Genomic DNA, 123107 nt, shown 5'->3' with positions numbered 1-123107 from the left:
TCTTGTAAAAACAAATGTCAGACAGATTTTTCATTCAAATCTTCCAAAACAATCTGTGCGACTGAAAATTGTACAAATAACAGAATCTCTGATGACAGGTTAAGGGGGGCTCTTGGGTCTCTGTGTTTGACCAGTATTTCACAGGGGTATTGTGGATATTGGCAGACTGGGATTTGGATGAAATTTCCCATAGATACTGGTCAGTTTTGTGTTTTCCCCCTTATGGGCTAAAGTTAGGATTTTAGAGGTGCTTAAATCCTAGATATTTTCCTATTGGTAACTTCTACCCTGCGTGTGGACCGCATGTGTGAGGGAGAGAATGGACCGTGTGTGTGCGCGTGTACTTGCGTGAGCGAGAGCATTCGTCTGCTGTGATGGAGCGCCTGCTTTTGTTCTCCTGTCGACAGTCCATTCATCAGCGATGCCTGCCTAACCTTGCATTAAATGAACAGCACAACCCCTGCGTCTGCGCCGCGCACACAGAAGACAAATCCCTCCCTCTGTCCCCCCCCTTTTTTTTTTTTTACTCTTATCGCTCCTCCTTTCCCTGTATATGTCGGCCCAGAAAACCTTTGTCAAAAAGCATGGTCGTGCTTTAAAGGTTTTGCATTGTTTTGTAGTCAGAAGGATATTATCTCAAGGGGTTGTCTTGTTTTTATTTTTGTATTTTTAAACTCATTTCATTCAGACTTGTGATTCAATATCTATGCAGTAGCTTATAGTCCAAATAACCAATTTTCCCCTTGGTGAGATAAAATTGTCTTTATTGAACTTTTTAAGACTAGTTACTTTAGACTAGTTTTAAGACTTGTATTACTCCCAAAGCCATTCTTTGCTGGTAATATCCACATGAGTATTGCCCTGGTTGCTGTGGAAAAAAAGAATGTGATGCATTATATTCCAAAGTTGAATTGGGGGAAAGAATTAACACAAGAAGCCCCAAAACTATCCCTAACTTCAAAAGCCTCAAAGATCTGGTTTAGAAAGAGAAGGGTTTCCTATATATTTTTTATTCATTCTAACACCAGTGTCTCTCACTGCTGAAGAGGTTGATGGAAACTCACTTTTGTTTGATTCGTCTTTCACCTGCTCTCCATCAAATTTAAATTGAATGGAAAAAGTGGCCTTCCAGTTAGACAGAAGGCTCTCTCTGAAATTTCAGGGACATTTTGAAGTACATTAAGAGCAAAATTATTAAACTCCCATCCCTGGTTATTTGTCAGCATCACTCGTTGTCCCCCAGGTGACTGTCACACCAAACACCTTACCCCCTAGGTGCAGCCCCCATAACATAACCCCCTGTGTGTTACAGAGTTTACAGTCGCCCCTGTTGTGTGCATTACCAGAGTTTTTTAACTGGGCAGGAATGCAGGGCCTCAGAGTTCTACTTAAAATCACGTGTGATGTTTTTCCCACCTTACTAATTATGAATTCCTGCTTGTATGATTTCACATGGAGTATCTACTATTTAGTTTTACACACCACTCTCACACAATTAGACTACACGATATATACAATATAATCAACCAAAAAACACATGTACTGAATTAAAAAATGTCTAAGTTTAGAGAGCTCTATATCTCTAAACTTGGACTCTACAAGGTGTTGAAAGCATTCCATAGGGATGCTGGCCCATGTTGACTCCACTGCTTCCCACAGTTGTCAAGTTGGCTGGATGTCCTTTGGGTGGGACCATTCTTGATACGCATGGGAAACTGTTGAGCATGAAAAATTCAGCAGCGTTGCAGTTCTTGACACACTCAAATCGGTACGCCTGGCACCTACTACCATACCCCATTCAAAGAGACTTAAATATTTTGTCTTGCCCATTCACCCTCTGAATGTCACATACACAATCCATGTCTAAGTTGTCTCGGCATACATACACAATCCATGTCTCAGCTTAAAAATCATTTTTTTAACTCTTTCCTCCCCTCATGGCTCTCGACCTTCGCCTCTCCCGAGTCTGTGCAGGAGTTGTAGCGATGAGACAAGAAAGTAACTACTAACAATTGGATACGACGAAATTGGGGATAAAAAAAGGGGGTAAAAAATAAAAATGGATTTAATTGTCATTTTTTTGTCAACGATCTATGCAAAATACTCTGTCAAAGTGGAAGAGAAATTGTGGATGACTCAACACTATACATGTCAGCTACTACAGCAGGTGAAATCACTGCAACACTTAACAAAGCGCTGCAGTTTGTTTCAGAATGGTTGGCAAGGAATAAGTTAGTCCTAAATATTTTTTAAAGTATTGTATTTGGGAGAAATTATTCACTAAACCCTAAACCTCAACTAAATTTTGTAATAAATAATGTGGAAATTGACCAGTTGAGGTGACTAAACTGCTTGGAATAAGCCTGGATTGTAAACTGACATGGTCCTTAATAAAGTGCTGTTCTGCCTTTTTTTAATAACACTATCAACAAGGCAGGTCCTAAAGGCCCTAGTTTTGTCGCACCTTGACTACTGTGCAGTCGTGTGGTCAGGTGGCAGAAAGAGGGACCTTGGAAAATTACAATTCGCTCAGAACATGGCAGCACAGCTGGCCATTAAATGTACATGGAGAGCTAACAACAATATGCATGAAAATCTCACATGGCTCAAAGTGGAGGAGAGATTGACTTCATCACTCCTTGTTTTTGTAAGAAGTGTTGACATGCTAAATGCACTGAAGTGTTTGTTTTTAAACTACTAGCATCCATGCATACCCCACAAGAAATGCCACCAAAGGTCTCTTCACAATCCCGAAGTCAAGAACAGACTATGGGAGGTGCACAGTACTACATGGAACTCTATTCCACATCAGGCAACTGATGCAAGCAGTAGAATCAGATTGAAGAAAAAAAACTGATATGAGTACACCTTATGGAACAGCGGGGACTATGAAGTATTTGTATTTATTATGGATCCCCATTAGCTGCTGCCAAAGCAGCAGCTACTCTTCCTGGGGTCCAGCAAAATTAAGGCTGTTTATACAATTACATTTTTTTACAATACATTCACAGATTTCACAACACACTGTGTGCCCTCAGGTCCATACTCCACCACTACCATATATCTACATTACTAAGTATATTACTTAGTATGTTATTGTATGTGTGTGTGTATGCATGGGTCTGTGCCAATGTTTGTGTTGCTTCACAGTCCCCACTGTTCCATACGGTGTTATTTTTTTCTTGTCTGTGTTTTAAATCTAATTTTACTGCTTGCTTGTGTAATAGAGTTCCATGTAGTCATGGCTCTCTGTAGTACTGTGTGCCTCACATAGTCTGTTCTGGGGGACTGTGGCATGTCTTGTGGGGTATGCATGGGTGTCCAAGCTGTGTGCCAGTAGGTTAGACAGACAGCTCGGTGCATTCAATATGTCAATACCTCTCATAAATAAAAGTACTGATGAAGTCAATCTCTCCTCCACTTTCAGCCAGGAGAGATTGACATGCATGTTATTAATATTAGCTCTCTGTGTACATCCAAGGGCCAGCCGTGCTGCCCTGTTCTGAGCCAATTGCAATTTTCCTAAGTCCTCTTTTTGTGGCACCTGACCACATGACTGAACAGTAGTCAAGGTGCGACAAAACTAGGGCCTGTAGGACCTGCCTTGTTGATGATATGTTAAGGCAGAGCATCGCTTTATTATAGACAGACTTCTCATCTTAGCTACTACTGCATCAATATGTTTTGACCATGACAGTTTACAATCTAGGGTTACTCCAAGCAGTTTAGTCATCTCAGCTTGCTCAGTTTCCACATGATTTATTACAATATTTAGTTGAGGTTTAGGGCTTAGTGAGTGTTTTGTTCCATATGCAATGCTTTTAGTTTTAGAAATATTTAGGGCTAACTTACTCCTTGCCACCCACTCTGAAACTAACTGCAGCTCTTTGTTGAGTGTTGCAGTCATTTCAGTTACTGTAGTAGCTGACATGTATCGTGCTGAGTCATCCACCTACATAGACACTCTGGCTTTACTCAAAGTCAGTGGCCTGTTGTTAGTAAACATTTTAAAAAGCACGGGACCTAAACAGATACCCTGGGGAATTCCTGATTCTAACTGGATTATATTTGAGAGGCTTCATTAAAGAACACCCTCTGTGTTCTGTTAGACAAGTAATTCTTTATCCACATTCTAGCAGGGGGTGTAAAGCCATAACACATACGTTTTTACCAGCAGCAGACTATGATCGATAATGTCAAAAGCTGCACGGAAGTCTAACAAGACAGCCCCCACAATCATTCTGTATTCAATATTTCTCAGCCAGTCATCAGTCACAAGTGCTGTGCTTGTTGAGTGTCCTTCCCTATAAGCATGCTGAAATTCTGTTGTCAATATGTTTACTGTGAAATAGCATTGTATCTGGTCAAACACCATTTTTTCAAGAAGTTTGCTAAGGGTTGGTAACAGGCTGATTGGTCAGCTATTTGAACCAGTAGGGGGCTTTACTATTCTTGGGTAGTGGAATGACTAGCTTCCCTCCCGGCCTGAGGGCACACGTAGGCTTAAATTGAAAATGTGACAAATAGGAGTGGCAATATCGTCTGCTATTTGCATTATCGCCTGCTGTTACACCTCCTCGCTGGGAGCCCAAATCTCTCTCAGTGAATTCAAAAGGGCATTGGATTCCATGAGTAAAGGCAAATATCCTGGATAGGTCTATTTAAAATGTAGGAATCAATTAGGTCAGGCACATGATAAGACATGCACTCTACACACATGTACACATGGATTTTGTATTGTAGATATGTGATAGTAGAGTAGTGGCCTGAGAGAACACACTTAATGTGTTGTGAAAAGTGTTATGAAATGTAATATTTTAAATTGTATGTAACTGCCTTAATGTTGCTGGACCCCAGAAAGAACAGCTGCTGCCTTGGCTGCAGCTAATGGGGATCCTTAATAAATACAAATATACATTGTCTATACAGTACATAGTAAAATATAGTCTGCGTATAATAAGTGATCAGTATATTTGAGTGAAATTAGTGTTTCATTCAATTTACTAATTGCCTGGGCCAGGGGTACCATGCATAATAAAAATAGCAAAGGAGGACCGTGTGGACCAATTCTGAAAAGTCTCGAGACTGGGCGACAACATTTTGGACAACTGTTTAATATCTGTTTAAATCAAAGATGGGGGTGATGGTGAGAACACTGGGTGGCATCCTTACCCTTGTATTTATTTTTTATAAAAGTTGAATTTTAGATGTATTCACTTCTCTCCCCAATGAACATTTGAAAGGCTGTGTAAATCATTTTGAGCATTATTGGACCTAATTGATTCCTACATTTTAAATAGACCTATCCAGGTTATTTCCCTTTATTCATGCTATCCAATGCCCTTTTGAATTCACTGAGAGAGATTTGGGCTCCCAGCGAGGATGTCATCTTTTGAGAGAAGAGGAGTTCTTATTTATTTTAGAATGGACTTCGTTTGGCTTGGTATGGACTTCAAATACCAAGTTATTTTTAAGAAGCGGGAGAATCTTTGATTAATATGGGTTCTGATAGTAATTCTCCTGTTTCAGACTCAATATTTGCTGTATCAGCTAATTGATCATTACTACGTAGCTTGTTGGCCAGTAAACGCCTGGGACCATGGAAGTAATGGTTGCGTCTAACACGATGGATGGTCTATTCTGCTCTCTGTCTTATCAATATATTATGTTCTGTCTTGACTTTGGGAAGAGTAATAGCTACCTGGTCTGAACATTGTGTTTGTTGAGAATGGTCTAGCACGATTAACAACATTAACAATTCTGATATCTTTTTAAAAATGATTTATTCAACCCAGATGCAAATACCAGTTGCATTTTTTTATAAAACCTTTGGTGGCATCCCATAGAATCCGGGGGTCGTCAATTGAATTTTTATTGGTTATTAATTTAGTTCAATTTCAATTTAATACAATGTAGGATTTTGTATTAATGAAACGTTGAAATGTTATCTTGTGGCTCTTTTAGGAGATTCTGAAATTTGAAGTTGGCAGTAGTAAGTGGCGTGGTCAGACAAGCTCATGTCGAATTTCTAATTTCTTGATTAATGTAAATAGAGGTGTAGATCATAGTATGAAATCGCCTGTTTGAGTAGAAATTGTACTCTTTTGGTTTATGATTATATGCTTGCCAGGCATCAATGAGGTTGTAATCAGAGAGTAAATGCTGGAGAGTCTTGGTTGTGTGTGGATTGTAGTTGGTCTTATTAGGTTTCTCCCACATGTCTGTCCCAATAACCAGATGGAAATCAGTTAATTCTAACAACATGTTGTTCAGAGAATCAAAAAATGTCAGGTCATATTAATTTGGAGCATCCACATTAATAAAGGCAATTTTCTTTCCATTTTGGACACATTTAACCTGTTGGGGCTAGGGGGCAGTATTTTCACGGCCGAATAAAAAACGTACCTGATTTAAACTGGTTACCCAGAAACGAGAATATGCATATAATTAGTCGATTTTGATAGAAAACACTCTAAAGTTTCTAAAACTGTTTGAATGGTGTCTGTGAGTGTAACAGAACTCATATGGCAGGCCAAAACCTGAGAAGATTCTATACAGGAAGTGCCCTGTCTGACAATTTGTTGTCCTTCTAGGGCATCTCTATCAAAAATACAGCATCTCTGCTGTAACGTGACATTTTCTAAGGCTTCCATTGGCTCTCAGAAGGCGCCAGAAAGTGGAATGAGAGCTTTGCAGTCTCTGGGCGAAAAACAGCAGGTGTTTGTGAGTGGTCAGGCAGGGAACACTGACACTGGCGTGCGCGTGCATGAGAGGACTCCATGTTTTTCTTTCTCTCTTTGAACGAATACAACGTCGCCCGGTTGGAATATTATCGCTATTTTACGAGAAAAATTGCATAAAAATAGATTTTAAACAGCGTTTGACATGCTTCGAAGTACGGTAATGGAATATTTTGATTTTTTTTGTCACGAAATGCGCCTGCGCGTCACCCTTCGGATACTGACCTCAACGCACGAACAAAATGGAGCTATTTCAATATAACTATAGCGATTATTTCAAACCAAAACAACATTTGTTGTTGAAGTAGAAGTCCTGGGAGTGCATTCTGACGAAGAACAGCAAAGGTAATCCAATTTTTCTTATAGTAAATCTGAGTTTGGTGAGGGCCAAACTTGGTTGGTGTCAAATTAGCTAGCCCTGTGATGGCCGGGCTATCTACTCAGAATATTGCAAAATGTGCTTTCGCCGAAAAGCTATTTTAAAATCTGACACCGCGATTGCATAAAGGAGTTCTGTATCTATAATTCTTAAAATAATTGTTATGTATTTTGTGAACGTTAATCGTAAGTAATTAAATAAATTCACCGGAAGTTTGCGGTGGGTATGCTAGTTCTGAACATCACATGCTAATGTAAAAAGCTGTTTTTTGATATAAATATGAACTTGATTGAACAAAACATGCATGAATTGTATAACATAATGTCCTAGGAGTGTCATCTGATGAAGATCATCAAAGGTTAGTGCTGCATTTAGCTGTGGTTTTGGTTTTTGTGATATTATATGCATGCTTTGAAAATGGCTGTGATTATTTTTGGCAGGGTACTCTCCTGACAATCTAATGTTTTTCTTTCGCTGTAATGCCTTTTTGAAATCGGACAGTGTGGTTAGATGAAGAAGAGTCTTGTCTTTAAAATGGTGTAAAATAGTCATATGTTTGAGAAATTGAAGTTATAGCATTTATGAGGTATTTGTATTTCGCGCCACACGATTCCACTGGCTGTTGACTAGCGTCCCACCTTGCCCAGGGAGGTTAAGGAAGGTGATTCTGCCTTCTTGCTTTGTCTTTCAATTAGGGTTGGGACGATACCAGTATTGCGATACTCATTAGTACGGTGGCAAGGAAACAAAACACAATGCTGATTTAACTTTAGAAAAACAGCCCTAATTTTGGAAACAAACATCATTATGTTGTCATCCAGAGTCACATGTATTTACTTTCAGGCTATAGCACACAATATTTTACATACAGCAGGTTTTAAAAGGACCAAAGTGTGTGGTCTGCTTTGTGTTTTCATCTTTGCCATGTAAAATATATTGTAATATTACTGTCTTCACAGCCCTACTTTAATGCTAGAGATGTGTTCTAAATTGCCTAGATGAGGTGTCAGTGTAGACATCATTAATAGTTACCTTTTCTAGTGTCTATGTCTGCGACGATTCAAAATTGAGTTCCAACATCCTAAAACTATTTCCGTCCCCTATGATGCATAACCGCTTGCCCTTGCATTCAAATGCTAAACAAACAAACCACGTCCTATTCTCTTTTCCATCTTTCCTGTAACAAAGCTGATTTCTAGAGTAATCTTCCAGTACATTGAAGTTTCACTCTTTCTGTTCTGACAATCAGCCAAATGTTAACATGGTCTTCTATCAGTTTGTGCCTTATAGACAACTCCTATGTATAGCCAACTCTTATGGTAACACGGCGTGACAACAAAAAAACATTAGGAGTTTGCAAGGCAGCATAAACAGCTCTGGGACCAGGCTAGTCAAATGTCAATTCTCTACCAGTCAATGTTCACCTGCCTGTCCTCTCTCTCTCGCTCTCCCGCTCTGTGTGTCTGGCCGGCCTATTGTATTCTGCTCACCTGGGCTGTGGGGGTGTGATTGTCCATATCTGCAGTGTCCTCACAAAGTTCTGAGAGCTGACAGTCCACCACACTGTCCTACGCAGCGAGAGAAAGATATATTTTTTTTAAACATAAAAAATAAAGGATACACCAATATGAAGTGTTTTAATAAGGTGTTGGGTCAGCAAGAGCCAGAACAGCTTAACTTCTATGGGCTAGGTGGGATGCTAGCGTCCCACCTGCGGAACACAGCCAGTGAAATATCAGGGCGGAAAATTAAAAAACAACAAAATGTCATAATTCAACTTTCTCAAACATACAACTATTTTACACCATTTTAAAGATACACTTCTCGTTAATCTAACCACATTGTCCGATTTCAAAAAGGCTTTACAGCGAAAGCAAAACATTAGATTATGTTAGGAGAGTACATAGACAAAAATAATCACAGCCATTTTCCATGCAAGGACATGTGTCAATAAAACCCAAAACATAGCTAAATGAAGCACTAACCTTTGACGATCTTCATCAGATGACACTCCTAGGACATTATGTTACACAATACATGTATGTTTTGTTCGATAAAGTTGATATTTATATCCAAAAACAGCATTTTACATTGGCGCATGATGTTCAGAAAATGTATTCCCACCAAAATGTCTGGTGAATGTGCACATCAATTTACAAAAATATTAATCATAAATGTTGACAAAATATATAACAATTATTTTAAGAATTATAGATAGACTACCCCTGGATGCAACCGCTGTCATATTTTAAAATAGCTTTACGGAGAAAGCACATTTTTCAATATTCTGAGTACATAGCTCAGCCATCACAGCGAGCTATTCAGACACCCGCCAAGTTCGGGGCAACCTAAACTCAGAATTAGTATTAGAAATATTCTCTTACCTTTGCTGATCTTCGTCAGAATGCACTCCCAGGACTGCTACTTCCACAAGAAATGTTGTTTTTGTTCGAAATAATCCATATTTATGTACAAATACCTCCGTTTTGTTCGTGCGTACAGATCACTTATCCAAAGGCATAACGCACGAGTGCGGAACGAGAGACGAAAAGTCAAAATGTTCCATTACCGTACTTAGAAGCATGTCAAACGCTGTTTAAAATCAATCTTTATGGTATTTTTAACGTAGAATTGCAATAATATTCCAACCGGACAATAGCATATTCATTCAAGAAGAAAAAGAAAGAACGGCGAGCTCGCGTGAAAGCGCATATCCAATCCCTTTGTTGCCAGGCAGACCACTCAGTGAATGAGCTCCTATTATCTGCCCAGTGACAGAAGGCTCAAACCACTTTCTGAAGGCTTTAGACAGCCAATGGAAGCCTTAGGAAGTGCAACGTCCCCCACAGACACTGTAGTTTCGATAGAGAATCAAAAGAACTACAATTCTCAGACTTTCCACTTCCTGCTTGAATTTTTCTCAGGTTTTTGCCTGCCATATGAGTTCTGTTATACTCACAGACACCATTCAAACAGTTCTAGAAACTTCAGAGTGTTTTCTATCCAAATCTACTAATAATATGCATATTCTAGTTTCTGGGCCAGAGTAGTAACCTGTTTAAATTGGGTACGTTTTTCATCCGGCCGTAAAAATACTGCCCCCTAGCCCAGACAGGTTAACAAGAAATTTGTGGAGTGGTTGAAAAATTATTTTTAATGACTCCAACCTAAGTGTATGTAAACTTACGACTTCAACTGTAAATCAAATCACAGTTTATTTGTCACGTGCGCCGAATACAACAGGTGTCGACCTTAGAGTGAAATGCTTACTTAAAGGCTTTAACCAATAGTGCAAAAAAGGTGTCAGGTGAACAATAGGTAAGTAAAGAAATACAACAACAGTAAAAAGACAGGCTATATACAGTAGCGAGGCTATACAAGTAGTGAGGCTACATACAGACACCGGTTAGTCAGGCTGAGGTAGTATGTACATGTAGACATGGTTAAAGTGACTATGCATATATGATGAACAGAGAGTAGCAGTAGCGTGAAAGATGGGTTGGCGGGTGGGGGGTGGCGGGACACAATGCAGATAGCCCGGTTAGCCAATGTGCGGGAGCCCTGGTTGGTCGGCCCAATTGAGGTAGTATGTACATGAATGTATATTTGTAAGTGACTTTGCATATTTGATAAACAGAGAGTAGCAGCAGCGTTAAAAGAGGGGTTGGGGGGGCACACAATGCCGGTTATCCATTTGATTACCTGTTCAGGAGTCTTATGGCTTGGCGGTAAAAACTGTTGAGAAGCCTTTTTGTCCTGGACTTGGCACTCCGGTACCGCTTGCCATGCGGTAGTAGAGAGAACAGTCTATGACTGGGGTGGCTGGGGTCTTTGACAATTTTTAGGGCCTTCCTCTGACACCGCCTGGTGTAGAGGTCCTGAATGGCAGGCAGCTTAGCCCCAGTGATGTACTGGACCGTACGCACTACCCTCTGTAGTGCCTTGCGGTCAGAGGCCGAGCAATTGCCGTACCAGGCAGTGATGCCGTATAGGCAGTGATGCAATACAGGCAGGGATGCAGTATATGCTAGAATCACCTTTGGCAGCAATTACTGCTGTGAGTCTTTCTGAGTAAGTCTCTAAAGCTCTGTCAAGTTGATTGTTGATCATTGCTAGACAGCCATAGATTTTCAAGCCCTTTAAGTCCAAACTGTAACTAGTCCACTCAGGAACATTCAATGCTGTCTTGGTAAGCAACTACAGTGTATATTTGACCTTGTTTTTTAGGTTATTGTCTTGCTGAAAGGTGAATTTGTCTCACAGTGTCTGTTGAAAAGCAGACTGAAGTTTTCCTCTAGGATTTTGCCTGTGCTTAGCTCTATTCCGTTTGTTTTTTTACTCTCAAGTCCTTGCCGATGACAAGCATACCCATAACATGATACAGCCACCATCATGCTTGAAAATATGAAGCGTGGTACTCAGTGACGCGTTGTTGGATTTGCCCCAAACATAAGACTTTGTATTTAGGACATGAAGTTAATTTCTTTGCCACATTTTTTTCAAACAGGACACATGGTTTGGAATATTATTTTTCTGTACAGGCTTTCCTCCTTCACTCTGTCATTTAGGTTAGTGTGGAGTAGCTACAATGTTGTTGATCCATCCTCAGTTTTCTCATATCACAGCCATTTAACTCTGTAACTGTTTTAAAATTACAATTGGCCTCACAGTTTCCTTCCTCTTCGGCAACTAAGTCAGGAAGGATGCTTGTATCTTTAGTGACTGGGTGTATTGATACACCATCCAAAGTGTAATAAATAACTTGCTCAAAGGGATATTCAATGTCTGCTTTTACTTTTACTTTTTTTATTTACCCATATACCAATAGGTGCCCTTTGCGAGGCATTGGAAAACCTCCCTGGTCTTTGTGGTTGTATCTGTACTTCGCTGCTCGACTGAGGGACCTTACAATTATCTGTATGTGTGAGAGATGAGATGGTCATTCAAAAATCATGTCAACCATTAGTATTGCACACAGAGTGTGTCCAGGCATTGTATTATGTGACTTGTTAAGTACATTTTTTTCTTCTGAACTTATTTAGGCTTGCCATAACAAAGGGGTTAAATGCTTATTGACGGTAGTGCGTTCGGCCCAGTGCATCACTGGGGCCAAGCTTCCTGCCATCCAGGACCTCTATACCAGGCGGTGTCAGAGGAAGCAAATGGCTACCCCCCCACCCCTCTTTTACGCTGCTGATACTCTGTTATTACCTATGCATAGTCACTTTAATAACTCTACCTACATGTACATATTTACTCACTTACCTCGACTAACCGGTGCCCCGCACATTGACTCTGTACCGGTACCCCCTGTATATAGCCTTGCTATTGTTATTTTACTGCTGCTCTTTAATTATTTGTTACTTTTTCTCTCTTTTTTTCAATGTACTTTTCTTAACTGCATTGTTGCTTGTAAGTAAGCATTTCACTGTAAGGTCTACACCTGTTGTATTCGACGCATGTGACAAATAAAATTTGATTTGATTTGTTCTCAACTGAGTCTCATGGAGAAACGCAAAATTTGCAAACCCTTAAAATATGAGCCTTTTGACGTTCCATTAAATTATTGTATAATTTGATGGACAGCAGGTAGGTTAGCGGTTAAAAGCGTTGAGCCAGTAACCGAAAGATTGATGGTTTGAATCCATGACCCGACTAAGTGAAAAATATGTTGATGTGCCCTTGAGCAAGGCACTTAACCCTAATTGCTACTGTAAGTCGCTCTGGATAAGAGCGTCTGCTAATTTACTAAAATGTAAACATGTAAATGTATTTGTTTGGCCACCCTGAACACACACGTTATACACCCCTGTCATTAGAGCACAGAATTCAAGTTTTTCTCAGAATAATAAAGTACGGCGTTAGATAGTTGAAAAAAGTGTGGGGAAAAACTGAAAGGACGACAAAATAATAACATAGCCTAATGTGTATCTTGTTAAAATGGACCAGTAGAATTGACATTTTCATTTTGTTTATGCACACATCCCTAAGTAATTTGTATATAGCCTCGCTTCTGTTATTTTATTTTTGCTCCTTAATTATTTGTTTTTTTTTCTATTTCATTTATTTGTTTTTTTACTGAAGTTTTTTTTGTAAATACTTAACACTTATTTTCCTTAACGGCATTATTGGTTAAAGGCTAGTAAGTAAGCATTTCAATTTTTTATTCAACCTTTATTTAACGAGGCAAGTCAGTTAAGAATAAATTCTTATTTACTGTGACGGCCTAGGTTAACTGCCTTGTTCAGGGGCAGAACAACAGATTTTTACCTTGTCAGCTCGGGATTCGATCTACCTTTCGGTTACTGGCCCAACGCTCTAACAACTAGGCTACCTGCCGCCCCTGTAAGGTCTACACCTGTTGTATTTGTATATAACATTTGGTTTGATTTTGACATTGTTGGTCCAAGAATAAATCTAGTAGAGCAAACCCATGGAAACGGCTCATTCTCCTCGATACTCACTTCAGAATGTGAGTGAGTGTGTGAGAGCAACTGGAATCACACATTTCTTGCTCTCTACCCCATATAATTTCTATTGTGGACCCCATACCCTAAGCCTCACAACCTCTCGCTCGCTATGTGGTTAAACTAGTGTGTGTGTGTGTGTGGGCAGGCACTGCGGCGGAACAGTGGGAGAAGGGAGCAGGCCTGAGAGTAGAGTTGGGAGGTAGGTGCGCTGTGGCCTGCACAACACAGCAAGCAGTGCACTGACTGGGGCCTGGATAGAGGGGTGGAGGGGAGAGAGGAGGAGGAGGGGCACATTAACACTAACCCTCCCTTGACTTAGCTGTGGAGGAAGACTCCACGCCTGGATAAACCCCATCAAAAGCATATTAGCCCTCCCTCCCTTCCCCCCTTCCACTCCCCCTGTCCCCCTTGCTTTCACACTCCCCCCTCCACCCCTGCTGTATAATAGTATCTGGTCGAGCCACGTGGTGTGCTGACACGCAGTCGGGTGAAAGGGGAGTGATGATGAATTGCTCCCTGTTGGTGTTATCCGTGATGATAATTATACATTTTCTCCCTCTCTTCCCTGGGAACGGGGTCCGGAGTGCGGCGGCATTCCAGAGTGGGCCGCCGAAAAGCCTGCTGTCATCACTTATCCCCGACAGATCCCGGGCCGAAGGCTAAACGCTGATGAAAATAAAAGCGCTCATTTGATTTGTCCCGTTTTCGCAGTTTGTGTTTTTCCCCCCATAAGTCCTCCCTCTCACTCATTCAACGTCCCCCTTTCTCACTCCCTCCTGGCCTCTCTCCTACCTTATTTTCTCTCCCTCCCTCTCTCTGTAACCTATGCAGAGGTGGGTAGGCTGTAGTATTCTTGTGTAGCAGCCTTGTGGGTGTCTTATTTTTGGCTGCCCACCATGGTTAACTAAGCCTGTTCTCTGATTCAGTCTTTGGTGTTTCACATTACAGTAGTGAAGCTTGGAGCTGATTTAAGCTGGATTTAAGCCTATTTTCCCAGTTTGGAAGCGTTTCCTTTTCACTTTTTCATTCTTCCATTCTATTTTACTGTATGTACTGACATACTATAAAAAGTCAGAAATACAGTATCTGTGGGGGTTTTTAATATAATTTAAACAGTACCATTTGTTTTTTGTAATCATATTCTGAGTAATTGTTTGTCAGTCTCTTCCAGAGCTGAAGATAGTTGATTCCTTCTAGTGTTTTTTTTTTTTTTTAATGATCAGGTGTTTTTCTTTTTTACATGGATCATAAAGGCTATTTTAGTTGTCAAGATGAATGTTTCTCTTTTATGGAGCTACAGATTTTCACTGCAACTATCCTGCCTAGTCTAAATCACTGCTCAGTTTCAACAGTCCTCTTATCCAGTTGAATGAAGGGCAACCTATGGTCTGGAATAAGGCAGTCTTGTTAACAAAATTAGGTTTAGTAGTTTGTGTTGAGCAATTCATCCTTAGTAGTTTTAGACAGTATATTTATCGGGTTTAAGGTTTAGTTGTCTGTATTAAGAGGTTGCTGATCTGTTTTGTTCAGGCAGAGTGTATTTGTCAGGATTATTAAAGTTAAGTATTCTAGAGACTTTTTTGGGTACGTGTAGGAGCAGTGCTGCCAATGCAACCTGTGATCTCACACTTTACAACGTTGAATCCTCAACTCACCAGACATTTCCAAACCGAACAAAACCTGAGGTGTTTGTTTTAATGGATCGATTGTTTTAAATGGACTTTCTCTCATGTCGAAAAAGTTGAAAACAATGCAGAGGTGACAATCAATCAATTATGAGGCTTTATCGGCGACGAGAGGCGAGGGTTATCTCTGCCTGGAAAACCAGTGAGAGGTGAATCCACTCTGCCTGACGAGCAATTAGGCCTAATTTCCCAATTACCTTGCGACTGAGCGTTCCTGTGGCGTTCATTAAAAGCCATAATTGCATTGCATTGGGTTGACATGCTCCTTTTTCCCACTTTGGGCTGTTTTCTCCCAGTCTGGCTCAGTGCTAGAGCTAGTGCTAGGTTCCCGCCCCGCCTGTCTGAATCGATAAAGGCTGATTGTGGAACGCGGTGTTGAGGAGTGTGTGGAACATGGAGTCGATGATGGCCCGGTGATTATGAAGTATGGAACCCCATTTGTTTGTGTGTGTGTCTAACCTCCTTTTCTCTGGGCACACATTCACTCTTGCTATGAAATAGCTGAGCGGTTAGTGTTGAAACATACCTTTTAATACTGATGTGTGGTGTAAATAGTAAAGAAAGGTCTTGCTCATTTCAAGGATTGTTGTACCTGAGGGATATTTTAGCTTCATGGCAAACCAAGTTCAACCACCACCCTCTCAGAAGTAAGCTATCATGACTCCACCACTATTTCACATTCACCGTCTTTCTATTTCACTCTCTGCTTTCCTTCTCGGCCATGCTCTTTTCCTGTCTATTTCTCCCTCCCCTTTCTCGCTCTTTCTCTCCCCTCGCATTGATTCTGGTCCTCTTTGTCTGCGAGAGCTGGCATCCAAGTTGTCAGCTGCGTCAGGATTAAAAGCTATTAGTTCTGCATCATTGCCACTACAAGTGCGCTCTAGAGATTGATAGTGACTCTCTTCCTTCAGTTGGGGGAGAAACAAGAGGGAAACTGGCCCGGGGGGGGGGGGTCATTTTTACCTCACACATCTGCAGAAAACAGTCACCTCCAGGCTGACGTGTGTGTGTATGTGTGAGAGAGATTTCAATTTGTTTAGTTATGTGAATTGTTTTTCACTCAAGTGTTTGTTTATAGCTTAAGGCTCAAAGGCTCAGTCATGTATTTACTTAGAACTGAAATGAACGCCCACCATTAATTCATAGAAATAGTATAATTACGAAATGATCTATTCACAAATGGCTGTGCAATATGTATCTATACTGTACACACATACCCTTTTAAGAATACCCACGGCATTACATGTACAGTGCATTCGGAAAGTATTCAGACCCCTTGACCTTTTCCACATTTTGTTACGTTATAGCCTTATTCTAAAAAGGATTAAACTGTTTTCTCCTCATCAATCTAAAAACAATACCCCATAATGATTAAGCAAAAACAGGTTTTTAGAAATGTATAATTTTTTTAATAATGAAATATCACATTTACATAAGTATTCAGACCCTTGACTTAGCACTTTGTTGAAGCACCTTTGGCAGCAATTACAGCTTCGAGTCTTCTTGGGTATGACGCTACATGCTTGGCACACCTGTATTTGGAGAGTTTCTTCCATTCTTCTCTGCAGATCATTCAGAGACTTGTCCCGAAGCCACTCCTGCATTGTCTTGACTGTGTGCTTAGGGTGGTTGTCCTGTTGGAAGGTGACCCTTCACCCCAGTCTAAGGTCCTGAGCGCCCTGGAGCAGGCTTTAATCAAGGATCTTTCTCTAATTTGCTCCATTCATCTTTCCCTCGATCCCGACTAGTCTCCCAGTCCTTGCCGCTGAAAAACACCCCCACAGAATGATACTGCCACCACCATGCTTCACCGTAGGGATGGTGCCAGGTTTCCTCCAGACGTGACGCCTGGCATTCAGGCCAAAGAGTTCAATATTGGTGTCATCAGACCAGAGAATATTGTTTCTTATGTAGACAGTGTGCTTTTCCAAATCATGTCCAATCAATTGAATTGACAACAGGTGAACTCCATTGAAGTTGTAGAAACATCTCAACGATGATCAATGGAAACAGGATGCACCTGAGCTCAATTTCGAGTCTCATAGCAAAGGGTCTGAATACTTTTGTAAATAAGGTATTTCTGTTTTATATTTTTTTTATCATTTGCAAAAATTGATAACCTGTTTTTGCTTTGTCAGTCTGGGGTATTGTGTGTAGATTGAGGAAATTGTTTTATTTAATCCATTTTAGAATAAGGCTGTAACTTAACAAATCGTGGAAAAAGTCCAGGGGTCTGAATACTTTCCGAATGCACTGTATAAAAACACACACAGACCTACCCTTTTAAGAGTAATGCGAACAATAAGACATGCACACACACATGAAATGACTCTCACTTTACAATACATGGGCTAAGTCCTAGTCTATTCTGTTTGAAATTAGATCTAGTAGCCACCACATCAAAAAGCCGACATTGCTTATTTTGTGTAACACACCGGATTTAGCCGGTCAGCAAAATATGCCCAGTATTGTCAGGGACGGCCAAAAAGTAATTTATTTGTCTTGTGAGGCGAGGTGTACCACATGGGACCGTGTGTTGACTCAGCCAAATTTAAGGCTCCATGTTTTTAGGTGGGAGGTTGCGGAAAGGGGAAACCTGGTTCTATTGAGTACTGCCACTCACCAGTGAGCCACGACTGCCCACACAGTAGGAGTGGGATGATGCCAAAGTTTTAGCACCCAATCTAGAAATAATGTATTTTGGTTTAACCTTGGCTAGGACATGTAGATATACGGTGTTTTTACAACTCACTACCCATGCTTGTCTAGTGTGTGTGACGTTACTGAGGAAGGAATGTTAACACTGGTCATGAAAACTAAATGCATGCTCTTCAACCGATCGCTGCCCGCACCCGCCAGCCCATCCAGCATCACTACTCTGGACGGTTCTGACTTAGAATATGTGGACAACTACAAATACCTAGGTGTCTGGCTAGACTGTAAACTCTCCTTCCAGACTCACATAAAACATCTCCAATCCAAAATTAAATCTAGAATTGGCTTCCTATTTCGCAACAAAGCATCCTTCACTCATGCTGCCAAACATACCCTCGTAAAACTGACCGTCTTACCGATTCTCGACTTTGGCGATGTCATTTACAAAATAGCCTCCAACACCCTACTCAACAAATTGGATGCAGTCTATCACAGTGCCATCCGTTTTGTCACCAAAGCCCCCATATACTACCCACCACTGCGACCTGTACGCTCTCGTTGGCTGGCCCTCGCTTCATACTCGTCGTCAAACCCACTGGCTCCAGGTCATCGACAAGACCCTGCTAAGTAAAGTCCCGCCTTATCTCTGCTCGCTGGTCACCATAGCTGCACCCACCCGTAGCACGCGTTCCAGCAGGTATATCTCACTTGTCACCCCCAAAGCCAATTCCTCCTTTGGCTGCCTCCTTCCAGTTCTCTGCTGCCAATGACTGGAACGAACTACAAAAATCTCTGAAACTGGAAACACTTACAATGGGGCAAAAAAGTATTTAGTCAGCCACCAATTGTGCAAGTTCTCCCACTTAAAAAGATGAGAGAGGCCTGTAATTTTCATCATAGGTACACGTCAACTATGACAGACAAAATGAGGGAAAAAAATCCAGAAAATCACATTGTAGGATTTTTAATGAATTTATTTGCAAATTATGGTGGAAAATAAGTATTTGGTCACCTACAAACAAGCAAGATTTCTGGCTCTCACAGACCTGTAACTTCTTCTTTAAGAGGCTCCTCTGTCCTCACTTGTTACATGTATTAATGGCACCTGTTTGAACTTGTTATCAGTATAAAAGACACCTGTCCACAACCTCAAACAGTCACACTCCAAACTCCACTATGGCCAAGACCAAAGAGCTGTCAAAGGACACCAGAAACAAAAGTGTAGACCTGCACCAGGCTGGGAAGACTGAATCTGCAATAGGTAAGCAGCTTGGTTTGAAGAAATCAACTGTGGGAGCAATTATTAGGAAATGGAAGACATACAAGACCACTGATAATCTCCCTCGATCTGGGGCTCCACGCAAGATCTCACCCCGTGGGGTCAAAATGATCACAAGAACGGTGAGCAAAAATCCCAGAACCACACGGGGGGACCTAGTGAATGACCTGCAGAGAGCTGGGACCAAAGTAACAAAGCCTACCATCAGTAACACACTACGCCGCCAGGGACTCAAATCCTGCAGTGCCAGACGTGTCCCCCTGCTTAAGCCAGTACATGTCCAGGCCCGTCTGAAGTTTGCTAGAGAGCATTTGGATGATCCAGAAGAGGATTGGGAGAATGCCATATGGTCAGATGAAACCAAAATATAACTTTTTGGTAAAAACTCAACTCGTCGTGTTTGGAGGACAAAGAATGCTGAGTTTCTTCCAAAGACCACCATACCTACTGTGAAGCATGGGGGTGGAAACATCATGCTTTGGGGCTGTTTTTCTGCAAAGGGACCAGGACGACTGATCCGTGTAAAGGAAAGAATGAATGGGGCCATGTATCGTGAGATTTTGAGTGAAAAACCTCCTTCCATCAGCAAGGGCATTGAAGATGAAACGTGGCTGGGTCTTTCAGCATGACAATGATCCCAAACACACCGCCCGGGCAACGAAGGACTGGCTTCGTAAGAAGCATTTCAAGGTCCTGGAGTGGCCTAGCCAGTCTCCAGATCTCAACCCCATAGAAAATCTTTGGAAGGAGTTGAAAGTCCGTGTTGCCCAGCGACAGCCCCAAAACATCACTGCTCTAGAGGAGATCTGCATGGAGGAATGGGCCAAAATACCAGCAACAGTGTGTGAAAACCTTGTGAAGACTTACAGAAAACGTTTGACCTGTGTCATTGCCAACAAAGCGTGTATAACAAAGTATTGAGAAACTTTTGTTATTGACCAAATACTTATTTTCCACCATAATTTGCAAATAAATTCATTAAAAATCCTACAATGTGATTTCCTGGATTTTGTTTCTCATTTTGTCTGTCATAGTTGAAGTGTACCTATGATGAAAATTACAGGCCTCATCTTTTTAAGTGGGAGAACTTGCACAATTGGTGGCTGACTAAATACTTTTTTGCCCCACTGTATCTCCCTCACTAGCTTTAAGCACCAATTGTCAGAGCAGCTCACAGATCACTGCACCTGTACATAGCCCATCTATAAATAGCCCAAACAACTACCTCTTCCCCTACTGTATTTATTTATTTATTTTGCTCCTTTGCACCCCAGTATTTCTACTTTGCACACTCATCTACTGTCAAATCTACCATTCCAGTGTTTTAATTACTATATTGTATTTACTTCGCCACCATGGCCTATTTATTGCCTTTTACCTCCCTTATCTCACCTCATTTGCTCACATTGTATATAGACTCATTTTCTACTGTATTAATTGACTGTATGTTTTTTTACTCCATGTGTAACTGTGTTATATGTGTCGAACTGCTTTGCTTTATCTTGGCCAGGTCACAGTTGTAAATGAGAACTTGTTCTCAACTTGCCTACCTGGTTAAATAAAGGTGAAATAAATAAAATCTGTGATGTAACCCTCATTAGTGGCTGCCTCACTGTGTTGCCTCAATGCTTTTTACCTGATTTTCATTTTTTGTTTAATTTAGAAAAAGTAATCTCTATTGTTCAATGTTGATTGTATGAATCTGAAACGTATTGATTGATGGAATTACCTAAGCATCTAATTAATTATGTTGTAAGATGTTTTAAATTCTCACTTTTTCTATCTTTATTTTTGCAAAATAACATGCGTTTCGGGAGTGACATTGTTTTGTTTGTGACCTGGCATATACATTCTATACTCAATTGCTTACTTAGTTGATACCATATCTAATGAGGCACATGTGATTGACATATACTATTATCACTATCAATAAAATACGTGAATTGTTCCCATTTATTAGGAAGGACAAACCAATGTCCAATTGTTAGCATTGAATAAACAGAAGACTCCATTTCTTGTAAGTTTCAACATTGAATCAGTGCAATTTACTGCAAGTCATAACACAAAGGACAACTTATTAAGATCAGAACTGTGACAAAACAATTTTATAACGTCCTTAAAATAATTTCTAGTTGAGCCAGTTACATGTGACTGTAAGAACAAATGAAAACCAACTGATGAGAACAATTAGAACTTGTCTGTTATATCTTGTTTTATGAGTCTGTATGAGAGTCTTTTCAGCATTTCACCGTCAGGCTCTGACCCAAGGCCACATTTCCCTGTATTCACAGACCAAGCTTTTCGCGCCGTCGTACACCGTGTCACTGTGTAACCTTTGTGGGGGGAGGGATTAAGCTCAGGACCTTGTCCACTGTATACTATCTCTTGTCCTCCATTTGAGGCCAAAAGAGAGGTTTTGTTCTATGCTGTGCATTACTCTGACTTCCAGAGAAAAGTAAAGTGTTTTTTTTCAATAAATGTAAAGAAATGCAGTGGATTAACAATCAAGAGTCAATAACCGAAACTCCATTTCGACTTTGACAATTTAGACTTATTTTGGACATTAATGTATCCCCATAGCTAGCATATGGCTAGCTAGCTCTTACTTTTGATAGTTGTACATCCACAAAAATGTATATTGTAGTCCCAAAACCATACATTGGGATGAACTAACTAGTTAACTCATTTTCTTAAAAATGTTGGCAGACAGACCGATCTCTATATGGCCATGATGTAGGTGTGTCTTAAGGCACATTCATTTTAATGTCTTTTAATGTTTCAGTAATAACATCCAAAGTGGGTTACAAAACTTTTCAGAGAAACATAACACTAAACAAAAACGACTAACTAGGTCAACATGATCAACTGAAATAGTGTTAAAAAATTACGAAAACATAATTGTTTTATTTAAATAAAAAAGAATACATCAATAGGATGGGTATAGTGTATTATGAAAGTATTCAGAGCCCTTGACTTTTTCCACTTTTTGTTACGTTACATTCTTATTCTAAAATGTATTAAATCATTTCAATCTACACACAATACCCCATAATGACAAAGCGAAAACAGGTTTTTAGAAATGTTTACAAATGTATTAAAACAAATACCTTATTTTACATGAGGATTCAGACCCTTTGCTATAAGACATGTCCAATCAATTGAGCTCAGCTGCTCAATTGATTGGACATGATTTGGAAAGGCACACACCTGTCTATATAAGGTCCCACAGTTGACAGTGCATGTCAGAGAAAAAACTAAGCCATAACGTTGAAGATATTGTCCGTAGAGCTCTGGGACAGGATTGTGTCGAGGCATAGATCTGGGGGATGGTATCAAAACATTTCTGCAGCATTGAAGGTCCCCAAGAACACAGTGGCCTCTATCATTCTAAAATGGAAGAAGTTTGGAACCACCAAGACTCTTCCTAAAGCTGGCCGCCCTGCCAAACTGAGCAATCGGGGGAGTAGGGCCTTGGTCAGGGAGGTGACCAAGAACCCGATTGTCACTCTGACAGAGCTCCAGAGTTCCTCTGTGGAGATGGGAGAACCTTCCAGAAGGACAACCATCTCTGCAGCACTCCACCAATCAGGTCTTTATGGTAGAGTGGCCAGATGGAAGCCATTCCTCACTAAAAGGCACATGAGAGCCCACTTGTAGTTTGCCAAAAGGCACCTAAAGGACTCTCGGACCACAAGAAACAATATTCTCTGGTCTAATGAAACCAAGATTGAACTATTTGGCCTGAATGCCAAGTGTCCCATCTTGAGGAAACCTGGCACCATATCTACGGTGAAGCATGGGGGTGGCAGCATCATGCTGTGGGGATGTTTTTCACCAGTAGGGACCGGGAGACTAGTCAGAGTTGAGGGAAAGATGAGCCGAGCAAAGTTCCGAGCGTTCAGGACCTTAGACTGGGGTGAAGGTTCACATTCCAATAGGACAACGACCGTAAGCACACAGCTAAGACAATGCAGAAGTGGCTTCGGGACAAGTCTCTGAATGTCCTTGAGTGGCCCAGCCAGAGGCAGGACTTGAACCCGATCGAACATCTGAGAGACCTGAAAATACCTGTGCAGCGATGCTCTCCATCCAACCTGACAGAGAAGAATGGGAGAAACGACCCAAATAAAGGTGTGCCAAGCTTGTAGCATCATACCCAAGAAGACTCAAGGCTGTAATCGCTGCCAAAGGTGCTTCAACAATGTACTGAGTAAAAGGTCTGAATACTTATGTAAATGTGATATTTCAGATGTATTTATTTTTTGTTAGCAAAAATGTATGAAAACCTGTTTTTGCTTTGTCATTATGGGCTATTGTATGTAGATTGATGAGGAGAAAAAAACTGTTTAAATCCATTTTAGAATAAGGCTGTAACGTAACAAATTGTGGAAAAAGTCAAGGGGTCTAAATACTTCCGAATGCACTGTATAAACAATGATTTTTTACTATGTTTGTTATTGCCTTGGAATGAATGTCATGATTTAAATAAATGTCCTAAGCTGGTGACTTATGTTTCCAAACAATTTCAGCCATTTCTGTAGAATGACCCATATAGTGCACTACTTTTGACCAGGGCCCATAGGTCAAAAGTAGTGCACTATGTAGGGAATAGGGTGCATTTGGAACAGGCCCCCAGGGGTTGTTGTAATGTCACATTCTAACAACCCTCTCATATTTCATTTCCAGGCCATTGTGGGCTACTTTGACATTTTCTTCGACAGATTCTGCGGCAACAAGGTAAGCAGCATGTGGCGGCCCTTCCGTTTAACGGCAACCCAATTTTATATTCACGCTTTGGCATTCCCCACGTCCTTGGGAGGCAATCGACGCCGGTGCGTTTCCTGATTGCTGATGTAAGCACCCACCGGAGCCAGCCACTCGGAACAGCCAATGCCAAGCTCCGCGAGCGACATGCCGACGTCTTTTAATTACACGTCCTATTTGACTTGCCATTTGAGCATAACTGCTGAGATGTAATGCTACACCACTTGCAATGGGAACTAATGTTATGTGTGTGAATGAAATACCTCGTCTTTAGAAGACTATGAGTAGGATAGAAGTACAGAATTACAGTGGCAAGAAAAAGTATGTGAACCCTTTGGAAATACCTGGATTTCTGCATAAATTGGGCATAAAATTTGATCTGAACTTCATCTAAGTCACAACAATAGACAAACACAGTCTGCTTAAACTAATATCACACAAACAATTATACTTTTTCATGTCTTTATTGAACACACCGTGTAAACATTCACAGTGCAGGGTTGAAAAAGTATGTGAACCCTTGGATTTAAAAGCTGGTTGACCCTCTTTGGCAGCAATAACCTCAACCAAATGTTTTCTGTAGTTGCGCATCAGACCTGCACAACGGTCAGGAGAAATTTTGGACCATTCTTCTTTACAAAACTGTTTCAATTCAGCAATATTCTTAGGATGTTTGGTGTGAACTGCTCTCTTGGGGTCATGCCACAGCATCTTAATCGGGTTGAGGTCAGGACTATGAATGGGCCACTCCAGAAGGCATTTTTTCTTATGTTGAAGTCATTCTGTTGTTGATTTACTTCTGCGTTTTGGGTCGCTGTCCTGTTGCATCACCCAACTTCTGTTGAGCTTCAATTGGTGGACAGATAGCCTAACATTCTCCTGCAAAATGTCTTGATAAACTTGGGAATACATTTTTCCGTCGATGATAGCAAGCTGTCCAGGCCCTGAAGCAGCAAAGCAGCCCCAAACCATGATGCTCATGGTGTTCTTCGGCTTGCAAGCCTCCCCCTTTTTCTCCAAACATAATGATAGCCATTATGGCCAAACAGTTCTATTTTTGTTTCATCAGACCAGAGGACATTTCTCCAAAAAGTACAATCTTTGTCCCCATGTGCAGTTGCAAACCATAGTCTGGCTTGTTTATGGTGGTTTTGGATCAGTGGCTTCTTTCTCGCTGAGCGGCCTTTCAGGTTATGTCGATCTAGGACTCGTTTTACTGTGGATATAGATACTTTTGTAACTGTTTCCTCCAGCATCTTCACAAGGTCCTTTGCTGTTCTGGGATTGATTTGCACTTTTCGCACCAAAGTATGTTCATTTCTAGGAGACAGAATGCATCTCCTTCCTGAGCGGTATGACGGCTGCATGGTCCCATGGTATTTATACTTGCGTACTATTGTTTGTACAGATGAACGTGGTACCTTCAGGCGTTTGGAAATTACTCCCACGGATGAACCAGACTTTTGGAGGTCTACAATTTTTTTTCTGAGGTCTTGGCTGATTTCTTTAGATTTTCCCATGATGTCAAGTAAAGAGGCACTGAGTTTGAAGGTAGGCCTTGAAATATGTCCACAGGTACACCTCCAATTGACTCAAATGATGTCAATTAGCCTATCAGAAGCTTCTAAAGCAATGACATAATTTTCTGGAATTTTCCAAGCTGTTTAAAGGCACAGTCAACTTAGTGTATGTAAACTTCTGACCCACTGGAATTGTGATACAGTGAAATAATGTCTGTAAACAGTTGTTGGGAAAATGACTTGTGTCATGCACAAAGTAGATGTCCTAACTGACTTGCCAAAACTATAGTTTGTTAACAAGAAATTTGTGGAGTGGTTGAAAAACTAGTTTTAATGACTCCAACCTAAGTGTATGTAAACTTCCGACTTCAGCTGTAGGTGATCAGATCAAATTTGATGACAGAAATCCAGGTAATTCCAACGGGTTCGCATACTTTTTCTTGCCACTGTATGAGATGGGTTTAGTAGGTTTAAGAGTGTGGGACCGGTTAATGTTCTACTGCAGTTGTGGAATTATTAGATGAGCCACAGAAATAGAAGTGTCACAATGGAATGAGTTGTTATTCCTCACTGTTGTAACGTCATGTACATCATGTTGATTGCTGTTGCCCAAGACCAAATAACGTTTTCTGCTTTTGAATCACAGGTGATGTTCTCCACGGGGCCACAGGTCACCAAGACGCATTGTATTCCTGCTAGAAAATCCCATTCATGTACAAGCATGTCAGTTTCCCAGACAGCACTGGTTTCCTGAATGTGTGTGATTGTGCGTGCTGGTGGGGACGTGTGTGTGTGTGTGCGTGCGTGCACATGGACCTGCATGTTTGTGCGTGTATGGACATGTCTGTCTGTGTCTATTGTGGTTGCACTGCATGCACACCCAGCTGTCACCTGTGATTTTTTTTTTAACACCAGATCTTCCTCGAACATCCTACTGAGAGCCAGGTAATCTGCCTGTGGTGTTGATGTAGGCTGTGAAACACTAGTTATCTGTCACCTATAAAGAGACCGAGTGAGATCAAAACAGTCAGTCATCAAAACACCATGTTGAACTTTATCTGATAGCTTACCTCAAGCACTCGCGTACTGATACAAATAACTTTTATAACTGAACAGAACATATGAAGTAAAAACATAAAAAACTAAGCCAATTAAAATAGTATTTAATGAAGTGGTGGTGTTACTGATGTGATATGTATGAAGCTGTGTGTAAGTAGTGAATGTAAGTGTATGATGTGAATTATGGTGTGTGTGTGCACGTACAGTACATTACGTTGTGAACAATGGTGTGAGTGTACAGTGTGGTGAACGATGGTTGTGTGTGTGTGTGTGTGTGTGTGTGTACAGTACATCGAGAACATGTGCTTTTGTGTATATACAGTACTATACTTCGTGAAAGATGGTCTGTGTGTTGTATGTGATGGCCTGTGTGCGTTATCATAATGGGAATCAGGGATGTGTCCAGTGATGTTGGGATGGATGAGACCGTAGCTCTGTGCTGTCCAGTCTTCCCCCACTACCATCAAATAGGAGGCCAGTGTAATGAATGGCCTGTATGGGGACTGGACATCCACTGTCCCTGAGTAAAGCACCACTCAGCCCTGGCCAGAGCCATAGACACGATGACTGTGTCACGTCCTGACCAGTAGAGGGTGTAGTTGGGTCAGGACGTGGCAGCAGAGTCTGTGTGTTTTTTGTTTCATTAATTTTGGCCGTGTGACTTCCAATCAGGCACAGCTGTAGAGGGTTGTGGCTGATTGGGAGTCACACTTAAGTTGCCTACTTTGCCTTGTGGGGTTGTGGGTAATTGTTCATGTCAGTGTGCTTGTACCTGACAGGACTGTGTTGGCTGTCAGTTTTTGTTGTTTTTTGTAAATGCATAGTGTTCGTGAAATTAAATATGACGAACCCTAATTCCGCCGCATTTTGGTCCACTTCTTCCTTAGACATCCGTGACAGAATTACCCACCACCAAACCAGGACCAAACGGCGGGAGAAAAAAAAGGAGGAATGGACATGGGAGGACGTCCTGGGTGGCAAGGGAGCCTACACCTGGGAAGAGATCCTGGCCGGAAGGGATCGCCTCCCATGGGAACAGGTGGAGGCACTCAGGAGAGCGGAGGCAGCTGGACAGAGGAACCACCGGGAACGTTTCCGAGGTACAAGACTAGCGTTCAAACCCGAGAGGCAGCCCCAAGATTTTTTTTGGGGGGGGCACACGGGTAGTTTGGCCAGGCCAGGGAAGAGCCGTAAGCCAGCTACCCGTGACTACAGGGAGGTGCGTATGAGGTGGAGGGCGCCATGTTACGCCGTGGTACGCACCATCTCGCCTATACGGACGCACAGCCCAGTTCGCCCAGTACCAGCGCCCCGCAGGTGCCAGGGCAAGGGGAGCATCGAGCCGGAAGGGGTGATGCCAACCCTGCACTCAAGACCGCCAGTGCGCCCTTTCGGTCCGGTGTTTCCCGCTAGACGCACTAGCATGGAGGTGCGTGTCTCCAGGCTGGCAAGTCCAATACCAGCCCCACGCATCAGGAGTCTAGTGCGTCAGCCCAGCCTCGCCAGTCAACAGTCGTCAGAGCTGCCCGCCAGTCAACCATCACCAGAGCTGCCCGCCAGTCAACAGTCGTCAGAGCTGCCCGCCAGTCAACAGTCGTCAGAGCTGCCCGCCAGTCAACAGTCGCCAGAGAGGTCAGACTGCGCTGAACTGCCGGAGTGGCCAGACTGCGCTGAACTGCCGGAGTGGCCAGACTGCGCTGAACTGCCGGAGTGGCCAGACTGCGCTGAACTGCCGGAGTGGCCAGACTGCCCTGAACTGCCGGAGTGGCCAGACTGCCCTGAACTGCCGGAGTGGCCAGACTGCCCTGAACTGCCGGAGTGGCCAGACTGCCCTGAACTGCCGGAGTGGCCAGACTGCCCCGAACTGCCGGAGTGGCCAGACTGCCCCGAACTGCCGGAGTGGCCAGACTGCCCCGAGTTGCCGGAGTGCCCAGACTGCCCCGAGTTGCCGGACTGCCCAGACTGCCCCGAGTTGCCGGACTGCCCAGACTGCCCCGAGTTGCCGGACTGCCCAGACTGTCCCGAGCTGCCAGACTGCCCAGACTGCCCCGAACTGCCAGAGTGGCCCGACTGCCCGGAACGGCCAGAACCGGAGCCACCTCCTGATATAGGTGGGTTGGGGAGGGGGGGTGTAGCACAGTGCCGTCGGTGACGGCAGCCACCCTCCCTTCCCTCCCTTATTGTTTAGGTGTTTATTTTTGTTGGGGATTTTCTGTGTTTTGTGTAGGTGCATTTCGGGGTATGCACCTTTGAGGGGGGGTACTGTCACGTCCTGACCAGTAGAGGGTGTAGTTGGGTCAGGACGTGGCAGCAGAGTCTGTGTGTTTTTTGTTTCATTAATTTTGGCCGTGTGACTTCCAATCAGGCACAGCTGTAGAGGGTTGTGGCTGATTGGGAGTCACACTTAAGTTGCCTACTTTGCCTTGTGGGGTTGTGGGTAATTGTTCATGTCAGTGTGCTTGTACCTGACAGGACTGTGTTGGCTGTCAGTTTTTGTTGTTTTTTGTAAATGCATAGTGTTCGTGAAATTAAATATGACGAACCCTAATTCCGCCGCATTTTGGTCCACTTCTTCCTTAGACAGCCGTGACAGACTGTCATCCCACTGACACCCCCGTAACATTAACGCAACGTTCACAATGTGTCCGTCAGTTAAGTGCCAGTCCTGCTTTAGAATGTGTTTTCCCTTAACTATTCTGGGTGATTAAAATGCCTTTTGAATAAGTTGAGACACTGCAGTGTTGAAATGTGTAATGATGGTGCGGAGCGGCAGTGTGTCCGTTAGCCAGAGTAGACTGCTTTTGGCCGACAACCCTCTCCCCCATAAAAGCAGGCACTTTAAAACATTGCCACAAATGGTAAAACATCCGTACGTGGTAAGATATTGCAGGGTGTTGAAACGTGTTGAGACTGTAGTGTTAAAATGTGTTATGGCACTGTAGTGTGTTTAAATGTGTTGAGACAGCATTAAAATGTGTTGTGTCTCAACACATTTTAACATAGGCTAATTCCCACGATTGTAAATGGTTAAGACACCTCCGTTTTAGAATGGGTTAAGACACTGCAGTGTTGAAATGGGTTAAGACCCTGCAGAGTGTGTAGAAAGGTCGACTAGCATCTGCTGACAGTCTGTCCCAACTCATAACAGCAGCCGTTGCCATATGCACACTGTTGGTGGGTGAGTGAGTGAGGAAGAGATTTGTAGTGACTGTTGTATTTTTTTCTTAATTTATTCTTATTGAAGAGTAAATCAGTTTGGTACAATCTACAGTGCTCTGGTAGTGCTTATGTATCCATCAATGCTCTGGATACACACACATGTCCTGCTGGCCTCATGCATGCACATTTCATTCAATAAAACAAGCAGACACACACAACTGCCTTCCAGCCCTAAGGTAAATGAGGTTTTAGCTCAATGCTCTCTGTATTTGGCGTTAGCGGACTTAGCAGAGTGATATAGACCCCCGAGTTAGGCTGTGATCAGTCACTACTAATGGAATGGGCCCTACACACACACACACAGCTCACTATTATCGCGACACTCACTACTGCTAAAATGAGCTACACACACTCACACACCTACCTCTGTTATTACTCACCACTGGTGGATTGGGACCTGCCCTGCATGCTAAACACTCAACATAGAGCAACTCAGCTAGAAATATGTTATATGTGGGCAATTACAGTGTTATGGATGTGACATTACAAACAACAAAATCACAAGCTAAATGTCTCACAGAATGGACAGACAAAACATACATGAAATGTTTGAGGTGTGTCTATAGTATCCCATGAGGGAGCGTATATACCCCAAAAAGCGGAATTAGGGGGACATTTGGCACACAGACAGAGAGTGGAAGTGGCAGGAAATACGGGGGACCAGTAGGGGGGAAAAAAGAAAACATTTATGAAATGTATGCATTCACTACTGTAAGTCGCTCTGGATAAGAGCGTCTGCTAAATGACTAAAATGTAAATGTAAAATGTTAGTCCTGCCTTCTCTCAGCTCAGTGCATAGATAAAGGAATAAAAATGGTATGGTTAGACAAAGTGCCATTTGACTGCAAGCCAGCTCCACATCAATGGTGGTGGGATTATCTCTCCCACTCGCTCTCTTGCGCTCTCCATTCATCTCTCGCGCTCTCTATTCATCTCTCACTCGCTCGCACTCTCCATACAGTATTCCATTGCGAGATATAGTTTTTCATAGTGCACGGTTCTGACTGTCTCTGGTGGCCGACCTGCCTATACTGTGCCCCTCCCAGCTCTCCCTCCTTTGCTAGCGCGCTATGAAAGATTCAAGTGTTTGTGTTCTTGGAAGTACGGCAACTAATCAGTCTCCTCCGTTAAAAGCATACTTAACCTTCCTAGTGGAATCTGATCTTGATGTGCAAGAAGTCAAGGGATCAATTATTTTGGAGGCAAGCGACAATATGAACGAAGTCCTGTATGGCAATACTTTCAGAAGTTAAATGTGGTGGAATTAAGGTACGGTAATGGTAGTACAGGTGCAGTGCTTAACCATTTGAAAGGGACTCACCATGACACCCAAACCATCGCTGGCAGTGGCGCAGCTACATTTTGAGTTCACATGGAATTTTATGATTTTTGCTTATTGTTTTAACAGAAAACTGATCAAAAAAATTGCAGTTTAAACGTTAGTATTTTTTCCCCCATTTGTCACATCCCTAACACACACCCGGAATCAATTTCTATCCCACAAAAATCAGGAATCAACACCCAATAGTTAATACAGAAGACAATTAGAGAGTCTCTAACGACAAGGGTAACGGTACTGACCTCGTAGAGAGAGAGATGGCCTTCATCCCAAGTGGCACCCTATTCCCCTATACAAAGCATTCGGAAAGTATTCAGACCCCTTGACTTTTTCCAAATTTTGTTACTTTACAGCCTTATTCTAAAATTGATTAAATTGTTTTTCCCCTCAATCTACACACAATACCCCATAATGACAAAGAAAAAACAGGTTTTTAGAATTTTTGGGCAAAAACTGAAATATCACATTTACATAAGTATTCAGACCCTTTACTCAGTACTTTGTTGAAGCACCTTTGGCAGCGATTACAGCAGCGAGTCTTCTTGGGTATGATGCTACAAGCTTGGCACACCTTTATTTAGGGAGTTTCTCCCATTCTTCTGTCAGGTTGGATGGGGAGCGTCGCTGCACAGCTATTTTCAGGTTTCTCAAGAGATGTTCGATGGGTTCAAGTCCTGCCTCTGGCTGGGCCACTCAAGGACATTCAGAGACTTGTCCCGAAGCCACTTCTGCATTGTCTTAGCTGTGTGCTTATGGTCGTTGTCCTGTTAGAAGGTCAACCTTAACCCCAGTCTGAGGTCCTGAGCACTCTGGAGCAGGTTTTCATCAAGGATCTCTCTGTACTTTGCTCCGTTCATCTTTCCTTCGATCCTGACTAAGTTCCCAGTTCCTGCCAGTGAAAAACATCCCCACAGCATGATGCTGCCACCACAATGCTTCACCGTAGGGATGGTGTCAGGTTTCCTCCAGACGTGACGCTTGGCATTCAAGCAAAAATAGTTCAATCTTGGTTTCATCAGACCAAAGAGTCCTTTATGTGCCTTTTGGCAAACTCCAAGCGGGCTGTCATGTGCCTTTTACTGAGGAGTGGCTTCCGTCTGGCCACTCTACCATAAAGGCCTGATTGGTGTAGTGCTGCAGAGATGGTTGTCTTTCTGGACGGTTCTCCCATCTCCACAGAGGACCTCTGGTGCTCTGTCAGAGTGAGGCCACTGTGTTCTTGGGGACCTTCAATGCTGCAGAAATGTTTTGTTACCCTTCCCGGATCTATACCTCGACACAATCCTGTCCCGGAGCTCTCGGACAATTCCTTTGACCTCATGGCTAGGTTTTTGCATCTCAAGGATGATCAATGGAAACAGGATGCACCGGAGCTCAATTTCGAGTCTCATAGCAGTCTCACTTACAGTACAGTGGGGGGGAAAAGTATTTGATCCCCTGCTGATTTTGTACGTTTGCCCACTTACAAAGAAATGATCAGTCTATAATTTTAATGGTAGGTTTATACTTATTTCCCTCATTAAAATTCAAATCAATTTGTAACATTATTGACATGCGTTTTTCTCGATATTTTTGTTGTTATTCTGTCTCTCACTGTTCAAATAAACCTAACATTAAAATTATAGACTGAGCATTTCTTTGTCAGAGGTGAGAATTAAAGTGACGAGAGTTAAGAGGATAGAGGGAAAGAGGCCTCGTAGAAAGAGAAGCAGGTTAAGACGAGTTAAGAAGTGAGGATGGAGTGCGTGTATGGGAGACTTTGGGAGGTGAGAAGGAATTAAGAAATAAAAAAGATAGAGGGGGTGGTTATTGATGTAGTGGTGAAACTCGTTCGCTCCACCCCAGCACCTTGGCAGTCCCAGTGCTCCTCTCGGGAATGTTAAAGCCGAAATTGAGTTTTTAACAACATTAACTAGCTGCCTGACACCTCGATAGCCTGCTTTATAACTAATACACACACACACACTTATGCATCTCAGCATGTGCACACACACCAGCCATTCCCCTGTGGTCCTGTGCAGTGAGGGCAAACGTCTCAAAGTCACCCTGAAGACACACTCCCACATTTCCTTCCTTCACACAGACATTTCTGTCCCTATTTCTTTTACAGAATGCTGTCAAAGAGACACACCTGATTTAAAACAAGGGATGAGAAACACAACCTGACCTGCAGCAACGCCAATGTCTCTCCACTCCGCGCGTCCGGTGATTTATCTGGCGAGACAGAAGCGTATGAGATGTGTTTGTATGAGTGCAGTAATTAACCAACGGGAGGCTGAGAGTCAACACACACACACAAAGAGATGTTGGTGTTTAGCGAGAGAAAAACAGCCCACAGTGGGCCGGAACAAAACGTCTCTGAGAACTACTCGGAGCTGGCAGGTTAATAAATTAAAAGCAGCATCGTTTATCATGCTCATTTGATTTGTATGACTAGGAAATGAATGAGGTGGGATTTTCATAGGTTTACAGATTTTTGTCCCCATTTTTTTTCTTCAGTTGCCTACTTTTTCTTTGTTCAAGAAACGAGGGCATACTTTGTGCGAGGATGTCCCATGATCCTTTAGATGAAACGGTGGCCTGGTTATCTGTGTCTCGGACCAATCAGAAGACCTGAAACTTGGGTTGGAGTTTGCTGCGGATTTCCATAGGCCAGCGATTCACTTTCTTCTGTCCCTTTATCTCTAGTGTCCTCTCTGTGCCCTGTGTTCTGCCATGACTCTTCTGTCTTCTTCTTGTGCCTCTTACTGATGAAATTCTCTCTCTCTATTTCACTTTCTCTCCAACTCTCACTTTCTTTCTCCCCCTGTGTTTTAGTGCTGCAGGTCCTTGAGGAGCTGAGCTGCGTCAGGCAGACAGCAGGGTGTAATTCCCCAGGCCTGCTTTATGTACTGCTCAGACAGGTGCTCAGGATATATGACCCCCTGACACTGCCTGACTACACCTCCTCTACCTATCCCCCTCTTCTTAGACAGAAAGAAAGGAGGGTTGAAAAATAGAGTTCTGTAGAAAGGGGAGAGTGGGAGACTAGATTGAAATGCTGCTACCGTGCACATCACTGCAGTGCTGGGTGGAATAGATGGAAGTTGTTCTGCTTTGGGAGAACTTGGAAAGGGAGGTGTGTGTGTGTGTGTGTGTGTGTGTGTGTGTGTGTGTGTGTGTGTGTGTGTGCATGCGTGCTTGATTTTATTTATGGGAGAAAAAAAAACAATAAAAAAATATACAGCTTAAAAGTGCACATGATGACGCATGAAAACATTAAAAAAAACTTTTTCAGTGTGGTCCTGTTTTGTGTGCGTGCAACATTTGCTACTTCTATGTCTGCAAAGCTTCCTGTAGATAACGTCAGTGCCACATCTGCATTTTGGTCCACATCTGCATTTTGGCCATAATTTTCACTCACACAAACATTTGGTGCTAAGGAATGCATTTTTATTCATATGATGCACACATGAATTCATTATAGAAAATGGTGAGAAAATAATAAGATTGAAAATTTAAGATTTTAAAATAAAAAGGGACATTTTATGATCATACTAGTTGGTATGATTCATGAGATTTATATGTCAATGTATTTATTAAACTTTTAACGGAGTCACTATTGAGACCAAGGTCTCTTTTTGCAAGGGAGCCCTAATACACAATTTATGAAATACAATATAATACAAATATTCAAGTAAAACCATCACATTCCTCAGCAATGAGGTCCCCAATCAATATTTTGAAATGCCTGAGAGGCACCAGAAAATCCAGTTGACTGTCAAAAATAGTGCATTTGTGTCAAAAATAGTGAAGACATTCTTTGTATGTCTGAGTAATCCACTTTTACCTCTGCATTCTCCTGTTGGCATTGTCTATTTACCCAATAAGGGTATCATCAAGCTAGCTGACATCCGCTACATGAGCCTGGTACTTTAGCCTGTGTACGAGTTTGTTTGTGCCATCATGATAGCACAAACAGATCTGGGACCAAGCTACCGGTTCTTATCCCCAGTGGGACCAAGGATAGACAGACCTGGAGAGGGGGATTGGGGGGTCATTACTATGGCAGTGTAATCTAGGTCTGTGGCAGAGGTGTCAAGTTAAGTGTACCTTGTCTTGTTCTTACCTTTGCCATGTGAGGTCAGTTTGACCTGATGGGCTGGAGAGGCCGTGGCCACCCTCTGTTTGGAGAAATATGAGAGGGAGAAGGGCGAGAGACGGACAGACAATAAGAAGATTTGAAGTTTTGAAGATAATACTTTGAGCACACACTTTACACACTAGGTCTGATTGTAGGTATCCAAACAACTCCAAACAGTTAATAATTAAAATAGAAACATTTTAACCAGTAGTATGGCAACCATCAAGGAGGGAAGGTGAATATCATAGCTTTAGAGCCTCCTTACCTTTACACTTTACTGGTTGGTCATCCTTCCATCTCTCTCTTGATGGAAGTCTTTTCCTCACCCACTATCTTTCTTCTGGCTTGTTTTGGCATTCATTATAATTAATCACTGTCAATCCACCATTCTTTAAAAGTTTGGAAGACCTCTTTTTTTCATCCCGTCTTTTGCGTTTCTTCAATTCATACGCTTAGAAAAAAAGGTGCTATCTAAAACCTAAAACGTTTATTCTTCTTTTGTCCCCATAGGAGAGCCCTTTAAAGAACCCTTTGGTTCCAGGTATAACCCCTCTGGTTCCAGGTAGAACCTTTTTGTGTTCCATGTAGAACCCTTTCCGTAGTGAGTTCTACATGGAACCCAAAAGGGTGCTCCTATGGGGACAGCTGAAGAACCCTTTTGGAACCCTTTTTTCTAAGAGTGTAGCTTCAATTCACCAAAATGTCATGAACCTTTATTTTTTCTCTTACCTTGGAAGATGGGCCCTGGTCAAAGTAGTGCACATTATTGGGAATAGGGTGCCATTTGGGATGCAGTCCCGGTATGGAGAGCGCCAGTGAGTGTAATGGACTAAGATAGAGCATTTCTGTGGCTGTGTGTGGTTAAAGTTAGTGGCATGTTGATGTTTGACGTCTCTGTGAAAGGACCAGCTCCATTCCTCCTCTGATTTCAACACATGATTAATTCTCCCTCAGTCACTGGCTACTTCACTAGATTGCTAGAGGCACTAGACTAGGGCCTTCTCCAGCACTGAGGGAAGTCTGCGGAGAAAATACTATGGTGTATAATGTCTCACTAATCGAATGAACAGTGCCACAACGTTGAGGTTTGTGACTTGTCAATACTTTCAAGAAAGTGTGTGTGTTTGTGAAGTGTTTTAGTGTTAATAATCTGTTTAGTCTCTTATATGTCATCATGTGTTTCTCAATCCAGTCCTCGGGGATGATAGGCCGTTTCACATAGCCTATTGATTTATTCTACTAGCTCACCTGGGTTGTGTTTATTAGGCACCATAAGGAAGAAAATGAACTGAAACACGGATGGACTACCTGAACTTGCCCAGTAAGAAGTGTTCATTCCCCTTTCTGTTACAAAATCGGAGTAGATAGCCAGAGCGAATTCATGTTAATTGAGAACACACAAAGACTATACCACTTAGCTAAGAAGGACGTAAATAATCAAGTCAATAAATGTTAGGTAGTGAGTTAGATAGCAAATAGTTAATATACTGGCAAGTTCGATGTATTAGTAGCCAATTTATGAGGTAGCTAGCTAACATACCGGTACCTACTGCTGTAATGATATTGTAACGACCCGGTATTGTGTTCTGTGTTTGTGGGTGTGTTATGGTTCTCATGGCTACTAGCAGGGGTTAAATGTGTCAGGACAGAGGGAAAGGGTGGGGGGGTATGATGGGTAATCCCGCGGGATTTGGAAATGCATAAATAGGGATTACTGTCTCATCTCTCTTTCTCTTTCTGTTCGGGGCCTTGATCTGTTCCTATGGGGGTGACCCTTAACTCGACATGGTGTAATTGTGTACGTTCGGTATTTAGCGGCGTGGGCTGTGGCCACAACAATAGCCAGTTTAGGAATAAACCTGTGTTCTGACCTGCACACCTGGAGTCCGTCTCTTTTCCTTTTATGACCCAGCCGGGTCATTACAATATTGTAGCGACCCGCACAGACAGCTGTGTGTTATGTGTTAAGCTATTAGTTGGTTGTGTTGTACTTACCAGTATCCAGTGTTTGCGGGGTCTGACATGCCAATCAACCTGCTATCTGCCAATCATGGGAATGCCTGGAATGTTCTGATACCGGGCATCCTGGTGGTTGGCGGAGTGGCGTGGAGGGGGGTTGGGCAGGGGGATGGAGCATTGGAAGTTAAGACCAGGTTTAGCCATTGTTCTCTATCTTACTTAAGACCAGGTTTAGCCATTGTTCTCTCTCTTACGTCTGGCCTTGACAAGAGAAGGTCACGGTTGGTTTGTGGGGTATCCTTCATTTATTTGGCGTGGGCTACGGCCAAACAGTAGCCTGTGTGAAGTTGGGTTAATAAACCGTCAATTCGTAAACTCAAACCTCTGGACAATTGTTCCTTTATGATCTAGACAGGTCATTACATTGGTGTCAGAAGTAAAAACGTTGATAAAAGTTAGCCAGCTAGCTAGCTGACTTCTGTGGCTAGCTACCATAGGTGAGAACGGGGGTTGAAAATGCTTCGAGGGAATCCGAAAGTGAAGGTGGAGGTAGGGGACGATTATGGCCAAGGAAGTGTGTGTAAATGGACGTCGGAGGATCTGGCTAAGGAGATCGCCAGTGCGTCGGAGCCCAGAGGCCGCTTGAGGGAGGACGTTAGAGTGATGACGGCTGAAGCGGGCATGAGTGCTTCGTCGACTGCTTCGCTCAGATTCTGGTGGGCGGACCGAAGGGGTGATGTCGACACTGCGGGACGAGGAATCTGGGGCTCAGGATGTAAACAAACATGGCTGCGTCCGTATCTGTGAAGACCCCGAAGTATTCTGGTAAGGCAGATTGGGAAGCTTTACATGCTCAGTTTGAACTGTTAGTTCATTTTAGGGGGTGGTCGAATGAAATAGGGCACTGCAGTTGGCTTTATGCCTCACGGATGATGTTCTGGCCTGTTTGATATTGATTAGCCCCGAGGACAGACGTGATTATGGTGCTTTAGTGGGAGCACTGAGGAGGCGCTATGGACAGTGTACAGCACGGGCTGCTGCGCTCCGAACTGAGTAATAGACGCAGGCAGCCTGGAGAGCCACTACGGGTACTAGCTAATGACATTGAGAGCCTCTCTCGGCGGGCATATGCTCACATGCCCCCCTCCGTGCAGAGCGAGCTAGCACGGGACAAGTTCATACAGGCGCTCTCTCCTACGGAGCTGCGCATTCAGACCCAGCTGGCTCATCCTGAGTCATTGCAGATAGCCTTGGAGATGGCTTTGGAGAGGGAGCTGGTGTGGGCTGGGGCTTCAGCTGGGGCTTTGGTGGGGGTGCAGGGAGACAGACCCACTGTGCGGGCTGGGGGGCAGAGCAGCCCAGAGCCGGAAAAGCCTGCATGGGTGGCTGAAATGACTGAACTCATTCGTGCTGTGTCGCTACAGGCGGCACGAAACACACGCCCTTGTCCCAGGGTCTGCTGGGGTTGGGGCCAGCCAGGCCATCTGCGCCGGGATTGCCCCATGTCCCCCAGAGCTCAGGGAACGGCTCGGGGTCCGCATAGACCGGGTAGTGCGGACCCCTGGCTTTCTATCCCAACCACCATCTTCAGGAGGAGCCCACCAGCACAGACGGGGAAGCAAGGCTCCACTTCCCCCAGAAACAGACGAGGGCAAGCGGATGGAGCCTGTTGTTGTGGTGGGCCGGACCTGTGTTGGGGACTTTTGTCATGTCCCTGTCACTGTGGAGGGGGTGCCCTGCTCTGCCCTGGTGGACACTGGGTCCACAGTAACCCTGGTGAGGCCGGATATTGTGCCAGGTTGGACTCAGTGTGAGCCCACAACTGTGCAGCTCCGCACAGTCACAGGTGAGCTGGCGCCCATGAAAGGGAAGGGAATGATGACTATGACAGTAGGGGGCAGGTCTGTGCGTCATCCGGTGTGGGTGGTGGCTGTACAGGCTGCCAGTTAGACCTAAATGGGGGCACACTGAGCTTCCAGGGAGGGCCAGCAGTCACCATGCCCCCCCCCCCCCCAATGTCACATTCACTCAACCCAACAAACACTTTACTCCAACAGTTAAAGCAGCAGAGACTCATGGCTGCCCCCCCTCCCCCACATCTGTGTGTGACTTTTCCACTGCCCCCCTGTCACCTACGGCTGTGTGTTGCATTCCCCCAGCTACCTCCACGACACATCTCTCCGTGAGTCAGGGCCGCCCCCCCCCCCCCCAGCCCAGCTACATCAGATGGGAGAGGAGAGGACACTGTCTGCAGTGAAGGAGATATGGGGGAGGAACTGTGTTGGTCTTGACCCTGAGCAGCAGGAACGGTTGTGGCAGTTGCTGTTTGAATTCAGAGACAGCTTTACGCTGAGTGAGGAAGAGGTGGGTCAGACTCATCTGATGCAGCATGAGATCGACACAGGTGATGCTCGACCCATCAAGATGCGTCCCCGCCGTATCCCGCTGGCACGCCAGGAGGCGGCAGACAAGGCTGTGTTTGGAGATGCAGCGGGCAGACTTCATCGAGCCCTCAGACAGCCCTTGGGCGGCGCCAGTTGTCATGGTTCCTAAGAAGGGGGGCAAGCTGAGGTTCTGTGCGGACTACAAGCGGCTGAAGGAGGTAACCAGGAAGGACTCATACCCCATACCACGTATCGATGAGTCGCTGGACCTGGTTAGGGGGTCCTCCTGGTTCTCCTCACTAGACCTCCGCAGTGGCTACTGGCAGGTGCCCCTCTCCCCAGAGGCCAGAGCCAAAACTGCGTTCTCCACTAACAGAGGACACTGGCAGTTCAAGGTCCTGTGCTTCGGCCTGTGCAACGCTCCAGCTACTTTTGAGTGTTTGAAGGACAGGTTGCTGGATGGAATCCCCCGACAGCAGTGTCTGGTATACCTCGATGACATCCTGGCCCATGGCAGCTCCTTCCAGTCAGCCCTGGTGGCGCTACGGCGTGTGCTGGAGCGGGTGGCTGCCGCAGGTCTGAAGCTCCACCCCGAGAAGTGCCACTTCATGAGGAGAGAGGTGTCCTTCTTGGGCCACCGAGTGGGGAAGGAGGGGATCAGCACCATGGAGGACAAGGTGGGGGCTGTCCGAGACTGGCCCACCCCCACCGACCAGCGTCAGCTGAAGAGCTTCCTGGGCCTGGCCTCGTACTACAGGAGGTTTGTACGGGGCTTCTCAAGCGTCGCTGAACCGCCTGCTGCCAAAGGACAGTGGAGTGGGAGGAGGCCTTCAACACCCTCAAACGTGCACTGATCGAGGCCCCTGTGCTCGCCCCCCCTGACCTCACCTTGCCTTTTATCCTAGACACAAACGCGAGCAATGTGGGCATGGGTGTGGTGCTTGCCCAGGTGGGGCCAGAGGGGGAGAGAGTGGTGGCGTACTTCAGCAAAACATTTGACAAACATGAGCGCCGCTACTGTGTCACCCGGCGGGAGCTCTTGGCTGTTGTGGCTTCCGTCAAACACTTCAAGTACTACCTGGGTGGCCTGCCCTTTACTGTAAGGACTGACCACTCTGCTCTCCAGTGGCTCATGTCTTTCAAAGAGCCAGAGGGGCAGGTGGCACGCTGGTTGGAGGAGCTTCAGCCGTATGACTTTACAGTGGTGCACAGGGCAGGGGCACGCAACTCCAACTCCGACGCCATGTCCCGTCGGCCCTGTACTGCAGACGGCTGCCGCCACTGTGAGCGGAGAGAGGGACGTGAGAGAGAGCTGTGTGCAGAGGAGGGGGTCTGTGCCACAGTGTGTCGGGCGAGCGAGCATGTCTGCTGTGAGCTGCAGACTGTCGACGTGGCTGAATGGGGGCAGCAGCAGGGACGGGACACAGACCTACAGCCAGTGCTACAGTGGGTAGAGGCGCAGGTGAGGCCACCGTGGGAAGAGGTGACAGCGCTCTCACTCGCGACCAAAGGGTTGTGGTCAAAGTTTGAGAGACTGCGGCTGGCTGATGGCGTGCTACAGCAGGCATGGAAGGAGTGATCTACGGGAGAGGAGAGGTGGCAGGTGGTGGTCCCAAAAGCACTGCGGGAGGCTGTGCTCCAGAGTACTCATGGGGGGGTGGGGACTGGACACTTTGGGGTCACAAAAACACTCTGCCGCCTCCGTCAGGGCTTTTACTGGGGGCAGCACAAGAGGGATGTGGAGGACTTTTGCCGCCGCTGTGACAACTGCACGGCAAGAAAGGCAGCTCTCATGCTCAGCTCCAACAGTTCCCAGTGGGGGCTCCCATGGAGAGGGTGGGAGTGGATGTAGTTGGGCCGTTCCCCACAACAGACAGTGGAAACCGCTGGGTGCTCACGGTCATGGACTATTTCACAAAATGGCCCGAGGCCTATGCTCTGCCTGACCAGGAGGCAGAGACCATCGTCAACGCCCTGACAGCGGGGATGTTCAGCAGGTTTGAAGCTGCGGAGTCCATCCACAGCGACCAAGGCAGCAACTTTGAGTCCTGTGTGTTCGCCACCATGTGTGAGAGGCTGGGTATGCACAAGACCCGCACTACTCCTCTCCATCCTCAAAGTGATCGCCTTGTGGAGCGCTTCAACAAAACGCTGGGACAGCAGCTGGCCATCGTCTCTGCCAAACACCAGCATGACTGGGACAAGCACCTGCCTATGGCCCTCATGGCATGCTGCTCCGCTGTCCAAGACTCCACCTCCTGCACGCCTGCCCTCCTCATGCTGGGGAGAGAGATCCGCACCCCTGCGGAGATGGTGTTTGGTCGGCCCCTGGATAGCCCTCATGTTCCCCCAGGGCCGGAGTATGCCCGGAGACTCCAGGACCGCCTGGAGACAGCCCACACCTTCGCCAGAGAGCAGCTGGTGAATGCAGGTGTGAGGCAGAAGAAGAACTATGACGTGCACACCCGGGGAAGGCACTTTGTGGCTGGGGAGCTGGTCTGGGTCTACAGCCCCCTAAGAAAAAAAGGCAGATGCCCCAAGTTGGACAGTCACTGGGTGGGACCCTGCAGCGTCCTGGAGAGGGTAGGAGAGGTTGTTTACCGGGTGCAGCTTCGTCCCAGGGGGAGAAAGGTGGCATTGCACCGGGACAGGTTAGCCCCATACAGAGGGGCCTCTTCTCCCCAAACCTCAGGGACCCCTACAATTCCCCTCTCTGGCAATGACATTCTCCAGGCACCCACCCCCAGGTGCCACAGACAAGGCGCCAGACAGCCCACTCCCCCTGTCTCCCTCCCTGTGTCACCGCGTGGTTCCCCGGAGCCACAGACTGTATTCCACGTTCCCGCATCCTTGTCCACCATATCCCTGCCTTCATCAACTGGGTCCCAGAGGAGCTGCCCCATGCCACGGATGGAGCCCCGTTTCACATCTGAACACTCGGCAACCATCACGGCCACGCAGACAAAGGAGACCTCCGGGTCGCTTCAGAGACTTTGTTTGTTTGACTTTGTGGTGGGGGATCTGTGTAGCGACCCGCACAGACAGCTGTGTGTTGTGTGTTAAGCTATTAGTTTGTTGTGTTGTACTTACCAGTACCCAGTGTTCGCGGAGTCCAACATGCCAATCAACCTGCTATCTGCCAATCATGGGAATGCCTGGAATGTTCTGATGCCGGGCATCCTGGTGGTTGGCGGAGTGGCGTGCAGGGGGGGTTGGGCAGGGGGATGGAGCATTGGAAGTTAAGACCAGGTTTAGCCATTGTTCTCTCTCTTACGTCTGGCCTTGACAAGAGAAGGTCACGGTTGGTTTGTGGGGTATCCTTCATTTATTTGGCGTGGGCTACGGCCAAACAGTAGCCTGTGTGAAGTTGGCTTAATAAACCGTCAATTCGTAAACTCAAACCTCTGTCTGGACAATTGTTCCTTTATGATCTAGTCAGGTCATTACAATATGCTATGCGGTTCGTAAGGATAGCGTAGCCAACATAACGTGTAGCGTAACTTATTTAAAAAGTTATTACATCGCTCAACATGTTCTTAATGTGTCATTAGTTAGAGCAATGAATTTGTATGCGTTCTTGTCGGACTTCGGCTGCAAATTTTCCACCATTTTCTTCAAATCTGAAAAGTTATGAAGCCACCCCCATTCCTGAAGAAATGTATTAAGGGCCCTAAAAGTACGGAAATAGTGTCCACTGCGTGTATACTTTGTTTTTTGGCGAATGTAGTACGACATCCGGGAATTTTTGGAATACTAACTCTATCCATACTAGGACCAAAAAGCATACTATATACTCAATTTACGTCACAAATAGTACAGTTAGTGTGGTTAGTATAAGTATTCGAACATAGCTTAGAATTTTTCTCCCAGTTTTCCTCCAAGTTTGTTTTCTTTTATTCAATTATTTGATCCCAAACTAGTTTTATTTACCCTGCAGGGGTTGCGTTTAATCAGAGGACTATCGCAGGTCAAGCAATTACTCTTTTGGCCTTTTTTAAACCCCAAATGGCAATTTGTTCTCTATAGCCCTCAAACTCAACTCTGGACCTCGAAGCAAGTTCCACTGCATTTTTTTTATTGATCCTCTCTAATCAGGGACTGATTTAGACAGTGGGCGCAATTAATTATTAGTTCGAACAGAAAACCAGCAGGCTCCGGACCTCGTAGGGTAAGTGTTGAATACTCCTTGCCCTATATGGTGCACTATTTTTGATGAAAACCCTATGGACCCTGGTCAAAAGTGGTGCACTAAAAAGGGAATAGGGTGCCATTTGGGACACAGACTTACTGTAGCCTACCCCTGCATAGCCCCCTTCCCATTCTGGCTCCCCTCAAGCTCTGAGCAATACCCGAGGGGTTGTGAGGCTGGGTTCCATTTCAGCCCCTTTTCCCAGCCCTTCGTCATTCATCTGGGGGAAAAAATGGGTCATGTCTGCACATTTTTGGCAGGTTGACGTTTGTCATGAGTCTTGCCTTGGCGCCAGAACTAAATGATTTTTAAAAAATGATATGAAAAATGATATGAAAAATGGAGCGGCGATGGCTAGAAAGCCATCGCCGAACGCCGCCCGAACAAGGAGAGGAGCCGACTTCGGCGGAAGTCGTGACAAATTGGAACACAAAAGCACTAATTCAACATGGTGAAGATAAGAACTCAGTAAACAGAAGGCACAGTATGTGTGGATGGTGTGGTGTGTGTTTGTGTTATGTTTGGGAAAGTTTGGCGTTGAGTGAGAAAGGAAATGGTTGCATATCCCAGAACCAATGTATTGCTGTGAGCAAGAGTTGTGAGAGCGCTTTCAATGTTGTTCAGATGAGGGATATACTTTTTATAATGAATTATCCATCCTATTTATTTATTGTCCTATCATGGAGGAACAGCGTTTTTAAAATAAATTACACATTTAATTTATTTATTGTCCTATCATGGGCAACTAAATGTTTTAAATTAATTATACGTCTAATCTATTTATTTATGATCCTATATTGATGTAACGGTCCACAACCCTATACCCTAGACACCCACCTGAATGAGCCAGATACTAAGGAGAAGTCCCTAACTGTTTTATGAGCCTGCTTGGCAGGATTGGTTCTGCAAAGCCAAAGCCCCCTAAAGGGAGAGCATACTATACAAGGAAATTCTCAAAGCTGCTAATGAGAACCTTGACGACCTTGTACCTAGCCGGTGGGAATTCCGGTGGGGTGCCCCCACCCAGGCAGTGGCAGTGTTGGCAACACTAGCTGCAGTAACCCATGGGGAGGGGGGTCACACTCTGACATTCAGAGAGGGGGTATATTATTGTCTGACTAAAAGTCTGACTGCATGGAGATGCTTGGGAATATGGTCAATACGGGGGACCATGTTGTGGGTGTTTCAGGGGAAGGGGGTATATCTGACCTCCATCATCTAGGACATGAGAATGGTTATTTTTTTTGCACAGTTTTGCAGGCCTTCTTATACAGCTGCAACAGTATATGCATTTGTAAATCAAGACCTTTCTTGAGTTGGGCTCTGGGATGGTGCAACTGTTGAGAATGTGAGCCTATGGTTGTGTGGAGAAAAGGGTTTGAGTGTGTATGTGTGTATCCCACAACTGTTGTGGGGAGTAAAAGATGTTAGGGACAATATAGGATGATTCACAATAATTGTTTGCAAATATAATAGTTGCGTGCAATACTGTAATTTTGGTAATAGTGGGGACCAATTGGAGGTTTACTGAGTAGCACTGCAAACATCATGGTACAGCTATATAGACACTCCATCATCATGTTACTTTTTAATGGTACGTTTACAAACCAATATTTTGATCAATAGAATTGAAAGTTGTGTCTCATTATGGTAAGTGCTGAAATAAGTATAGCCAGTTATAATTGTAATGGCCTAGCAGATAATAAGAAAAGACGATCAGTATTTACCTGGCTAAAAGAGAAGGAATATAATATCTATTGTTTACAGGAAACTCATTCAACAATTTTAGATGAAGATTTGTGGAAAAAGGACTGGGGGTGTGAAATATATTTCTCCCATGGGAAAAGAAACTCAAAAGGGGTGATGAGATTAATTAACAGTAATTTTGATCCAAATGTGCAAATTGTCCAAACACATCATCAAGGTAGATGGATTATTTTAAATATGTTATTGGACAGTGAACAGATATGGCTTATAAACTTATACGATCCAAATAATGATGATCCAAGCTGCTTTGAAAATATATATAAGAATGTACAAGCAACACTAGACTCTATTATTATGGTGGGAGATTATAAAATGGTTTTAAATACCTCCTATGGACCGGAAAGGAAATCACACTACAAACTATCACCCTCAGGCACTTAAGGAAATCATGAATGTCATGGATATATTGGAATTAGTGGATATATGGAGGCTTAAATACCCTGACCTAGTGAGATATACAGCGGAGACTTGATCAAGCTATTCGTCTAGATTACTTTCTTATGTCATTCTCTCTTGGCACCAAAAGTTTACAAAGTGTTGATAGGGGACAAAATGCGGTTGGATCATCACATAATTGGCATATATATTACTCTTACAGAATTTCCACGTGGGTGGGGATATTGGAAATTTAATCAAAGCCTACTAGGTGATAAATTGTTTATAACTAGGACAGAAGAATGTATAACTGACTTTTTCAGACAGCAGATAGGTACAGAAGATCCCCTTATTGTATGGGATACTTTAAAATGTGCCTTTAGAGGCCATGCAATTCAGTACTCATCTATAAAACAGTACAGTTAGACAGCAATAAAAACTGTATCATAGAGGCACAGAATAAGTTATAGGAAAAAGAAATGGAGGGACTTAATCAAGAAAGATCCAGTGTAATATATTATAAAAATAAATCGAACTGGATGGAATATGGGGAAAAAATGCACCAAATTCTTTTTAAGTCTTGAATATATAAATGCTACCAATTTTTTTTTATTGAAACTTGTTACAAATGATGGAGTCACGCATGATTCACCGAATGATATTTTGTAAGGGGAAGTAACGTACTTTAAGAATATGTTTTCATTTCAGTCTCCTCCATTTCCACTAACCGAAGCTAATTGTATGGATTTTTTCCCTAAAAGTAAAATTAACATCTGTACAGGAAGACTCACGTGAAGGCCAAATTACAGAGGAGGAACTTCTTGGTGCAATTAAAGCCTTTAAGGCTGGGAAAACTCCAGGGCTGGATGGCATACCAGTGGAAGTATACCAAACATTTTTGATATACTCAGAGGACCATTATTAGCATGTTTTAGCCACTCCTATATAAATGGTAGATTATCAGACATGCAACAAGAAGGTCTGATATCATTATTACTGAAACAGGACCCAAGTGGTGTATATAAAGATCCAGTCCATTTAAAAAATTGGAGGCCTTTTACACTTCAGTGTTGTGATGCAAAAATCCTAGCTATTGTCAGATATTATTCATTCTAATCAGACAGGTTTTCTACATGGACGATACATTGGAGATAATATAAGACAAGTACTGTAAACAATAGAATACTATGAAATATCGGGGACACCAGGCCTGGTTTTCATAGCTGATTTTGAAAAGGCTTTTGATAAAGTACGACTGGAATTTATATATAAATGCCTAGAATATTTCAATTTTGGGAATCTCTTATAAAATGGGTTAAAGTTATGTATAGTAACCCTAGGTGTAAAATAGTAAATAATAGCTACATCTGGCTTCCCTGTGGCTCAGTTGGTAGAGCATGGTGTTTGCAATGCCAGCATGGTGTGTGCAACGCCAGGGTTGTGGGTTCGATTCCCACGGGGGGCCAGTACAACAAAAAAAATGTATGTATTTACTACTGTAAGTCGCTCTGGATAAGAGCATCTGCTAAATGACTAAAATGTAAATGTAAATCTCAGAAAGTTTTAAACTGTCTATAGGAGTAAAACAAGGTTGTCCACTATCGGCATATCTATTTATTATTGCCATCGAAATGTTAGCTCTTAAAATCAGATCCAACAAGAATATTAAGGGATTTGAAATCTGTGGCTTAAAAACAAAGGTGTCATTGTACGCTGATGATTCATGTTTTCTTTTAAAACCACAATTAGAATCCCTTCACGGCCTCATAGAGGATCTAGATACTTTTGCTAAACTCTCTGGATTAAAAACAAATTATGATATTGGATCACTAAAGAATGCAAATTTTACATTACCGCGTAGTTTACCAATAAAATGGACTGACGGGATGTAGACATACTCGGTATAAAAATCCCAAAAGAAAGAAATTATCTCACTCCAATAAATTTTTTGAGAAAGTTAGCAAAAATAGATAAGATCTTGCTACCATGGAAAGGAAAATACCTGTCTATTTGTGGAAAAAATCACCCTTTTTAACTCTAGTCATATCACAGTTTACCTATTTGCTTATGGTTTTGCCTACACCTAGTGCCCTGCTTTTTAAATTATATGAACAAAAAATATTCAATTTTATTTGGAATGGCAAGACAGACAAAATTAAAAGGGCCTATTTCTATAATGAATATGAATTCAGAGGGCAGAAATTATGAAATATTAAAGCATTAGATCTCGCACTAAAGGCATCAGTCATACAAAAGGTATACTTAAATCCAAACTTGTTCTCTAGTAAATTGGTAGGAATGTCTCACCCCATGTTCAAGAATGGCCTTTTTCCCTTTATTCAGATTACAACTGCTCACTTTCGGTTGTTTGAAAAGGAAATAATCTCCAAAATATCGTTATTTTTTAAACAAGCCTTGTTTTTTTAAACAAGTTTAATCCACCTGAAAAGACAGAACAAATAATACAACAAATATTGTGGTTCAACTCAAATATACTAATTGATTAAAAAAAAAAACATATTTTTTGATGAAATGTTTATAAAAACGTAGAATTTTTGTGAATGATATCATAAATAGAACTGGTGGAGTTGTCACACATGCAGCTAACACAGACATATGGATATGTCTGCTCTACCCAAAATTACAACCCACTAATTGCAGCATTACCACAAAAATGGAAGAGGCAAGTAGAGGGGAAAGAAGTAAGGAACTTGTCTGCATTAAAGAACATAAATGGTTAAAGAAAATTGTGATAAATAAAAACATATACCAATTTCATTTAAGGACCAAAAAATTGACAGCTTGTGAAGAGATTTCTGATGTACCCATTCCATGGCACATGGTTTATGAATTGACACGCAAAACAATGCCGGATTCAAAACAAATTTTTCAAATTAAATTACTATACAAAATTCTTGCAACCAATAGAATGTTATATATATGAGGGATACAATCTTCCCAGCTCTGCAGATTTTGCTGTGAGGAGGCAGAGTCATTAGATCATTTATTTTGGTACTGTCCATATATATCTCGTTTTTGGTCACAGGCCAAGTAATGGCTGAAGAATTGCAACATTTGCCTAGAACTAACGCTGCAGATAGCAATACTGGGTGATTTGAAAAGCCATAGTCAATCAATCAATAATATAATTATTATTTTAGCATAAATGTTTATCTTTAATTTACACTCTGTAGAAGCTATAAGAATAGAAATGTTCAGTACTTTTGTGAAGCATCACAGCACAGTTGAAAAATATATGGCAAATAGAAATGCAAAATGGATGGTGTTAAGAGATAGATGGGAGGGGTTGAATGGAGCTGAAGGGTGGGACTAATAACATAACCAATGTAAAACATACGGGGTCTGTAACATGTATATAGGTTCAGACATTTTGTGAAATAGCACAGTTACAAATAGAAATCAAACTGGATGGACTTCAGAAATAGAGGAAAGACTAAAAACAAACAAAAAATAACTATTGTAAAATAGATTGTGTCTGTAAAATATGTATCATATGTATAAACTAAAGGTAGAAGGCTAAATGTTATTGTTTATTAGTTTACTCCAATTGGGGGAAGGGTGGTAGGGTTTGTGGGGAATAATAAAGGTCTATTCTGAAAAAAGTACATATATGTATATACAGTTGAAGTCGGAAGTTTACATACACTTAGGTTGGAGTCATCAAAACTCGTTTTTCAACCCCTCCACAAATTTCTTGTTAACAAACTATAGTTTTGGCAAGTCGGTTAGGACATTATTTTGTTCATGACACAAGTAATTTTTCCAACAATTGTTTACAGACAGATTATTTCACTTATAATTCCCTGTATCAGAATTCCAGTGGGTCAGAAGTTTACATACACTAAGTTGACTGTGCCTTTAAACAGCTTGGAAAATTCCAGAAAATTATGTCATGGCTTTAGAAGCTTCTGATAGGCTAATTTATATCATTTGAGTCAATTGGAGGTGTACCTGTGGATTTATTTTAAGGCCTACCTTCAAACTCAGTGCCTCTTTGCTTGACATCATGGGAAAATCCAAATATATCAGCCAAGTACTCAGAAAACAAATTGTATACCTCCACAAGTCTGGTTCATCCTTGGGAGCAATTTCCAAACGCCTGAAGGTACCACGTTCCTCTGTACAAACAATAGTACGAAAGTCTACACACCATGGGACCATGCAGCCGTCATACCGCTCAGGAAGGAGACGCGTTCTGTCTCCTAGAGATGAACGTACTTTGGTGCGAAAAGTGCAAATCAATCCCAGGACAACAGCAAAGGACCTTGTGAAGACGCTGGAGGAAACAGGTACAAAAGTATCTATATCCACAGTAAAACAAGTCCTATATGGACATAAGCTGAAAGTCCGCTCAGCAAGGAAGAAGCCACTGCTCCAAAACTGCCATAAACAAACCAGACTACGGTTTGCAACTGCACATGGGGACACAGATTTGTGCTTTTTGGAGAAATGTCCCCTGGTCTGATGAAACAAAAATAGAACTGTTTGGCCATAATGACCATCGTTATGTTTGGAGGAAGAAGGGCGGAGGCTTGCAAGCCGAAGAACACCATCCCAACCGTGAAGCACGGGGGTGGCAGCATCATGTAGTGGGGGTGCTTTGCTGCAGGAGGGACTGGTGCACTTCACAAAATAGATGGCATCATGAGGTAGGAAAATTATGTGGATATATTGAAGCAACATCTCAAGACATCAGTCAGGAAGTTAAAGCTTGGTCGCAAATGGGTTTTCCAAATGGACAATGACCCAAATCATTCTTCCAAAGTTGTGGCAAAATGGCTTAAGGACAACAACGTCAAGGTATTGGAGTGGCCATCACAAAGCCCTGACCTCAATCCTATAGAAAATCTGTGGGCAGAACTTAAAAAGCTTGTGCGAGCAAGGAGGCCTACAACCCTGACTCAGTTAAACCAGCTCTGTCAGGAGGAATGGGCCAAAATTCATCCAACTTATTGTGGGAAGCTTTTGGAAAGCTACCCAAAACGTTTGACCCAAGTTAAACAATTTAAGGCAGTGCTACCAAATACTTGAGTGTATGTAAACTTCTGACCCACTGGGAATGTGATGAAAGAAATAAAAGCTGAAATAAATCATTCTCTCTACTATTAGTCTGACATTTCACATTCTTAAATTAAAGTCGTGATCCTAACTGACCTAAGACAGGTCATTTTTACTCTGAATAATTGTCAAGAATGGTGAAAAACTGAGTTTAAATGTATTTGGCTAAGGTGTATGTAAACTTCTGACTTCAACTGTATATATGCATGCATGCACACACTACCGTTCAAAAGTTTGAGGTCACTTAGACATGTCTTTGTTTTTTAAAGAAATTAAATTTTTTGGTCCTTTAAGTTAACATCAAATTTATCAGAAATTCAGTGTACTGTAGAAATTAATGTTGTAAATGACTAATGTAGCTGGAAATGGCAGATTTTTTTATGGAATATCTACATAGGCGTACAGAGGCCCATTATCAGCGACCTTCACTCCTGTGATCCAATGGCACGTTGTGTTAGCTAATCCAACTCGACAGTGAAGAGGTGACTCCGGGGTGCTGGCCTTCTAGGCAGAGTTGCAAATAATAAGCCATATCACTGTCCAGTGTCTGTGTTCTTTTGCCCATCTTAATCTTTTCTTTTTATTGGCCAGTCTGAGATATGGATTTTTCTTTGCAACTCTTCCTGGAAGGCCAGCATCCCGGGGTTGCCTCTTCACTGTTGATGTTGAGACTGATGTTTTGTGGGTACTCTTTAATGAAGCTGCTAGTTGAGGACTTGTGAGGTGTCTGTTTCTCAAACTAGACACTCTAATGTACTTGTCCTCTTGTTCAGTTGTGCACCGGGGCCTCCTACTCCTCTTTCTATTCTGGTTAGAGCCAGTTTGCTCTGTTCTGTGAAGGGAGTAGTACACAGCGTTGTACGAGATCTTCAGTTTCTTGGCAGTTTCTTGCATGGAATAGCCTTCATTTCTCAGAACAAGAATAGACTGACGAGTTTCTGAAGAAAGTTCTTTATTTCTGGCCATTTTGAGCCTGTAATCTAAACCACAAATGCTGATGCTCCAGATACTCAACCAGTCTAATGAAGGCCAGTTTTATTGCTTCTTTAATCAGAACAGTTTTCAGCTGTGCTACCATAATTGCAAAGGGAGTTCTAATGATCAATTAACCTTTTAAAATGATAAACTTGTAGATGGTCCATAAAACAGTCAGCTGTTTCCAGCTACAATAGTAATTTACAACATTAACAATGTCTACACTGTATTTCTGATCAATTTGATGTTATTTTAATGGATAAGAAATTTGCTTTTCTTTCAAAATAAGGACATTTCTAAGTGACCCCAAACTTTTGAACGGTAGTGTACATGCGTACACACACACACACACACACACACAGAAAGTATTCAGACCCCTGCCCTTTTTACACATTTTGTTACGTTACAGCCTTATTCTAAAATGGATTAAAAAGAACAATTCTCAATCTACACACAATACCCCATAATGACAAAGCGAAAACAGGTTTTTAGAAATGTTTACAAATGTATTAAGAAAAATCCGTAATACCTTATTTACATAAGTATTCAAACCCTTTGCTATGTGACTTCGAAATTGAGCTCAGGGTAATCCTGTTTCCATTGATCATCCTTGATGTTTCTACAACTTGATTGGAGTCCGTCTGTGGTAAATTCAATTGATTGGACATGATTATGAAAGGCACACACCTGTCTATATAAGGTCCCACAGTTGAAAGTGCATGTCAGAGCAAAAACCAAGCCTTGAGGTTGAAGGAATTGTTCGTAGAGGATTGTGTTGCCACAGGTCTGTGGAAGGGTACCAAAACATTTCTGCAGCATTGAAGGTCCCCAAGAACACAGTGGCCTCCATCATTCTTAAGTGGAGGAGTTTGGAACCACCAAGACACTTCCTAGAGCTGTCCGCCCGGCCAAACTACCATCCCTACGGTGATGCATGGTGGTGGCAGTATTATGCTGTGAGGATGTTTTTCAGCGGCAGGGACTGGGAAACTAGTCAGGATCGGGGGAAAGATGAACGGAGCAAAGTACAGAGAGATCCTTGATGAAAACCTGCTCCACAGAGCTCAGGACCTCAGACTGGGGTGAAAGTTCACCTTCCAACAGGACAACAACCCTAAGCACACAGCCAAGACAATGCAGGAGTGGTTTCGGGACAAGTCACAATGTCCTTGACTGGCCCAGCCAGAGCCCGGACTTGAAACTGATCGAACATCTCTGGAGAGACCTGAAAATAGCTGTGCAGCGACGCTCCCCGTCCAACCTGACAGAGCTTGAAAGGATTTGCAGAGAAGAATGGGAGAAACTCCCCAAATACAGGTGTGCCAAGCTTGTAGCGTCATACCCAGGAAGACTTGAGGCTGTAATCGCTGCCAAAGGTGCTTCAACAAAGTACTGAGTAAAGGGTCTGAATAATTATGTAAATGTTATATTTCAGGGGGGGTTTGCACAATAATCTAAACCTGTTTTTGGTTTGTCATTTTGGGGTATTGTGTGTAGGTTGATGAGGAAATTAAACTATTTAATCCATTTTAGAATAAGCCTGTAACGTAACAAAATGTGGAAAAGGTCAAGGGGTCTGAATTGCACTGTACAGTAAGCTCCAAAAGTGTAGGGACAGTGACACATTTGTTGTTTTGGCTCTGTACTCCCGCTCTTTGGATTTGAAATGATACAATGATTATGTGATAACTTTAATTTGAGGGTATTTTCATCCATATTGGGTGAACTGTTTATTACAGCACTTTTTGTACATACATTTTACTCTGATCAATTCATGTATTTATTTATGTATTTATTGAATTATTGGCCTGATGTTGATGTGGCACTCTGGGACTGTAACTGAATAGCCCTACTCTCTATTGCCTAGGAGAGGTTATTTTCTAGATTAGAGATGTGCGGCTCCAAGACATTGATTGTGGGTCAGTGTGGCATTAATGGTCGAAGTTACGATTGGGGGAGTGGAAGCTGATCCTAGATCTGTTCCTATGGGAGACTTCACCCTGGAGTGCTCCAAAGCAGGTGAACAGAAGTCAAAGGTTGGTGCTCAGCCTCTCACTTGTATTGGTTTTCCTCTTTAGGGGAGGAGCTTCAGGGACGGATCAACGTACGCAAAAACAAAAAGAACCCCCGCTCGCTGTTCATTACATTTGACCTCCATGACAGGAAGCAGACCTACAGCCTGCTGTGAGTTCACTGATTACATGACGACGATGACATCATATCAATAGTGTGGCTGAACTGAAATATTCCCCAGACTTTGCCAAAACAAATAGTAGTATTATGGTTGTTATTATGAAATGTTTAACGCTTATGGAATCAGAAACAACTTATCTTCATATGGAGCATTAAATGTAGATAATATAAGTGTGTGGGATTAATCTAAAAAAAAAAAAAAAAGGGTAGACTGACTGAGTGCTGAGACAGGGAGAGTATGAAGTAGGCTTGAACAACAAGCTGTGTAGTTCACTGCATTTAATGCCATACCTATTAATAAACACATTCCCTCATACAAAAATCTGAGTTGATTTCTTGGAAAGTGCCATTTCTTAAAAATGTTTATACTTCGCTGTGGAAACTTAAATGTGGAAACTTTTTAAATCAGTTATGCACAGGGTCAGCATTTTCCTGTGACATTCCCACTTTGTCCTCGGTTTCCCCCCCTTGTATGTACATTATTCTTGCAACTTTGCCGTACTTTTCATAACGTTGCCATCTGTTTTCCCTATTGTAGACCAGCCAACCTGGAAATGTTTTATATATTTTTTGCTTGTTAAAGGCTGTCATCTACGCTAGATCAAACAATGATGGGGTGATACAAAGTTAGGCTGGATAACATGTTCATTTTCGATTTCTAAGGCAATTTTCAATGGGTTACACGTCAAATCTGGTGAAAATGGGCATAATTCTGTTCTTGTCTGTATGCCTAAAACTGTACATGTCGACATGTTTACACAGGGCACAGCCGTAAAAGAGATCCAGGTCTCAGTCTGTTTTCCCTGTTAAAATAAAGATTTAAAAAATAATAATAATAATGGAAATAGTAATAGATTTAGGTTAAATATCCTGAAATTCTCAACAAAAACTGAGTGGCTTATCAAACAAACACAGACTATGGAATGGATGCATTAATAGTTACTTTTCATAAATGTCTATGCTTTAAGACATGCGAATAACAGAAAGGTTGAAAATTCAGATGTTTTCAGCTACAGTTGTGGTCTGTAGCATCACCAAGTACCCTTTTCAGATGATGTAGCCCGGGGTGCTCCAACCCTGTTCTTGGGGGAACTACCCTCCTGTAGGGTTTCATTCCAACCGCAGTTGTAACGAACCTGATTAATCTTATAAACCAGCTAATTAGAATTTGGTGCGCTAGATTAGGGTTGGAATGAAAACCTACATGATGGTAGCTCTCCAGGAACAGGGTTGGAGAGCCCTGATGTAGACCCCTTCGGAAAACTGCATGAGACCCCAATCAACCAGAAGAACGTTACCTCGTAAGAATCTGACTTTCTGGGCCAGAGATATTGAAACTGTAATGTCAATTTTAAAGAATAAAATATTCAAGCAGTCAAATAGGATAGTTACAAATACTGACAATTCACTGAACATACTATATTAATATAAACAGACTATTTACATGCATACATACAGTGCATTTGGAAAATATTCAGACCCCTTGACTTTTTCCACATTTTGTTACGTTACAGCCTTATTCTAAAATGAATGAAATTGTTTTTTCTCTCATCAATCTACACACAATACCCCATCATGACAAAGCAAAAACAGGATTTAATTTTTTTTTGCAAATGTATTAAAAAATAAAAAACTATCACACAAGTATTCAGACCCTTTACTCAGCACTTTGTTGAAGCACCTTTGGCAGCGATTACAGCCTCGAGTCTTCTTGGGTATGACGCTAAACGCTTGGCACACCTGTATTTGGGGAATTTCTCCTATTCTTCTCTGCAGATCCTCTCAGGCTGTCAGGTTGGATGGGGAACGTCGCTGCACAGCTATTTTCAGGTCTCTCCAGAGATCAGGTTCAAGTCCCGGCTCTTGTTGGGCCAGTCAAGGACATTGAGACTTGTCCCAAAGATACTCCTGCGTTGTCTTAGCTGTGTGCTTAGAGTTGTTGTCCTGTTGGAAGGTGAACCTTCGCCCCACCCCCCATCTGAGGTCCTGAGCGTTCTGGAGCAGGTTTACATCAAGAATCTCTCTTTACTTTGCTCCGTTCATCTTTCCGTTGATCCTGACTAGTCTCACTGTCCCTGCCGCTGAAAAGCATCCTCACAGCATAATGCTGCCTCCACCATGCTTCGCCTTAGGGATGGTGCCAGGTTTTCTCCTGACGTGATGCTTGGCATTCAGGCCAAAGAGTTCAATCTTGGTTTCATCAGAACAGAGAATATTTTTTTTCATGGCCTGAGAGTTCTTTAGGTGCCTGTTGGCAAACTCCAAGTGGGCTGTCATGTGCCTTTTACTGAGGAGTGGTATTTTTACCCATCCCTATCACATACAGGTGATTAAACTAATTGCATTCTAAACTGAAGATCATGAGTTGCTTGACTATTGGAGTCAGGTGTTGGGGCAAAAGTGTGACACCAACTAGGTCCCCGAGGACTGGAGTTGCCCATGCCTGGTTAATATTGATATGTTCAGTAAATTTGGTCACAATCTGTGACTATCCTATTTGGCTGCATGCATGTACATTTCAACCCTTAAAAATGACATTACAGTTTTAGTATCTCTGGCCCAGAAAGTCGGATTCTTACGGGGTAAAGTTCTCCTGGTTCAGTGGGGTCTCCTGCAGTTTTCTCACAGGGTTTATGTCAGGGGTCTCCAACCCTGTTCCTACAGAGCTACTCTCTTGTAGGTTTTCACTCTAACCCCAACTGTAACTAAGCTGGTTCAGTTTATAAACCAGCTAATTATTAGAATCAGGTGTGCTAGATTAGGACCTACAGGACGGTGTCTCTCCAGGAACAGGGTTGGAGAGCCCTGGTCTAGGTCATGTGAAAAGGGTACTTGGTGGTGCTATAGACGACAACTGTAGCTGAAAAAATCTGAATGTTCTTCCATTCTGTGTACTTGCATGTCTTAAAGCATAATAACTGTATGAAAAGTAACTTAACGTATCCATTCCATAGTCTGCATTTGTTTGATAATCGACTCAGTTTGGTTGAGAATTTCAGGATATTTTACCTAAATCTATTATAATTTCCATTATGCCCATTTTCACCAGATTTGACCTTTAACCCATTGAAAACGGCATTGAACTAAATTTAACATATCCGGACGAACTTTGTCACCGATCACTATTTGATCTAGCATGGATGACAGCCTTTAACAAGCAAAAGAAAAAACAAGCACTTTTTCCCAGATTGACTGGTCTACTACTAGCAGCATAAAGTGTGCATCCCAAATGGCACCCTTTCCCCTATATAGCGTGCTACTTTAGACCAGGGCCCATAGAGCTCTGTAGGGAATAGGGTGCCATTTGGGACACATTCATAGTGAGTTTTATTTTGTCGTAAAAAAAATCTAACAAACCCTGTGCTTTGCATACTCCATTGAGCAGCTCTGCTGACAACAGAATGCTTTTCCACTTCTTCCCCTCAGAACATGAATCATAAGTTCTGAAAAAGAAAGGATTGCTGGTTTGTGATCAGGTGGCGACTGTCGCCTCGGATTTGGTTTTGCTTAATAAAGCTATTTTTCCACTTCTGTGTGACCCGCGTCTTTCAATACGTGTGATATGAATAAATTGTCTTATTGGGGTTCACAGAAAAGCTGTGAAGACCTATTGTTATTGTCAGAATTTATTTGTTCTTTTTTTTTGACATAGTCAAATAACTCAAGCATAGATTGGTAACTTTTTTGTAATTTGAAAGCTAAGGGATTGGTCAGATGTCAGAGTTATTGACAAATCAATACTCAGATTTTACATGTACATTTTAAACCACTGTAAATCCACTCCAGTGGCCTATCAACTATCATGGACATCCTTAAGATGAACCACAATGAATTTGGTATTGATATCTCAAAAAACAAAAACTTTTAACAACTCATTCTTTGCATATGTAACGCTAAGGCTAAAAAAACAGCTGCAATCATCTTCTCATGAACCATACGTCAGATTCACTCCAGATGTATTTAAACTCATTACTAAAGTCTTTAATGGTTCTAATAAAAAATAGTTGCTGCATTTAAATATGGCAGCACTGTACCTGTAGATGCACGTTAGCACATATGCTAATCTTCTCAAAACGTCCACAGATTGTGCAGTGCCTTCAGAAAGTATTCATACCCCTCGACTTAGTCCACATTTTGTTGTTACAACCTGAATTCAAAATTGACAAAATAGATTTTCTCTACACACAATACCCCATAATAACAAAGTGAAAACATGTTTTTAGAAATGTTTGAAAATGTATTGAAAATGAAATACAGAAATATCTCATTTACATAAGTATTCACACCCCTGACTCAATATTTTGTAGAAGCAGCTTTGGCGGCAGTGACTCTTTTTGGGTAATTCTAAGAGCTTTGCACACCTGTATTGTACAATATGTGCCTATTATTATTTTAAAAATTCTTCAAGTTGCCAGACTTCAAGTCTTGCCATAGATTGTTAAGATGATTAAAGTCAAAACTGTAACTAGGAACATTCAATGTCATCTTGGTAAGCAACATTCAAGGAACATTCAGTGTCATCTTGGTAAGCAACTCCAATTTAGATTTGGCCTTGTGTTTTGGGTTATTGTCCTGCTGAAAGGTGCATTTGTCTCCCAGTGTCACGCCCTGACCTTAGAGAGCCTTTTTATTCTCTATTTTAGTTAGGTCAGGGTGTGACTAGGGTGGGTACTCTAGTTTTTTGTATTTCTATGTTGGCCTGGTATGGTTCCCAATCAGAGGCAGCTGTCTATCGTTGTCTCTGATTGGGGATCATATTTAGGCAGCCTTTTCCCAACTGTTGTTTGTGGGATCTTGTTTTTTGTATTGTTGCCGGTGAGCCCTACAAGGCTGTACGTTCCGTTGGTTTCTCTTTCTTGTTTTGTTGCTGTTTATCATTAATAAATATGATTAACCTACCCCATGCTGCATCTTGGTCTGACCATCATTACAACGACGTTCGTTACACCCAGTGTCTGTTGGAAAGCAGACTGAACCAGGTTTTCCTTTAGTATTTTGCCTGTGCTTATAGATGTATTCTGTTTCTTTTTATCCTAAAAACTCCCTAGTCCTAGATGATGACAAGCATACTGATAACATGATGCAGCCACCACCATGCTTGAAAATATGATGTGATGTGTTGGATTTGCCCCAAACATGACGCTTTGTATTCAGGACAAAAAGTTAATTTCTTTCATACATTTTTTTGCAGTGTTACTTAAGTGCCTTGTTGCAAACAAGATGCTTGTTTATTTTGATTCTGTCATTTAAGTTAGTATTGTGGAGTAACTACAGTGTTGTTGAGCCGTCCTCAGTTTTCTCATATCACAACAATTAAACTCTATAACTGTTTTAAAATCACCATTGGCCTCATGGTGAAATCCCTGAGCAGTTTCCTTCCTTTCTGGCAACTGAGTAAGGAAGGACACCTGTATCTGTGTAGTGACTGGGTGTATTGATACACTATCCAAAGTCTAATAACTTCGTGTTCAAAGGGATATTATTCAGCGTTAGCTTTTTAATTATTTTTACACATCTAACAATTGGTGCCCCTCTTTGCGAGGCATTGAAAAACCTCCCTGGTCTTTGTGGTTGAATCTGTGCTTGAAATTCACTACTTGATTGAGGGACCTTACAGATAATTGTATGTGTGGGGTACAGAGATGGGATAGTCATTAAACAATTATGTAACCACTATTATTGAAAATGGAACGAGACCATGCAACTTATTAGGCAATTTATTAAGCACAAACGGGTTGAATACTTATTGACTCAAGACATTTCAGCTTTACATTTTTTATTCATTTCTAAAATGTTCTAGAAACAAAATTCCACTTTGACATTATGGGGTATTGTGTGGAGATCAGTGACACAACAGCTCAACTTCATCAATTTTAAATGCAAGCTGTAACACAACAAATTGTGGAAAAAGTAAAGGTGTGAATACTTTCTGAAGGCGCTGTATGTTGCATTATAGAATTATAGCTCTGCTCAGGGATTTCTGCATACCAGGTCACCAACAAAACTTTAACAATAGTGCAAAGACATGCCAACGGCATTTGATTTCTATGACATGTCTTGCTTACAGATTATCTGAAATATCACTACATCAAACAATGTTTTCTGCCTGAGCCAAAATATGAGGCAAGAAAGAGTGCCTGGCCTGGCCTTCAGAGGACAGAAATGAGCCTGTTCTCCTATAGCTCCTCCCACCAGCAACCTCATCATCTCCAAATCCAACCTCCACTGTTTTGGCAATAGGGCGTTCTCCAGGGCATCACCCAGACTATGCAACTCCATGCCTTCATCTGTCTGTGGTGGTTTGTAACCAATGGTTATGTGATTGGTTTAAATCAGAATTTGGATTATAGCATACTTTGCTGTCACACCTCCTGTGCAAATGTATGTGTCTTCTTGTGTGCTGTAGGGTGAATTTTGGATTAGCACAAATCAAATCTTTCCATGTGTGAGGTGTTGCATTAAAGTGATGCCATACCCACTTCAAGATCTTAAACTTTCCAAATATAATATCTATGGAATATATGGATAATATCAACTCATTAAAAAAAAGTGCTTGCTCCAAAGTATGGGCTTGTTGTTTTGTTTTGGATTTATTGTTTTCATTTGTATTGTTGTTGTTTCATGTTTAATAGACCTAATTAAAATGTCAACATTGGTATATACTTTTGACAAATCTTAAATTACACATGGATGTTTTGTGTCATTAGATTATATTTATTATTAGGCTATTATTTAGTATTATTGCTAAATGTCGTTAATAAAATGTTTAAAAACGTAAGGTTTTTAAACCATTTTTATTTTCAGTAAGGTTCCTCGAGGAACCCTACATTTCAAAAAGGTTCCTCCACAGTGGGAACTCAAAGTACGTCTCCTGCCGTCTCCCATTCTGTGTCTTGGGGAAGGTGTGAGAAGTACAAGGAAAGAGGGGCAAAAATCAATTACAATTATTCCCTGTTGACAAAGTAATTAAACCTTGGAGCAGCCATCTAATTTTGCAGTGCGAGGCCCTTATCTGTTATGGCCCAGATTTACGAGGTGCGCTCGCCACACGGGCGCAGCTTTGCGTGCAGGTGATTATCGCACATTTAATAAGGCACGCGGACTACAGTGGCGCGCTCGTTTAAAGACACTGCGAGGTCGGTGGACCGTTTCTGCCGGGTTGGGTGTTATTCGGATTATTTCTTTATCTTTCTCAAGGGTTTGGGTTGGTTGCATAACAGTTGTCTGAATAACAACACAATAGGATGCTCATCGGATATTTGGCGCACGAGAATGAACCAATTTTGAATGAGGGCTACATTTCGTTAACAAAGAAGAAAAAGCTGAACAATGCCGTGCGCAATGCAGTATTTTAGGGCAGGCTATTTGTGGTGCTGGGAAAGTTCCAAAGCCTCCAGTGTAGCGCGATACCTCAATGACCACGTGTTAAAAAAAAAGTGTCCTTCTTGCGTAAGAGATTAACAAATGAGTAGCTTCAGTCGTTTCATGAAGACCTCGCCCACTTTTTTTTCTACACTTGATCAGTGCTTGTCTCGGTGACGCACACAGAAACGTATAACCCTATACCGCATGTGTGCTTAAATTCCTTGAAGCATAGTAAAGCCTATATATAGCCTGGAGGCTTTAAAAAAAATACTTTGCAGCAGTCTGCAGTTTTTGTCATCACACACTTCAGAAATATTTGTACAAGGATAATGGTGTAAATAATTGTTATGGTGGATATTTAGAATCTTTGATAAATATACAGTATAGCCCAAACTGTATAGCCTGTAAAAAAAAACATTTACTAACACAGGCTTTATGGAAACAAAAAATCATATTTTAATATTGATAATCATATGTCGTAGCCTATATAATTATGTGTTCCTAATATTAAAATATAGGCTAAAGAAGTCAAATTTGATACTAGATGTTAAGCTACATGTTCAGTGTTTTCAACATATTACTTTCTTATGAAATGTCCAATAGCATAAACGCAAAGTAGGCATATTTACAACACAATAAACCCCATAATTTAGCAAAAATAGAAACCATTTAACGAAATAGTTTCCCCGTCAGTGTCGTCCTATCTCCCGGGAATGGTACATTTTCGCTCACGAATTGCAGTGCTGCATGCATTCTCCCTCCCCAAAATGTATGTAGTCCTACATGCAAATCCTCCCTAGCGCGTGTGTACGTACACATGCCCTCGAGAAAAGTGTATTATTAATCAGCTGGTGAATGAGTCAGTCCAAACACGCACACACTGAGCGGCATGTGCGTGGACAACATGGGCACGATCCTGCGCGTCTTCGCCCGGTGTCGCTTTAAAAATCTGAATCCAAGGCCAATGATTTATCAAACTCTTATTATCAAGAAAATGTCAAGCGAAGGGCACCTTGCTCCGCACTGACGCAAACCCAATCTTTCCCACTGAGGTATAGAAAGCTTTACACTAAGCACGGCCAAATCCACTCCTACATCTTCCAGTTCTCTTTACAGCTGTTTTTCAACGTCAGCACGTCTTAAGCGTCTTCACAAATGGTGAGTAGGCTAAATACTTTGTTTATTTTTTTTTTAATTCTAGATTACATTTGTCATTCGAGTTATCTTATTTATCTACATGGTTGAAGCAGCCTAAGTTCGTTTTGTGGAAATATTTTCATTTATTCAAACTGCATGCTGGATAATGGGTTATATTTTGTAGCCGCGTTGTGCGTTGTCCACGGTGCAAAAACTTTTCACAACTTGCATTCACTTTGCAATCTCTGAGCAAAAGATGCATTCAATTCAATCGAAAACACTTGTATTTCGTTCGATATTTTCCATTCAAGTACTTCAAGTAGGGCTATTTGTCTTGAATGTGTTTGTTTTTAATTTAAGAGAAACGAAATCAGAGCGTGTCCTTTTTATAGCATATATGCAAGGTGCTAGGTAAAACACGCAGAAACGCTATCTCTTTTTCCCTTTTTTTAACTTCAATTTAAATGTAGCATGTTTGTGTTTAGAAATCCCGCGCTCTCTTACATTGCTTTGTTTCCTCTTGGTTGGGCTATATATGCGGAGATAGTAATTTGTATTTCTGCACGCCCGGGTCCTCTCAGAGCTGTAGCCCGGTGCCAGTGATCACACATGCCTGCCAGGGAGAGGGGAGCTGTCAAGAGCCCGGCAGCTTGTCTATTGCCCATAAAAATCAGTAGCTGTGTGGAGCTGAATGACATGGGGGGAAATGGGGCGTAAAATTAAAGATTCTTGCGAACAGGAGAAGCAAACCCCCGCAGACCGTGATCTGAAGCCCAGAGCAGCGGAGCCAAAACATGCGACAAAGGGCTTTTAAAACACTGCAGAAACAACCACCACTGGTGCATTCGTTTTTATTGTAGGTGATTAGCCTATAGGTTTGATCTGAACATTATAGTGCTAAAATAATCTCATTCTCAAATTCATAGCCTACTAGTGCTAACACCGACCTGGTAAATGCATCTTAAAGTGTTTCTGTTTGTAAAGCCTTTTTAGATATTTGTTGTATCCCTTGTCTTGTGTGCTGAGCCTCATCTGTAAATTACATGTTGCAGGATTTCTCCGACCAGAGAGAGATGACCAAACAGCCGGCCAATGCTCCTACCGGTTTTAAACCGTTGCACCAGCCGGAGGGAGCGGTGGGAGTTTCAGCAAACAAACCGTATAATGCCCTTAACCAAACGTCCGCCGCTTACCCGGCCCCTCAGCCAGCACCATCCAACGAGAGCAAAACTTTCTGTCCCACGGAAAATAACCCGGGAGAAGTCAGTAAAGTCTATGGAACATTTAAAAATGCCGCTCTGCCGGTGCCTGGATCCGTGGCTGCGAACTCGGCCTTCCGTGAGGATTCCACCAGCTCAGTTGGTGGTTCTGCTGCCCGGGTTGCCCCTGTCCAGTGCGTGGACCCGCTTAGGGCTACCGGGGATCAAAACAATGCATCGGGCAACTGGACCACCATGAGTCAGACCACCATCATTCTGGGCGCAGATGGCAACACGTCTGTTCAGCCCGGCGCCGTGACAGGGGTAAGTGGGCTCAAACGAATTGTTTCGATACGGGAGGATAGCCCAACCAGGGTCAGGAGAGCTTAGAGGGGGGTTTCCACTACAAGACGAACCGCGGTTTGGAGTGAATGGTGATCTATCTGACATGCAACCTGTATTGCCTATTAAGATAGAGAATTGGCTGTGGTGTTATCGGGTCTTTCACGGATAAGGAAGCCGAGGTGGGGGTGACATGCTGCGGCTGAGAAGTTGTAATTACGGTCCCATGGGACTCCTTCTGAGATAGTCCAGCTCTGGAGACTGACGCTGAGGGGTGATTTGAGAGAATATGATCTATATAGCCTATTCAAGTGAGTTTCCATTTGCGATGGCCAGATGCAGTAACCATAGGTTGCAATTGTCTATAAATCGGGTAGAATTCACCAATATAATAGTTTAGAATAATTCCCAGTTATTGTAGGAAATTATCAAAATACAGAACGAAAAAGGTAGGCTATCGATTTCGATGTCCTGACCCCTCTGCCTTTGGCTAGAATAGACTATCTATTTGATAAAAATCTGTCAACAAAAGTTGGTCTAAAACGTCATCCTGAATGTGCTGAATGAAAGAATCTTCCCACTGCAGTAAGATAAAGGAATATGCCTACTGTAAAATGGTTGTTTGTGTATCAGCATACGGTAATGGTATATCCCCCGCACTGCGCTGCTCCGTGTGTCAGGTATAGAAAGAAAGAGGGATAGAAACCCCGCATCATGCTCTCTCGGGATTGGTCTCAGTAAACCCATGACAGCGCTTGGCAATGGGTTACATAAGGCTGCGCATTCTGCCCATTGTTCCAATCCCCGAGAGGGCATTCCTCGCCACTCTCCTCCTCTCTCCCCTCCTCTCACTCTAGTCTCCCGCCCGCGCGCCTTTCTGACAGTGCTCCATTGATAAGCTTGGTCCCGGTCTCCCTCTACCCCTCTTGGCACGGAATCAGAAATGAGGAAATTTGAATTATATGTGTTTATGAATATTCATATGAATTTGCCCTGTCATGTTTTAAAATGCTCGCATCAATCAAATAGTGGTATTCCCGCGATTGTTGTGTGCGTTGAAGCGGAGTGCGTTTGTATTTTCTGACTGTTGCAAATAGCCTATACTTGTGTCCAATTTAATAGATCGAATAACGAAGCGGATCGTTCGCCCAGAAAAGGAAGGGGTTTGGGATCTGAGACGTTTTAATGATAGGCTATACTAAATTGAAGTCCAATATGGTTACTTAATGTACATGAAACCACTAAAATCCACTGTTTTCCCCAGGAGGACGAGAGTGGAGATGAGAATAAGGCCAGGGGAAACTGGACTAATAAATTGGATTTCATCCTGTCCATGGTTGGTTATGCCGTGGGACTGGGAAACGTGTGGAGGTTTCCATACCTTGCCTTCCAAAATGGTGGAGGTAAGGAGAGTGCTGAGTTGAGAATGTACCTGCACTGCTAATGTCACTAAAGTTGTAAATGCACAAGCACCTAAATGCGGAAAATAAATAAAACGTATCCCAAAACTGATTAGTGTTATTTGACTTAGATATTCCATTGCTCCACAATGATAGATTTAGATGTTTGACATCACGCATAATTGATATGAACGAAATTGACGATTTAATTCAATTCGAGGAACACAATGGGAGTAAGTCGACTTAATTGTGTTCATATCCTGGATGATTTGTATTGTTGTTTTGCCATTGTTTAAACAACAGTATGCTTAATGTATTTTAACATTGTCAAACTAAAATACATTACTTTAATTAATTCACTTGCTAGGCTATATCATTGGAGTTGAAATTAGTGTCGAAAAACATATTATTGACTTTCCTTTTTGTTTGCTTTTTCTTCTCAAAATGAATAGGCGACTTTTTATTATGACAAGTTATCTAAACAGTTCTAGAAAGCGTCTAGCTAACATTATTTTTCAGCTTCTAGGAGACTCTTTTTCGTGGATTTTAGTTCATTTATTTAGGCTTTATGATTGATAATCAGATCTGTAAATAAAATATTATTTATATTATTATAAAAATAATAATTATTATTACTAGGCCTATCTTCATTTCAATTTAGTTTGGTCTACACTCGTGATGGGTGAATTAATTACCTTATAGAACTAATTAGGCTACATGCAAATAAGTATAACACATCATTTTTTTAATGAGCTTGGCCTTTTTTTCTATTACAGCATGTTGGATGACTGTCGTTCATATTCCATTCACCCAGTTAAATGTAACATCAATAGGTTAAGGCTACTACATGATACTCACATTTTCCCTATACCCATCATGAGGTTGCTACAACCTAGCCTATGAATGCAAGTTTACAATGTAGGTGTTATACTTATTTGCTTCCCTTACATGTAGCCTAATTAGATATGCCACATTTATTTCATTATTACCCTCTATACAGCATCTCTTTATTTCATGAGAAAGGCAGTCGAATTAAGTCTGTTATAGCCTTCTTTTTAAATCATGTGAGCCAAGTTTGAGTAATCTCTTTTCAGTTCTACCTGTGCGCTACTTTGAAATGCTTCCCCGTTTCCCTGTGTATATAGGTGCTTTTTTGATCCCCTACCTGATAATGTTGTGCCTCGCCGGGATCCCTATCTTTTTATTGGAGGTTTCCCTGGGTCAGTTTGCCAGCCAGGGCCCCGTGTCCGTGTGGAAAGCCATCCCGGCTCTGCAAGGTAAACTGCGCATATACAGGCTGCGATCCAAACTCATAAAGTCACGTATTTAAAACATGTAACATACTCTAATTTCAGAAAAAAATGATAACTACTTATTATGATATAATAACTTTTGATCAAGCTCCTCTGCCTGCTTAAGAGTAATTTATATATTTCGTCTCATTTATTTATTTTAGGTTGCGGGATTGCCATGTTGATAATATCTGTCTTGATAGCCATATACTATAACATTATTATGTGCTGGACACTGTACTACCTGTTCGCTTCGTTGAAGGGCTCACTGCCATGGGCTAACTGTAAGAACGAGTGGAACACGTTGGACTGTAAGGACAAAGACATGCTTCTCTTAGGTAAGACTACAATGCGTCAGAACGCACACACACTATCATGCATGCGCACACACACATACACATAGGCACCCCATCGCCATTGCGCAATGCGCAACGCACCCCTCAGCTAAGGTCTCTTTCTGTAACCTGACATATCGTGTAGAGTGGCCAGTTATTTTAAGCATTGTTTTCTAGTTTCATATACATCCAAAAGTGCTACTTTTGCTTACTAGGTTTATTATATAGATTTGTATATTTCTTCTGTGGGTCTCAAGTTCTTTTTTCAACTGTGTGTAGGTTACAAGTGTGTGATATTTTTTTCTCCTGATTATATCTTTATTCTACTCTAAACATGTCATGAGCACAAAGCAGTTATACAAAATGTGTATTTTCAATATTAAGGTGAAGGCTAAGTAGACAAAATTAGTTTTGCACTGGTGCAATTATGAGTAATTGTTTTTAGGTTACATTGGGCTACAATTAATAAAAAAAAAAAGAAGATAAATTGATAAAAGAAAGGCTCCCAGTATGACCGAATATTTTTTTCCCAGTTGCATTGGGGGAAAAAAATCGAAATTTGATTAAGAAAATGCCTGTTTTGTCTATTGCATTTTAGTGAATTCAGCACAAAAGTTGCTTGCTTGACACATTTACTGTAGTGGAGTTGCTGCAGTGCCGCAGTGTGCGCCAGACTGCCCTCTCTTGGTCAATTACAGTAACTGTACTCTCCCTGGTCTCTCTGTATCCTTGAATAGCATTGATCAGTGGCGGTCAGTGCCGTTTCAGATTTCTTTTTTTATGAGCTTGGCCTTATTTCTATTACAGCATATTGGATGACTGTCATTCATATTCCATTCACCCAGTTAAATGTAACAGCGATAGGTTAAGGTACTCAAATTGTCCCTATACTCATCATGAGGTTGCTACAACCTAGCCTATGAATGAAAGTTTACAATGTAGGTGCACACAGTTCGAGTGAATAATTTGATGTGACACATGGACAGACAGTGACATTCAATACCGCCTTGCACACTCTTGCCTGCATCTAGCTGAAAGTGGGTGTAATCATTAATCCAACAGTTGCAAACAAGAGTTTCTTTTGGACAATTCAGTTATGTTTATCCCCGTTTTGTTCCGCTTGGTTCTGTTTAAGAAATGTTTTTCAACAGAATCGGCTGAATGAATACACCCCTTGTAGTGGTGATTCCCTATAAATTGCCTCTGGCACAGGAGAGAGCTGTCCATAACGTGTCCATAAAAATCAGCTTTCCAAACGTTACTCTTTTGTGGTGACGTTCCCATTTATTGCGTATATAAATAGTTCCAAAACCCATATTCCTATACAAAAGGTGCAGAGAGATGCATTCTATAAGCCATATATGTTATACGGTAAGAACTGTATGTGCTCTCCTCTTACCTGTGCTAAACCTTCCTGGTCACCTGTGCTACCTATATGCACACACGACCAGTGACCCCTGAACCTAACATATAGTGCTCTCTAGTGTACAAAACAAGTAGAAATAACCCTTGTCAGACAACATATACAGTGAAGGAAAAAAAGTATTTGATCCCCTGCTGATGTTGTACGTTTGCCCACTGACAAAGAAATTATCAGTCTAATTTTAATGGTAGGTTTATTTGAACAGTGAGAGACAGAATAACAACAAAAAAATCCAGAAAAACGCATATCAAAAATGTAATAAATTGATTTGCATTTTAATGAGGGAAATAAGTATTTGACCCCCTCTCAATCAGAAAGATTTCTGGCTCCCAGGTGTCTTTTATACGAGCTGAGATTAGGAGCACACTCTTAAAGGGAGTGCTCCTAATCTCAGCTTGTACCTGTATAAAAGACACATGTCCACAGAAGCAATCAATCAATCAGATTCCAAACTCTCCACCATGGCCAAGACCAAAGAGCTTTCCAAGGATGTCAGGGACAAGATTGTAGACCTACACAAGGCTGGAATGGGACACAAGACCATCGCCAAGCAGCTTGGTGAGAAGGTGACAACAGTTGGTGTGATTATTCGCAAATGGAAGAAACACAAAAGAACTTGTCAATCTCCCTCGGCCTGGGGTTCCATGCAAGATCTCACCTCGTGGAGTTGCAATGATCATGAGAACGGTGAGGAATCAGCCCAGAACTACACGGGAGGATCTTGTCAATGATCTCAAGGCAGCTGGGACCATAGTCACCAAGAAAACAATTGGTAACACACTACGCCGTGAAGGACTGAAATCCTGCAGTGCCCGCAAGGTCCCCCTGCTCAAGAAAGCACATATACATGCCCGTCTGAAGTTTGCCAATGAACATCTGAATGATTCAGAGGACAACTGGGTGAAAGTGTTGTGGTCAGATGAGACCAAATTGGAGCTCTTTGGCATCAACTCAACTCGCCGTGTTTGGAGGAGGAGGAATGCTGCCTGTGACCCCAAGAACACCCTCCCCACCGTCAAACATGGAGGTGGAAACATTATGCTTTGGGGGTGTTTTTCTGCTAAGGGGCCAGGACAACTTCACCTCATCAAAGGGACGATGGACGAGGCCATGTACCATCAAATCTTGGGTGAAAACCTCCTTCCCCCAGCCAGGGCATTGAAAATGGGTCGTGGATGGGTATTCCAGCATGACAATGACCCAAAACACACGGGCAAGGCAACAAAGGAGTGGCTCAAGAAGAAGCACATGAAAGTCCTGGAGTGGCCTAGCCAGTCTCCAGACCTTAATCCCATAGAAAATCTGTGGAGGGAGCTGAAGGTTCGAGCTGCCAAACGTCAGCCTCAAAACCTTAATGACTTGGAGATCTGCAAAGAGGAGTGGGACAAAATCCCTCCTGAGATGTGTGCAAACCTGGTGGCCAACTTCAAGAAACGTCTGACCTCTGTGATTGCCAACAAGGGTTTTGCCACCAAGTACTAAGTCATGTTTTGCAGAGGGGTGAAATACTTATTTCCCTCATTAAAATGCAAATCATTTTATAACATTTTTGACATGCGTTTTTCTGGATTTTTTTGTTGTTATTCTGTCTCTCACTGTTCAAATAAACCTACCATTAAAATTATAGACTGATCATTTCTTTGTCAGTAGGCAAACTTACAAAATCAGCAGCGGATGAAATACTTTTTTCCCTCACTGTACACAACTCATAAACAGGCCAAAATGACTCCTACACCCCTGATCGTGGGTAAATACAGTTCTCAGTTTCATAGCAGCCACATTGTATTCCTTCTCGCATCTACGTTATGCACTCTCCTCCTTTCACCTCTCCCCTTCGCTTGTGGACTTCAATGCACAAGACATCAGCTGTATAACCAGGCAAAAAAACCTTTCCAAGCCAAACCGCTACACACAGCCTACATCGTTGTCACCATATTATCTAAATTAACATCATAGTCAGCATAGGTAATATAACTACATCTAAATCTAAATCTCTATTTCTCTCTTGCTTCTCCTTCATTTAGGAAGACATTTATTTGTTGAAAACTGTTCAACTATTTTCTTTCTCTCTCTGAGTCAACTACTCATCACATTTTATGCACTGCAGTGCTTGCTAGCTGTAGCTTATGCTTTCAGTACTAGATTCATTCTCCCATCCTTTGATTGGGTTGACAACATGTCAGTTCATGCTACAAGAGCTCTGATAGGTTGGAGGATGTCCTCCGGAAGTTGTCATAATTACTGTGTAAGTCTATGGAAGGGGGTGAGAACCATGAGTCTCTTAGGTTTTGTATTGTAGTCAATGTACTCATAGGAGGATGGAAGCTAGCTGTCCTCCAGCTACACCATGCTACCCCACAGAGTGCTGTTGAGGCTACTGTAGACCTTCTTTGCAAAATATTGTGTTTTAATCAATTATTTGGTGACATGTGATTTATATTTAGTATAGTTTTATCTAAAAAGGATACATTTTTAAATGTTTACTTTTTTAATGAAATTCACTGAGGAGGACGGTCCTCCCTTTCCTCCTCTGAGGAGCATGCACTGGCATTGATGCTGTGTCAACCCGTAGGTTTCATTGGTAATACAACAAACTTATGATGATTATACAAAGGGAAATTAGATCTACTCTGTCAAACATGATTAACGTTTCTACGTTTATTCTAAGTGTAGGCTACATTTGGGAAAAAGTTTATTTCCTAATAAGCACAACTTGTATTTACAGTTCTGTTACAAGAAAAATAACCATTACATATATAAAACATGCTGGGCAAGTATCTATTCTACATTCTACACTACCACCTGAGAAAGTTGTGAGAGTTGATACAGTTTTTAAACCAGATTATAAAGATGTTTGTCACTGTTGAGATATTTATTTTCTCTGATTCGATACACTGTATGTAAACCTGTCTGTCTGTTCTGGTTGTGACAGACACGTGTATCCTCCATGACAAAAACATCACCTCTGTAAAGAACAGCTCGTTCTGTCTGTCGGCTCAAGCCATTGGAAACCTGACCAAACTGGTTAACATGACCTATCCAGATAACAAAACTTACGTCAGCCCCAGCGAGGAGTACTTCAAGTAAGTCAAATCAAAGTTTATTTGTCATATGCACAGGATACAGTGTAGTGTACACAGTATAATGAAATGCATACTTGCAAGTTCTCCTTGCAGACAATACAACATCTAAAAAAGTATTCAAGAAAAATATAGTAATTTAAAAAAAAATTCTATAATAACCTTTATCATATTTACATAGAGGTTCTATGTTTGAAGTAGGCCTGCCTACTGATGATACTTGTGATTTCTCATACTATATCCTTTCTTACATAATTAGGCCACAGTTATTGGGCTGTATAGACACTATTATTTCCCGCTATTGATTGATATGTAGAAATAATACATGTCAGATCTGAAAAAGCTGTTTTATGTGATTGGGAAATAACCTCCTCTCTCTCTCTCTCTCTCTCTCTCTCTCTCTCTAGGTACAATGTCTTGCACATCTCCAAAGGGATAGAGTACCCTGGAGACATCCGCTGGCCCCTCGCAGGCTGCTTGCTGCTGGCCTGGTTGATAGTCTACCTCTCCCTGGCCAAAGGAATCAAGTCATCAGGGAAAGTAAGATAAATATCTCACGCTCTGCTCATGTGGTACCTCCTTTAACCTCCTTTGGATTTGAATAATTTCCCCCTGTGAAATCCCAGAATTATAAAAGAAAGTGTTTAGTTCTGTGAATTAATATGTAATGTTGCCCTCTAGTGGGTTTGTTTTTAAACTAAAAGTGTTGAATCAGCGCATATCACACAACCTGCTAACTCTCCCTTCGTTTTGTTCTTCCTCTCCCATCTCCTAGGTGGTGTATTTCACAGCTACGTTCCCCTATGTGGTTCTGGTCATTCTGTTGTTCAGAGGAGTGACCCTCCCAGGGGCTGGTGACGGCATCCTCTACTTCATCACACCCAAGTGGGAGAAACTCAATGATGCTAAGGTATACATACACACACGTAAGTGCGCACAGGCACACAAATAGACTCACACACACATGCGTTCACACACATTTCTCTGCCCATCCCTCTGTGTCTAACAGTGAGTGTGAATTTGTGTGTGTCACTCTAGGTGTGGAAGGATGCTGCCACCCAGATCTTCTTCTCTCTGTCAGCAGCCTGGGGAGGCCTCATCACACTGTCTTCTTACAACAAGTTCCACAACAACTGCTACAGGTAAGCACTTCTCACTGTGCTGCTCAACAGCTTCGCTTCCTTCCATATACAACCGCCACTGGGAGTGATCTCGAATCCTCTGTCTGGCAATCACACGTGACCGCCCTCTTGTGGAACATCTTAGCCAGCTGCGCCACCGTCAAGCTAGCAACTCAATGGTGCGGGTAGAGACATTTCAAACCGAGGAGTGAGGTTACCAATCAACACGACGCAGACACAAACTGCTGTCGTCACAGCAACCTGCTTTATGTAGCATACTGTGTTATGTAGCTTTGAAGGTAAACACGTGACTCTATGACAACATACGGTTGTTTTAGCAAGGGTCGTCAAAATGTATAAAAAGGTCAAAAATACAATTCTTATAAATGTAACAGCTGTATAATGGAGCAAGATATTCAACACTTTTTGGATTTTGAAAATCTATCAAATGTTGACTGCACATAAACCATTATATAATTACATCAGAATGATAATATATATATATATAATGTATAGATATATACAATTTAGCAGACGCTGTTATCCAAAGTGACTTACAGTCATGCGTGCATACATTTCACGTATGGGTGGTTCCAGGAATCAAACCCACTATCCTGGCATTGCAAGCGCCTTGCTCTACCAACTAAACTACAGGGCACTTTGAATGAGAGACATGAAATCAATAATATCTAGGAATTTTGGTGGGAATTCAGGAATTCAGGTAATTTCAAATATTTAAAAAAGGTATTTTTTGAAACAACACATGCCACATTTCTTTTACCATACAGGCCAATTGCAATCAACAGGCAGAATTTAACACGACGCTGTGTGTTGGAATTAGATTTCTTAAAACATTACTAACGGGAGATTACATGCACCGGTGTGTTAAAACACACACACACACACACACACACACACACACACACACTTTAAACCCCCTATGCTCCTTTGAGATCCCTCTTTCAAAGCCACTGAGATCTCTTCTAGCCATGGTAGCCAAAAATAATGGGCAACTGGACATTTTTATGCATAACCCTAAGCATCATGGGATGTTAAATGCTTAATTAACTCAGGAACCACACCTGTGTGGAACCACCTGGTTTCAATATACTTTGTATTCAGTGCTTTACATTTTTTTTATAATCACTGATAGCACTGGTGCTCCCAACTTAAAAAAGTTAGGAGAACAACATCAAATCCCAGAGCACCTGACGATATAAACTCAGGAAAAAAAGAAACTTCCCTTTTTCAGGACCATGTCTTTCAAAAAATAATTCGTAAAAATTCAAATAACTTCACAGATCTTTATTGTAAAGGGTTAAACACTGTTTTCCATGCTTGTTCAATGAACCATAAACAATTAATGAACATGCACCTGTGGAACGGTCGTTAAGACGCTAACAGCTTACAGACGGTAGGAAATTAAGGTCACAGTTATGAAAACTTAGGACACTAAAGAGGCCTTTCTACTGACTCTGAAAAACACCAAAAGAAAGATGCCCAGGGTCCCTGCTCATCTGCGTGAATGTGCCTTAGGCATGCTGCAAGGAGGCATGGGGACTGCAGATGTGACCAGGGCAATAAATTGCAATGTCCGTACTGTGAGATGCCTAAGACAGCGCTACAGGGAGACAGAATGGACAGCTGATCGTCCTCGCAGTGGCAGACCATGTGTAACAACACCTGCACAGGATCGGTACATCCGAACATCACACCTGCGGGACAGGTACAGGATGGCAACAACAACTGCCCGAGTTACACCAGGAACGCACAATCTCTCCATCAGTGCTCAGACTGTCCGCAATAGCCTGAGAGAGGCTGAACTGAGGGCTTGTAGGCCTGTTGTAAGGCAGGTCCTCACCAAACATCACCGGCAACAACGTTGCCTATGGGCACAAACCCACCGTCGCTGGACCAGACAGGACTGGCAAAAAAGTGCTCTTCACTGACGAGTCACGGTTTTGTCTCACCAGGGGTGATGGTCGGATTCGCGTTTATTGTAGAAGGAATGAGCGTTACACCGAGGCCTGTACTCTGGAGCGGGATCGATTTGGAGGTGGAGGGTCCGTCATGGTTTGGGGTGGTGTGTCACAGCATCATCAGACTGAGCTTGTTGTCATTGCAGGCAATCTCAACGTTGTGCGTTACAGGGAAGACATCCTCCTCCCTCATGTGGTACCCTTCCTGCAGGCTCATCCTGACATGACCCTCCAGCATGACAATGCCACCAGCCATACTGCTCGTTCTGTGCGTGATTTCCTGCAAAACAGGAATATCAGTGTTCTACCATGGCCAACGAAGCCCGGATCTCAATCCCATTGAACACGTCTGGGACCTGTTGGATCGGAGGGTGAGGGCCAGGGCCATTCCCCCCAGAAATGTCAGTTTCCAGCTACAATAGTCATTTACAACATTAACAATGTCTACACTGTATTTCTGGTCAATTTGATGTTATTTTAAGGGACAAAAAAATGCTTTTCTCTCAAAAACAAGGACATTTCTAAGTGACCCCAATTTTTTGAATGGTAGTGTGTGTATGTATATACACTGCTCAAAAAAATAAAGGGAACACTTAAACAACACATCCTAGATCTGAATGAAAGAAATAATCTTATTAAATACTTTTTTCTTTACATAGTTGAATGTGCTGACAACAAAATCACACAAAAATAATCAATGGAAATCCAATTTATCAACCCATGGAGGTCTGGATTTGGAGTCACACTCAAAATTAAAGTGGAAAACCACACTACAGGCTGATCCAACTTTGATGTAATGTCCTTAAAACAAGTCAAAATGAGGCTCAGTAGTGTGTGTGGCCTCCACGTGCTTGTATGACCTCCCTACAACGCCTGGGCATGCTCCTGATGAGGTGGCGGATGGTCTCCTGAGGGATCTCCTCCCAGACCTGGACTAAAGCATCCGCCAACTCCTGGATAGTCTGTGGTGCAACGTGGCGTTGGTGGATGGAGCGAGACATGATATCCCAGATGTGCTCAATTGGATTCAGGTCTGGGGAACGGGCGGGCCAGTCCATAGCATCAATGCCTTCCTCTTGCAGGAACTGCTGACACACTCCAGCCACATGAGGTCTAGCATTGTCTTGCATTAGGAGGAACCCAGGGCCAACCGCACCAGCATATGGTCTCACAAGGGGTCTGAGGATCTCATCTCGGTACCTAATGGCAGTCAGGCTACCTCTGGCGAGCACATGGAGGGCTGTGGGGCCCCCCAAAGAAATGCCACCCTACACCATGACTGACCCACCGCCAAACTGGTCATGCTGGAGGATGTTGCAGGCAGCAGAACGTTCTCCACGGCGTCTCCAGACTCTGTCACGTCTGTCACGTGCTCAGTGTGAACCAGCTTTCATCTGTGAAGAGCACAGGGCGCCAGTGGCGAATTTGCCAATCTTGGTGTTCTCTGGCAAATGCCAAACGTCCTGCACGGTGATGGGCTGTAAGCACAACCCCCACCTGTGGACGTCGGGCCCTCATACCACCCTCATGGAGTCTGTTTCTGACCGTTTGAGCAGACACATGCACATTTGTGGCCTGCTGGAGGTCATTTTGCAGGGCTCTGGCAGTGCTCCTCCTTGCACAAAGGCGGAGGTAGCGGTCCTGCTGCTGGGTTGTTGCCCTCCTACGGCCTCCTCCACATCTCCTGATGTACTGGCCTGTCTCCTGGTAGCTACTCCATGCTCTGGACACTACGCTGACAGACACAGCAAACCTTCTTGCAACAGCTCGCATTGATGTGCCATCCTGGATGAGCTGCACTACCTGAGCCACTTGTGTGGGTTGTAGACTCCGTCTCATGCTACCACTAGAGTGAAAGCACCGCCAGCATTCAAAAGTGACCAAAACATCAGCCAGGAAGCATAGGAACTGAGAAGTGGTCTTTGGTCTGCACCTGCAGAACCACTCCTTTATTGGGAGTGTCTTGCTTATTGCCTATAATTTCTACCTGTTGTCTATTCCATTTGCACAACAGCATGTGAAATTTATTGTCAATCACTGTTGCTTTCTAAGTGGACAGTTTGATTTCACAGAAGTGTGATTGACTTGGAGTTACATTGTGTTGTTTAAGTGTTCCCTTTATTTTTTTGAGCAGTATATATATATATATATATATATATATATATACATTTAACCAAAGTTAAACAATTTAAAGGCAATGCTACCAAATAATAATTGAGTGTATGTAAACTTCTGACCCACTGGGAATGTGATGAAAGAAATAAAAGCTGAAATAAATAATTCTCTCCACTATTATTCTGACATTTTACATTCTTAAAATAAAGACGTGATCCTAACTGACTTTAGACAGGGAGTTTTTACTAGGATTAAATGTCAGGAATTGTGAAAAACTGAGTTTAAATGTATTTGGCTAAGGTGAATGTAAACTTCCGACTTCAACTGTGTGTATATATATATATATATATATATATATATATATATATATATATAGTCGGAAGTTTACATTCACCTTAATGTAAACTTACATTAAGTGAACACGAACCCTCCAAGATCCCCCCCCACAGTTCCCCAATAGCTGTCCCTCAACCATCTGAGACCCCTCCCACAGTCCCCCCCAACAAGAAACATATATTTTTTAAATTAATTCCATTCCCCACCCCCAAGAACCCCCCCCAATGCACCAACAACCAAGAGAATGAACTAAAGAGATAAAAGAAAAAGACAGAAGAAAACAGCAAAAACAATGCAAAAAATGTAAACTTATACAGTTTAAGTTTACATTCACCTTAGCCAAATACATTTAAACTCAGTTTTTCACAATTCCTGACATTTAATCCTAGTAAAAACTCCCTGTCTAAAGTCAGTTAGGATCACGTCTTTATTTTAAGAATGTAAAATGTCAGAATAATAGTGGAGAGAATTATTTATTTCAGCTTTTATTTCTTTCATCACATTCCCAGTGGGTCAGAAGTTTTACATACACTCAATTAGTATTTGGTAGCATTGCCTTTAAATTGTTTAACTTGGGTCAAATGTTTTGGGTAGCCTTCCACAAGCTTCCCACAATAAGTTGGGGGAATTTTGACCCATTCCTCCTGACAGAGCTGGTGTAACTGAGTCAAGTTTGTAGGCCTCCTTGCTCGCAAGAGCTTTTTCAGTTCTGCCCACACATTTTCTATAGGATTGAGGTCAGGGCTTTGTGACGGTCACTCCAATGCCTTGACTTTGTTGTCCTTAAGCCATTTTGCCACAACTTTGGAAGTATGCTTGGGGTCATTGTCCATTTGGAAGACACATTTGCGACCAAGCTTTAACTTCCTGACTGATGTCTTGAGATGTTTTATTTTTATTTGTTAATTTTATTTGTTAATTTTATAGAATATATTCGAAACTTACAATATACCTACAGTGAAGCAGCTCAACAACTACATCATACCAGTCATCCAATAGACTCCCATTCAGAGCGACACACAGAAGCGTACACGGTCAATGCTCTGCTCAAGGGCACATTGACAGATCTCCCACCAGGCCAAAAACGTGAACCCGAACCCTCCAAGATCTCCCCCCACAGTTTCCCAATAGCTGTCCTTCAACCATCTGAGACCCCTCCCACAGTCCCCCCCAACAAGAAACATATTTTAAAAATTAATTCCATTCCCCACCCCCAAGAACCCCCCCAATGCACCAACAACCAAGAGAATGAACTAAAGAGATAAAAGAAAAAGACAGAAGAAAACAGCAAACAACAATGCAAAAAAACAAAAAACAAACAAAGGACATCAAGGACATCTAAAATCATAACAGCAATGCCAGCTGTATATGTTTGTGTGCATGTCTGGCACTATTACATGTATGTGTGCGTTCTTGTATGCATTTATTTGCATGAGAGTGTGTGTGTATATGCATGTGTACAAACACCTGCACGGCATCAGCCTCAGGCAAACCGGCGTTGGTTGTAAAAACACTGCCCCTCAAGTGTCATTCAAACATACTTTTTATTATGTTTAATTTGTACCTTTTTAAAAACTTTTATCTTTAACCATCATTCTATCTCCCGCACAGAAACTCCACTCACACTTGTCTCCAATTCCACATCCCAACCCTCAGCTTCCCTCAGCCCATCCCATCTGTCTCTGCTAGCCACCCTCTTCGGGTTTCTACGCAACACATATCTTTCAACTATGCTGTGATGTTTAACATACAATTTCTATCTAATCGAATAGAATCCGCAGATTGCGAGTTGAAGATAAATACTTTTACTAAGGGTATTAGTATATTAGTATATTAGTAATTGAGATCTCCTAACAATACTATTTCTAGGGTCAATTTTAGATCAATGCTATGCATTTTCAGCCATTCCTGAACCTGTGACCAGAAACAGGCTGCCTTAGGGCAATACCAAAATAAATGGTTTATTGATTCTGTATCCTGACAACAAAATCTGCAGAGCTTTGATGATTTTATGCCCCAAATATTCAACATTTTGTTGGTGGCAAGAATTCTATATAATAATTTTAGCTGAAAAGCACGAAGTCTTGAATCTTGCGTTGTTTTGTATATCAACTCATACATCTGTACATCAAATATCTCTTCCAACTATTTTGCAATCTGTATGGCACAGTTGTCAACATCCTGGTCCTCAAATGAAATTGGTATACTTTCCTATTTATGCTATTTTTATTCCTCTGCCAGTTGTGATACTTTATATTGGGCAGACAGACCGGTTCCCTACCTCCTCCCGCTGCCACCTGCCTCCTCCATTTTTGGGGTAATGCTATAATCAGTTGGTTGTACTCTTGGATTGAGCAGACCTTCCCGTACAATTCTGATAACTCCATGAAGGACATAACTCTACCATTCCAATTTACAATATCATTTAAGAACAAAATATTGTATTTCCCATAAATACAGGTATTTTATCAACCAGCACATTTGACTTCACCCATAATATTTGTTGTAATATTTGTTCTATCTTTTCAGGGGGTTGAAATTGAAATTGTAGCCAGCTTTGCAATGCTTGTATGAAAATGAGAGATACTTTGAAAAAAGTATCATTTTCAATTAATCGAAAATGAGACATGGCAATCTTCACAAAGGCAAAAAGGTAATTTTTAAACAATAGATGAGATTTTCTTAGTAATCTACTTGAGAACCATTTAGTGTAATTTGGCCTTTGGTAATTTAAAAAAAAATATATTATTTGGAAAGAATTCCTTACCGTAATCTTCATTCAGTAGGAGAGGAAGAGATGGAAAAACATTTGCCTAAAATAATTAGCTTCCTCTTTTAAAATATAATTTGGAGAATCATAGATGACTCCGTCTTCAGTAACGAGTTTCTGCAAATTATTTTTGTTAGCGTTCCTGTATTGGAGATTCAGGAAGAATTTTGTGCATTTTTCACTTTGCTTTATTTTTGTAATAAAGTACATTAGATCGTTCTTGAATAAGTTCCTCAAGTTCTTTTTGTTTTTCCTCTAACTTATTTTGTATCTCTGTAGTATCATTTTTATTGCTATCTACCTGTACTGTTAGTTCATGGATTTCCCTTGTTAGTCTTGTCTCTTTAGCCAGAAACTGTTTTTTTTAATTATTGATGAATATTGAATTGAATGACCTCTGAAAGTACATTTAAAGGTATCCCAAACAATAAGGGGATTTGCTGAACCTATATTTGTCACGGCTTTCTTCGTCGGAGGACGATATAGCGAAATCGTCGTCCGAAAAGGTGGACCAATATGCAGCAGAGTTGGTGTTCATTTTCTTAATTTATTAACAAACGTTGAACATGAAAAAACAAGAAAACAATAAGCACGACAAATGACAGTTTTGCAGGCTAACAAAACACGCAATGCAAAAACAATCTCCCACAAATCCCAAACACAAACACACCCTAATATATGGGACTCTCAATCAAAGGCAAAGAGAAAACACCTGCCTTCAATTGAGAGTCCCAACCCCAATAAATCAACCATAGAAACACAGACTACCTAGACTAGACATAGAATTACCTAAACATAGATCATAAACCAAAAAACCCGGAAATACTAAATCAAACGCCCTTTTCCCAAAACACCACCCTGAACCACATAAAACAAATACCCTCTGCCACGTCCTGACCAAACTACAATACCAATTAACCCTTATACTGGCCAGGACGTGACAATATTATACTGGAAAAATTCAGTTATAAATTATTTTGTCTTAGTTAAAAACAAGTTGGCCTCCAGTTAACTTTGATTAAATTTCCAATATCCCTGTCCACGTGAAAAATCTATAAGAGTTATGTGAATGCCAATTAGATGATGATCCGATTGCATTCTGTCTCCTATTAAAACTGTTTTAAGCTTTGATGCAAGAGAGAAGGAGAGAAGAAGATACAAGAAAGTAGTTAAGACAACTAGCTTGATTAAGTCTCCTCCATGTATATGTCACTAAGTCGGGGTTTTTTAGTCTCCAAATATCCACTATTTGTAATGTGTCCATAATATTTGTGATTTCCTTAAGGGCACGGTGATGATAGTTTGTAGAGTGATTACCTTTACTGTCCATTGAGGTACTTAAGGTGTCCATTGAGGTGTTATAGTCTCCTACCATAATGATTTGATCATTTGTTGCCTGTAAGTTCAATAAATTGGTATAAATGTTTTCAAAGAAGTATGGATCATCCTGATTTGGACCATATAGATTAATGAGCCAAATCTCTTTTTTGTCCACTTTCATATCCAACAAGATCCACCTTCCTTGCGAATCATTCCTGACTATTTGCACATTCAGATCTACATTTTTGTTAATTAATGTCATCACACCTTTTGAGTTCCTTTGTCCATGACAGAAAATGATTTCACCATCCCATTCCCTTTTCCCACGCAACTTCATCTAAGGATGTAGAGAGTTTCCTGTAAACACTATATGTTATATTCCTTTTCTTTAAGCCACGTAAAGACTGATCTTCTTTTTTTATAATCTGCTGAACCGTTACAATTATAACTGGCTATACTTATTTCACCCCTTACCATAACTAGTTACTATTCTCAGGCTAAATTGACCATAATTAGTGCTTGTAAAGTTACTGCCATCAAAGGTATGACGGTCAAAATTAGAGATTTCAAATGTCTGATGTTTTGAATTCAAGAAATAGGTTCTAGCAATATTTGTTTGATTCCTTTGCCTGTGAGCCAAAGCCACAGATGTTAGAAAATTGAGACAAGATATTATGTGTGTAGTAAATCTGAGTAGGTTGATATGTATGACATTGGATGTGATTTAGTGAGAGTGTGTACAATGTCTGTATAAGAGTAAGACTATAATGCGTGATGTCCAAATAAATAATAACTCCGCCAATTTGCATGGTTGAGTGTCTATGTGTGTAACATGTAGTGCGTGTAGCCTTAATATTCGTGATGATAATTGTAATCCATATCGTATCACCGTCATCGTTGCATCATAATTATCTTTAACATCATTGAAAAACACATCCCAGCATTTCCATAGCAATTGACGTTTCACATGATCATGAAAGAGACCTTGCATTACTCTAGAGACGGCTTCACTACAGTACAAATGGATTCCGTACAATATGTTATTATTCCCCAATGCCCCTATTCTGATATCTTCCCCTTGCTTGTTGTAAACATATATAAACTTGTAGACAAATACATAAAAAAGATAGACAAACAATAAACATATTAAATGATATGTACTTGGACTTTTACCAAGTATGGCTATCTTCTGTATACCAACCCTACCTTGTCATAACACAACTGATTGGCTCAAACGCATTAAGAAGGAAAGAAATTCCACAAATTAACTTTTAACAAGGCACACCTGTTCCGTCTCTCACAGTTGAAGTGTACCTATGATAAAAATTACAGACCTCTACATGCTTTGTAAGTAGGAAAACCTGCAAAATTGGCAGTGTATCAAATACTTCTTCTCCCCACTGTATATACAGTACCAGTCAAAAGTTTCGACACACCTATACATTCAAGGGTTTTTCTTTATTTTTTACTATTTACTAGACATAAATTGTCTTAAGAGTTGGATCACCATGAGCCAGAACAACTTCAGTGCACCTTGGCATAGATTCTACAAGTGTCTGGAACTCTATCAGAGGGATTTTTCATGAGACATTTCCATAATTTGGGATTTTGTTGATGGTGCTGGAAAAAGTGTTTCAGATAATGGTGAAAATTTGTTTCAGATAATGGTGACTGAGACCGCCATGGCATGTTTTCATGTTCATCAAGCCATTCAGTGACCACTCGTGCCCTATGGATGGAGCAATTTGTCATTCTATGGGGGCATGGCTATGGTAGCCAAAATAATGGCCTGCCAAGCATTTTTACACATGACCCTAAGCATGATGGGATGTTATTTGCGTAATTAACTCAGGAACCATGTGTGGAAGCTCCTGCTTTCTATACTTTGTATCCCTAATTTACTCAAGTCTTTTCATTATTTTGGCAGTTACCTGTGTCTTATCCTGCTGGAAAGGTTGGTAGACTTTAGAAAAGCAAGGAATAACTAAGTGTACTGAATAAGACTCATTCCTTTCAATCTTTTCCCCAGATTTTAGCAGAGAAGCATATGACATTTATTTAAAAAAATAACCACCTGTCAGGAGGATACAGACGGCTCAAGAGGTATGCTTAGATATGCAGAAAAATATACATATTTTTGACATAGAATTAAGCATACTGATTATGGCTCTAGATTGCAGGAAAAAGCTGTTTCATGTGTTTGAAAATACAAAATTCTCCATGCCCCCTTACGTTTTTGGGGTGCAAGATATCCCTGATTGTACACCTCAAGTGTCTGGAGGTGTTTCTGTACTGCTTGCGCTTTTTTCTCTAGGGCACTCGGAAACAACTGCACAGTGACGCCTATCATTACAATAATTATTATCAGATAAATTATTATCTAATAGATTGTCAGGTCGCACAGCAAAATATGTAGGAGCATATGCACTTTAGAGCCCTGTTTGCATCCCTTATTTACGTAAGTGTTTCCTTTATTTTGGCAGTTACCTGTAAATGATCACAATAGTAAACGTGAAAATACTTTCAAAAATGATTGTGAAGTAGATAACTTGTCCATAATCTGTTCAAAGAATAGATTTTATTATTACTGATGATAGTACTTCAAGGGAAAAAATATCTTGAGAAATGTTGGCAGCAACCAGGACTCAAATTGAACATCGCCAAAAAGACATTGAAAGTACGTATTTTAAGGATGTTGAAAATACATATTTTACGGACGTTGAACGACGTCTTTCAGGTCTAAGTGAAAGTTGAAAATACATTTTACAGACATTGAAAATACCTCTTTCTTTGGTCATTGTTCCTATGGACAAATTTTAACTGTACATAATTTCACTTACACTTCCTTCAAAAGTTTGGGGTCACTTAGAAATGTCCTTGTTTTTGAAAGAAAAGCACATTTTTTGTCCATTAAAATAACATCAAATTTATCAGAAATACAGTGTAGACATTGTTAATGTTGTAAATGACTATTGTAGCTGGAAATGGCAGATTTTTTTATGGAATATCTACATAGGCGTACAGAGGCCCATTATAAGCAACCATCACTCCTGTGTTCCAATGGCACATTGTGTTAGCTAATCCAAGTTTATTGTTTTAAAAGGCTAATTGATCATTAGAAAACCCTTTTGCAATTATATTAGCACAGCTGAAAACTGTTGTGCTGATTAAAGAAGCAATAAACCTGGCCTTCTTTAGACTAGTTGAGTATCTGGATCATCAGCATTTGTGGTTTTGAAATGGCCAGAAACAAATAACTTTCTTCTAGAGATGCACGATATATCAGTGAACATATCAGAATCAGACGATATTAGTTAAAAATGCCAACATTGGTATCGGCCCGATGTCTAGTTTAACGCCGATGTGAAAAACCGATGTCAAAGCTGACGTGCATACCTATATAACGCACAGTAGGTACATGACGTAATGACGCCACGTAAAATGTTGCGCTACACCTGCAACACAGCATTCCTAACCTAGCCCACAATGTCTGCTGTGTGGATCGAGCAGTCATTTGAAAGAGTAAGACAATTTCAGCGTGACAACTTAAAGGCGAAATCCATTAACGCCAAGATAATGGAATTCATTGCCCTTGACAATCAACCGTTCTCTGTCTTGGGTGGTGTTGGCATTCGCGACTGGTCGAGCACTAGTACACACTAACGTTAAAAATTGCGCTATTGATCAGATGTTGCCCTACTGGAATTACACAGTAATAGCGTCACTGTTATTAGCTTCACGGCATACTATGGAACGCCGTTTGGGTCTTTGTGTGTCCAAAAAGATACACGTCAAATAACACTATTTGACAATAGCACAATTTGAAGCGTTAATTAAGCTTTGATTTTGACACGTCAAATAACACAGTTCTATTATAGAATGTTGTGTGTTCTGAATTTGCCAAGCGCCACCGCTACTGTCAGTAGCACTGTCAAAGCTGTACAAAAAAGTCTGCAAACAAGCAAACACTGGCCACGAACGATGTGTTTACAATACCATGTTGATAATAAAGCATTATTTGTTCGACCGCAACTTCTGGGGTAGCTAGCTAGCTAGCTTTAGCTTGGTACCTAGCTAGCACCAATACAACCAGCCTGAAATCAATGACGAGGAGAAATTGCAGTCATTTTCACTATTCTTAGTAATGATTTAGGAACCCTTGTGAGTAAGTATTAGCTAGGTAGCCTATTGAAATTGAACTTCAGTTCATGAAAACAAATAGCTAGCCAGCTACTTAACCATGTTGCCTGAAGCTAACGTTATAAGCAGCCAGCTAGCTTCATCTGGCTAGTGAGGCTCGACCTGACCAGGTTATGTGTTGTGAAGCTAGCCACAATAATGATTAGGCACAATAGTGGAACTTGCAGTTTGCCTTCAAAATAAAAAAGTACCTCTGAAAGTGATGCAGAAGGTTACAATTGGTGGAATCATGCCACATTTAGACTAGATAATGTTAAACAAGGTTGGAATGTGAATAATGAAATGGGGTATCAGTCTACTCGGTGACACCCACAGAACACAACTGTGAAGAGTTTACGCAAATATTAGCGTTGTAGCTCTTATCGCGGGACTGTAACTGTGTGGAATCACCTCCCTAATCAGCCTGTTGTGTGTATTGACATTCACATTGCACTGTACAGCTTTACCTAAGGATTGGGGATCAATGAAATGGGGTAACAGTCTATTCAATACCCAATATATATTTTTTCCCAACGTCCTCCTCAGACTCAAGAACATTCACGCAGTATTGTTTATCCTCGGGAATAGTGTTCAATACACATAGGTTGACAATAAATGTTGCTCAATTCACAGTTGTTTTGGAGTCCCGCAATAAGAGCTACAATGCTAAAATTCTCTGAGTGTCACTGAGTAGACTGATACTCTATGTCATTGATCTACAATCCATAGGTAAGACTGTACAGTGAAGTAAGTATGCCCCCAATGCAATTCTAAAGTACAATACATCCAGTGTGATTTCAACAGATTTTTGTCAAATTAACAAATTATTGTCTTTTGTTGATTTTATATAGCAACCTTCCAACCTCGTTTATCATGATCTATTCAATTATGGCATAATTCTATTATTTGTGTGCATTTGCATCACTGTCAATTACATACTTTTATTTTGAAGGCTAACCGCAAAGTCCACTATTGTGGCTAATCCTTATTGTGGCTAGCTTCACATAGATGGGTCCGACCACCATTAATCAAAAAAGAAACGTCTTATAAATTAAGGTGATTTTAGATGATGACTATAGCTACTGAAACAGATTATGTAATTTTGCAATGGTTTTGGGGAAGAACATTGTTTGCATCCATGAGCTAGCTAACTTTTTTTATGACCAGCACTGTAGGTGTGCGAGACAACTTTACCAGCATCATAGCATACGTATCGATGAATCGTTGTGACATATGAAATACGAGTGTTAGTGTAATCAATGTGTAATAATTACGTAAAAATGTATGAATGTGTTAAATTATTATTCAGGTCCTGATTGGTCAACAAGCTTATTTGATACTTCAAATAGTGTTATTTGACACTATTTGACGTGCATTTCTAACACTATTTGACGTGTATCTTTTTTGAGATGCAAAGACCCAAACAGCGTTCCATAGAAATCCTAGTTGAGAATAAAATGACTGAAAAATGAACAACGAAACTGCACAGCAAGAAAGTGAAAGAAATAGGTTTTGATTATGTTTTACTGGTAATGGGGACATAGGTAAATGCCAACAAAATAATTTTTTGGTCAGTGTGGTGTCAAATCAAATCAAATTTTATTAGTCACATGCACCGAATACAACAGGTGTAGACTTACAGTGAAATGCTTACTTACGAGCCCCTAACCGACAGTGCAGTTTAAAAAAATACGGATAAGAATAAGAGATAAAAGTAACAAGTAATTAAAGAGCAGCAGTAAAAATCAACAATATATACATGGGGGTGCTGGTACAGAGTCAATGTGTGGAGGCACTGGTTAGTTGAGGTAGTATGTACATGAAGGTAGAGTTAATTAAAGTGACTATGCATAGATGACTACAGAGAGTGGCAGTGGTGTGGAGGGAGGGGGCGGGGCAATGCGAATAGTCTGGGTATCCATTTGACTAGATGATCAGGAGTCTTATGACTTGGTGGTAGAAGCTGTTAAGAAGCCTCCTGGACCTAGATTTGGCACTTCGGTACCACTTGCCGTGTGGTACCAGGGAGAACAGTCTATGACTAAGGTGGCTAGAGTCTTTGTCAATTTTTAGGGCCTTCCTCTGACACCGCCTGGTATAGAGGTCCTGGATGGCAGGAAGCTTGGCCCCAGTGATGTACTGGGCCGTTCGCACTACCCTCTGTAGTGCCTTACGTTTGGAGGCCGAGCAGTTGCCATACCAGTTGCTGCACCAGTGATGCTCTCAATGGTGCAGCTGTAGAACTTTTTGAGGAGCCATGCCAGACCTTTTCAGTCTCCTGAGGGGGAATAGGTTTTGTCATGCCCTCTTCACGACTATCTTGGTGTGCTTGGACCATGTTAGTTTGTTGGTGATGTGGACACCAAGGAACTTGAAGCTCTCAACCTGCTCCACTGCAGCCCCGTCGATGAGAATGGGGGTGTGCTCAGTCCTCTTTTTCCTGTAGTCCACAATCATCTCCTTTGTCTTGATCACGTTGAGGGAGAGGTTGTTATCTTTGTACCACACGGCCAGGTCTCTGACCTCCCTATAGGCTGTCACGTTGTTGTCAGTCATCAGGCCTACCACTGTTGTGTCATCTGCAAATTTAATGATGGTGTTGGAGTCATGCCTGGCCGTGCAGTCATGAGTGAACAGGGAGTACAGGAGGGGGCTAGGCACACACCCTTGAGGGGCCCCAGTGTTGAGAATCAGCGTGGTGGATGTGTTGTTACCTACCCTTACCACCTAGGGGCGGCCCATCAGGAAGTCCAGGATCCAGTTGCAGAGGGAGGTGTTTAGTCCTAGGGTCCTTAGCTTATTGATGAGCTTTGAGGGCACTATGGTGTTGAACGCTGAGCTGATGTCAATTAATAGAATGATACGGGTCGGTAGTCATTTAGGCAGGTTACGTGTTCTTGGGCACAGGCACTATGGTGGTCTGCTTAAAACATGTTGGTATTACATACACAGGGAGAGGTTGAAAATGTCAATGAAGACACTTGCTAGTTGGTCAGCGCATGCTCGCAGTACACGTCCTGGTAATCCGTCTGGCCCTGCGGCCTTGTGAATGTTGACCTGTCTAAAGGTCTTACTCACATCGGCTGCGGAAAGCAGGATCACACAGTCTTCCTGTACAGCTGTGCTCGCATGCCTGTTTAGTGTTATTTGCCTCGAAGCGAGCATAAAAGTAGTTTAGCTCTTCCGGTAGGCTCGTGTCACTGGGCAGCTCTCGGCTGTGCTTCCCTTTGTAGTGTGTGTGTGTGTGTAACCTTCATTTAACTAGGTAAGTCAGTTAAGAACAAATTCTTATTTACAATGACGGCCAAACCCAGACGACGCTGGGCCAATTGTGCGCCGCCCTATGGGACTCCCAATCACGGCCGGATGTGGTACAGCCTGGTTTCGAACCAGGGACTGTAGTGACGCCTCTTGCACTGAGATGCAGTGCCTTAGACCGCTGCGTCCATGTGTGTGTGCTAACTATTTAACTGTACTAGAATGCTTAAAAGGCCGCAAAAATGTTAAATATTGGTTATTGGTATCAAGTTTTTCTTTTTGGCAATGAAAATATCGGATATACTAGAATGTACTAGAATGCTTAAAAGGCCGCAAAAATGTTAAATATTGGTTATTGGTATCAAGTTTTTCTTTTTGGCAATGAAAATATCGGATATCGGTATCAGCCAAAAATGTCATATCGGTGCATCACATTTTCTTCTGAAACTCATCAGTCTATTCTTGTTCTGAGAAATAAAGGCTATTCCATGCGAGAAATTGCCAAGAAACTGAAGATCTCGTACAACGCTCTGTGTACTACTCCCTTCACATAACAGCTCTAACAGTCTCTAACCAGAATAGAAAGAGGATTGGGAGGTCCCGGTGCACAACTGAGCAAGAGGACAAATACAATAGAGTATCTAGTTTGAGTTAAATGTTCATGAAATAATTTCCTGATTAATTGATCTAATTTATTACATTAATTTGGTCATGCTATACAAATTAATCTTACAGGGGCACCATTAAGGGGTTTGATATAGAGATACCCCTTGAATTAACTCTATCAGTAGGTAACATTAAGCGTTATACAATTAATCCAAAATTAACAATAGTCTTAATTAACAGTAAGTTTACTGTGTTCTCATTCTGAACGGTTGTCGAGCTTGGAAACTTCAAGAACCCAAATCGTTTGCAAATGAACTCAATGCCACAAATAATTAATTAAATGTTTTATTTACTAGACTAAGAAAGTTGGAAATTGAAGTAGTTAACAGATACAATATAGAGGCAGGGTATAATGGGATACAGCACAGTTATTGAGGTGAGAATCTTCTCAGGTCAGTATAAATTAACTTCCGTTCTCTTCTCAGCAAATACAACAGTACATACATTCACAAGACTTTTGAGAACGAGATGGTCTTATCAATTGAGGACAACAACCTCTCCCTCAACATCAGCGAGACAAAGGAGTTGATTGTTAACTTCAGGAAACAGAGGGACATGCCCCAATCCACATCAACGGGACTGCAGTAGAGAGAGTCAGCAGTTTTATGTTCCTCAGCGTCCACATCACCAAGGACTTGACATGGGCCAACACCCCACTCTTGTCAAGAGGGCGCAACAATGACTCTAAGGCGGCTGAAGAAGGCGGCTGAAGAAATTTGACATGCCACCCCGAGTCCTCTCCAAATACTACTGCTGCACCATCAAGAGTGTCCTGACCGGTTGCATCGCGGCCTGGTACGGGAATTGCTCCGTCCACGACCATTTCCTAAGTCACTTAAGGTTGACTGATATCCATTGAGGCAACTGGAGGCTGTATGTGGGAAGAACAGTCAACTGACTGGCCAAGACCAGTATGACCATAATTTCTTTAAAATTGGAGACCAGCTGAGATAAAATGCTGATTAGAAGCATCACAAAACTTTCTCAGTAATGATGAGTCTAAAACTACTTGCTTAGGCAGGGAAGTAGAGGAATTACCCTGCATTAGTAAATTAACAGTTTTCCAGAATTTAGAGGGATCATAGTGTTAAGGAAGTAGTTTGATCTGGCCTGTTTAACAGAGGCAGTGCACCTATTTCTCAATTGCCTAAGTAGCTGCCAATCAGCTAATGAGCCAGTTTGTCTAGCCTTGGCCCAGGCTTGATTTCTTATCAAGAGGAGGTCTGAGAGTACAGGAGAGTACCATGGGTTAGTTTGCTTTTTGACTGAGTCGCTTGAAAGGGTCATGTTTATCAGCCAGAGAGCTAAAAATGGATGACAAAAATGTAAGTGCCACAACAGGATCTGGTATGCAACTGGTATGCAACTGGTACAGCCTTCCCTGTAGCTCAGTTGGTAGAGCATGGTGTTTGCAACACCAGGGTTGTGGGTTCGATTCCCACGGGGGGCCAGCACAGGAAGAAAAAAAATTAAAAAATTAAAAGAAATGTATGAAATGTATGCATTCACTACTGTAAGTCGCTCTGGATAAGAGCGTCTGCTAAATGACTAAAATGTAAAAAAAAAAAAGTAAAATGTAGTAGAAAAAATCTCTGAATAATATACTGTAGATCATGAACAAACAACTAGGGTGAGATTTGTTTGAAATTTCTCTCCACAATTATATGATGGTCAGACTTTTTCAATTTGGTATATCTAATGCAGTGGTTCCCAAACTTTTTATAGTCCCGTACCCCTTCAAACATTCAAACTCCAGCTGCATACCCCCTCTAGCACCAGGGTCAGTGCACACTCAAATATTGTTTTTTGCCATCATTGTAAGCCTGTCACACACACACTATATGATACATTTATTGAACATAAGAATGAGTGTGAGTTTTTGTCACAACTCTGCTCGTGGGGAGTGACAAAGAACTCTTATAGGACCAGGCCACAAATAATAATATAACAATAATCAATAGTTTTGCTCTTTATTTAACCATCTTACACATAAAACCTTATTTGTTCAATAGCTCACCACAGGTTAATGAGAAGGGTGTGCTTGAAAGGATGCACATAACTCTGCAATGTTGGGTTGTATTGGAGAGAGTCTCAGTCTTAAATAATTTTCAGAGAATCCACTCTTTTCCGAGAATCTACTCTTACGTAGGTAAGTGGTTGCAAAGGGCATCAGTGTCTTAACAGCTCGATTTGCCAAGGCAGGATACCCTGAGCGCAACCAAATCCAGAAATCTGGCAGTGGCTTCTGATTAAATACATTTTTCACAAAACCACTTGTTGCAATTTCGGCGAGGCTCTCTTGTTCAGATATCGGTCAGTGGACTGGAGGCAGGGCATGAAAGGGATAATGAATCCACTTCTTTGTTTCACCCGTTTCGGGAAAGTACCTGCGTAATTGCCCACCCAACTCACTCAGGTGCTTTGCTATATCACATTTGACATTGTCCGTAAGCTTGAGTTCATTTGCACACAAAAACATTGTACAACGATAGAAAGACCTGTGTGTTGTCCTTGTTAATGCAGACAGAGAAGAGCTCCAACTTCTTAATCATAGCCTCAATTTTGTCCCGCATATTGATATAGTTGCAGAGAGTCCCTGTAATCCTAGATTCAGATCATTCAGGCAAGAAAAAAACATCGCCCAGATAGGCCAGTCATGTGAGAAACTCGTCATCATGCAAGCGGTCAGACAAGTGAAAATTATGGTCAGTAAAGAACTTTAAGCTCGTCTCTCAATTAAAAAAAAACGTGTCAATACTTTGCCCCTTGATAATCAGCGCACTTCTGTATGTTGTAAAAGCGTTACATGGTCACTCCCCATATCATTACATAGTGCAGATAATACACGAGAGTTCAGGGGCCTTGCTTTAACAAAGTTAACCATTTTCACTGTAGTGTCCAAAATGTCTTTCAAGCTGTCAGGCATTCCCTTGGCAGCAAGAGCCTCTCGGTAGATGCTGCAGTGTACCCAAGTGGCATCGGAGCAACTGCTTGCACGTGCGTTACCACTCCACTATGTCTCCCTGTCTTGGCTTTTGCGCCATCTGTACAGATACCAACATGAGCAGCAGCTACTTTGGCTACATACGGACCGTTAGTGGAATTCCCGAAAGAGAGTAACGGTTTATGGGATTGGATGTTAATTATTGGACTAGTCTACCTGTATTTGACATTGTGTTGTTATTTAGCTGAACACTAGATGGTTTCATTTTATTTTGGCAGTGAAACAAGCATACTCAGGTGAGAAAAAACCCTCACCCAAATGTATAGCCCCGTTGGAAAATATAAATGGACTGTTTGAAAATGTGAAGAAGCAGAAAAAAAAGGTGAATCATATATTTTTATTTGGCGTACCCCCGACGGCATTGGGAATACCTGCTCTAATGCAAGCAATAGGGCAGTGGTCGCTGATACCATTTGCAAAAACGCCACTAGCCAAATACTTATGAGGACGGTTAGTCAGGATAAGGTTTGCTCGGTTTTTTATATTAATCCAAATGGGTTTCATTATCAGCTAAGTTGAACTCAAGACAGATATTCTTAAACTGATCTGAGGCATGTGTAAGCCAATCAAGATTTAGATCTCCTAACACAACCAGTTCAGATACCAGAAAGGATACTCAAAAATAGATAATCAAAAATAATACCAACAGCCTCTGCCGGGGCAATAGACCGCAGCAATAAAAATATGCATATTTTGGCTTATGGCCGCTTTATAACCAACAGCTCTCACATTTTGAGGACAGAGATGCTTAAAGCATGATGCCATAAAAGAAGATCTTACATAAATAGCCACCTCTGCCCCCTTTTTCAGACTATCACATCTGAACATGTTGTGGTCCGCAATGGCAACATCCTTATCCATTATCTAATTATTCAGCCAGGTCTCTGAGATAACCAGAACATCTGGGCTAGTGTCATGCACCCGGACATCCAGAAAGTCCAGTTTAGACATCAGGCTTCGAACAGTCCAAGCTCTTTACGAGATTTTGAAAACAGCTGGAGTATCCATGGTGACACAATAGTCAATAGAACTGGATGAGCTAGCCACAAAAGGCTTCCTGATTGGATTCAAAGTGCCCAAGAATGCCAAGGTAACCTGCCTAAATGACTGTAGCACTCACATCTACAGTCATGTAATGCTTTGAAAACCTGGTCTTGGCTCACATCAGCACCATCATCCCAGACACCTTGGACCCACTCCGATTTGCATACCACATCAACAGATCCACAGATGACGGAATCTGTATTGCACTCCAATATTTCTCTAAATTCTTCAAGCTCTGTCAAAAAAGACAACCATTTTCAGGTCTTGCCATAGATTTTCATGTAGATTTCAGTGAAAACTGTAACTCGGCCACTCAGGAACATTCACTGTCTTCTTGGTAAGCAACTCCAGTGTAGATTATTGCAAACAAGGATGCATGAAAGGTGAATTCATCTCCCTTTTATTGCATAAAGAGTGGAACATAATTCCACTTTGACGTTATGGATTATTTTGTGTAGGCCAGTGCCAACAAAATCTCTATTTAATCTATTTTAAATTCAGACTGCAACACAACAAAATGTGGAATGAGTCAAGGGGTGTGAATACTTACTGAAGGCGTTGTACATGTTATTTTTACTCGTTATTGTTATTCCTTATTCACTCTGTATTTATGTCTTTATCTTTAATTCTGCATGGTTGGAAAAGGACCCTGTTAGTCTACACCTGTTTTTTTACGAATCATGTGACAAATGCAATTTTATTTGAGCATCATCAAGGATCCCACACACCCCAGCCATGAACTGTTGACTCCCTTACTGTCAGGGAGATGGTATCGGAGCATGAGGTCTGATACCAACAAGCTCAGAGACCCTTTCTTTGTTGAACAAGACTCTTGAACTGGACCGACCACCTGCACTGACTCTCCGCACCTTAGCACACATCCACACAGATAAACACTCATCCACACACACACACTCATCCACACACACACACACACACACACACACACACACACACACACACACACACACACACACACACACACACACACACACACACACACACACACACACACACACACACACATTCTAACCTTAATCCTACCCCCCCCTCCCAGTTGTTGTTCTTTTACTATTCTTGTGGGGACTACACAAATATCACAACTGCTGCTACCAGACTCTTATTATGATCCCTAAATATTGCGCAATTGAATCCCTTGTCCCCAATCCCCCTTCCCCCAAATACGTTTAAATATTTGACTATTAATTGTGCCTTCCTATATTATACTAATGCTAAAATGTTTATTATATTCTACTGAGCCATTTACTTTATGTTTTTATCCTTATCTTTTATTTCTTATTGTTGTTGCATTGTCGAGAAGGAACCTGCAAATAAGCATTTCATTGGAAGGTCTATACCATGTCTATCCCTTACGTATGACACTTTACTTGAAACTAGTTTCAGCGGTCAGAACAGACGTTTGCACGATTGTAAAATCAGCGATTGTACAAGCAAGAGTTGAAATGTACATTGATTTTCTTTTGAAATAAATCTACACAGCAACAATTCTGTGACAAGTGAATTTACACCTCACAAAAACAGTCGAAATAATGGCAGGAGAAGGGGGAATCCTGAGGTGGGCGGGGCATGCACTTTGCTACGTGTTTGTTTATTTCCAACATACGATTGTCATCATGAAAATCTGTCTGCTTCATGTTTTGTTTTTGCCATGATAATTTGAGTGTTGTGATACTGAGTACCGTGACAATACCACCACATAGAAACAAGAAGTAAAACTGCTACAAGCAGAGACTGGCACAGTATACTCTCTCCCTTGGTATGAGGCCATAGTATTCTCACTAGAGGGAACTGTTGAACCACTCCACAATTGGTGTGCATTTGGATAAGACTGCACAGAAGATAGTTCATTTATTTGTTCATTCATTTATTCAATATCACACATGGCAGTGGTCGATAGATATTGTAAAAGAAGACATTATTTTAACAAAACCAGGTATCAACTCCTGTAAAACACTTGGAACATCCTTAGGTTCTGTTTTTCAAATGTTTTGACATTTTTACACATAATAACAATTACCAACACATAGTCACTCACTTGTGTGTGATAATACTCCAAAAACATTCCAAGTTCTCCAATACTGTATGTGTTACAGCCCTGTAACATTTACATCCCTTTCTCGTCCCTCTCCTCTTGTTTAGGGACACCATCATAGTGTGCATAGTTAACAGTGCCACCAGTATATTCGCTGGGTTCGTCATCTTCTCCGTCATTGGATTCATGGCCCATGAACTGAAGGTGCCCATTGAGAAGGTGGCAGATGAAGGTAAATTACACATTTAAATAGGTAAAATCCTTGAAAAATCCCAATACAGATAAAGTATTTGAAATGATTTGGCACCAGAGGAGATGGCTGCCGTTTTATGGTCTCATAACCAATTGTGTTATTGTGTGTGTTTTTTTCGTGTTATTTGTAACTTATTTTGTACATAATGTTTCTGCCACCGTCTCTTATGATCAAAAAGAGCTTCTAGATATCTGGACAGCGATTACTCACCTCGTACTGGATGAAGATTTTTTTCTTTAACGAGTTGGACGCAAAGGATTTACTTCAGATACCTGACAAGGCCCAAATTCCGTGATTTGCATGAGAAAGAGACAGAGATATCGGGGACGTAGGTCGGGGTGCCTTGTAAGGATACGACAGCGAGTGGGTAATCTGCCTCTACCATCAGTCCTATTAGCCAATGAACAATTATTGGATAAGAAAAATAGACGAGCTATGATCACGAATATCCAACCAACGGGACATTAAAACTGTAATATCGAATCACAGAGTCGTGGATGAACGGCGACATAGACAACATACAGCTGGTCGGAGTTAATGCTGCATCGGCAAGATAGAACAGCCGCCTCCGCTAAGACAAGGGGTAGCAGTCTGTGTATGTTTGTAAACAACAGCTGGTGCACGGAATCTAATATTAAGGAAGTCTCAAGGTTTTTCTCGCCTGAAGTAGAGTATCTCATGATAAGCTGTAGAACACACTATTTACCAAGAGAGTTTTCATCTATATTTTTCGTAGCTGTCTATTTACCACCACAAACCGATGCTGGTACTAAGACCGCACTCAATGAGCTGCCACATCCACCACTCTCTCCTAGCTCCAGCCCCAGATGACGCAGATGGTAAGCTACAGGACTGTTTTGCTAGCACAGACTGGAATATGTTCCGGGATTCTTCCGATGCCATTGAGGAGTACACCCCATCAGTCACTGGCTTTGTCAATAAGCGCATCGATGACGTCTTCCCCACAGTGACCGTACGTACATACCCCAACCAGAAGCCATGTATTACAGGCAACATCCGCACTGAGCTAAAGGGTAGAGCTGCCACTTTCAAAGAGAGGGACTCTAACCCGTACGCTTATAAGAAATCCCACTCTGCCCTCCGACGAACAATTAAACAGGCAAAGCCTCAATACAGCATTAGGATTGAATCGTACTACACCGGCGGGGCTTGCAAACTATTACAGACTACAAAGGGAAGAACAGGCGTGAGCTGCCCAGTGACACAAGCCAGACAAGCTAAATTACTTCTATGCTTGCTTTGAGGCAAGCAACGCTGAAGCATGCATGAGAGCATCAACTGTTCCGGACGACTGTGTGAACACGCTCTACGTAGCCGATGTGAGTAAGACCTTTAAAAATGTCAACATTCACAAGGCCGCAGGGCCAGACGGATTACCAGGACGTGTACTCCGAGCATGCGCTGACCAACTGGTAAGTGTCTTCACTGACATTTTCAACCTGTCCCTAACTGAGTCTGTAATACCGACATGTTTCAAGCAGACCACTATAGTCCCTGTGCCCAAGAACACTAAGGTAACCTGCCTAAATGACTACTGACCCATAGCACTCACGTCTGTAGCCATGGAGTGCTTTGAAAGGCTGGTCTTGGCTCACATCAACACCATTATCCCAGAAACCCTAGACCCACTCCAATTTGCATACCGCCTCAACAGATCCACAGATGATGCAATCTCTATTGCTCTCCACACTGCCCTTTCCCACCTGGACAAAAGGAACACCTACGTGAGAATGCTATTCATTAACTACAGCTCATCATTCAACACCATAGTGCCCTCAAAGCTCATCCCTAAGCTAAGAACCCTGGGGCCAAACAGCTCCCTCTGCAACTGGATCCTGGACTTCCTGACGGGCCGCCCCCAGGTGGTAAGGGTAGGTAACAACACATCTGCCATGCTGATCCTCAACACAAGGGCCCCTCAGGGGTGCATGCTCAGTCCCCTCCTGTACTCACTGATCACTCATGCATGTCCAGGCACGACTCCAACACCATTATTAAGTTTGCCGACGACACAACGATGAGACAGCCTATAGGGAGGAGGTCAGATACATGGCCATGTGGTGACAGGATAGCAACCTCTCCCTCAATGTGATCAAGACAAAGGAGATGATTGTGGACTACAGGAAAAGGAGGACCGAGTACGCCCCCATTCTCATCGACGGGGCTGTAGTGGAGCAGGTTGAGAGCTTCAAGTTCTTTGGTGTCCACATCACCAACAAATTATCATTGTCCAAACACACCAGATAGTCGTGAAGAGGGCAGGACAAAGCGTATTACCCCTTGGGAGACTGAAAATATTTGGCATGGGTCCTCAGATCCTCAAAAGTTCTACAGCTGCACGATCGAGAGCATCCTGACTGGTTGCATCACTCCCTGGTATTGCAACTACTCGGCCTCCTGCCGCAAGACGCTACAGAGGGTAGTACATATGGCCCAGTACATCACTGGGGCCAAGCATCCTGCCATCCAGGACCTCTATACCAGGCGGAGTCAGAGGAAGGGCCTAAAAATGGTCAAAGACTCCAACCACCCTAGTGGCAAGCGATACCGGAGCGCCTAGTCTAGGTCCAAAAGGCTTTTTAACAGCTTCTACCCCAAGCCATAAGACTCCTGAACAGGTAATCAAATGGCTACCCAGACTATTTATTGTCCCCCTCTTTTATGCTGCTGCTACTCTCTGTTAATTATCTATGTGTAGTCACTTTAACTCTACCTTCATGTACGTATTACCTTAATTACCTCAACGAACCTGTGCCCCCGCACAATGACTCTGTATCCGTACCCCCTGTATATATCCTTGCTACTGTTATTTTACTGCTGCTCTTTAGTTAATCGTTAATTATTTTTGATCTATCTATCAATTTTTACCTAACACTTATTTTTCTTAAAACTGCATTGTTGGTTAAGGGCCTGTAAGTAAGCATTTCACTGTAAGGTCTAAACCTGTTGTATTTGGCGAATGTTACAAATACAATTAGATTTGATTTGAAACCCTTGTCTGGTAGGATCAGATAGTGTATGACCATAGACAGATAGACAGATAGAAAGATATCTACAGAGAGAGTGGCTTGGCCAATTAATAATACTCTTCGATGCGCACACAACCCAAGTCAGAGCAGATAGTTGCTTTTGTTCAGTATTCATTGTCATTTTTGCCTCTGATTATCAATCTGATTTAACACTCTCAGGTCCAGGCATAGCATTTGTGGTGTACCCTGAGGCTCTGACCAGACTTCCACTCTCTCCGTTCTGGGCCATCATATTCTTCCTCATGCTGCTGACCCTCGGCTTGGATACCATGGTAACCAACCCTCACTGTGTGTGTGTTTTTGTGTGTGTAGGGTCCTTGTGTGTGTAGGGTCCTACTCTAAAAATATATATTTTTTCATAGAAAAACAACAACATTTGCATTTTTTGATCCAAAAGAATGCTTAAACCACATCAGGCGACCACTTTTGAGGTCTGGAATAAATCTAAGAAATTTTCATTTTTGGGTGTAGATACAAGTGTGCAAAGCAAGAGGATAGTTTGGTTAGCAATGTTTCTGTAGCACACGTGATTGCAGAGTTTGCTAAGCAAATCGCCACTGGATTGATACAAATAATCACGATATCATTCTGCCAGGTAGGCATAGGCTCCTTTGTAGTTAACATTTAATTGAGAAGGTTTTTGGGAAAGCCTTTCCATCTACCTAGAAGACGATTATCATTATTAACATAATCGCTAACGGCTACAGAAAGTGTTAGATAAACGCGCACACATAGACGGGCATTCCAGCATTGCCTCTTCAGAAAGTTGAAGGAAAATACGAATCACTGATGCATTTTGTTCATGGCTTCTGATAATCTTGGGCAAATTAATTTATTTTCAAATAAGTTCAATACATTTAGTTGATTTCCTCCTAAATTGACGATTTTTCTATTTATTGTTGAATTCCGTTTTAATGTCTGGATTCCATGATTTCGTCTGCGTTCTCCGCATCGCAGACTTTATAGCACCTTGTGTGTGTAGTTGTGTTTGTCAGTCTTCTCCAAAGTTTTTATTTCCACATGGGCCACAAAGGTCCACAAAGCAACATCCAGGCCCCTGTGGCACCAACATGGTCAATTGAAACCAATAGAAGACAAACTTTTTTGGGTGGAGGGGCAACAGAGCTAGGTGGGGGACTGCCCCACCTCTACAATGGTAGGGGAAACATGGTACTGTAGGTGTTTCATACATGCTGGTAATGGGGGTGGAGGTGGTGAGGTGACTGCTCTGAATTGTGAAACTTACTGTTAACTGGTGAGAAACAATTTACATATGTGCTATACATTTACATTTGAGTCATTTAGCAGACGCTCTTATCCAGAGCGACGTACAAATTGGTGCATTCACCTTATGATATCCAGTGGAACAACCACTTTACAATAGTGCATCTAAATCTTTTAAGGTTAGAAGGATTACTTTATCGTATCCCAGGTATTCCTTAAAGAGGTGGGGTTTCAGGTGTCTCCGGAAGGTGGTGATTGACTCCGCTGTCCTGGCGTCGTGAGGGAGCTTGTTCCACCATTGGGGTGCCAGAGCAGCGAACAGTTTGGACTGGGCTGAGCGGGAACCGTGCTTCCTCAGAGGTAGGGGGGCCAGCAGGCCAGAGGTGGATGAACGCAGTGCCCTTGTTTGGGTGTAGGGCCTGATCAGAGCCTGAAGGTACGGAGGTGCCGTTCCCCTCACAGCTCCGTAGGCAAGCACCATGGTCTTGTAGCGGATGCGAGCTTCAACTGGAAGCCAGTGGAGAGAGCGGAGGAGCGGGGTGACGTGAGAGAACTTGGGAAGGTTGAACACCAGACGGGTTGCGGCGTTCTGGATGAGTTGTAGGGGTTTAATGGCACAGGCAAGGAGCCCAGCCAACAGCGAGTTGCAGTAATCCAGACGGGAGATGACAAGTGCCTGGATTAGGACCTGCGTCGCTTCCTGTGTGAGGCAGGGTCGTACTCTGCGAATGTTGTAGAGCATGAACCTACAGGATCGGGTCACCGCCTTGATGTTAGTGGAGAACGACAGGGTGTTGTCCAGGATCACGCCAAGGTTCTTAGCACTCTGGGAGGAGGACACAAGGGAGTTGTCAACCGTGATGGCGAGATCATGGAACGGGCAGTCCTTCCCCGGGAGGAAGAGCAGCTCCATCTTGCCGAGGTTCAGCTTGAGGTGGTGATCCGTCATCCACACTGATATGTCTGCCAGACATGCAGAGATGCGATTCGCCGCCTGGTTATCAGAAGGGGGAAAGGAGAAGATTAATTGTGTAATATATAAATGGAAAGGGGAATATAGAGAGAGAGAACAAGAGGACCAGTGGAGAAGGGTATACAGAGAGGATGAGTGGTGAGAGTGGAGAGAAGAGAAGGGAGAGGGGGAGCAGTGAGATGAATAGAGAGAGAAAGAATGAGTGTAGAAGAGAAGGGAGAAGGGGATCCACTTCTGCCCTCATCAACAACTGCCTCTGCGGGGTGTGAACGCTCTAATTGGTGGGATCAGTGGCACATGTGGTTTCACTTTGTGTGTGATTGTGGTGTTTTTTTTTACACAGCACTCCGCTGCAACTGAACTGCTCATAGGGCTTCATGGAAATGAGCTGTTTGGCCTCCGTGGAACTGCAGAAGAGTAGCCCTCTGTATTTACTGCACTCATCCAATCAACCACAAATGAAACCACACAATTTGAATTACACACTATTGAATTACTTAATGTGCATTGGACCCTTTTTCAGTAGGAAGCCTTCTTTGCTGTCTGTTAGATACAGTATTTTAGTATGAGCTGTGGTAACCGTCGCTAGCATCTGCAGAATCTATTGGCAGAGTAAAGCAGCAGAGAAAAATCAACTCTTGTGCTGTCTCTCTCTCTGTCTTTACAGAGCTAACATTTTAAGATCGCTGAGACCTTTTCTTTAAAGCATTAAAGTCTCTCAAGACCTTTTAAGACAATGGAAAACACTGGAGGTAAAAATCTAAGTCAAACAAATCCAGTCAATCTGTGATGTTTACACCCTAAACGACCTTCGGTCGGGGTGTATTAAAAGTTATCTATTAAGACGACAGTAAACAGTAAATGAGGATGTTGGTTTGCCTTCGCAGCTGTGGGTCTGTTGAAGCAGGGAGGAGGCTTTGTTGTATTGTTTGTGTGTGTGTGCGTGTTAGCGCTTGGCGGTAAGAGGCTGGGGATACTGTATTGATGAACATTTTGGGCTCCACTCTCTATCTCTTTCTTTGCTCGATCTGTGTGTTCATCCTTCTTTCCTCTGCGCTTGTCCTCTGGCCCCTCGGCCGCTCTTGTCATTTTCTTCTGCTCCCCTCCTCTCTCGTCTGTGTCTCTTTTATGCAGGTGTTCATTCTCTATCTCTGCTATCTTTTTTCTCTCTCTGCTCCCTTTGTCCATAGATATCTGTTGTGTGATTGGAATGAATCTCTCTCCCGCACTGTCATTGACTTTTACTGTTGTCTCGCCTCTCTTCCTTGACTTTCCTCTCTAATCGGCCCTCTCTTTCATTTCTCTTTCCCCTATCGCTCCTCTGCCCTCATCCTTTTTTCGTCCCTCCCCTTCTGTCTCCCTACTGTCTCCCCCGTTTGCCTGGTCTCTCCTCTCTTCCATCTCTCCCCTCCTTTCTCTTATGTCCCAGTTTGCCACCATTGAGACCATAGTGACGTCGGTGTCAGATGAGTTCCCCCAGTATCTGAGAAAGAACAAGCCTCTGTTCACACTCATCTGCTGTGCCTGTTTCTTCTTCCTGGGATTCCCTATGGTCACAGAGGTACAGAGCACCACGCACATAAACACACACACATGCACACGCACATACATGCTACCACACACACAGGGGGGCACAAGCATCCATACAGGCACCTATAGTGCCTTGTAAAAGTCTACACACGCACAGTTTTCACATTTGCTGCCTTAAAATTGCATTTAAAAAAGGGATAATATTGGATTTTTTCCCCCTACTTAACTACACAACCTGGTCGACATGTTTAAAGTGAAAGAAACATACAGTATGATTTGTTTCTTAATTATTCTTTTATTTTAACAAAGATTTCTTGATGGCTTATGTCTTCACACCACAGAGTTAATACTTGGTGGAGGCACCTTTGGCAACAAAGTTTGTTATATTGCTGTCCATCAATGATTCCTAACCGAATGTATTGACTTTGAGCAATTCTTAGAAAAATAATGGATACACAGTGCGTTCGGAAAGTATTCAAAAACGTTACAGCCTTATTCTAATATTGATTAAATAGTTTTTTTCCCTCATCAATCTACGCACAATATGACAAGACAAACATTTATTTTTACAGAAGTATTCAAACCATTTACTCAGTATTTTGTTGAAGCACCTTTGGCAGCAATTACAGCCTCGAGTCTTCTTGGGTATGACGCTACAAGCTTGGCACACTTGATCCTCTCAAGCTCTGTCAGGTTGGATGGGGAGCGTTGCTGCACAGCTATTTTCAGGTCTCTCCAGATATGTTCGATCGGGTTCAAGTCCGGGCACTGGCTGAGCCACTCAAAGACATTCAGAGACTTGTCCCGAAGCCAGTCCTGCTTTGCTTTGTCTGTGTGCTAAGGGTCGTTGTCCTGTTAGACTGGGCCGAAGGTTCACCTTGTAAGGTCCTGAGCGCTCTGGAGCAGGTTTTTTCAATGATCTCTCTGTATTTTGCTCCGTTCATTTTTGCCTCGATCCTGACTAGTCTCCCAGTCCCTGCCGCTGAAAAACATCCCCGCAGCATAATGCTGCCACCTCCATGCTTCATCGTAGGGATGGTGCCAGGTTTCCTCCAGACATGACGCTTGGCATTCAGGCCAAATGGTTTCATCAGACTAGAGAATCTTGTTTCTCATGGTCTGAGAGTCCTTTAAGTGCCTTTTGGCAAACTCCAAGCAGGCTGTCATCAGTGGCGAGGAAGGGCGATTTATTTTTCATGAGCATGGCCATATTTCTATTGTAGGATGTTGGATGACTGTCATTCATATTCCATTCACCCAGTTAAATGTAACAGTGATAGGTTTAGGCTACTACATGATACTCAAATTGTCCCTATGTAATGTTCTTAGCTAGCTCAGAGGAGGATGGAAGCTAGCTGTCCTCCAGCTGTCCCTATGAATGCAAATTTACAACGTAGTTGCAAACAGGTCGAGAGAAGAATTTGATGTGACAGACAGTGACACATGGACAGACAGTGACATTCAATACCGCCTTGCACACTCTTGCCTGCATCTAGATGAAAGTGGGTGTGATCATTAATCCAACAGTTGCAAACGAGAGTTTCTTTTGGACAGATTCAGGTATGTTTATCCCCGTTTTGTTCCGTTTGCTTCTGTTTAAGAATTTTTTTTCAACAGAATCGGCTGAATGAATACACCATTGATCATGGGTAAATACAGTTCACAGTTTCATAGCAGCCACATTGTATTCCTTCTCGCTTCTACGTTATGCGCTCTCCTCCTTTCACCTCTTCCCTTCGCTTGTGGACTTCAATGCACAACACATCAGCTGTATGTGACCAGGCGAAAAAAAACTTTCCAAGCCAAACTGCTACACACAGCCTACATCGTTGTCACCATATTAGCTAATGTAACATCATAGTCAGCATACCTAATATAACTAATGTGTTAGTAAACCCGCTACAATCATGCAGCAACATTTCAGTAAGCAGTTACACCGGCGGGCCCCCGGTGGCAATAAATTAGTAAAACCAAAAGCTTACCTTGACTTGGAAGAGTTTCAGTGTTGTGTTGGATAGTCATAGCCAGCTAGCTAACATAGCATCCCTCTGTTTGAGCAGGGTGTTTCAGTAGGCTATAATAGCTAACGTTAGCTGCATTTGTGAGCTAAGTAAGTGAAACTGAAAGTGCCAAAAAATATCTAAATTTCTCTCTCTCTCTATTTCTCCCCTGCTTCTCCTTCATTTAGGAAGAAATTATTTTGCTGAGAATTGTTCAACTATTTTCTTTCTCTCTCTGAGTAAACTACTCATCACATTTTATGCACTGCAGTGCTAGCTAGCTGTAGCTTATGCTTTCAGTACTAGATTCATTCTCCCATCCTTTGATTGGATGGACAGAGCTCTGATAGGTTGGAGGACGTCCTCCGGAAGTTGTCATAATTACTGTGTAAGACTATGGAAGTGGTTGAGAACCATGAGCCTCCTAGGTTTTGTATTGAAGTCAATGTACTCAGAGGAGGATGGAAGCTAGCTGTCCTGCAGCTACACCATGGTGCTACCTTACAGAGTGCTGTTGAGGCTACTGTAGACCTTCTTTGCAAAATAGTGTGTTTTAATCAATTATTTGGTGACGTGATTATATTTAGTATAGTTTTATCTAATAAGGATAACTTTTTAAACATTACATTTTTTTAATGAAATTCACTGAGGAGGATGGTCCTCCCCTTCCTCCTCTGAGGAGCCTCCACTGGCTGTCATGTGCATTTTACTGAGGAGTGGCTTCCGTCTGGCAACTCTACCATAAAGGCCTAATTGGTGGAGTGCTAAAGAGATGGTTGTCTTTCTGGAAGGTTCTCCCATCTCCACAAAGGAACTCTGGATCTCTGTCAGAGTGACCATTGGGTTCTTGGTCACCTCCCTGACTAAGGCCTTTTTCCCCCCGATTGCTCAGTTTAGCCTGGCGGCCAGCTCTAGAAAGAGTCTTGGTAGTTCCAAACTTCTTCCATTTAAGAATGATAGAGGCCACTGTGTTCTTGGGGACCTTCAATGCTGCAGACATTTTTTGCTACCCTTCCCCAGATCTGTGCCTCAACACAATCCTGTCTCGGAGCTCTACAGACAATTACTTCGACCTCATGCTTGGTTTTTGCTCTGACATGCACTGTCAACTGTGGTACCTTATATAGACAGGTGTGTGCCATTCCAAATCATGTCCAATCAATTGCATTTACCACAGGTGGACTCCAATCAAGTTGTAGAATGATGATGATCAATGGAAGCAGGATGCACCTGAGCTCAATGTGTTTTTGCTTTTTCATTGTGGGATATTGTGTGTAGATTGCTGATAATTTTTTTTAAATCCATTTTAGAATAAGGCTGTAACGTAACAAAATATGGAAAAAGTCAAGGGGTCTGAATACTTTCCGAATGCACTGTATGTCGCCCTAAGAGTTGGTTCAATCTTATTTAAAATGATTCACTGTTGTTATTGCTGAAAAAGCCGCTTCCACTAAGGGGGTGTGAAGATATACGCAATCAAGATATGTTTTTAAAAAAAAGCATTATTAATTGAATATATGTTTTATCATTTGAGGAAGTCTAGAAAATATGGAGCAGGTTGCGTAGCTAGATAAGTTGGATAAAAATTCAAATTTAATTTTAGGGCAGCAGAAGGTGAAAACTGCAAGGGGTGTGTAAACGTTGACTAGGCACTGTATGTGCAGCCACACACACACACACACACATTGTATTTTACCTTTATTTAACTAGGCAAGTCAGTTAAGAACAAATTCTTATTTTCAATGACGGCCTACAAACAGTGGGTTAACTGCCTTGTTCAGGGGCAGAACGACAGATTTTTACCTTGTCAGCTCGGGGACTCGACCTTGCAACCTTTCGGTTACAAATCCAACGCTCTAACCGCTAGGCTACCTGTCGCCCCATTACTGATCATGCGTCCCAAATAGCACCCTATTCCCTATATAATGCAGTACTTTTGACCTGGTTAAATAGCACCCTATTCCCCCCCATACACTAGCTCTGCATCACTGGCTTACATTGTGTGTGTGTGTGTGTGTGTGTACGATTTGTGCGTGTGTGTTTAACAGAATGGGATGTACATGCTCCAGTTGGTGGACACGTATGCTGCCTCTTACTCTCTGGTCATCATTGCGATCTGTGAGCTAATCGGAATCTCCTACTTCTATGGTGAGTAGTGGAATAATTATAAGAAAATTACTTTTGACCTTTTGTTTACCTGACCATAATAAACTTGCTCTCTGGTAGCGCCGGTAGAAGTTGCTCTTCGGTGCAGATCTACGATCAGCTTACCCTCCTTAAATCCTAACTGTGGTCCTGTGTGGCTCAGTCGGTATAGCATGGCACTTGCAACGCCAAGTGATGTGGGTTTGATTCCTGCAGGGGCCACCCATACGAAAAATGGATGCACTCATGACTAAGTCGCTTTAGATAAAAGTGTCTGCTAAATGGCATATATTATTATTATTATTTTTATAAACATTGGGAAAAATATTGCTAAACTTCAGATCGTTTTCTGCAAATTCATTCGACTCTTACCTCACTTTATCAACATAAGAATCAGAAAAGCCTCAAAGCCATTCATCAATATTGATTGCCATTTTGTCTTGGCTAAACAACATAAACACAGAAAGCAAATGTACAAGAATGAACCAGGACTTATAGTGTGTGGTGCTTAGGTTGTTAAACCATGGTGGCTGTTTACAATTCAAATGAGGGAGGTGTTAATAAACAATGGAAGTTGTAATGTATTTATCTGCAAATAAACATGTCTCCATTCTCACAGATCTGATACCTGTTTTTTAGTCATATGGTCTATGAAAAAACAGGATTCATGAGTAGGTCTCGAGCTGTTTTTTTAATGGTGAAAATGTACAATGTTTTTACCCCACTATATCCATCTCACATATAAAATAAGACTGTAAAAAGAGAGAGAAAAAATAAAGGTTTTGTCTCAGTGTAAATGAGAGGCTCCAGACCCAGTGCCTAGGTTGCCCTTAAGCACAGATCTAGGTTCAGCTTAAGCCTTAAATCCTTGTCCTATCTGTTATGAGTAAAAACACCAAGCAGACCTTAGATCAGTGTCTAGGGGCAACTGTATCCCTCTTTGACAGGGGGCTCGAGCACTTCTCATTCTGACCACTAGATGTCTTTGTTACCATTCTAGTAGACCAATGATCAGGTCTGAAGCAGACCTGTACATACTGTTCTCCAATTCGTCACAGCATCAGCAGAGGTGGTTCCAGTGAAATGATTGTGTGGCTTGTGACTCATCTCTCGCCAAGTTTGTCGGTCAATACACTGACAACAATTGTGACAATTGTCTAGCCACATTGTTTTGGAGGATAATAAATGTCCCAGGGTTCTCCCTGGGAAGGGATTTGCCTTGTAGGGGGCCTGTGTGGAGCTCCCTTGTCTGGAGCTCTGGGTGAAACTGGTTCATTCTCTGGACCCAAATGGCACCCTATTCCCTATATAGTGCACTACTTTTGACCAGAGGCTTATACAGATAGGGAATAGGGTGCCATTTTGGATGGAGATTCTGTGTGTCAGATTGACTCTACTCCCCTCAACCCCTCAATTGAGCAGTCGATTTGACTGACTCTCCCTCTTTTCCCTCCTCCTCCTACTTCTCCTCCTCTTTCTGTCTTTATTCCCCTTTTCCTAGGCCTGCAGAGGTTCTGCGAGGACATTGAAATGATGATTGGCTTCCAACCAAACCGCTTCTGGAGAATCTGCTGGGCCTTTGTGACTCCAACCATTCTGACTGTATGTGTTTGTGTCCGATCTATACGGAATAGGGTTTAGATATTCACAGGTGCGCAAGCACGCTCGCTCGCTCACTCACTCACTCACTCACTCACTCACTCACTCACTCGTACAGACACACAGATGCGTGCATACACCCTTTTCACTGCAGCCTTTTCAAATTTAGGGGCCAACATCAATTTGCAGCAGCGAGAGTTTTCCAAGAAAGAGAACGAAGCGAAAATAATTTTCCCCAACTGAAACGGAAATTGTTTTCCTCACTATTCACCATTATACCAAAGGTGTGCTACTCAAAATGCTCCACTCCTATAGCCTACATAATGTTGTCCTAACTGTGACATAAGAGGAGGATGGGAGACCCATGGTGTAGGCACGTGCTTCACAGAGACGACAAAGCGTGTTTCAAAAATCGTCAAAGACTAATTTTTTTAACCTCAAATGTTTAATAAAGACATTTATAGTAAAATATTATGGGGAATGGGAATGAGAGGGCTACTTGAACAGTGTTTGGAAGGGATCACAGCAGTGATTGAATCAGGGTATGAGGCATGAGTTGAGGTGTTCAGAGGCTTCAGTGTAGGACAGGCTCATCATGGATGCATGTTGGAGAAGAGCTCAACTCATCCACTGAGGGCAGGACAGGGTTTGACTGGGAAGACAAAAAACAATAACACAACACATTTAGACAAAAGAGCTAAGAATGAGTTAGTCCTAGCAATGAGTAAAATCATTCTACTATGGTATTTATCCAAACATGAGGGCTACTTACACAGTGTTGGGAAGGGATCACAGCAGTTATAAAATAAGGATATAAGGCCAAAAGAAATCCCTGATGCCCGGAGTTTTGACTTATTTGGTAACCTAACCAGGTAAAACTCCTGACCCTATAGGGTATGAGAGTGATGAATCACTGCCGTACCCTAAAAAACTCCTTGCCCTGGATTAAAACCCTGTCAAACATCAGGAACCTTGTCCTTGTTCATATGAATTACATTTAGACTAGACTAACAGGGCCACACAGAGACAGCAACTGATGGACAATAGAACTCACAGGGCTGAGATTGCATTATGCTTGTTTGCATCGTGTAGGGCCTATGCAACTGTAGGCCAAACTAAAAATGTACTCACAGCCTGTGTCATCACTATTGTGATAATTTATTCATTCCAGTTAATACTGTTGTATTGAAAAGGTCTAGGCAACCTAGCCAGCCCAACTTGGAATATAAACCAAAATTGATCACATTCAGATTTTCTCTTGACCCCAAAATATTGACTATAACATAGTATACATAACTTTACCAATTTGTTTGCCCTGAACAGATAGAAAAGGTGCACAGGCTGTATGCACTTACTTTTAAAAAATTAGCCTACTGAAAAATCATCTTGTTTTTCCTTGGCTGCTGCAACATTTATATAAAGAGTTTTTGCTTGTGTCTGTCGGGAGTTATGTGTTATCACGTTTGCTAATTAAATACCGGAGGAAAGTGGAAAGCACAATTGCGAGTGAGTTGTAATCTCACTTTTCATGGATGATGCGATGGAAGTTTTTTCAGACAGAAGAAACTTCCATATGCTCAGCAAATAAAGCAACGTAACATGCAATTATCTCTTCAAACTCCTTTTAGTTGCCCTTTTTAGTGGAACTTTTACTCTCATCGTGCCCCTAAGTTAAAGCCAAGTCTTGCATGCCCAAAAATGCAGTAGTGTTGATAAGCTACTTGAGAACATCCCTGTTTCTTATTTCCTTCTCGTTGTGTTGTGCAGTTTGTATATGCAGACCTTTGTCCATTACATTACGTTGCAGCTTTTTCCAAGAAGCTTGAATCTGATGTGTCAATAAAAAATCCACTATATTGTTGTTAGCGTTAGTCATCCTGGTAGAGAAAACTGCACTCTGGTAGCTAGCTATTTGCTATTGAAATTAGCAATGCAAATTGAAATACACTAGAGTCGTGGCCATAAGTTTTGAGAATGACACAAATATTAATTTTCAAAAAGTCTGCTGCCTCAGTTTGTATGATGGCAATTTGATTATACTCCAGAATGTTATGAAGAGTGATCAGATGAATTGCAATTAATTGCAAAGTCCCTCTTTGCCATGCAAATGAAATGAATCCCCAAAAACATTTCCACTGCATTTCAGCCCTGCCACAAAAGGACCAGCTGAAATCATGTCAGTGTTTCTCTTATTAACACAGGTGTGAGTGTTGACGAGGACAAGGCTGGAGATCACTCTGTCATGCTGATTGAGTTCGAATAATAGACTGGAAGCTTCAAAAGGAGGGTGATGCTTGGAATAGTTGTTCTTCCTCTGTCAATCATGGTTACCTGCAAGGAAACATGTGCCGTTTGCACAAAAAGGGCTTCACAGGCAAGGATATTGCTGCCAGTAAGATTGCACCTAGATCAACCATTTATCGGATCATCAAGAACTTCAAGGAGAGCGGTTCAATTGTTGTGAAGAAGGCTTCAGGGCGCCCAAGAAAGTCCAGCAAGCGCCAGGACCGTCTCCTAAAGTTGATTCAGCTGCGGGATCGGGGCACCACCAGTACAGAGCTTGCTCAGGAATGGCAGGAGGCAGGTGTGAGTGCATCTGCACGCACAGCGAGGCGAAGACTTTTGGAGGATGGCCTGGTGTCAAGAAGGGCAGCAAAGAAGCCACTTTTCTCCAGGAAAAACATCAGGGACAGACTGATATTCTGCAAAAGGTACAGGGATTGGACTGCTGAGGACTGGGGTAAAGTCATTTTCTTAGATGAATCCCCTTTCCAATTGTTTTGGGGCATCCGGAAAAAAGCTTGTCCGGAGAAGGCAAGGTGAGTGCTACCATCAGTCCTGTGTCATGCCAACAGTAAAGCATCTCAACACCATTCATGTGTTGGGTTGCTTCTCAGCCAAGGGAGTGGGCTCACTCACAATTTTGCCTAAGAACACAGCCATGAATAAAGAATGGTACCAACACATCCTCAGAGAGCAACTTCTCCCAACCATCCAGGAACAGTTTGGTGACAAACAATGCCTTTTCCAGCATGATGGAGCACCTTGCCATAAGGCAAAAGTGATAACTAAGTGGCTCGGGGAATAAAACATCGATATTTTGGGTCCATGGCCAGGAAACTCCCCAGACTGTAATCCCATTGAGAACTTGTGGTCAATCCTCAAGAGGCAGGTGGACAAACAAAAACCCACAAATTCTGACAAACTCCAAGCATTGATTATGCAGGAATGGGCTGCCATCAGTCAGGATGTGGCCCAGAAGTTAATTGACAGCATGCCAGGGCGGATTGCAGAGGTCTTGAATAAGAAGGGTCAACACTGCACATATTGACTCTTTGAATCAACTTCATTGTTTAATTGTCAATAAAAGCCTTTGACACTTGTGAAATGCTTGTAATTATACTTCAGTATTTCATAGTAACATCTGACAAAAATATGTAAAGACACTGAAGCAGCAAACTTCGTGGAAATTAATATTTGTGTCATTCTCAAAACTAAACTAAAATAGCTGTGCATCGATACTCCTCATCAAACCTGACAGAGCTTGAGAGAATCTGTCAAGAATTAATGGAAGAAACTCCCCAAATTCAGGTGTGCCAAGCTTGTAGCATCATACCCAAGAAAACTCAAGGCTGTAATCGCTCCCAAAGGTGCTTCAACAAAGTACTGCGTAAAGGGTCTAAATACTGACTTACATGTATTAATTCAGTTTTTTTTTCATAAATATGCAAACATTTCTAAAAACGTGTTTTTGCATTGTCATTACGGGGTATTTTGTGTAGATTGATGAGGGAAAAACAAACAATTTAATCAATTTTAGAAGGTAACAAAATGTGGAAAAAGTCAAGGGGTCTGAACACTTTCCGAATGCACTGTATGTCCATGGTACAGTATATGTAGACACCTGAGCTGAGCCTTAAGGGAGACTAGTGGGCATCTACCACCCCACTATCAGACCACTTTTGATCTGAAATCACCATCTCCCGCTTGTCATTTTACCAGATTAAAAGTTTGAGCTAGTAATGTATCAATATGTATCTTAAAAATTTTGCTATGACATAGCCTATGAAGAAATAGCACAATTTTAGATTTCACCCCATCTCAAAATTGAATGATTTAGACCATTTTGACATTTTGACAGAGCACTTCTCCTCCCACTTTGACCATGTAGTGATTCCTGTCCTCATTATGAAATGATCAACTTGACCCTGTATATCTTAACACTGGTTGTTTAAAGCACAACTACTACAACTATTTCTGATAGTGAAACTAAAAAATCTAAATAAAATCAAATGTAAGCCCTGATCAGCAGGTAGGCTATAGCCAGATGAGTTAGGCTACTTTTATTCCGGTAAAACACAATTTTCAACAGCGCATTTGTTAACAATCACTTATCAATTGGTTGTCACTCGACTAATAAAGCCTTATATTGCACAAGCCATTTCACAAGCATTTGAATGCTGAAGGTGCCGCGCAGATGTGCAAGATCAGGAATAGGCCGCCTAGAGGTTGTTCGGCATGGAAAATGACTTGTAGATTAATTGCTGTCTACATGCTTAGTTCAACACTGAAGGAGAGGACAGTTGTCACGAAAGATGAGAGGTATTTTCGGAAAGGTATAAAGAAAATGATATGAGCTTAAACATTTGAACTGGGGCCGATGCATATTGGTGAATCGCTCAACCAGGTCACCCTGGTTGAGCACTGAGGACGTTGGGAGATAACGTGAAAACCGGCCACTAGGGGCAACAGTGAGAGATGCTACCTTTTGCTAGGGCGTTGTGGATGGATGGCGGATGAGCAGAAGCCTCTGCCTCGGTTTCCGAAGGTTGAAAATTCAAATTCAGTGATGGGAAGTTGTTTTTGCGATTTTTGTTTTAAGCCTATCCCACAGAGTTAATGCCTAACTTTAAGATTTTGGAGTTAATGCCTCAACTTAACCTTAAACACTTTGAACTTTGACGTTTGTAACAACTTCAAAATTTTAAGTTTGAGAAACATGGATGAACGTTTAATTCTGACGTGAGACTGTGAGAGGTAGTTGGAATTGCTACATCCCTAATAATATCAGAAAAATGCTCAACTATTACAATCTCAATCTATCCACCGATGTCACCAACTCACCAATCTTCTAAATCACACATGCGTAGTACTAAGTTCATTCTCTGATCCTTTGATAGGATGGACAACAAGTTTGTTCATATAGCAAAAGCTTTGATTGGTTAGAGGACGTCCTCTCGAAGTCGTCAAAATTAAAATGTAGGTCTATGGATGGGGCTGAGGAGCCTCCTAGGTTTTGTATTGAAGTCAATGTATCCAGAGGAGGGATGATGGCCCATGTTGACTCCAAGGCTTCTCACAGTTGTGTCAAGTATGCTGGATGTCCTTTGGGTGATGGACCATTCTTGATACACACAGGAAACTGTTGAGCGTGAAAAACCCAGCAGCGTTGCCGTTCTTGACACAAACCGTCTGGCACCTACTACCATACCCCATTCAAAGGCAGTTAAATATTTTGTCTTGCCCATTCTCCATCTGAATCGCACAGATACACAATCGATGTCTCAATTGTCTCAAGGCTTAAAATTTCTTCTTTAACCTGTCCCCTCCCCTTCAACTACACTGATTGAAGTGGATTTAACAAGTGACATCAATAAGGGATCATAGCTTTCACCTGGTCAGTCTATGTCATGGAAAGAGCAGGTGTCCTTAATGTTTTGTGTGGCTCAGTGTATGTTTCACCACATTGGAAGGTGTTACAGTAGCATTAGTAGTTTGCTAGAATGTCGCTTGCCTTAACAGCTGAGCGTAACTGACAAACGGCACTCCTATAGCTCGAGCCTACTGCTCTCCCCAGCCAGTCTGCCCCTCTATAGGCGGTTACAAATTACCCCGGGGACCTCTGTGATGCAGAGTGCATGCTTAATCTTGTCCTCCTCTTCTTTCTCCTCTTGCCCCTTTTCGATCCTTCGCCCTTTACCCTCCTCATCTTACCCTCCTGATCCTTCCTTTCCTTATCTGTTAATCCTCTTTTTCCTGTTTTTGATCATCCTCTTTCTTCCACCTCCTTCACTTCCTCAGCTCACTAATTCACTCTCTTCTGTCCTCCTCCGCCTCATTCACTTCTCAATCTCCCCTCCTCTCCTCCTTGATTCTGTTCTCTTTCCTAACCCTCCTCTCTTCTCCTTTTTTCTCCTCTCTCTCCCTGCAGGGTATCCTGGGGCTGAGTCTGTACCAGTGGAAGGTGATGACCTATGAGGACTACACCTACCCCCCCTGGTCCATGGTGATGGGATGGCTGATGGTGGTGTGTTCTGTCATCTGGATCCCAATCATGTTTGTCATCAAAATGTACTTGGCCCCAGGCAGCTTCATGGAGGTATGTATGGAACACAATACCACGCACATGCACACATGTACTGTAAGCTTGCTTGTATGTCCCATAAATACACTTTAGATCTATGCGGATCTGCTCCTTTTTCTTTATTTTCCTGGATAGTCACCCATTTAAATGTCCTGGGGTAAGAAATGTTTTTTGGACTGTAAATACTTGTGTTTTTAGCAGATGTAAGCAACTTTTACATTTTGTCTGTAGCATACAGAAGTTAGTTTTTTGGTATTTAATACACGTCCCAGTTTGATATTGCCTGTTCTGTTGACAACTCTGAGGTTCGTATCTGGGTTCTACTGTAGTATAATAATATTTCTTTGCACATCTCATACAGGTTACATAAACAAACAGTACACACAATCCCTCTACAATCGTGACTATGAACTCACTATGACCTTTCTGTCTCCCTATGGGCCCTTGTCAAAAGTAGTGCACTAAATAGGGAATAGGGTGGCATTTGGCATGCACACAGAAGTGTTTGATATCAGAGATCCATTTTCTAACGTGCAGTAAAGTGAAATATCAGCCCTGGTCCTCTGATAACTGGTGGCGGATCGGCACAGGAAACACAGAAACTTAGCAATCCCATGCAGTGCTTGTTGAAGTTCCCTACATCACACAATCAAAGTGTTTCAGCTGTGTGTGCGAGCATGTGTACGCAACTGTACTCACATACAGTAAGTTTGAGCAAAATCTCCTTAATCAGTGCCTTAACAGATTTACAGTATCTGGCAAATGATTATAAAGCACATATACTGTATGTTCAATCAATATTTTCTACAAAGGTTTGATGCGTTTTTTAAGTGAATTTCAAAGTTAGACATTTCAGTGTTCCGAACATCTGCCATTCCCAATATTTTCATATCTCTCAGGAGGATCCTACTGTCATTTATTCTACCCAACTCTACCCTTGACCTCCCCACTCCCCTCCACAGCGTCTGAAGCTGGTGTGCTCCCCTCAGCCCGACTGGGGTCCCTTCCTGGCAAAGCACAGAGGGGAGCGCTACAAGAACATGATGGATCCCCATGGATCCAACTCCCTGGGCCTCAAACTGCCCCCCAAAGATTTCCAGCTGGGCACCTACCAGTAGCAGCCTCCACTACTACCACCACCACCACTTCAGCAGGGGCACCGGGGGAGAGAGAGAGCAGCAGCCTACCACTGCCCTCTCCTCCACCTATTCCTTCTCGTTTTCCTGTTCTCCACTTCACTTCATCTCTCAATTCCTTTCTCTTTCCATTCATTGTGGGTGCGAGAAAAGCAAGCCAACACATCCTCCACTTTTTCCCCCCAGTTCTACTGTCCACCTCTCCTGCTACCTGCTTCTTTTTCCTCCACTCTATAGTAAAGTGGGGTTGCCCTCCTCTCCAACATTGCTTTCTCTGGCAGGCACCCATACTATACCCTTCCCTTTCTCTCCCTAACCCCTGACCTGAGAATGGTCTGTCCTCTGCCTCCTGCCCATGCACAGCCATTACTCCAGAACCCTTTCTTTCTGAGGGGATCTCTATATTCCAATAGAAAAATGTATACTGTGTACTGTGTCACAATGTTGCAATGGCAATATTCGACTGCACATGACAAAAAAATATAATCAAATTGTATGTGTCACATGCTTCATAGACAACAGGTGTAGACAAACAGTGAAATGCTTACTTACGGGTCCTTTTCCAACCATGCAGAATTAAAGATAAAGATAAAAAAATGTAATAGAAATAGTGACAAGGAATAAATACACAGGGATTAACGTATAACAGTAACGAGTAAAAGTATCATGACTATGTATAGGGAGTTCCAGTACCGAGTCGATGGGTACGAGGTAATTGAGGTAGCTTTGTATATATAGGTAGGGGTAAAGTGACTGTGGCGTTAGTATGCATGTGTGTGTGTGTTATGTGTGTGTGTGCATATGTAGTGTGTCTGTGTGTGTTGGGGTGCCAGTGTAAGTATGTGTGTGTGTCTAGGGTAGAGTCCAGTGTGTGTGCATAGTCAGTGCAAGAGTCAGTGCAAGAGAGTTAGTGCAAAAAAGGGTCAATGCAGATAGTCCGGCTAGCCATTTAATTGAGATATTTAGCAGTCTTGTTCATCAGTCTTATGGATTGGGGGTAGAAGCTGTCCAGGGTCTTGTTGATTCCAGACTTGATTGATTCCAGACGGTTAACAGTGCACTGTTACTGCTTTCCGTGTGGAAGCAGAGAGAACAGTCTATGGCTTGTGTAGAGTCTTTGACAATTTTTTATCCTTCCACTGACACCGCCTGGTGTAATGGTCCTGGATGGCAGAGTGCTCGGCCCCAGTGATGTACTGGGCAATACTCACCACCCTTTGTAGCGCCTTGAGGTCGGGCGCCTTGCAGTGGCCGTCCGAAGCAGTGATGCAGCCAGTCGAGGTGCAGCTGTTGAACTTTTTGAGGATATGAGGGCCCATACCAAATCTTTTCATCCCCCTGATTTGGAAGAGGCGTTGTCATGAGCTCTTCACAACTGTGTGGGTGTGTGTGGACCATGTCAATTCCTTACTTGAAGCTCTCAACATCTCCACAACATCTGGACTACTCCCTATGGAGGTGTTTGTGCATGTGTGTTCATGCGTGTGTGTGTGATTGTTTTATTCTTCTATCATTGTGTATAGTGATAATGGAAACTCCTCCACAAACAAAAAGGCACAAAAAATCTAATTGACAGACTGAGAAACATTGGTTTTTTCAGTCTCTGACCTATGGCACATTATGATATATATTATTTTTTAGATTTTCTAAAATAGGCATTACAAGTAAATTTAACTGCCTAGAAATTATGCAGTTATGTACTGACATTATGGTTCATTTTCATAGATGATATTTGTTACTGTCAAACTATATATATACATATTTTGACTGGTACTATATATATATATATATATATATATATATATAAATATATATATATATATATATATATAGTACCAGTTAAAAGTTTGGACACCTACTTATTCAAGGGTTTTTCTTTATTTTTAAATTGGGTCAAAATCTGTAGAATTGCAGCAAACTTAATTTAAAACTGCAAAATTTTCTCTACGCCCAATTTCAAAATGTGTAGAATTGCATGAAATTAACTATAAAACAAATGAAAGTTATCCCCATCATCAACATGGGGGCCACTAAAATGTTTTGCCTGTCACGTGGGGGTCCCCCAACCAAAATTCAGCTTAGGGACCCCCTAAAGACTAGGGACGGTTCTGTTGCAGGTGAGAAAAAAACCCAGAACCAATAATGTGTTTGTTTGACAGTCACTCACTTGAAGGCAAGGATGACTTAACAAGCAAGTCAGGTTTATTTTTAATTATTTATGTCTCAGAGTGCATCCTTGTGTGCATCACGACTATGTACTCTCCTGTATACACATTATCCATTATCTTCCAATGACAGAGAGAGAGAGAGAAAGAAAGAGAGAAAGAGAACATTTTTGCACGCTGTGATAGATTGTAACGTTTGCGCTGGGCCCCAACAACTAACAATTCATGTAGGGGTGACAGATCGCCTAGCGGTTAAGAGTGTTGGGCCAGTAACTGAAAGGTCGCTGCTTCGAATCCCCGGGCTAGGCACAAAAATCTGTTGATGTGCCCTTAAGCAAGGCACTTAACCCCGAATTGCTCCTATAAATCACTCTGGATTAAAGCGTCTGCTAAGTGGCTAAAATGTCAAATGTAAATGTAAGCGCTGCTTTGAATAGCTCTGTCCTTGTGTAGCCAATTTGATGCTTTCGTTGAGGGACAGGATTGAACAGGATTCAACAGGTTTGAACAGGAAATGAAACGTTAGAAAGCTAGCTTGTGCTGTTTGTGTTCCTGTGCTTCCGTGTCCATGTATGCTCTCTCCCTTCTGCTTCCTCCTCTCCTCCCTTCTCCCCCTCTCGGCCTTGCATGTTTCCTTTAGCGTGCTTTTATGTTCCTCAAAGCACTGACAAACCAGGGTTATAGTTTACCCCGGTATTTTCCTTCACAAAGAACAATACAAAATAATAAACTTTCCATTGCTATACCCGTGGGTCAACTTTGGGCAGTAGGTAACCAAAGAAGGAGAACAACTTTATCAGAACATAGGGTTCTGAAAAAATACTTTGCGTTTAGGAGATTGAGATACTGCCATTCATATCCCACCTAGTGATCCTTAATGTTTGCAAATATGTTACAAAACATCTTCAGGTAACCATTGACCTTATAGGTGTCCTCGAATAGTAAAATATTGTATGTAACTCAAGACGTATTGTCTGTCTCATATGGTACCGGTATATCCCTATTGTTATGTATGTTGTGTCTTTTTGGCACTTTATTGTGGACCTATGAATGCACAGGTTAAATGTCTAATTACTTGGGTAATGTCATTTATTTCTGTGTGCTGTGTGAGGTACTGCTGCCTATGGATATAGATATGTGCCTCCAACAGCCCATGCCATCCAATAGATATATAATATAAATATATGTTTTGAATTCTGTGACAGATAGAAAAAGATATTTAGCATATACAAATATATGTGAAATTAATTCTTCATTTTGAAAATCATCAATCATTGAGGCCCTACCTCACATTTTGTATTTATGTATAGAAATGCAGTTGGAGTACAGCATCTTTGCCAATAATAATAATATATCGCTATTATATCATGAAATGTATAACCTATAAATCTATAAATGTCATTGTTTTGAACTTGAAGTGTTGTGTGGCTTTTTGGGAGACATGACATTCATGTCATTCATGTATCCAAAAATCGTTATGTTTAATTGCTCAAATTCACTTTTATAACTGCCAACATCTGTTGTTTAAAATCCACAGACAAGAACACCCATGAATTTTAATTTGTATTTCAAGTGAAACTATCAATGAAGCTGGCATGCAGATTTCAGTAATGGAACTCTAGCTACCTGCGTTCACCTGCTGTATGTACTGCTGGCCACATGGTGGCGCTATGAACAGTGGACAAGTTTGTATCTCTTTCTCTGTCCTTCTTCATCTCCACAGCTATCTCTCCAACTTTTACACTTAAAAATTCTAAATATCTAATTTGAGCGTGACTGTGCCAAGGCATGGCATGTATATCTAAAGACAAATAAATACATGATCAAAGGTGAGGAAATTAGGGGCTCTCTTCAATCCCCATCACTGAAGTTAAGCGTTACAGCGTGCTTTATAATTGAAGGGCAATGTTTCCGCTTTAGTGGAGACTGCATTCACGGTAAACCCTGCATATCAGCTCAATCGGAAATTACCTTCACGTTTCTATTGCAGAATCTGTAACGCTTCACTTCCTCTTTACCTACCTCTACAAAAAGAGGCGACCATTTGGACTATTACTCCAAGGAGCTGAATGAACCTGAAGAGGGACCTTCAGAACTTTAATATAATCGCAAAGAAGTGACTTGTTTTGAAAAGCAGGGAAGCAGAAATGCTGCAGATGTTTATTGAGCTATTTTTATCCTCAATGCCACTGTCAAGGAATCAGCAAAGCTTAAGTCAAGGAGTTGTTTGTATTCAAAAGCAAGGAAAACATCTGTGGCGATGTTACTGATTTTAATACTACATTCTCCAAATTGCAGAGAATATGGACCACTGAAATCTTAATGTCTTCTTAATGGGGCAATCTGGGATTCAACAACAACAAAGCAGCACCCGCCACTTTTTTTGGCTGAGAGATCAGGCTGGAGAAATATAACCTCTCAAATGTATAGATTGAGTAATGGATGTAAAGCTGCACAGTTTCAAACAATGGCGTAAAACAAGCTTGTTTTTTGGGTTCTGTTGGGGTAAGACAGTTGGGCCTAGATTAGGGGCTCTATTCAATCTATAAAGCTGAAGTGTTACAGATTTCGTAATTGAAAATGTGAATGTAATTTCAGGTTGAAATATGAAGCATTTACTGTGAATGCAGTCTCCACTAAAGCGGATTGAATAGACCTCTCAATCAGGTCAAACGTTAACCGGCGATGGCTGACATCTGCATAGCTGATGTTTTGGCTGTGTCTGAGATGTAACTGTGTTGAAGCGGTCAAATCGGTGAGCAGCTGCTCTTGATCATTGTCATGAAGACACACCCGTCCCACTCACGTTAGAAGTTCAGAACGAGAAAGTGTAGGCTATATAGAAATAATTAACTTCAAATTGAAATCATTAAACAAAATAAGAACTTCTATCAGCCTAATCGAGGTGTAGATTACATAACATTCTAGTGTTCGATTTTGTAAACAATCCCAGATTGCAATCCCAGATTGCCCCTTTAATCTGTGGATTAGTCATTTATGAATTTATCTCCCCCAAAATGGCGTAGCAGTTCAGACGTCCTTTACCCTCCTCTTGTCGTGTCCCGTGTATATATAAATATATATACCCACACATGCTATGACATCTTCTGGTTTCAATTATGTTGCTAGAGACAATATCTCTCTCATCATCACTAAATGCCTAGGTTTACCTCCTCTGTATGCACATCCCACCATACCTTTGTCTGTACATTATACCTTGAAGCCCCCAGAAACCTGATCCTTTTCCTCTCTCTTCTAAACGTCACAGACGACAAATTCTTATAGCTTTTAGACGTACCCTCATACTCATTCTTCTCTGCTCCTCTGGGGATGTAGAGGTGAATCCAGGCCCTGCAGTGCCTGGCTCCACTTAGGAGTGGCGCTCTCCCCAGGCGCTCTCTTTTGATGACTTCTGTAACCGTATTAGCCTTGGTTTCATATGCATGTTTACATTAGAAGCCTCCTCCCTAAGTTTGTTTTTTTCACTGCTCTAGCACACTCTGCCAACCCGGATGTCCTAGCTGTGTCTGAATCTTGGCTTAGGAAGTCTACCAAAAACTCTGAAATCTTCATCCCTAACTACAACGTTTTCAGACAAGATAGAACGACCAAAGGGGGCGGTGTTGCAATCTACTGCAGCGATAGGCTGCAGAGTTCTGTCCTGCTATCCAGGTCTGTACCCAAACAATTTGAACTTCTACTTTTAAAAATCCACCTCTCCAAAAACAAGTCTCACACCGTCACCGCCTGCTTATAGACCCCCCTCGGCCCCTAGCTGTGCTCTGGACACCATATGTGAACTGATTGACCCCCCCATCTATCTTCAGAGCTCGTGCTACTAGGTGATCTAAACTGGGACATGCTTAACACCCCAGCCATCCTACAATCCAAGCTTGATGCCCTCAATCTCACACAAATTATTAATGAACCCACCAGGTACAACCCCAAAGCCACAAACACTGGCACCCTCATAGATATCATCCTAACCAACATACCCTCTAAATACACCTCTGCTGTTTTCAACCAAGATCTCAGCGATCACTGCCTCATTGCCTGCACCCGTAATGGTTCAGCGGTCAAACGACCTCCACTCATCACTGTCAAACGCTCCCTGAAACGTTTCAACGAGCAAGCCTTTCTAATCGACCTGGCCCTGGTATCCTGGAAGGATAGTGACCTCATCCCTTCAGTAGAGGATGCCTGGTTATTTTTTTTAAATGCCTTCCTCACCATCTTAAATATGCATGCCCCTTTCAAGAAATTTAGAACCAGGAACAGATATAGCCCTTGGTTCTCCCCAGACCTGACTGCCCTTAACCAACACAAAAATATCCTGTGGCGTTCCGCATTAGCATCGAACTGCCCCCGCGATAATGCAACTTTTCAGATAAGTTAGAAACCAATACACACAGGCAGTTAGAAACGCCAAGGCTAGCTTTTTCAAACAGAAATTTGCTTCCTGCAACTCAAACTCTAAAAAGTTCTGGGACACTAAAGTCCATGGAGAATAAGAACACCTCCTCCCAACTGCCCACTGCACTGAGGATAGGAAACTCTGTCACCACTAATAAGCCCACTATAATTGAGAATTTCAATAAGCATTTTTCTACGGCTGGCCATGCTTTCCACCTAACTACCCCTACTGCATTCAACAGCACTGCACCCCCCTCAGCTACTCGCCCAAGCCTCCCCCATTTCTCGTTCTCCCAAATCCATTCAGCTGATGTTCTGAAAGAGCTGCAAAATCTGGACCCCTACAAATCAGCTGGGCTTGACAATCTGGACCCTTTCTTTCTAAAATTGTCTGCCGAAATTATTGCAACCCCTATTCAACCTCTCTTTCGTGTCGTCTGAGATTCCCATAGATTGGAAAGCAGCTGCTGTCATCCCCCTCTTCAAAGGAGGTGACACTCTTGACCCAAATTGCTACAGACCTATATCCATCCTGCCCTGCCTTTCCAAGGTCTTCGAAAGCCAAGTCAACAAAAAGATTACCGACCATTTCGAATCCCACCGCACCCTCTCCGCTATGCAATCTGGTTTCAGAGCTGGTCATGGGTGCACCTCAGCCACGCTCAAGGTCCTAAACGACATCGT

At 42.1% G+C, this 123107-nt stretch overlaps 1 protein-coding gene across 4 annotated transcripts; it reads left to right on the top strand.

The window, feature by feature from the left end:
* The first annotated feature begins 62129 nt into the window (after positions 1 to 62129).
* Positions 62130 to 116594, top strand: LOC115202826 (sodium- and chloride-dependent glycine transporter 2). 4 transcript variants are annotated; one of them, XM_029766878.1, is made up of 16 exons: positions 62130 to 62676; positions 63708 to 64178; positions 65461 to 65599; positions 66742 to 66873; positions 67053 to 67226; positions 71579 to 71729; positions 72134 to 72266; positions 72502 to 72636; positions 72765 to 72868; positions 95679 to 95803; positions 99034 to 99146; positions 102501 to 102632; positions 106650 to 106749; positions 108248 to 108348; positions 114557 to 114724; positions 115672 to 116594. In XM_029766878.1, the coding sequence occupies exons 1-16, from the start codon at positions 62674 to 62676 to the stop codon at positions 115825 to 115827; spliced, it is 2337 nt and encodes a 778-aa protein (XP_029622738.1). In that variant the 5' UTR covers positions 62130 to 62673; the 3' UTR covers positions 115828 to 116594. The 4 variants fall into 4 exon arrangements, with proteins under 4 accessions (XP_029622738.1, XP_029622739.1, XP_029622737.1 ...); XM_029766879.1 differs by lacking the exon at positions 62130 to 62676 and adding an exon at positions 63380 to 63511; XM_029766877.1 differs by lacking the exon at positions 62130 to 62676 and having other exon boundaries at positions 63539 to 64178.
* The last annotated feature ends 6513 nt before the right edge of the window (positions 116595 to 123107 follow it).

Source organism: Salmo trutta, chromosome 12 (genome assembly GCF_901001165.1).
Source record: "Salmo trutta chromosome 12, fSalTru1.1, whole genome shotgun sequence".
Lineage (NCBI taxonomy): Eukaryota > Metazoa > Chordata > Actinopteri > Salmoniformes > Salmonidae > Salmo > Salmo trutta.
Note: the sequence above shows the minus strand (reverse complement) of the source record. Positions and strands in the feature narration are given on the sequence as shown.

Bases quoted from the DNA above. Each gene is read 5' to 3' on its own strand.
- LOC115202826 (XM_029766877.1), top strand. From the start codon at position 63,699: ATGTTGCAGGATTTCTCCGACCAGAGAGAGATGACCAAACAGCCGGCC. The intron at 72,267-72,501 runs GTAAGATAAATA...CCCATCTCCTAG, and splicing joins GAATCAAGTCATCAGGGAAA to GTGGTGTATTTCACAGCTAC. The intron at 95,804-99,033 runs GTAAATTACACA...TAACACTCTCAG, and splicing joins TGAGAAGGTGGCAGATGAAG to GTCCAGGCATAGCATTTGTG.